The sequence below is a fragment of the Hemiscyllium ocellatum genome, chromosome 20 (genome assembly GCF_020745735.1).
Source record: "Hemiscyllium ocellatum isolate sHemOce1 chromosome 20, sHemOce1.pat.X.cur, whole genome shotgun sequence".
Lineage (NCBI taxonomy): Eukaryota > Metazoa > Chordata > Chondrichthyes > Orectolobiformes > Hemiscylliidae > Hemiscyllium > Hemiscyllium ocellatum.
Genome location: NC_083420.1, coordinates 49,107,887 through 49,252,065, shown reverse-complemented (window position 1 = coordinate 49,252,065; position 144,179 = coordinate 49,107,887). Strand labels below are relative to the sequence as shown.

General features: G+C 42.2%; 3 protein-coding genes across 4 annotated transcripts; all 3 read right to left on the bottom strand.

Annotated features, from left to right (window-relative positions):
* Positions 1-35,887: 35,887 nt before the first annotated feature.
* Positions 35,888-72,273, bottom strand: LOC132825247 (mesothelin-like protein). Of its 2 annotated transcripts, none has more exons than XM_060840341.1 (11): positions 72,106-72,273; positions 65,544-65,643; positions 64,165-64,196; positions 62,650-62,743; positions 57,253-57,434; positions 49,248-49,394; positions 48,674-48,807; positions 45,901-46,034; positions 45,264-45,358; positions 38,189-38,387; positions 35,888-36,559 (listed from the first exon to the last, which is right to left on the bottom strand). In XM_060840341.1, exons 2-11 carry the CDS (start codon positions 65,596-65,598, stop codon positions 36,465-36,467), a joined length of 1,167 nt encoding a protein of 388 aa, XP_060696324.1. In that variant the 5' UTR covers positions 65,599-65,643; positions 72,106-72,273; the 3' UTR covers positions 35,888-36,464. The 2 variants fall into 2 exon arrangements, with proteins under 2 accessions (XP_060696324.1, XP_060696325.1); XM_060840342.1 differs by lacking the exon at positions 72,106-72,273 and adding an exon at positions 65,925-65,996.
* Positions 72,274-78,622: 6,349 nt separating this feature from the next.
* LOC132825246 (mesothelin-like protein) lies at positions 78,623-105,720 on the bottom strand. Its single transcript, XM_060840340.1, has 11 exons — positions 105,640-105,720; positions 103,250-103,354; positions 102,076-102,107; positions 97,249-97,318; positions 94,444-94,625; positions 88,465-88,611; positions 84,498-84,631; positions 83,864-83,997; positions 83,557-83,651; positions 82,552-82,738; positions 78,623-79,090 (listed from the first exon to the last, which is right to left on the bottom strand). The coding sequence occupies exons 2-11, from the start codon at positions 103,308-103,310 to the stop codon at positions 79,002-79,004; spliced, it is 1,131 nt and encodes a 376-aa protein (XP_060696323.1). The 5' UTR covers positions 103,311-103,354; positions 105,640-105,720; the 3' UTR covers positions 78,623-79,001.
* A 17,131-nt stretch (positions 105,721-122,851) lies between these two features.
* LOC132825245 (mesothelin-like protein) lies at positions 122,852-134,122 on the bottom strand. Its single transcript, XM_060840339.1, has 11 exons — positions 134,037-134,122; positions 131,231-131,346; positions 130,353-130,384; positions 129,639-129,708; positions 128,744-128,925; positions 127,862-128,008; positions 126,512-126,645; positions 126,183-126,316; positions 125,785-125,879; positions 124,557-124,743; positions 122,852-124,174 (listed from the first exon to the last, which is right to left on the bottom strand). The coding sequence occupies exons 2-11, from the start codon at positions 131,295-131,297 to the stop codon at positions 124,086-124,088; spliced, it is 1,137 nt and encodes a 378-aa protein (XP_060696322.1). The 5' UTR covers positions 131,298-131,346; positions 134,037-134,122; the 3' UTR covers positions 122,852-124,085.
* Between the last annotated feature and the right edge of the window lie 10,057 nt (positions 134,123-144,179).

Genomic DNA, 144,179 nt, shown 5'->3' with positions numbered 1-144,179 from the left:
GCAGAATGTGAGGGCAGTGGGGTTGATTGGTGGGGGTGTCCCAGAGATGTTCTCTGATATGCTCTGCAAGTAGGCGTCCTTTCTCCCCAGTGTATCGGATGCAACAGATACGGTAAATGATATTGCGGAAGTGCAAGTGAAACTTTGATGGAAGGCTCCTATGGGGCCTTGGATGGAGGTGAGGGAGGAGGTGTGGGCGCAGGTTTTGCAATTCCTGTGGTGGCAGAGGAAGGTGCCGGGAGGGGAGGATGGATTGGTGGGGGGGGGGGGCATAAATCTGACGAGGGAGTCGCAGAGGGAATGGATAGGGGTGGGGAGGGAAATATATCTCTGGTGGTAGGGTCCGTTTGTAGGTGGCGGAAATGGGCAGAGGATGATGCGATGTATACTGAGGTTGCTGGGATGGAAGGTGAGGACCGGGGAGATTCTGTCCTTGTTGCGGTTGGAGGGGTGGGGTTTGAGGGTGGAGGTGTAGGACATGGATGAGATGTGCTGGAGGGCATCATTAACCATGTGGGAGGGGAAATAGTGTTCTTTGAAGAAGGAGGCCATCTGGCATGTTCTGTAGTGAAACTGGTCCTCCTGGGAGCAGATGCAGTGGAGGCAGAGGAATTGGGTATAAGGCATAGCATTTTTGCAAGAGGCAGGTTGGGAGGAGATGTAGTCTGGGTAGCTGTGGGAGTCAGTGGTTTGTAGAAGATGTCAGTGTTGAGTCAGTCACCATTGATGGAGATGGAGAGGTCCAGGAAGGGGAGGGAGGTGTCTGAAATGTATTACAGGCCTCCCAACAGTGAACATGGGATAGAGGTACAAATATGTAGAGAGATCATGGAAAGATATAGGAGCAACAGGATGGTGGTGATGCGAGATTTTAATTTTCCCAACAATGACTGGCATTCACTTAGTGTTAGATGTCTGGATGGAGCAAAGTTTGTAAGGAGCATCCAGGAGAGTTTTCTAGTGCAGTATGTAAATAGTCCTACTCGGGAAGGGACCATATTGGACCTGGTGTTGGGAAATGAGCCCAGCCAAGTGATTGAAGTTTCAATTGGGGATTACTTTGGGAATAGTGATCATATTCCGTAAGTTTTAGAATACTCATGGACAAAGACAAGAGTGGTTCTAAAGGAAAAGAGATTAACTGTCAGAAGACCAACTATACCAAAATTCAGCAGGAGCTGGGGAATATAGATTGGGAGCAGCTGTTTGAAGGTAAATCCATATTCGATATGAGACTTTTAAAGAGAAGTTGATTAGAGTTCAGAAGAGATATGTTCCTGTGAAAATGAGGGATAGAATTGGCAAGATCAGGGAACTATGGATGACAGGTGAAATTGTGAGACTAGCTAAGAGGAAAATGGATGCACACATAAGGTCTAAGCAACTGAAGACAGTCAAAGCTTTGGAAGAATATTGGGAATGTTGGATCGATCTGAAAAGAGGAATTAAGAGGGCTAAGAAGGGTCATGCAATATCCTTAGTGAGCAGAGTTAAGGAAAATCCTGAAGCCTTTTATTCATATATAAGGAGCATGAGGGTAACGAGGTAAAGAGTTGGCCCACTCAAGGACAAAGGAGGAAAGATATATGTGGAGTCAGAGAAAACAGGTGAGATTTGTAATGAGTACTTTCCATCAGTATTCACTGAGGAGAGAGACATGGTGGATGTTGAGGTTAGGGATAGATCTTTGATTACTCTAGGTCAAGTCAGCACAAGGAGGGAGGAATTGTTGGGTATTCTAAAAGGCATTAAGACGGACAAGTCCGGATGGGATCTATCCCAAATTACTGAGAGAAGCGAGGGAGGAAATAATAGGGGCTTTAACAGATATCTTTGCAGCATCCTTGAACATGTGTGAGGTCCCAGAGGACTGGAGAATTGCTAATGTTTAACCCTTGTTTAAGAAGGGTAGCAGGAATAATCCAGGTAATTACAGACCTATGAGTCTGATGTCAGTGCTAGGGAAGCTGCTGGAGAAGATACTGAGAGGAAGGATATATACCCATTTGGAGGAAAATGGGCTTATCAGTGATAGGCAACATGGTTTTGTGCACGGAAGGTCATGTCTTACAAACCTAATTGAATTCTTTGAAGAGGCGACAAAGTTGACTGATGAGGGAAGGGATATAAATGTCATATACATGGACTTTAGTAAGGCATTTGGGGGTTTCCCCTGATAGCCTGATGGAGATGGTGAAGTCACATGGGGTCCAGGGTGTTCTAGTTAGCTGGATAGAGAACTGGTTAGGCAACAGGACACAGAGAGTATTGGGAAGGGGAGCTTCTCAAACGGGAGACCTGTGACCAGTGGTGTTCACAGGAACCACTGTTGGTTGTGATATACATAAATGATTTGGAGGAAGGTGAAGGTTGCCTCATTAACAAGTTTGCTGATGACACTAAGATTGGTGGAGTAGCAGATAGTGAAGGGGACTGTCAGAGAATACAGCAGAATATAGATAGATTGGAGAGTTAGACAGAGAAATGGCAGATTGAATGAGAGTTCAATCCGGACAAATGCAAGGTGATGCATTTTGAAGATCCAATTCAAGAGCAAACTATATGGTAAATGGAAAAGTCCTGAGGAAAATTAATGTCAATAGAGATCTGCTTGTTCAGGTCCATTGTACCCTGGAGGTAGCAACACAGGTCAATAGAGTGGTCAAGAAGGCATACAGCATGCTTTCCTTCATCGGACGGGGCATTGAGTACAAGAGTTGGCAAATCATGTTACAGTTGTATACGACTTTGGTTTGGCCAAATTTGGAATACTGTGTGTGGTTCTGGTTGCCACATTACCAAAAGGATGTGGATGCTTTGGAGAGGGTGCAGAGGAGCATCACTAGGATGTTGCCTGGTATGGAGGGTGCTAGCTATGAGGAGAGGTTGAGTAGATTAGGATTACTCTAATTGGAAAGATGGAGGTTGAGTGGGGACCTGATTGAGGTCAACAAAATCATGAGAGGTGTAGACAAGATGGAGAGCAAGAAATTTTTTTCCAGAGTGGATGACTCAATTACGAGATCAAAGTGAGAGGGGAAACATTTAGGGGAGATATGCGTGGAAAGTTCTTCACACAGAGGATGATGGGTGCCTGGAATGCGGTGCCAGCTGAGTAGGGGTGGGAATGATAGCATCATCTAAGATGGATCTTGACAGATACATGAATGGAGCAGAGGGATACAGATCCTTAGAAAATTGGCGACAGATTTAGGTAGAGGATCTGGATCGGCGCAGACTTGGAGGACCGAAGGACCTGTTCCTGTGCTGTAATTCTCTTTTTCTTTGTAATAGTTATAGCCTCTAAAATGAAACAAAGAACTGCGGACGTTGGAAATCTAAAACAAAAACAGAAATCGCTGCAGAAACTCAGGAAGTCTGGCAGCATCTGTGAAGAGAAATCAGAGCTCATGATTTGAGTCCTTTCTTCTGCTCGTCGTTAAAGCCTCATCAGGTTTTAGTTGATCTTATTTCATTTCAAATTCAGTGGGCCATTCCTTTTCAATATGTCTAAAAACTACTACTACAATGAAGACAAGCCATTAGCAATGGGGACTTGATCTATTATCTCCAAGCCCCCCTCCCTTATCTAAAGTTGAAATTTATGTACTTAGGAATTTGTCTTGCTGCCTGAGCTCAGAGAACAAATGCTTTTTTGTTGAACTTCTTATTCAGTTAAAACATTATTTAAAATTAAGTACAAATCTGGGAAATTCACGTGGGTTGAATCATTATAAAGTTGTTGTGCCCACATATACTTAATAAAATCAATAAAACTTTGAATACCCTATTAAACCAAAGTCCACCTTTCTAATGCTCTTGTGATCACCCTCCCATCTTGCGCCCTCCATAACAGAGAGCTTGTTCCAAAGCTCTGCTCCCAAGACCTTCAATCAAGGACAGAACCTTTTAAATCAATGCACAGCCAGGCTGGATGCTGGAGTGCATTGAGAATTGTGTTATGCGTTTTATTATTCACTTGATTCTAATATACACAAATGTACCAGCAAAGAGAATCTTTTACAAAGGGATAATAAAGGATTTATGTTCAAGAGCTTTCACTGTTCCAATTTTAATCATATTTGGCTGAATATACAATCATTGCTGTCCTAAGAACACCAGAGGTACCAGTGTGGGTCAGCAATTATTGAGTTGGTGGGTGAATGAGACTCAGTGTGTATCAAGTTACAGTCTCCAGCATTCTGTCTGAATTCATATTTATGGAAAGTGAAACGTGAGAGGTCAGCCACAGAGAGTTTAGAGTCAAAAGGACATGGATGAGGGTTCATCTGCTGATGAGCAACAGCAACAGCAAATCTGGGAGATTTTAGAGAGGTGGAACCCTGTTGATAAATAAACAAAGGCAGAGAATACTGGAAATGCACTGTAGGGTTTGTTGACATAGGTAGAGATCAAGTGAGTTAATGTTGGTAGTTTTAAACTGCATTATCAAAACTAGTCAACACAGGAAACAATCCTGAATGCTGTTGTTCTTACTTACGTACTTATTCAAAGTCATGTGCATGGGAATATTATTCTGGCAGCACATTGATCCATGACTAATTGACAGGATGTAGGCTTTCCCACACAGGAGAAAAAGGAAACAGACCATACTGAAGGACTTGTTCATGAATTACAAAAATATCAGGATGGGAAAAGAGCTTTGGACAGGGTGGAGGGAGATCACTTGATTAAAACCTTCAAGAATGTGTCTAGCCAGAGTTGGGAATCCTGTGTAGGAAAGGGAAATGTTGGGACTTGAATAGGGGAGGATTTAATCTGAAAAGGTAGTGGTGAAATGGTTCTTTGCTCTTTTGGATAAAAACAATAGAAATATAGATAAAGCTCAGAAAATAGTGTATAAGTGGATGAATCACCATTCCACTGAGAAAGATAAATTATTGTTGGTCAATGTGTCTCACAACAATATCTGCAATATTAATTGTCTCAGATGTCATTCGATCTAATCCAGTGTGTGCTTCAAACATTTTCACTTTTATTTCAGATTGAGGGCATTCAAGGAAAAAATTATGTTCAAGTCTTGATTTATGTTGGTTAATGAATTAAAGCTGCTTTAACTTTTTTCAATATTAATGTCAATTTTACATCACTTTCATCCTACTAACAGCAATTAACTGGGGATTTGTGGTTACTTGGGATGATACTGAAGCCGGTATTAAAGAGATTGAGATAATCGCATTTTGCAAATGCTCTGTCCAACTGTTCACCTGTTAATAAAGTGTACATTTTATCCTTTGGGACCAATTCATTAATAAATATCACTGAATACATTTTTGCCACTAAAATAATGTTGGGTTGGGAAGCTTCAACAGGAGAACTCCAATAAAATATTAAAAGTATTTGCTTGACCCATGCCGTCAATCACAATGGTAAATGCCAAATAGCAATCGCAATTTTGTCAAATCAAACTGATGACACTCAGGGGAGTTTCAGAATTACCAATTCCAGAAATGAAGAAACTCAGTACCATTCAGAGTGAAGAAGCCTGATTGTACTCCTTAAATGGTCTCACTGTCTACCACTGACCCTCTGTGGCTACGTTATGTACCATCTAAAGATGCATTGCAACTGGGAGAAAGTGAGGACTGCAGATGCTGGAGATCAGAGCTGAAAAATTGTTGCTGGAAAAATGCAGCAGGTCAGGCAGCATCCAAGGAGCAGGAGAATCAACGTTTCGGGCATAAGTCCTTCTTCAGGAATTGATTCAGTTAACAGCTAACCCGAGAATGCAACTTTTTAAAAAAGGTTTTGTGCTTTACACATGAAAGAAGTGAAACAATCATGGTAACCAAACAGATGAAAAACTTAATAGAAAATAAATTTTTCAATGTATAATTTCAGTTACTGTAAATTTTTGCTATAAATTCTGTGTTAGGATTGAGCCCTCCACGGGCGGCACGGTGGCACAGTGGTTAGCACTGCTGCCTCACAGCGCCTGAAGACCCGGGTTCAATTCCCGACTCAGGCGACTGACTGTGTGGAGTTTGCACGTTCTCCCCGTGTCTGCGTGGGTTTCCTCCGGGTGCTCCGGTTTCCTCCCACAGTCCAAAGATGTGCGGGTCAGGTGAATTGGCCATGCTAAATTGCCCATAGTGTTAGGTAAGGAGTAATGTAGGGGTATGGGTGGGTTTCGCTTCGGCGGGTCGGTGTGGACTTGTTGGGCCGAAGGGCCTGTTTCCACACTGTAAGTCTAATCTGTAAAAATCTAATCTGAAAGCTAGTGTGCTTCCAATTAAACCAGTTGGACTATAACCTGGTGTTGTGTGATTTTTATCCTTAGAATCACAAAATTGTTGTATTGCACAGGGAGGCCATTGGCCCATTATTGTCTGCAGTAGTTATCTGAGCATTTTAATTTGAAGCCAATCTCCCGCTTCTTCCCCATAGCCCGACACATTGTTTTCATTTCAATAATCACCTGCACCCTCTTGAATACCAGAAATGAACTTTTCCAAGCACTGCATTCTAAACTCTAACAAACTCACTGTGTGATTAAGTTTCCTCTCGGTCAGTTTTGTATCTACATGGTCACTGGCCATGAACTACAACTTTCCTGATAAGTCCATCACCTAGCACTGTATCAAACATAGAGTCATAGAACTGTACAGCAAGGAAACAGACCCTTTGATTCAACTTGTCCATGCCGACCAGATATCCTAAATTAATCTAGTCTCATTTGATACCACTTGGCCCATATCCCTCTAAACCCTTCCTATTCATATACCCATTCAGACGCCTTTTAAATGTTATAATTGTACTAGCCTCCACCACTTCCTCTGGCAGCTCATTCCATACATGCACCACCCGCTGTGTGAAAAAGTTATCCCCTAGGTCCCTTTTAAATGTTTCCCCTCTCACCTTAAACCTATGCCCTCTAGTTCTGGACTCCCCCACCCCACGGAAAAGACCTTGTCTATTTATCCTATCCATGCCCCTCATAATCTTATAATCTCTATAAGGTCACCCCTCAGCCTCCGATGCTCCAGGGAAAACAGCCCCAGCCTATACCGCCTTTCCCTATAGCTCAAACCCTCCAAACCTAGCAACTTCCTTGTAAATCTTTTCTGAGCTCTTTCAAGTTTCACAACATCTTTCCTATAGGAGGGAGAGTGGAGTTGCAAACAATTTTCCAAAAGTGGCCTAACTAATGTCCTGTGCAGCCACAATGTGATTTCGAAGTCCATGTACATCATATCAACAGCCTTCCCCCTACCAACCTCCTCCATCACCTCTTCAAAAAATTCCAGCAAATCAGTTCGAAATTATTTTCCCATAACAAATCCATGTTGACTGTTTCAGATCAATCCACATTTTTCTAAGTGACTGTTAATTTTCCCTATTGCTGAAGTTACATTCATTCTCGAATTGCTAGACTCTCTTTATACCCTCTTGTGCATAATATTTGAATTCTCCAATCCTCTGGCACCACCCCGAATCCAGGGAACATTAAGAGATAATTGCTGGTCTCTCTGCAAATTTCCAGCCATATTTCCTTCAATATCTTTACATGCAGCTCAATCTGGTCCCAGTGTCTTATTAATTTTAATAACAACAGCTTATCCAAAGCCTCTTCTTTATTAAATGTAAACCTTTCTGGTGACCGAGTCTGTCCTCATGGCCTGGACAGTATTGCCCTCGTCGGTAACGAGAAATGGAAAATATCCACTTCGTACTTCATACATGTCTCTTGTCTCTAACTGTAATCCTAATTAGCCCTACCCCTCCTTTAACTAGCCTTTTATGATGTTGATCCATTTCTAAAAAAAATTGTGATTTCCTTTTCCATTAGTTGCCAATCTTTTTTTGTAATCACTCTTTGCTTCTGTTATTTTGTTCTTACTCTCTTTCTGTATCTTACATATTTATCTGTATTTATTGCTGGAGACCTCTTATAAGTACACTTTTGCTGCTCTAACTTGGTTGCCATTGAAGGAGCTCTGGATTTTTTTGCCCTATCTTTCATTTTGAGAGAATATTCTTTGACTGCTGCCAATCCATTTCCAATTTAAAAGTAGCCCATTGCTCAGTTACTTCTTTTCCTGCTCGCCTTTAGTTCCAGCTTCTAAGGGGCATTCGGGCTTATGCCGAAACATGGATTCTCCTGCTCATCGAATGCTGCCTGACTTGCTGTGCTTTTCCAGCCCCACAGTCCCGACTCTGATCTCCACCAACTGCAGTCCTCACTTTCTCCTAGCCTTTAGCTCTAGTCTATCCAGCCGAGCTCCGATCATGCCCCATTGAAGTTGGCAGTCTGCCAGTTAATTGTTCTCATTCAGGATCAACCAAAGTGTTTCTGGGTTTGTCTAGAAATGCCTTTCCAGAGGAGTCAATGGGTGTGGAAGCAATGACCAGTTCCATAGACCTTGCAATTAAGTTAGCTTCAGTGGAATCACACTCTGTGACTCTGCATTGACATCTGCCTATCTGGCTACTGTTGGTATGATCTCAAGTCTTGCTATTCTGAAGTTGGCTGTCACTGTTCTTCTAAAATCTAGAAAATGCTGTCAGGATCTTTGCAGTCATCAGAGAATTTAATTCTTCTTCATGCCTTGCTTCCAAAAACAATAAAAATTTTGATTACAATAGATAATAGGTGCAGGAGTAGGTCATTCTGCCCTTTGAGCCAGCACCACCATTCATTATGATCATGGCTGATCATCCTCAATCAGTATCCTGTTCCTGCCTTATCCCCATAACCCTTGATTCCACTATCTTTAAGAGCGCTATCCAACTCTTTCTTGAAAGTATCCAGAGCCTTGGCCTCCATAACCTTCTGGGGCAGAGCATTCCACACACCCACCACTCTCTGGGTGAAGAAGTTTCTCCTCAACTCTGTTCTAAATGGCCTACCCCTTATTTTTAAACTGTGTCCTCTGGTTCGAAACTCACCCATCAGCGGAAACATGCTTCCTGCCTCCAGAGTGTCTAATCCTTTAATACACTTACCTGTCATTCTTTGTCAGCTGTCTATTGATCTACAAAGTACAGATTCATTCTTTGTTTAAATAGCTGAAGCTCAGACAGAATGTCAATGGAGTATCAATCCACATCTAGATGTTTGACTTCCATCTTTACGTTGCAGCTCTATTCTCTTTAGAAATGTCACTATACAAGAGATCTGTATTGCACTGTAATGCTTTTTTCTTTTATCTTGTTGGCTAGTTTTTTTTTGTTTCTTTACATGTCGCTGCTTCAAATGCTTTTAATAAAAACATTGCACAGTGCCTATATGTGACATTCATGCCAAAAGAAGTGACAAAGTTCTGTCACTTCATAATTTTGTGCCATTTTTGAAGAAAGTGACAGGACGAGTGACAATTTCCTCTAGGGTTTTGAGCTGTACTTTGTAATAAGATATCTTGATCAAAACTGGAATTTGTCCTGGGCCTCTTAGAGACTACCTTTTTAAAGTACAGGCACATCATTTTCTCCGGTTCGTTTTGTAAAGAGTATTCACAATTATTCCCTCTCCCCTGAGATTCCCGTCCTTCAGCACAGATTATAGCCGTTAAATGTGATCTTCAGCCTGAACCCAGATGGATGATGAATGCTATTACAACTGTTTAGAGTCACCAGCTTCTAGTATTCACTTGCTGCCACCAGTGCTGGCATCACAATGTGGTTTCTTCAAAGGAAAATACTACAGCCACATATGTTAGTCCGTATAACACTTATTATGAAGACTGGGTACTTGTTGAGATAAGTGTATTGAAGTTTATGAACATTGACAATGTAGACTGATGTGATATCTCAGATTTACATATCATCTGAGTTTTATGCTTATTTATGTTGCTGTTACATTATCAACATAGTTAAGTGGCTGATTAACTGATTGACTGTTTAACTGGCTGACAAAGAGGGAAATGGGTGACCTCCTATTCGAGGGCATCGCAACCAGCTGTCTTAAAAAGTATCATGTCTTTCTGATATCTGTGAGATAATACAACAGTTGTGGAAAATGAGAATGTTACAGAGATAGCGGGGAGGGGGGTGGAGGTGAGGCCATGGGGGAATTTGAAACAAACAAAATGCTTGATAAGGTGCATTTACTGGAGCATGCATTTAGTTATTCCAAAATTCCAATCTTTCTAACATTTTCCTTGAATCCAAAAGAAGCAAAGTTTCAAACAGCTTATGATCTAACAGGTAAATCCTATTTTTATGCCACTCAAAATGGAGAGTAAAAGACAAAGTGATTACTGAAATTAAATAGGGGCCATAACTGAGGGAGGCCTACGCCTCCTGGATGTCAATCCAGAGACAGCCAGATCACTGGATGTTAATCTAGAGACCCAGAAAATATTCTGGGGACCCACCACGGCAGATTGTGGTATTTGAATTCAATAAAAATCAGGAGTTAAAAGTCTAAGAATCACCATCAAATCATTATAGATTGTCAGGAAAATCCCGTCTGGTTCACTAACTTCCTTTAAGGAAGAAAACTGCCATCCTTACCTGACCTGGACTACATGTGACTCCAGACCCACTGCAATGCGGTTGACACTTGAATTGAATTGAACCGAATTGAATTTATTGTCACGTGTACTGAGGCACAGTGAAAAGCTTTGTCTGCGAGCAATTTAGGCAAACAAAGCTTTTCACTATGCCTCGGTACATGTGACAATAAATTCAATTCAATTCAATTCAAGTGTCACTTAACCACCCTCTTGAAAATTAGGCTTGGGCAAGAAATGCTGGCTTAACCAGCGATGCCCTCATCCCATGAATAAATGAAAAAAAAATTGACTAAGAATAATCTTGCTTTAAAGAATTGGTTCAAGAATTGGGCAAAGTTTCAATAGGGAAGTGGTGACTCCAAGTAATGCTTATGTTTGCAAGTAAATTGACCTGTCACTGACAATTTGGATTTTGTTGTGAATTCTGCCAATATTTTGGAGAATGAACCTGATGAAGAAATAGTTGACCTGATAAAAATCAGAATAAAAGTTCAAAAAGTCATCTTCATCTTTCTCATCCATATATGGTTATTATTAGGGACAGTGGTAGGAGGAGCTTATTTCATTTCAGCAATAAGTTTGGTTTAAGCAATATTTTATTATTTATCATTTCATTTCCGTGGGTGTGTGTGGGCAAACTTATTTCCTCCCTCTGTGTAAATGGTTCCAGCTCATTGGGAGGTTTAACCACTGACGCGACAATCAGGGTCTTAGTATTTCCCATTGTATCCAGTTTTTTGTTTGGAGGCAAAGATAGTTACTTAAATCCAGTACAGTTGTTCTTTGAATAATGGGAACAATGCTCAAAGCTGTTATTAAGACACCAATCCCAATCTTAACACCAATCTGAGCGAGGAAGAGTTTGCAGATTGACAGACTGGTCCAATGAGAAGATTGGAAACAAAAGAAGCCAAACAAGGTTAGTTTACTCGCAGCTGTGTGGCCAAATTGCACCCCAATTTTAATGTACATTAATATGATATCTCAGATTTACACTGTAGGCCAGATCTCAAACATTGACAAGACAAAATGCAGGAAAAAGATAAAGTGCTTAGTGGCACGATGTAACAACATCAATCTCTCCGTCAATGTCAGCAAAATGAAGGAGCTGGTCATTGACTTCAGGAAGCAGAGTAGCGGGCACACCCCTGTCTGCATCAATGGTGTTGAGGTGGAGATTATTGAGATCATCAAGTTCCTAGGAGTGATGATCACCAACAATCTGTCCTGGTCCACCCATGTCGACATGACAGTCAAGAAAGCACAGCAACATCTCTACTTCCTCAAGAGGCTAAGGAAATTCAGCATGTTCGTAAAGACCCTTAGTAATTTTTATAGATACACCAAAGAAAGCGTCCTGTCCAGATGCAGCACGCATGGTATGGCAACTGCTGTAACCAAGAAACTACTGAGGGTCATGAACACAGCCCAGTCCATCACACAAACCAGCCTTCCATCCATTGACTCCATCAGTCCTGAAGAAGGTTTACACCTGAAACATCAACCTCTCCACCTCCTGATGCTGCCTGGCTTGTTGTGTTCTTCCAGCCTCCTGCCTGTCTACTCAGGAAAGCAACCGACATCATCAAAGACCCCTCTGAGCCCGGTGGTACTCTCTCTCCCCCTTTTCTTCACGCAGAACTTTCATATAAAAGCTTGAATACAATTATGAACAGATTCAAGAAAATCTTCCCCACTGTTATCTGACTTTTAAACGGACTTTTCAAATGTTAATGTTGATCTGTTTCTTTGCACCTTCTCTGCTGTAACACTGTCTTCTGCACTCTGTTCTGCGACCATGATGCACTCTGTATGGTACGATTTGCCTGGATAGCACAGCAAAACAACAATTAATTAAACTCAATCATATTTTTTACATGGAATTGCATACTATTTACAATATAGAAACAGACTGCTCAAGCTGATCTCTGGCATATATCCTCCACGAGCCTCCCCCATCTTCCTGGGCCAGTGTAATCCTCTATTCCTTTCTCCCTCAGGTGTTCATCTAGTTGCTCCACAAAGGCGTCCAGATATTTTCGAATCAAACTGTTCAGAAATATTGTTATACATTTCTGGAGTGGGGGGAGTTGAACACAAGCCTCCTGCACCACAGGGGCCCTTCTTAAAATGCACCTATGCTTCCCACTTCAACTATTTCATGTGAGAGTGGGTTTCATAACCTAACCACTCACAGGAAAAAGAAATTTGTCATAGATTCCCCATTTGATTTTTGAACAACCACCTCACATTTGTTATTCCTTGTTTTAATCAGTCCATTTAGACTTGGAATTAGAATTAGCTTTACTGTCGCATGCAGTCAAAATAATACCGTGAAATGTTTATTTTAGCTTTACAGCTCCAGCATCTCTCTTATCTGCTTCTATTCCTATTCAAGCCCTTTATTATTTTAAAGATTCCAAGTTCTCCTCTCAGCCCTTCCTTTTCAAGGGAAAATTGTCCAATTTGTTGAGGCATTCGTGTTATGTCTGTTGTGCTTATTTGGTCAACACTTTTGACTCTGAGTCAGGGGTTATGGGTTCAATTGTCATGTCATGAAGTCACACACAGTAGGCAGACACTGTAATGCAGTATGGGTTTTATTCAGTTTTGTGCTAACACTTGCTCATAGAGTTTGATTCATCTCCTTAGTATCTCTGGGCTCTGGGCTATTGGTATGCTCTGACTTTACAGGCAGGAGTCCCAGTTTATTATGATTTTGGATGGGATACCCCCAAATGTATGCTACTGGGTGATGCAAACTAGTCTGCAGTTAGGGATAACTGAGAGGGTCAGTCAGTCTCTTATTATCTCTTCTTTTTAAGTCTCTTTGTTTATAGCTTCCCTGACACTCTCCAGATGTGACATTTCCACATGTTCATTGAGGGCTTTACCAGCCAGCCACTAATCTTACATCCACAGTCATTTTTCATTATGCACCTGCTTTTATAGTTCAAAGATCGATATGTCCATAAGTAATCCAGGGTTTTGATCTATTGTTGGGCCATGTACATTCGTAGAAGCCACTTCTTGCCTATTTTAGAATAAGGCTCTTTCACTCTTTTAATCTTTCAATTGTTATGGCTGAGAAAGAGGCCATTTGGTTCTATACCTAGTGTCAATCTCCTATCTTTTTGTTATATCTCTGCACACCATTTCTAACCAAATGATCAGCCAATGCTCCATTGAATGCCTCCATTAAACCAACTTCCACCACGTTTTCATGGAGTGCATACCAGACAAACTAATTACTGTGTGAAAATGTTTTCTCTCACTTCACCCAATGCACAATAGGCTGTATAAGTACAGTAACCCTCTTTATTTATATCTCTTCATTCCAGTTATCCAGGGTAGTGTCCAAGAACTCTCGTTTTACACACTCCATTCTACTTTTATCTTGCCCCAATGTCTCTAATATCAAAGGAACATCATCAGTTACATTGTTATTGTTTGTATAATTCACAATACTGCAGTACTGAGGGAATGCTGCTATGCTGGAGGTGCTCTCTTTTGGATGAGACAATAAAATGAGGCCACATCCACCCTCTCAAGTACCTATAAAAATCCCAGGGCAATGTTTTGAAGAGCTGACCATCATCTTTGACAGCCTGGCTAATATTCAGCTGTCAATTAATTTACCAAAATGCAGAAACCAGAACAGAAATTGTTGGAAAAGCTCAGCATGTCTGGCAGCATCTGTGAAGAGAAATCAAAGTTAACATTTCTGGTCCAGTGACCCTTCCTCAGATCGGGTTCTCAGCTGCCAGACCTGCTGAGCTTTTCCAGCAATTTCTATTCGTGTTTCTGATTTACAACATCCGCAATTCTTTTGGTTTTTACTAGAATACTGGTTATGTTGTCATTGTTGCTGTTAATTAGAGCTTGATGTGAGCACATTGGCTGTGAAACAGTTTGGGATAACCTGAGTTTGTGAAAGGCACTCAATAAATGCAAGTCTTCTCTTTTACTTCTGACAATGACAACCTCTCAGCTGTGGTATCCAGTGCCTCTATATCCTTTGTGTAGTGTGAAGACCAGAACTGTGAAAAGGACTTTATATTTAACCAAGGTTTTACATTTTGTGGGGTCGAGAGGCATAAGTATGGGATGCAGGAGGAGAGTGAGAGGTGGGAAGTGGGTCAGGAGGACTCATAGAATCATAGAGATGTACAGCACAGAAATAGACTCTTCAGTCCAACTCGTCCATTTTGACCAGATATTCTAAATTAATCTAGCCCCATTTGCTAGCATTTGGCCTATACCCCTCTCAACCTTTCCGATACATGCACCCATCCATATGCCTTTTAAATGTAATTGTACCAGTCTCCACCACCTCCTCTGGCAGCTCATTCCATACAAGCACCACCCTCTGTGTGAAAAAATTGCCCCGTTTATATCTTACCCCACTCACCTTAAATCTATGCCCTCTAGATTTGGACACCCCCACCCCAGGGAAAAGACCTTGTCTATTCACCCTATCCATGCCCCTCATGATTTTATAAACCTCTATAAGGTCACTCCTCAGCCTCTGACGCTCCAGGAAAAATAGTCCAGTCTATTCAGCCATTCCTTATAGCTCAAACCCTACAATCTGACAACACCCTTGTTAATCATTTCTGAACTCTTTCACAATTCACAATATCTTTCCTATAGCAGGGAGACCAGAACTGAATGAGTATCTCAAAAGTGACCTAACCAATGTCCTGTAGAGTGGCAACATGGCGTCTTAAAGCCTACATTCAATGCACTGACCAATAAAGACAGGTGTACCGAACACCTTCTTCACTTCTATATCTTTCAGAGCTTTCATTAATGCTTAAGTGTCACCTTACATTCATTTAACATGAAGTCAGTGATTGGGCAAGTGGTTAGCACTGCTGCCTCACAGCACCAGAGGCCCCGGGTTCAATTCCAGCCTCGGGTGAATGTCTGTATGAAGTTTGCATGTTCTCCCTGTGTCTGCGTGGGTTTGCTCCAGTTTCCTCCCACAATCCAAAAATGTGGAGGTCAGGTGCATTGGCTATGCCAAATTGCCCATCGTGTTAGGTGCCTTAATCAGGGGTAAATATAGGCTTGGGGAATGGGTCTAGGTGGGTTACTTTTAAGTGGGCGGCACAGTGGTTAGCACTGCTGCCTCACAGCGCCTGAGACCCGGGTTCAATTCCCGACTCAGGCGACTGACTGTGTGGAGTTTGCACGTTCTCCCCGTGTCTGCGTGGGTTTCCTCCGGGTGCTCCAGTTTCCTCCCACAGTCCAAAGATGTGCGGGTCAGGTGAATTGGCCATGCTAAATTGCCCGTAGTGTTAGGTAAGGGGTAAATGTAGGGGTATGGGTGGGTTGTGCTTCGGCGGGTCAGTGTGGACTTGTTGGGCCGAAGGGCCTGTTTCCACACTGTAAGTAATCTAATATTTCCAGGGAAGTTCCATTGAATTAATGGAGAGAAGGGAGTTGAAAGGGTATGTTTAGAAATGTGACTTGCTATATTTGATGGTCCATCCTGTACCCCATCAGCATTGAATAGTGAGGCGTTACATAAAGATATAAGCGTTGAAACAATCAATCCAGTGTAACAAGTTTAACAAAGGTGTTTGAATCCCACAGGAATCTCCACCCATTTTACCTTAAACGCCCTATCACTGCAACATCAGCACACTTTTAGATTTATTTTCAGATGACAGAAGTTGTAAAAAATTTAAATGCTTTTAAAACACATTTTCACTTCAAAAAATTTCACAAGTTGCAGATCTTTTTGCCTGTTCAGATCCCAAACTGATGCAGCCATCATAATTCAATACTGATAGCAACAAAGTAATAATGTTATTGTTAAATGGCTAAACAGTGAGATTATTACAGCATTGTCGCTGGAATTGTTACAGTTCCTCACTCCATCTCTCTGCCTGAACTTGTCTTACATGTTTGTCCGGCAGGAACAGACATTGTTACCCTAGAATGTGAACTGCATAATACACCCTGCCAAGTAATTTAAATACATCCATGTTCAAAAATGGCATCTTGACATTCTTTGGACATTTGTATTCACGTATTGCACTGGATATGTGCTTAGTCTTGCTCCATGTTTTTACTATTCCAAGAGGAAACTTTGCAATCGTGGACAAAAAAAAACACTATATTTTTCAGGGATTAGAGACCTCATGAAGATCATCAGTCCAAAAGACTTAACTCTATTTCTATCTCCACAGATGCTGCCTGACCTGGTGGATATTTCCAATATTTTCTGATTTTATTTATCAAGCACACTAGATTATTTCATCCTGACCTCTTGTGACCTTCAGCCACCTAGCTCCTACATTCTAGAATTCTCTTTCCACAGGCCTCCAATTCAATAAATCCCTCACCACTTTCTTAAAATGTATCTCATTCACCAACTGTTTGATGCCCCATACTACTGAATCATTTTTTCGATCAGCAATCTTTTTTTTGAGCTTTATCACTATTAGGTGCGTTGAGATATTTCTCCATGCTCAAGTTGCGAAAAAAGTGACCACAACTTTTGTCTGTTGTTCTTATAGGCCCTTCTAAAGCTCTTTCTTGTAGGTTTCAGGACTTTTTTTGGCTCCTGCTGTGGTTTGTTCAAGGCTAGGGAATGTCATTCTTAATATCTCTGGTAGGCAGTCTGCTTCCAAGAGTTAATGTCAAAATCTGAACAACTAACTTAATGCCAAGAATCAAAATGTATACCTTTAGATTCGATTCCCTACAGTGTGGAAACAGACCCTTCGGCCCAACAAGCCCACACCAACTCTCCGATGAGTAACCCACCCAGACCCATTTCCCTCTAACTAATGCACCTAACACTATGGGGTAATTTAGCATGACAAATTCACCTACCTGCACATCTTTGGATTGTGGGAGGAAACCCACACAGACGCAGGCAGAATGTGCAGACGCCACACAGACAGTCACCCAAGGCTGGAATCGAACCCGGATCCCTGGCGCTGTGAGGCAGCAGTGCTAACCACTGAGCTACTGTACTGCCATAAAATAACATAAATTTGGATAATGTGTGTGCATGTAATTATGACAATTGTTTTGGAACTGCTAAACATTGTTTAAATAGATAGCAGCATGGTTGTTTAGTGGTTAGCATTGCTGCGTCACAGCGCCAGGGACCTGGGTCCAATTGGACAACTTTGTGGAATTTGCACATTCTCCCCATGTCTGTGTGAGTCTGCTCTGGTTTCCTCCCACAGTCCAAAGGTATACAGGTTAGGTGGATTGGCCTTGCTAAATTGGCCATTGCATCCAGAGATTTGCAGGCTAGGTGAATTAGTCATGGTTAATGCAGGATTACATGAATAGGATAGAGGATGGGTCTAAGTGGCTTGCTCTTCAGAGAGATGGTGTGGACTTGATGGGCTGAATGGCCTGCTTCCACACTTTAGGGATTCTAGGATCTGTCTCTGAGGGACTGGAAAAGGGAAAATTGGTAATTACATTTGACATGTCAAAAGAATATCGAACCCATGCGGTGGAAACAAATTCTCAGAATAATACAAAACCTGAGAGTACAACTACCAGTAAAGACTGAATGGAGAAATGTGAACGCTGGCTTAAATCAAGTCTTTCAACATATAAAAGAGACTGATAGGGTAAACAGAGAGAAGATGTTTCCAATTGTGGGAAGTCCAAAACTAGGCAACATAAATGTAAGTTAGTCATCAATAAATCCAGTAAGTAATTCAGGAGAAACGTCTTCTTATCATAGTGAGACTGTGGAAATGGTTGACTCATAAAGTGGTTGATGTGAATAGTGTGGATGTATTGAAGGGAAAGCAAGATAAGCCCCTGGAAGATGCTAAGGTTAGATGTAGTAGTCTGCCATGTGGTCCCTCACCTTTGCTGGTCTGCATTGCACTTAATGAACTTTGCATGTAAGTTACTCAATTGGAAACATGGGTGATTTACTAGTGTTAATTAATTGATGAAAGATACCACAGGTGATTGTGTTGGAGGAAGAAATGTTCAGTGTCGAAGAGTACTTGTGGATATAAATGAAAAATAGAAAGGGACAAGGAAGACTTATGTGGTGCAATGGTAGTGTCACTACCTTTGAGCCAGGAGTCTGGGTTCAAGATTCCCCTGCCCCACTTGTATTTCTGAACAGTTTGATTAAAAATATATATAGAATTGGACAAGACCAATTTAGAGTATGAACATTAACGTTGACCGTAAGGACCAAAATAACAGCGGATACTGTAAATCAGAAATAAAAGCAGGAATTGCTGGAGATCTGAGTGACCCTTCCACAGAACATAGACCAGTTGGATAAATGCCTTGTTACCATGGTGCAACTTTAATGAGGTTTCACATTATTCAAAAGGACAGAGACATCATGATTGCTATTGTACAAAGAATGCTGTTAGATTCTTTTTAACAGCTTGATGATATGAGATATTCTGAGGCAACAGATAATTACAACAGAACTTGAAAATGAAACCCTTGTGTCTGTTCCCAAACTGATGATTATAAACCTTTCTGACTGAAGATTTTAATCCTTTGTTTGAAATTGTGTTTGTAATATGACTCAGCAATTTTATCTTTCAATAAAAGCCATCAAAGTAAGTGAATTACTGTCAGCTCAAGTATTTTGGTTCCAGAATCTTATGACTCCCCTTGTTGTTAAATCTTCAAGTCATCTTGGACCTGACTTCTTTCAACTGCTCATCTTGTAATCCATCATACTGATTTTCCATTGTGTTTGCATATGACTGCTGATAGTCTGGATTCAGGCATCTCTGTCTCCCTCTCCCCATTTCCTATCATTCTCTCCTTCCTCTTCCATCATTTTCCATGCCCCCCCCCACCCTTTGACAAACAGGTTGGAGAAGGGGTGTGGTCAGAAGAAGCAATGGACAGAGAGGAAAAGGTGATGGAAGAGAAAGGGAGAGATTCAGATCGGGGTGTATGTGAGAGAGAGAGAGAGAGAGAGAGAGCAGAGGAGCAGGGGATAATAGTGTGACAGGGTGATGAAATTTTCTAATATATTCACAACTGAATTAATGATAAACTATTTATGATTGATTTCCTTGAAGATTCAACAAGTTAACTCATTTACAATAATCAGACCCAAGTAAGAAATCTTTTCATCTCATAATCAGACCCAAGTAAGAGATATTTTCATCTCTCCTGCCTTGAGGCTTCTTCTTTTTTCAAGAGACAGGGTATCACTTATAGGGAGCTTTAGCCCAACCCTGGAAATATTGGAGAAACAGCAAAACTCCAGAAGGCTGTTGCTCAGCAACCATCAGCACTTGGGCTCCATCTCTCTCCCAAATCAGTTTGTCAAGCAATAAAAGTCCTCACCCTTTATCTCTCTTAAACATTTGGTCACCTTCTCTCCACAAAGTGATCTGACTGTGTGCAAACTGAAAACCTTTCAACTTTTTGACTTCACTTCCAAGAGGTAACTTTTTTTTAAGAGATATTTTTATTGAAAAGTTAACATGTTTTTACAAATAAGAAAAGACAAGTACAAACGCTAATATACAATTAAATCTTAAATAAAAATAGCCAAAGACTGTCAAACAAAAAGAAGAAGTACAGAGAGAAAAAAAAGACAAAACTTAACTAACTACTAATCTAACCTATAACTAACCAGAGTGTATGATGAAATATCTTACATTAATCAAGAAAAAAAAGGATAACATAGTAATTAAATAGTGAAGTACATGCTTGGAATGAATTAACATCAAATCGTAATAAAACCCGTATTCATGTGGGATTCCTCCCCCAAGGGGCCCCAGACCAGCCAGAACTGTTACCTCAACTAGGTGAAAGCCCTTGACAAAATGGCCGAACTATCTGTATCAAGAAGGGCTACCATAATTTATACAATCACCACATTTGTAAGAAAGTCAAGGGGAATGCATTCCATGGTTAATCTGTGCCAATTCGGAAGTCCTGGAGGGCCCTCAGCCATCCAGTGCACTAAGATATTTTTCTTTGCATAAAAGGAGAGAATGGAAAATAATTTCCTCCCCTGCACATCCAAAGAAGGTAAGCTCGAGAAGCCCAGGAGAAGAGACACTGGATATACTCTAATTTCCATTCCCAAGATTTCTGTCAAGGCATTTGCTACTTTGGTCCAGTATTTGCAGATCTTATGGCCTGTCCATAAGCTGTGTATGAGTGTGCCCAACTCTGTTTTACATTTGAGTCACACTGGAGATGCACCTGCCCTAAATTTTGCTAATTGGTCCGGTGCTATATGAACCTGATGGAGTATCTTTAACTGAATGGCCTGGGTTCTGTTACAAATGGAGATTTTTCTGGCATTTTCCCAGATGTCATCCTACATTTCTATAGAAATTTCCAGCCCCAATTCCTGATCCCATGTTCTAAGCAGACAGTCCCTGTCTTCTGACTCTTCATTATGTAATAAATTATAAAGAGTGCTGACCGAGGGTACACCCATTGGCCACAACACTCTACGTTCTCTATTTGATTTATAAAGGCTATCTAATAACATAGTCTTCTGTATGTAATCTTGAATTTGGAAGTATCGAGACAGGTCTCCATTAAGTAGTCCAAATTTCTGATGCAGTTGTTCAAAACTCATCAGGACCCCCTCCTCAAACAGATCCCCTAAACAGGAGATACCCCTGGACCTCCAGGATTTGAATGTGGCATCTGTGAGCTCTGGTTGAAAACCCCATGCCCCCACTATAGGAGTATAGGGGGATGTTTTATGTGAATTACCCTCGTTTGTCGCATTATATTCCAGGCTTTAATTGTATTTAATACTGTAGGGTTTTTGCAGTGGTCCATAACGATTTTCATCTTATCTAAAAATAAGAGGTTAGGAAGAGGGCACTTTACTTGAGAAGCCTCGATGTCCAGCCAGATTGATTGCAGGTCAGATGAGACCCAATCATCTATGTAGCTTAACAGGGAATTCAGCTGATATTTCCTAAAGTCTAGAAAATCCAGCCCTCCCCTTGCCTGTGGAAGCTGTAGCTTTCTTAACTTAATGAGGGGCCGTCTATGATTCCATGAAAGAGCGCAACCAGCCATACGATGCCGGCCTCGATAGCATCACTGGGAACATTCTCATAGGGTATAAGAGTCAGGGCAAGACATTCATTTTAATTAGAGCTATTCTACCGAGCCAGGAAGTTGGAAGATTCCCCCCAACATTGAAGGTCCTGCCTTATCCTTTCCAGTAAATACACAAAATTCACCTTGTATAGCTGGCCAAATATTGGGGTGATAAGAATATCTAATTATAAGAAACCCTCTAGAGACCACCAAAAGGGAAAATAAGATCCGTCCAATAAGTGGGGTATCCTAGCAAGGCCACCCATCAGCATGGCCTCCAATTTTGAGAAATTAATTTTGTAACCTGAGAATGCACTAAATATATTAATAACTTGGATCAGGCGGGGCACAGACATCAGAGGATTACTAAGAAAAAGGAGAACATCATCTGCATAAAGGGTAATTTTATGTTTACCTGTGCCAACCCTCGGGGCCATTACGTTGGAGACAGCCCATATAGCTTCCGCTAGTGGCTCAATCATTAGGGTGAATAGCAACGGTGAGAGAGGACATCCCTGACGGCAGCCCCAACCCACACTGAAGCTATCTGAGCCTAATCCATTGGTGATCACAACTGCTTTGGGATCATTATACAATGTTGAGACCCATTTAGCAAATACCTTTCCAACGCCAAACCTTTCCAATGTATAGAACAGGTATGACCATTCAACCCTGTTGAATGTCTTCTCCGCGTCCACCGAGACTACTATTCCCGATATTTTTTCCTGATGACAGACTTGAATCACATTCAAAACCCTTCTGATATTATTAGATGATCTACAGCCCTTGATAAACCCCGTTTGATCCTCTTTTATGATAAATGGCAATACCCTCTTCAGCCTCAATTCTAATGTTTTAGAAAGAATTTAAAAATCTACAAATAGCAAGGATATTGGTCTGTATGATGCGCAATCCTCTGGGTCCTTTCCTTTTTTGAGAATAAGGGAGATATTCGCCTCTTTCAGTGAAGGCAGGAGGCAGCCCTGACTATATGAGTAGTATACATGTCCATAAGTGGACCGGCTAATACTTCTGTAAATTCTTTGTAGAATTCAACCTAAAATCCATCTGGGCCAGGTGCCTTACCACTCTGAAGTTGCCTGATTACGTCAAGTATTTCCTGGGTTGTTAGGGGAGCATTCAGGACTGATACCTGTTCAGGGGTTAAGTCCGGAAAGGCCAGACTTTTTAAAAAAAGGACTGCATCCTCCTGGCTCTATCTTCACAATCCTGTGATTTATACAAATCAGAATAAAACTTTCTGAAGATTGTGTTGATCCTTTTGTGATTGTGAGTCAGAGTACCAGCACTTTCCCTGATGGGCGTGTAGCTTGAGGGGCCTTTTTTTTGCCTTGCAAGAAATGATAAGTATCTACCAGGTTTATCAACAAATTCATATAATCTTTGCTTTGCAAATAATATTTCCCTCTTTGCCGTTTGAATAAGCGTGGTATTCAGGGCTGTCCTAAGGGCTGAAATCCTTTGTAATTTAGCAATAGAAGGTTTATCAATGTACACTGTTTCAGCTGCTTTTAAGTGAGCCTCAAGTACATGCTGTTGTTCTCCCTTTAGTTTTTTTCTGGGTCACCAAGTATGAAATGATCAGACCCCACGCATAAGCCTTACTGGTCTCCCACATCACCGGGTTACTAGCCGTACCTGAGTTTATTTCCAAAAAAGTGTTAAACTCTTGAGAAAAATATTTTACAAAATTACTATCCTTCGTTAAGAAGGAATCCGTACGCCAATGTCGGGGGGAGTGCCTCATTGTTCCTAGCCTTGATTTCCATATACACAGGAGCTTGATCAGAAATTATTATATTACCTATTTTGCAGAATGATATGGAATTCAAAAAGGTCAAGGGGCTAAAAACCGTATCAATTCTAGTGTGACATTTATGTGGATTAGAATAAAAAAAACCTCTGCCTTGCAGGGGGAGGCACCTCCACACATCTACTAATCCTAACTCTTTATTCAAACCCATCCAAAACACCCCCAGCATAGACCATACAAAATTCACAAAAATAGAGATTCTTTAATACACTCACACCAATATAATAAAAACTAGTTTTAAATAGAAAAAAAAAACACATATTTAAACGGAGATTTTCCCCATTGTTTCCAGGAGGTAACACTTCCTTTCCAAAAACCCATCATATCCTCTCCGAACCAGTGCCCCACCTTCGATCCAGGCACCCATAATAAAATAAGGATAATTCAAGTGTACTATAAAGCTAAAGTTAACGGTGAGTACCCTAGCCCCCCCCCATACACACCAAAACCTGGATATATTTGGTAATGTTCATACCATGTATGAACATATAAAACTACAGTCTCAGCAGGTAATAATTAAGTATAGGAACACAAAATAATAGGGGGGAAACAACTCCTCTCTAAAAGAAAGAGATAAGGTAGGACAAGGCAGACACCCCTCCTCCCCTGAATCAACTAGACCAACTGGCCTAGTGGAGAACAAATAAGCCCCCCTCCCTACCCCCCAGAAATAATATTAAGCAATAAAGGTAATAAGAGGAAAAAAAAACAGTAAACCGGGGAAAGTGGGGGTGGGAGCAGAACAGCATCATTCACCACGCGCATTAACTCTTACAATTTATTTAAGAGAGTCCAAAAACTCCTTGGCCTTCTCCGGCGATCCGAAGTTATAGATGGACCCTTCATGGCTAAAATGTAACGTTGCTGGGTAGCGCAGGGAGTATTGAATGTTTAAATCCCTTAAAAGTTTCTTCGTTTCATTAAATGCCCTCCTCTTGCAGGCCAAAGCTTGGGAAAAATCCTGAAACAGCATAATCTTGGATCTTTTGTAAGTCATGGTTTGGGGATCTTTCCCAAGATTTCTGGAGGCTTTCAGGAGCATTTGCTCCTCTCTGTAGCACTGCAGCCGGAACAGGACTGGGCAGGGGCACTGGTCCAACCCGGGTCTGCGTATTGTAAGGCTCATTCTACCCTTACCTGGCGTGATCCAGCCTCCAGCTTCAACATCTGAAGGAGCCATTGCTCCAGAAATACTGCAAGCTGGCCTTCCTCTTCCCATTCGGGAAGGCCCAACAAACGATTTGATTTTCTAAGGCCCGATCTCGCTGTTCGAGAGTCCAGACCCGACCCACAGCCGATTCTGCAGTAGCCTCAGAAGTTGCGGTCTTTAGCTCCGCCCCTCCGATTCGATGTTCGATTTTCTGTATGTCTGACTTGAGCCAACTGTATAATGGAGATTTGGCCCTCGGTTTTCTTTTCTTTGTTCCACTGGCTGTGTCCCTTTAGCAATTTATGATTTGTTACCTTGTTCAAACTGCTTTTACACGACCTAAGATTCCTGATAAAAAACAATTACAATTTCTTTTCTTGGCCTCCTTTCCACAGCTATTTTTAGTCTATGTAACTTTTCAGATTGTGGTTTTTATTGACCACATGTCGTTCTGTTCTATCTTTCCCTGTAAATCATGTCCTGCCTCTTTTGACAATGGCTTTTAAAATGGCTTCTGTAGATTTGCCCCTTATTTCCAGTTTTCTTTATTCTTTCTTCCACTTTCTGCTTTTTCTCTGAAATAACCGCATAGAGGCTGGTATCCTGTCCCCAAGTCACCCTTGACTAGCCAGCTCAAAGCCAGTCCCTAGAATGAGGAGCATCTCTGAATCTCCTGTTTCTATCCATCAGCCAGGGCTCCCTGATTGATCCAGATTAACAACCCCAATCAGGGATCTCATAGTCAATGAGATACACCGGCCCATGGTTCCAATCATTACACTTTCCTTCAACTGAGTACTATTTCTATTCAACCTTATAAGTACATAACCATTTTGCCAATTACCCCTATGCCCTTCTTTTCATTTCACTTCTGACCACAATTGGTTATGAGTGAGAAAACGTATTCTGGTCAGGTCTAATTCTGAATATTTCTCAAGCCAGTTTCTTGTTTATATATTTTTGAATTTTCTCTTCCATTTACTTATATATAACATTTTCTTCCATTGTATTCAGTCCATACAATTACTGTAATTTCCCAACTGTTATGATCCTAGCCTCATTAATATAGTTGGGTCCTTTAATATAAATGGTGAAAATTATTTGATTCTGTTCCCACTTCTTAGTAATCCAACTGAAGTGTAATTAAGCTGTGAATTGGTATCTCATAACATCAAGGCGTTAAGATGGTGCCAGCATTGTAAGGTTTGAATTTCAGTCATAGTACTTGGCCTAAACTCATCCTTATTATTTGCTCTGACCTCAAGACAATAGTTACAGAGGCTAGTATCAAAATTACAAAGCATTTCAAACAGTTGGCTCACAGGAAAAGCCATTCAAGGCAAGAATTATAACCAGGGAATGGGATTTTCAATATTGGGAAATTGTTCTGGGAGAGAGCCAGAGCATATATCGAAGTGATTTTTCTTTTTTTCTCTAATGAAAATCTCAACACTTGCTAGTTATCTACCCCACTGATATAGCTCTACATTTTTGTTCAAAGTACCTAGCTTCCTCTGCATGATGACAATCAGTGAGTCTGATTGATGTCATATAAGGAAAATTTCCCTGTCATTCTCTCTAGGTTCTTACGATGGTTTGGAGGTTCCAGTGTTGGACTGGGGTGTACAAAGTTAAAAATCACACAGGTTGAGGATAGTGTGAGGTTGGGTCTAGGAGATGGGGGACAGGAATTATGTCAATGATGAGACATTTGCCCCAGTGCAGTGCTATGGGGTTGGAGGGACATTGATTTACACTTTGCCACCATGGTACTGGTGAAACCACCAAGTTTTTATGCTGCTAGTATTTTCCATTTTCCTTTCAGATCACCTGCATTTCTGGGCATTTTTGGTTTTCAGCTCAGCATGGTGGGGTAAGGGGAATGGGAGGACTTTCAGCTGTTTGCCCTTTAATGCTTGCATTCACTGTCCAAACGTATTTGTCTCTTTCCCCCTCTGTCCTAGATGCTCTTTAGGACTATTCTCTTTGACCACTCCAAATATCTCCTCACATAGCTTTGGCTAACTCAGTTGGCTGGACAGCAGGGTAGCAATGTAGAATGACGCCACTGATATGGGTTCAATACCTGCACCAGCTGAGGTGATAATGAAGGGCTCTCCTTCTCAGCGTCTCCCCTTGCCTGAGGGTTGGTGACCCTTAAGTCAAACCACCACTTTCTAATGATACAGTAGGGCTGTACCTTTATATGGGGCACTGGGGACTGCATCTGGAGTACTGTGTACGGTGTTAATCACCTTACTTAATGAAAGATGTAAAAATGTTGAAAGTATTTCAAATAAGATTTGCCAGACTAATCCCTGGAGTTGTATTGTGAGGAAAGGTTGAACAGACTAGGCTCTTCCCCACTAGAGATTTCAAAAGTAAGAGGGGACTTGATTGAAACCTAAAACATCATCTGGATGTGGAAAGGAGGTTTCTTCTTAGAGGAGAATCTAGGATGAGTGGTCAGTGTTTAAAAATAAGGGGTCATACATTGAAGACAAATAAGCGAATTTGTTTTCTCTCAGAGGGTCATGGATCTTTGGGACTCTCTTTCCTAAAAGGTAGAGGAAGCAGAGTCTCAATATGTTTAAGGCAGAGGTAGGTAGATTCTTGATGAACAAGGGGTTGATTATTGGGGGTCAGTGTGAATGTGTGGTGAACAGATCAGCCATAACCTTATTGAACGGCAGAGCAAACTCGGACTGTATGGCTCCCTCCTGTTCTGCATTCATGTGCTGTTGTGTAATCATTTGGAGTCGATTTAGCTCAGTCAGCTGGGCAGCTGGCTTATGATATAGGGTATACACCAACAGCACATGTTCAATTCCTGCACTGGCTGGGATTATCATGAAGGACTCTCCTTCTAAACCTCTCTCCTCACCTGAGCCAAGGTGACCCTCAGGTTAAACCATTGCCAGTGTTCTCTCTATAATTAATGAGCATTATTGTTCAGTAAGCATATAACATTTTTACGTAAGTCCTCCCTGCTAATTTTCTTGTGAATCACCGAGTAATATTGCAATGCACACTATTGAAATGCAAACCTTATTGATGGTATTTTATATTACAGGGCAATGTCCTATTTGCGAGTCAAAAAGATCACCCTCTCCCTATTTTCTTCCAGTGTCCCAAATTGATAGAAATGCTTTCTTATCTTTCAGCCTGTCATTAATCTGAAGGCCAGGAACCCTTCACAGACACTGCTTCATCTGCTGTGGATATCCAGAGTATCCTGTTTTTATTTCAACATTCTGCTTTTTTCCTTCAGGCAGTGGTGTTTCTGAAATCAAACGAAATTGGCGTGTTGGAACAAGCGCAGTAACATTATATTTAAGTGTGAATTCACTCCAGCCCTTATAACAATCTGCATGGGAAATAAATGTTTAACAGATTCTAGCAGAGATCAAATAAAACACGCTGAATGCAACATCAAAACATTGCCAGAAGATTTCACAACCTTAAAAAGAAGATTGTATGACCCAAATGTTTTATGAGGAGTGTAAGAATCTTTCATTCAGATTAACTCCCCAAATACCAAACCAAACTAGTAGTTACACACAAAAGAACAAGTGATGATAATTTACTTGGTAGCTGAAGGGGTTAATAACCATCCAGTATTAGAAAGGAAAGTGTGCAGGTTAGGTAAGTTGGCCATGCTAAATTGCCCATAGTATTCAGGGATGTGTAGGTGAGGTGCAATAATCAGGGGTAATACGGGAGGAGAATGGGCCTGGGTGGGTTATCCTTTGGAGGGTCAGTGTGGACTTGCTGGGCTGAAGGACCTATATCTACACTGTAGTGATTCTATAACGAAATAAAGATCTGCATTGACATAGTACCTTACACAGCAGCAGTACACAACTGTAATGCGCTTTACAGTCAATGAAGTACTGTTGAATTGCAGTTATTGCTGGAATGTACGGCAAGAATAAATCCCAGCGTATGTACAAATAATTAATAGTATTCAGAGCTGTAATTAAACAGTAATTAAACTGCAAATTGTTTTTTGTATCTCAGTAATAGTCAACATTTGCTCCCTGCTTTTTACAATTGAATGGACCAAATCTATGGGCCTTCTGTTCCATAAGGTTCTTGCAGCAGATGGTGTTCCAGATTTATTTAAGACAATAGCCCTCAAACCCAGAGTTCCAAACTTCAGGAATTTGTGGAACGCTAACATTGAATCACACCAGAATGACCAGCTCCCAGTTCTCCAACTGGTGAGAATAAGTTGTTCAGTTATGTGGTTTATCCTGGTAGCAATGTCTCACGGCAATGCTATCAAACTCTGCCTTACATTTCACCTCGCGATAGAGAATGATCATTCAACAACATTTTCCCAACGCAATTTTACAATCAAAGTGCTATCAGTTCTATGATTCCCAAGTAAAATAGTGATGCAAATCATTTGCAATGGTAAAGCAAAACTTAACTAACCTCCTTATTCAAAGCAACAAGGTTAGTATGCAAAGTTGACCAAATCTAAGTGAGAAACAATGATCTCTGTTCATTCCTCATTAATCCAAACCAACAATGCAGACTTGACATTGCCATCATAGTCTTTCACCATTTGTTACTATTCAGTAATAACTTTCAAAAGGGAATTGAATATATAAACACAGGCAAAGAAATTGCAGGGTTATGTCAACACCATCTCCTCCAAGTCACTCACCATCCTGATTTGGAAATACACATCATTCTTGGGTCAGTGTCCTGGGATCCCCGTCCTACAACGCTGTGAGTGTCCTTCCACCCATGGACTACTGTAACTCAAGAAGGAAGCTCACCACCGTTTTCTCCAGAGCAATGAACGATGGGCACCAAATGCTGTCCCAGCCTATGGGGCTTACAGCTCATGAACAAAGTAGAACAATGAGTAAAGGCCTGGGAATAACTTGATGGCTCTTGCAGGGAGAATCGGAAAGTTTGGAAAAGCACAGCAGGGCAGGCAACATCTGAGGAGCAGGAAAGTCAACGTTTCAGGCATAAGCCGTCCATCAGGAGTGATGAAGGGTTTATGCTCAAACGTCGACTCTCTGCTCCTCGGATACTGCCTGACCTGCTGTGCTTTTCCAGCACCACACTTTTCGACTCTGATTCTCCAACATCTGCAGTCCTCACTTTCTCTCAGCTGTTGCAGGGAACCTGGCGAGACAGGATGAATACTATCCTTCTGTGTTGTATTGAAGGTACAATAGTTTTGCAAGATTTTTCACAAGGACCACCAGCACAATATAGCTTTTATTGGTTTCTGAGCAGATGGTAGCATTACCAATAAGGAGGATGAAACAGTGCTTACGAATGAAGTGCTTTCCTTTTGAGGAAAGTTTGACCAGAACACAGATCGAGTTCAGGAGAAAGCGAGGCAAATAGTACTGAGACATATACGATCCTTAGGGGACTTGACAGAGTGAATGCTAACAGGATGGTTACCCAGTAGGAGAGACAAGAACGAGCAGGCGCCATCTAAGAATCAAAGGTCTTGCTTTTCAGACAGAAACAAGGAGATTTTCTTTTCTTCAATAGTCTGCGGAATATTCTTCCCAAGAAAACAGTGGGGGCTTAAGTCATTGAATTTATTCAAAGATAGATTTTCGAAAGACAAGGGAGTTGGGGTAATGGAGGGAGGGAGAAAGGGATAATAGGCAGTTTGTTCGGGAGGTAGAATTGAGACCACAGCCAGATCAGCCATGATCTTATTAAATGGCAGTGTGGAGTCAAAGATCTAAATGACTTGCTCTTGCCCCTTTGATCCTATTTGAGCATGTTTCAAATTGTTGTGGTTCTGTTCGCCGAGCTGAGCGAACAGAACCACAACAAGAGCACCCGAGCTACAAATCTTCTCACAATGTTTCACATTCCATGGCAACAATTCTCTTGAAATGTTTGTGCATTACATTTCGAAATGCTGGTTTTATAAAAGCTTCTCTGTGTTGCCTTCTAGAGAAGGAAGAGATGTTAATACCAAAACACTAGAGAGAGAGAGAGAGAGAGCTGAAGGGTCAGTATGGGGAAGCTTTGGGCAAAAGGTAGCAGTTATGAGAATGAAGGGCTATTTTTGCATATGAGTAATGTGTGTTTATAAAGGCAAACACACCACAACTGTATGTAGTACACTGAATTAAGGGAAGACAGCAACATGCTTCCTTATCTCCACTCACCTGGGAAGGTTAAAAACATCTTGTACCATTGTTTTTTGTACAGCTTACTGTTGGATATTGATCATCACTCACTGATATTCCTCCTGGCCTGCTCCTCTCAGGTCTCTGTGACGCTGCTCATTAGAGAGAGGAATCCTTCTTTATCTGATGATCTTGGAGAATTCTGAGATCTCTACCCCCCCTTTCAGGAAAGGCATTCATTTTCTCACCTTCCTCCACTAAATACTGACACATTCTTGAAATTGCCATTCCCAATGCAGCCAAAGCCAGCTCACCCCTCCCCCCTCCCTCCCCCAGCTCACTAGGATCTCAATCACGGAGTGTTGTCTATGGCAGGAACTCTCTGGTGTTAGAACAGTGAAGCTGACCTGAACATTCTTGCAGAGTCAGTGCTCTGAATTTCAAGGACTTGATTGTTGATCTGAGGTCATACAATCTGAGCATCTCAGTTAATAAGTAAGACTGCAGAAATAAATTGTTCCAAAAATTGTAGTGAATTAATGTGTTTTACAATATAAATCACCAATAAACTTTGTTGGATGGATACTAGAGAACATCATCTGCACTAACATGATAGTCAGAATGACTTTCAGCAATTTGTTCCCACATCAGTAATCATACATGCTTTATGCTGCAGGGTTCCTTACAGCCCAGATAAAGAGGTTATTTTTTGTGTAATTGATACAGTTGAGTTGAATTTTAGAATTTCTTTCTGGAGTCTGTGAATGATGTTTGGTCTAAATTGTTGGAATGGACCCTTTGTCTTCACTGCTACCCATCTTCCAGGTTTTAAAATAACACTGGGACATTATCATGACCGACAGGGTGTAGCAATTTCGGGCAACACAGAAGCAGGGCGCAAGCAGTGGAACCTGGGAAAAGCAGCTAAAATGGACAGAGCAGCCACCTTTTTCTGAAAGCTTGACATGATTTCCCAGCAGGCTCAGCTGGCTGCTATCTCTGTGCCTGTACAAAAGAGAGCCCAGCCCCCAAGGTGTTCTGGCAGGAATCGGCCAGACACCTAAGTGTATTGGAGGGGGGAAGTGGCCACTATGCAGGCCTGATAAGCCAACAAAGCCTGGAGTCACGATGTCTGGGCTAGGCTCAGGAGATCAGAAGAGAGCCATTAGCACCTCCGTGTGAGCAAACGGAGAGATTATGAAACAATGGACACAGCCATGGAGGTCATTTTCACCTGCACGGTAGGGAATTGGAAAACACATCGGACCTTGCCAGTGCCCTGGGGGCATTTCCAGACTATAACTGCAGAGGTACCTGGGCTCTCTAAAAAAAGAAGGTGGCTCTCCTGACTGCTGGAACAGATCTCTCTCTCTCTCTCTTCGCTGGCTGCTGGGACAAGTCTGCTGTTCACCCTCGCACTCAATTTCAAGTCTGGCTGTAAGTTTCTTACCCAGAAGCATTTTCCGAGAACCATATCAGTGGTTGAGGCTTTGTGGGAAAGGGGGTTCTCCACTGTCATAGTTATAAGCATTGCTAACTTGTGTAAAGTAAGGCCTTACGTTGTGTGCGTTAGCATCTTGTTCCCATAGTCATAGTAGACTGTATAGTGTCTAATGTTTGTCTTTCTTACGGGTTCTGGTGGGTGTTGATAATAAAATGGTGTTGGACTGTCGCTCTGCGTCTTGTTTGCCCCATTGCACCCTCACCACGGACCTCTGGTAAAGTCACGGTGTTTCAAAAGGCCTTGCCATAATTCCGGAGTCGAGAATCTAGGGTTTTTCCTGGGACACCTCGAAGCCGTCCACTCAGGACTGGGTCTGGTCAGGCATAAACAGCCCAGTCCTTTTCTCTCTTCCGGGGAAACTGCCCGAGTGGGTAGACAACGGGGTGGCCATTGAACCACTGACGGAAGGGAGAATCGCCTGAGTATTGGTGGCAGTGGGTTACCTGGGTGATATGAGGGTCAGACTTGCTGTGCAGCCTGCAGCAGTTTTGACTCAGCGCTCGCCCCAGAGGGAATCCCATAGTGTGGGATTTCCCCGGTTCCTAGAACCAGCTGGTGCGAGACACGCGCAGGTGGCCACCCTGTCAGATACCGACTCAGCGCGGAGTAAAGCAGGAACAGGACCCGCTACAAGGGTCAGCATTAATTGCCCATCTCTACTTGCATCTGAAACAATAATACTGAGCTATTGTCTTGGACTGCTACATTCGGTGCACTGAACTGAACAGAACTGAATGCTTCCCTACAATGTGTCCAAGTCAGGATGGTGTATGTGTGAGACGGAACTGAGACATGATGGAGCTCCCCAATGCTTTGGTTTCCCTTGTCCCTCTTGGCAGAGACAGACACAGGTTTGAGAGATTCTGGAAGCAATATCAGAGCAGGAGTAATGTACTTCATTTAAAGTTGATTAAGAGGGAAGTCACATATAAATGGCCATTCATGGTTGAAATAGAAAAATCTGACCCTGTCCCTGTTCCTGGCACTGTAACTTTTCTCTGCATATGGTGATGTCAGAAATAAACATTTCAAGAAGGCAGCATTTTATTTAAAAATAGATCTTTAAGAGGGAGGCTTGTAATAATATAACTCCAAGCACTCTTGGATTATTCAAATCTTCAGTCAAAGATGAAGATTGACATTTGAGTTACATTGAATAGAGCCCAAAATCAGATGCAGGGATCCGAATGCCTAGTTGCCCTGAGCTCATTTAAAGTGATGCAATGGACCTGAGCTCATGTGATGAGCTAGTTAAAACCAGCCACAATGCCAGCTGTCATGACAACAAAAGGTGCTAGGAGGAAACACAACAGAAAATCTTTTGAGAAAATCTTAGAGTTTCTGATATCACCTGGTATCTTAGCTCACTCAATCTACCATTTTTGCTGCTGCATCTTCTACAGGAATGGGAGATGTACTCTTTCAGGTGCAGGTTGATGGCAAGTGTAGACCAGCTCACTATGCATCCCAGCCACAGAGAGACTGGAGAGACATATACAATGGTCATGAAAGAAGAGTTAGCTTCTTGTGTGAAGAAATTGGTCACCATTCAACATGCCCTTAGTGACACGTTTACCTTCTAAGGAGTAGGCAAAAATGCCTGCGGGTGAACAATGATTCAGGCTGAGGATGATAAGCTTTGATGCTATGACAGAATATGTTCCAGAAAGGCCGCAAAATACAGTGGATGCTTTGACTTGTATCCCAGTGGCAAGATCAGAACAAGAGGTCTGTTGAAGAGGTCAAAGCCTTTGCATTGACCATGCCTACAGGTCTGCCAGCAACAGTGCAAGGACTGAATGAAGTTCGAGTTGTATAGAGATCTGATTGAGAAAGTGCCCAGGTAAGAGAGTACTGCATCAAAGGAAGACTATACCACACAATCCTATTTTCAGAGTTGACACTACCTCAGCATGGTTGATGGTTTACTCATCAAGATGATGGGGTGGTCAATACAAAAGGTGACATTTAGCAGCAATTGCACCAATTGCATTTGGGCATCCCAAATGTTTTTAGATTTTTTTTTAGATTAGACTTACAGTGTGGAAACAGGCCCTTCGGCCCAACAAGTCCACACCGACCCGCCGAAGCGAAACCCACCCATACCCCTACATTACCCCTTACCTAACACTATGGGCAATTTAGCATGGCCAATTCACCTGACCCGCACATCTTTGGACTGTGGGAGGAAACCGGAGCACCCGGAGGAAACCCACGCAGACACGGGGAGAACGTGCAAACTCCACACAGTCAGTCGCCTGAGTCGGGAATTGAACCCGGGTCTTCAGGCGCTGTGAGGCAGCAGTGCTAACCACTGTGCCACCGTGCCGCCCAGAGGAGGGATATTCTGTTTGGTAGCCAGGTCTCTTGGAGTTACTGTATTCCCCATCAGGAGGTATAAGAACTGTTGATGTTATCTGGCTTTCCATTATGACCATGGGAATGTCCTTGGATGGACCAGTGCAAAAATAGAAGTAAGATGCTCTTGACTTTGGTGGAAAACTTCCAAAGAAGTGTCATACTGTACTCTAAGCATGAACTCTGCATCTCTCTCCATAGATGCTGCCAGACCTGCTGAGTTTCTCCAGCACTTCTGGTTTGCATTTCAGATCTCCAGCATTCCCAGTACTTATTATTATGTTATATTGGCTAATGGGCTAATTCTATAATCATTTAACATGCTCATCGCATGCGGTGTACATCATCACACAAACGGATGCAACATCATATGATTTGGTCTCTTATACAACCTTGTGGGAGATCACAGCATACAGAACAGCAAGGTGTGTTCCAATAAAGCTCTGTTTTCCAATAAAGCAGTTTCCTCTGCTTCTGTAGTCTCAATAATATTTTGCATTTGTTGAACGATGCCAAGAATATTGGAAGTGGCAGATATTGAGGGATCGTCTGAAATGACAAGCGGACCAGAGAATCAATATCTTGGTTGCCTTGCTGGAGGTCTTCCTGCAGAAGGTGGATAGGAGGAGAGAGAGAGATTCTCTTCCCTCATGGGGCAATGAAATCCTGCAGGGACACACTGTGAAGGAAGAAGGAACAAACGGATTCAGTGCTACAAGAAGATCAGTGGTTTCATCAGAGCAGACAAAAGTAGTGAATGCATGCTGTATGTATGCTTGAAAATACTCAAAAACTACCTTTTGATCAGCCAGTGGTATCCGAGGCTGAGGGCAGAGAATGACTGAGCATCATGCTATCTGGCACGCGCAGTTATCACCTCAGAAATGTTCACTTTGTAAATCTTGATGGGCAGCAGACAAGGTGGAACCTGCACACAGTGAGTCACTGGGAACAAGTGGGCTCAGGTCAGGCCCAGGGAGAAGGCATTATGTTGATTCTTGTTCCCCCTATAGACTGTTATAACAGGTTAGGTGGTAGCTTGAATAGGATGGAGTATAGGGAAAGAGTGATGGACATTTATGTAGAGATACATGGTGTGTAGTCAGGATGGCCAGTGGCCCTATTGTCACCTTCAAGGAAGTAATCTGGTTCTAACCTGGAACAGGGCTTTGCACAGAACATGGTGCTACGTGTATTCCGGTTAAGCAACAACATCCCTTCATAATCAAAGGTATTTATTATAATCTGTAAAGAGTCAAGGAAAATATTTTGCATATTATTATGCATCTATTCCATAAGGAGTCCATCAAACAGGAATGACAAACATGGTTTAGAGTTACTTTAATGACAAAGTGAAAAGCCAAGATATGACACAATTGGTTCTTCAGTCACTTTTATTCAATGTTTATAATGAGATTATGCTATTTTTACATACACGTTTGTGTTTTCACTACAAACACCATGCAAAGGAAAGAAGCCCAGATCTCACCCCTCGACTCTAAAGAGAGAAAAGATCTTACGTAAATACTGACCAAGTTTTAATGATAAGCAGGGGAAAAGGCAGTGACAAGGGTTAGGCCTGAGTAGGCCTCAGGCCCTGGCTGGACCTTGCTTGAAATTTTACTGACGGACCATATAAACAAATAGGGTGCAAGCTGAGAATTTCCCTGGAACTCATCTCAAAATGGGGTTCCCACACCACTTCAGTAAGATTATTGCTGCAGATCAGGAGCACATCCAAGGAAGTTCACTATATTTCCAGTGACAACCCAAAGCTGTTACCTGTATTTGTACCCAGCCATGGATTTGTCTAGAAAATGTCAAAGCTAGCCCAGAGTGGGTTGTTACAAACAGAATCCACCTTGTATGCATATCCCTCTCCAGATTCTTAATGCCAGAAGTTCTGGTATTTTCCAGTTAACATGCCAGACAGCATAGGCAGGCTGAATCCCAGTTATCACACATACTGCAATATGATTCCCAACACAGCAATGTAAGTGGAAGACAAAAGATTGTTGTTCTTGACTGAAGCTAAATTATTTAGTGCATAATCTGGAATAAAGAAGCACATTGTAAATAGTTATGCTGTGCAACTGTTTTCAAGATTTTCTTTTAGTGTAAAATATCATCTTTTCAAAATATCACTTGACACTGAAGAACAGGGGGTTCACTTTTCAAACTGAATTTCTTTTACATTCTGTATTCCAATTGTGTAAAATAATGGGTTGTTAATTTTTTTCTATGCACATTTTAAGGTAATTATTTATAAATGGAAGTTTTTGTGACTATGACACCTTAGTATCACCACCTTAGTAGTTCTGAGCATTGAAAGGAGTAAATATTTGTATCCTTAGGGACAGCACAGTTGTCAGATAAAATACATGCATCGTGCTCCCATGATGGTATCAATCAAACCTGATTGTACCTACTATTCTCCTCAGTGTGGAGAATGACTTATGTAAAAAAAACTTGCATTCTGTTATAAAGATGTGAAATGTTAATTTGCAGTTTTATCAGCTGCTCATAAACCTTTTTAAAGGAACACACCGCTATGATAAATAAATAATGGACACTTTTTGAAGCATCTGTTACTTCACATTCTACCCTAGGGAGACACAAAAACTGCAGATTTGCATTAATCTTTCAGAATTCACACATTTTTGAACTTCTGTCGGCCAAGACAGAGAGTGGTTCATGTTTGCCACTGCTTTGTGGTATGTGTGGGTTGGATTTCAGCTTACAGTTCAACTGTTGATTCTGCAGTAGGGCAGCCACTTTGGACCCTCTCTCACATCAACATTTCATCTACGTTCGGCACCCCCTTTTCCTGAGTAAAGTGTCTACAGCAGACAGAGACTTTCTGCTAATAGCTGTCAAATTTTCTAGAACAGTGAGTGAGAAACTCAACACCGTCCAGGACAAAACAGCCTATTTGACTGGCAAATAATCACCACCTTTTAAATTTGCTCCCTTTGCCTCTGATGCACAATGCCAAGATGCATCAACAGACACAGCTTCCAAACCTGTCACATTTATTACCAAGGAGACAAGGGCAGCAGAGACACTTGGGAGTACCACCAGTTGCAAGTTCCCCTCCAAGATACACACCTTCTGACTTTGAATGATATTGTCTTTTATTCTCACTGGCGCTGGGTCAAAATCCTGCAACTTGCCCCCCGATAGCACTGTTGGGTGCCTCTACATGCCATGGACTACAACAGTTCAAGGTAAAGGAAGTTAGTGATGGGCAATAAGTACTGATTGGGCAGTGATGCCCACATCTCATGAACGGATACAACAAAACCGAAACATCTGGACCCAACTAATGAACCTTTAATGATTCTATTTATGATTATTATTTCTCACTTGGCCAAATTTCACAGCTGATACTCTGCAAAATTGTGTTTCCATTTCGCATGGGGACTAAGTGTGTTTCTGCCTTGTTGGGAGGTGGCGTTAATAGTACATTTTTAATATGTTTATAATATATCTCTAGAATGGGTTTCAATAATAAAACTAACCCTTTACATGTTAACGCAAGAATTTCTACCCAATTTAATTACTACAAGCAGTCAAATACAGGCAGAATTGGCAATCCAGCACTCTTTCTAAAATATTCCAAAACTCATTGTGGTCAATCAGGGAGTGGGAGCAGAAGAAAACCTGTCCATCCCTCCTCACCTGGTATCAGCAAATCCTGAAAGGGAAAGGTTCCCAGTTCTGCTGAAGATTCTCCTTTTCGAAGTCCAATGCCCAGACTCATCACCTCAGCTGCTGTGTGTGAGTCAACCCAACGCCGCACTATTTCTTGGCTTTCATTTTCTTTCAGATAATTAAGGTTTCTACCAAGAAGCCCACGCAGTCTCTGAGCAGAGAGTTTCTGAAAGAGATCAGTAATCCTGTAAGTTGATCGGTATCCCATGCGCTTACTTTAATACCACCCCCTCTAAGCTGAGACTAACCACATCTGAAGTCACAGTGTATCATGTGTTCATAAGTTGATTTACCCAAACTACCTTCTTTGAAAAAAATATTATAAAATGCCTGCACTATCATTTGCAATTGCAAGTTATCCAAAATCCATGATCTATAAAGAAAATGATCTCTCATGAACAAAACTGTTTGCTCTGATGAAGAAACATCCAGACTTGAAACATTAGCTTGCTCTCTCTCACTACAGAGGCTACCTGACCTGCTGTGATTTCCAGCATTATTCGTTTTCAGAACAAAAGCTGTTTGTTGAACCCTATTTGTATATCTTTGGCTATCTCTGGTCATGCATTGCATGCGTCATCTTTGAAGCATCCAAGTTTTCTAATGGTATAAGTGCAAATTATCATCGATTGTGCATCTGTTTTAGTTTATTCCTGAGGTGGTGTTCCTTCGCCAGCAAATGTCATTGTTGTGGCAGGTGTTACAGCAGTGGTGTTGTTGCTGAGCCATTTACTGATGATAGACTCTGTTGCCTGTGCAGTTAGTACTGTCATTCCTTTCTCATCAGCCGTTAGACGTTGCAGCTTCTCAAGGTAAATAATGATGTTTGTGGTGATGTCGGTTTAGCTGCTTATTCTCATTTCACTGTTTACAATCAAAGTGACAGTATCTCTGCACCAGTCTCAAATTGCCCAGTCAATTGAATTTTGTTGAGAGTGTTGAATATTTTCACTCTAACCAGATCAATAATTCTGGCAATGATTTGGCAACTTTGTCAAAGCAAAATTTGTCTTTCACTTTATTTTTGTGACTCACTACTGTGACTATTCTTGTCTTTTTTTTGTACCACTGGGAGAGGTAGTTTGTCTACAGCATGACATTAGTCACTGGACTAGTCTACTTTCCATGGCTTTGGTAGGTACATTTGTCCACATCCAATGACGGGCACAATTGCCGTCTACTCTAGAAATATAATTGGCTGGTCCACATGAATATTCTTCTGGAGCTGGGAAAATACCAAATGACATATCTAATTATTTGTGCCACCCCAATGGTAACTAGAATTTGGTTAGACAAGTCCTGGTTTCATCAGTTTCATTTGCCAGTATCCATCCTCTATTCAGGGCAATAAAACCTACACTTTGGCTTACTGGGGGTAAAATATCTTCAATATTTTCAACTGAAATCATTTGGATTAACTCATGCTCTCAGTTTTCCTTGTTCTAATCTGTGTTACCATGCTGCTAATCCAGTCTGCAGGCATTACCACTTCCTTGATTTCTCTCTTCTTTTCCAGCTTCTCTATCTTGTTTTAAGGCTGGATTTAAACACCGTGGGAGTTCTTCTAAGCATAAGCTCAGTAGGTCTCACTTTCTCATCTACTTTGAGAAGATAATCACCAGGAAGACCTGTAAAAACAGCTTCCTGTGCAGCCTGCTGCACGGTGAAACACTGCAAATCTCTTCTAGTTCATATCAGGTTACCAGTCCAACTTCAGGCTTGTTTCAGCCAAAATACATCGCTTTTTTTTACTGTCTGTGATCTAGAACTCTTGCTCTCGTGATGGCATAGAAGGAAATTGAAATAGTATTTTTTTAAGTGTTGTGTATTCTTGTTATAATCATTTTAAGTTCACCAAGAATCCACTGGCGGCAACCAATCGGATGTAAGAACGGGAGTAGGCAATTCAGCCCCATGAGTCTGTTCCATTATTCAGTGAAATTGTGGTTACTATCTATGCTAACTCTATTCATTTCTCTTGACTCCACATCCCTTTGAATCCCAGTCTTAAAAATATCTTCTAATCTGATATTTAAAAGTATTAATTGAGTCAGCATGTACTATGTTTTGAGGGAGATAGTTCCAAACTTCAACAACTCCTTTCATGCAGTAATACTTCATAAATTCTGTCCTGAATTAGCTGGTTCTGATTTTAAGATGATGTTCTTCATCCTAAACTCCTCCACTTGTGGAAAACTTTCCCTGATTTATCAATTAAAACTTGCCATCATTCCAATCAATTACCCCTTTCATTTCTATAACAGAGTAAAAGCAAGTCTTTAAAAGCAAGTTAGTTCCTTATATTCTGATCCTTGAAGTTCTGGTAACATCACTGAGCTCCTTCAATGTTCCTGATGTTGTCCTCTTTACAATGGGAAAACCAAACATGGAATGCTTCCTGTCACCTGTCATCTCTGCCTTGTCCTAATTTTCTCACCTTGACCTACTACAGTCTTCCAAGGAAGCTTGAAGCAAGTTCAACACACACACACACACACACGCACACGCACACGCACACGCACACGCACACGCACACACACACACACACACACACTACACTGGACACTTTATAGCCTTCTAGATGGTAGACTTAGATTATAATCTCTGATCCCAATTGGATTTATGTTCTTTTCTATGGTTTGATTTTTTCTTGTTTTCTTCCTATTCCCTTTACCTTTCAGTTGGAGAGCAATAGTCCGGCCATCGATACCTCATCTAGGCATGTGTTTAGTTTTGTTACTTGTCCATTACTACCAATGAAATGTTTCTTAATTATTGGGGCCTGTCCTCCACAGGTCACAGATCTTCCCCTACTAACACTCCCTCCCTTCACTTGCTTAAAACCTACTCATTGAGTCATACAGGATGGAAACAGACTCTTCGGCCCAAGCAGCCCATGCTGACCATACTCCCAAACTAAACTAACCCCATCTGCCTGCCCTTGATGCATATCTCTCCAAAACATTTCTTCTTCTTCATATACTTATCCAAATGTCTTTTCAACATTGTAACTTTACCCACATTCACCATTTTCTTTGGAACTTCATTCTGCACACAAACCTCCCTTTGTGTAAAAAAAAATCACCTCGCATGTCTTTTATAAATCTCTCTCCTCTCGCCTTAAAAACAGGGCCCCTGGTCTTGAAATCCCTGACCCTAGAGAAAAGACACCCTATCCAGACCCCTCATGATTTTATAAACCTCTGTAAGGTCACCTCTCAACCTCCTATACTCTAGTGAAAAGAGTCCCAGCCTATCTGGCCTGTCCTTATAACTCAAACCTTCCATACCCGGCAACATCCTGGTAAATCTTTTCTGAACCCAATTCCTTTTCACAGATCTGAAGGAAGAATCACTACCTCTATTTCTCTCGGAATAGATCTGCCAGACCTGGTTCCAGCATTTCCTGATTTCCTTTGTGGTTGATTCCTAACTCTCTTCCAAAGTGATTTGTACTTAACAATGTTCAATCACTGGCAAAGAAGTACAAGGAAAGGTCCACCCCCTCCTTTCTTAGGACAGCTAGTAATTAGCAATGCCAATGCAAGATTAGCATTTAAAAAGGATGATCAGCACTTGTAACTCGCTCATGATAGGAAATGATGGTATTTCTTTGTGGAAGTATGGTCAATATGAAGGAACATCCCAAACTAAACTTAACTGAGTTGCTTTATGAAGAACTTTCCAAAGCATTGAAAATTAACGTGAACGGATAACAAGAAAGCTAATGATACAGTTCCATTGTGTAAAATTTGGCTTATGATCTTTCTGCCTTAAAATAGGGCGGTGATTTTCCCCTGGACCTTCAGATGCTGAAGAATCTCCGACGTGGCCTCATGCTGAGCTGTTGCACTGAACACAAGCTGCCAACCAGCTGAAGGGCTTGAAATGTGCAATTAGAACAACCACCCCAAGGATTGATGGGTCTTTGTCACTTTGACGATGAGAAGACCTGATCTAATTTCCTCTCCGAGCAACAAGCAGCTCGCTGGGAATAAGTAACTGCAATAATTTATACAAGGCCTTTAATGTGTTAAAATAAATCCAGATGCTTCACAAGAGTGTAATAATAAGGGACAGAAGGATCTTGGCATCCTTGTATGTCAAATGGTAGCATGATAGCACATCTACTATATGGAAGGCAACTGAAGGGATGGAGTGCAAAAGTAGGAACATTCCTGTACAGGGCACTGGTGAGCCCCAGGTACAGTTTTGGGCTCCTTACATTAGGAGAATTGGAAGTGGTTCAGAGGGTTCACTAGGCTGATTCCTAAGTCAAAGTGTTGTATGAGATAAGGTTGAGAAGGTTGGGCCTGTGTTCACCAGAGTTTAAAACAATACGAGATGATCTCACTGAAACATTCCAATTCAGAGGAGTTTCAACAAAGTAGTTGTTTCCCATGAGAATCGAGAACTAGGTGGAAAGGTTTCAAAAATAAGGGGTGTCTAATTAAGATTGAGATGAGGAGGAATTCTTTCTCTGAGAGGCAGTTAGCCTTTAGAATTCTCTTTCAAAAGCTAAAGTGAAGGCAGAGTGATTGCAAGTACTGAAGGTGTGATCTACAAGACAGTTAGGGGTTATGGGAACTGGGAGGCAACTGGAGTAAAGGCCAGCTGTGATTCTATCGAATAGCAGAGCAGATTTGACGAACTGAATGGCCAATTCCTGTTTCTTTTCTAATGATCTTATAATTATGATCTAATGCTCAACAGAGATGAGAAGGCCAGATTGCCAAAAACCTGGCTTAAGGAGTTACTTAATGGAGGAGGTGGACAGATTTAGAGAGAGAGCTACAGAGCGTATTCTTACTGAAGGGGATTTCAAGCACTATCTAAAGCTTTGAATCGCCTCTTACTTTCCAATCACTGCTAGAGTTTAAAGCAGGATTTTGAAACGTGTTGAGAAGACTTTCTGGACCAATTATTCAAGGTGTCAGCAACACTATCCACAGGTGTTTTGGGAATTCTCTGAGGCCATCATCTCGATAAAGAGGAGCACTGTAATACTCCATCTTGCAGCTTCATTATGGCAGGTACCAGAAGATATCGAGGGAGTGGTTGTTCATCAGCACCTTACTGCCTGTATTGTGTGTGAGGAATGGCAGTAGGTGAGGCTAGGGAGAGCAGCTTGTGATGCTGCAGGACACTAGGCATAACTGTGATCCCTTACCGGTAAAGAACAACCTCTCTCCATTAGGACCTCCTTGCCCAGGTCCTTCAGTACCACATCTGAAACCCTGGGCGCTGCCCTTGTTTGGTTCCTATAGCAACTGACATGTGCCAGTGTGGTAGCCAGCACGCTCTAGCCCTTCATTTGAACATGATGTTGTGATGCTGCTGCTCCTATAACAAGGTTATGTTGTCCTTGGATTTTTTTTCAAAAGGGGTTGTAAAAGGCAGAGGTTCCGATTTGTCTGGGATTAGGCCATTTTGATGATGGCCAACAGATGCTGCCTAAGGCAACAATCAAGGAAAAGAGCATTTAGGTTGTTTTAAAAATACTTGTACAATGAAAGGGGAGTGGCCAGCTCTCCGAGTTCAAGAATTTTTCTAATTTGGTTTAGACTTTAGCTGGGCACCCTGAGAAGCTGCTGGGGGGAAAAAAAAGTTCCATGTCTTAGCCAATGATCACTGGCTGATCCTCTCTACAGTCTTTCTCTCCTGTAAGAACCTGTGTTTGAATTTACATTTTTTTTAACCAAGGGGTGTGTCTATGGAGTGCTGTCAGAAATCAGAACAGCTCTTTGTTAAGCTGCGGGGGATATAATCTGGGTCGGATTTTCAAATAACTGCTATTCTGAATTCTACTATCTGTTTCTTGTGTTTCATTTGGTAGTCTGTAAATAAATTCTGTTTTGTTTAAAACCGAGTGGTTTGACTCACTCAGCTGCATCACTCCTGGAATATCCACCTTACATCTGCTTACAACAACTAGAAAAGGTGGGGTCAGGGCTACCTTCTTGAAATGCTTTGAGGGGGTCTGGCTTGATTCATACATACTTTACATTGCTGCATAGAATTTCATTTTGAGTGTGTGTACAAGTTCCTATTTTAGTATGTGAGGGAAAGATCCGATTATAGTAATCAGCAATTCAGGCCAACATTCTGAGTGAAAACAGGGCTGTCAAGCAGCAGGTGTGTTTTCCCAGCTCAACACCATTTCCTGTTTGTTTTCATTCTTGTACAAAAATATCTCTCTTTGTACATAAAGCACCCACTGCTCCCAGGAATCAATACTTCAAATAATTGTTTGATACGTTTATTTTGCAGCCACAATAAAACCCTTATGATGTGGCATTTAAACGTTTAATACTGGCCCTCGGAATGCAAAAGTGATTCACTCTGGAATGTTTAGGAGCAGATAGTGGTCTCATTTGTAGAGGTAGGTGCTGCTGAGATACTTCAGAGGCTATGTGGGCACTTCCACCTGCAAGTGCTCTCAGAAGCAGGTAGTTAAAGTTAAAGTTATTCCGGGCAATATGATTAGGACTCCTGAATCAGAGGGGCAATCCCTCTAATGGCATCAGCTGGGCTGTGGGTATGGTCTTTCCTGCCAGTAGTCTCTTCTCTTGAGTGTGGATCTTCCATCTCCAATGGTTTCTTCTGCCGTCAGCAGGGAGACTATTTCCACGGAGATGATGGACTCCACAAGTGAAATGGGCACTCTGTTCTTGACAAAGTGCTGGTGTGTCACCAAATCAGACCCGATTTCATCCATAATCGACTTAATTGGCAGCCCAGCTCCAGGATTTGGGCAGCCGATTGTGGGCTCTGCCCACCCAGGGGAAACAGCTCTGGCAGCTGGAAAGCCTCCGGGGAGCTGACCCACTTCCTCATCTCTCAGTCGCCTCTGACTCCACCATTATGGGAGCTGGAAAGATCAGCTCGAAACATTGAGAGAAGAATTTGGGTTTCAGCTCTCGGAAACTAGACTGGAGGTTTCATTATTTTGCCTCACTTAATAATCCATAACAAAAGCGCTTCAAATAAAAATGCAGACCCAAGAGCTCAGGACAAATTCAAACTTTCCATTGGCACCTACTTCTACTTCAGCTGGATTGAGTCTCTCGAATGTTTCATAGTCCATGTTGATCCTGCTGATAGCTAAAATCCGCAGGTCAGCTGCTGTAGCACCGTCTTCAGGAAAATAGAAAGACTGTTACTTCAGCATGTATATGTGTGTCTATGCATTTGTGTTAATATGTGTGAGTATGTGTCAGAATGTGTGTGTGTGAATGTGTGCGCGTGCATTTGCCTGAAATGTGTGTATGTGTGTTTGCTCATGTACACATGTGTGGAAGTGTGGTGCCTATGTGTGAATGTATGTGTGTGCGTGGGAATATATTTATGTGCATGTTTACATGTGAGTCTGTGTATGTGAATGGTGTGTGAATGTGTCTATAAATGTGTGTTTGCATACATATCTGTTAAAGTCTGTGTGTATGTGAATGTGTGTCAGTACATGCAGCATGTGTCTCTGAAGGTGAATGTGAGTGTCTGTAAATATGAGGTATGAACATGAATACATGTTAATTAAAACCACTATAAAAAATTCAGAAAGAAAAACAGAAATATTGCAATTATTAAATATTGTGAATGTTGTTAAATGTTTCAACTTTAACAATATCCTCAAAAAATTAACCTAGACACTAAATTTGTCAGATTGTAATATTACTTACCAAGATACGGTTTGATCGAGTTATAATAGGTTTGCCGGTTAGCAGTGTGATGCTGGAATGCATGTTTAGCAATCCCAAACATTATTCCTTTCTTTGCCTGAGAACATGCAGAAATATCAAGTGGCTTCACTTTCCTGTGACAGAATGGTTAGGACATTACGTTAAAACCTTTTTTTAGAATGATGGTACTGTGTATGTTGACTAAAACCGGTCATATTCCCTTAGTTCAAAATGAGGAGCTATGTCCTTCTCATTTTACAGAGAACTTCATTAGTCCATGTCTTGCCTTGGGTCAGTAGTAATAATCTAACCTTTAAACTGGTTACTTGAAGACACCATGTCGACTTCACTAGGGGGCACAGTGCTTTTGAAGAAACCAGAGAAACAGGGCTTCGACAGCAGATTTGATTCGCTAACCATTTAACACAATGGTTAGCGAATGGGCACAGTGGGGAGCCAGGGCTCACCATTCGAGAGGCAAGTTAATCAGAGTTTATGACTGTGTTTTCCAAACATTTTCAAACCATGGCCCCATTCTTGAGCCTTGAAAACTGTTCTGACCACTCATTGAGATTTGAGAGAATGGTGAATGTGGGGAGCTGGTACAGATCTGTGAGAATGGAGATGGAAGGACCCCAATGGGTGCAGGATAGAGATCTGTGAGAGCTGGGCACTGGGTTGTCCTGAGAATGGCTGCCTTTTAGAGCTGAACTCGGTCAGACACCCGCAGCAGCCATTGTTACCATGGAGCTCATGACCCCAGACGGTTTCGGCACCCTCATTTTGGTTTAAAATGTTGATATGTATCTTATTAATGAGGTGATGGAGAGGGATGTTCGTTTCCAAGACAGGTACAAAGACTACTAATCTCCATCAGCAAAATGAAGGGGCTGGTCACTGACTTCAGGAAGCGGAGTGGAGGGCACACCTCTGTCTGTAACATTGGTGCTGAGGTGGTGATGGTCAAGAGCGTCACGTTCCTGGGAGCGGTGATCACCAACAATCTGTCCTGGTCAATGTTGACACAACATGTCAAGAAAGTCTTTACTTCCTCAGGAGGGTTAGGAAATTCAGCATGTCTGAAAGGACTCTTGCCAATTTTTATAGATACACCATAAAAAGCATTCTCTCTGGATACTTCACAGTGCGGTTTGGCAACTAGTCTTCCTAAGACCGCAAGAAAATACAGAGAGTTGTGAATACAGTCCAGTCCATCGCACAAACCAGCCTTCCATCCATTGACACCATCTACACTTCCCACTGCCTTGGGTAAGCAATGAACATAATCAAAGACCACTCCCACCCTGGTTATACTCTCTCCCACCCTTTTCCATTAGGCAGAAGATATACAAGTTTGGATATATGTAGCAACAGATTCAAATACAATTATTTGCTTACATATGAGTCGGAGACAACAATGTGCAGACCTATAAAAAGAGATTAGAAACAAAACCATCACACAGCAATGGCAAAGGGCCTCTGCATCACAAGGTTATAGGTGTCAGTCTTACACTGGGGGAACTGAATACAAAATGCTGGTGACACTTCAGTGCAGCACTGAGGGAGGACTGTATTGTCAGAGGTGCCAACTTTAAGAGATGTTAAATGAAGATCCTGTCTGATAGATTTTTCACACAGAGGGTAGTGCATGCATGGAATGAACTAGCAGAGGAATTGGTAGAGGTGGGTATAATTACAACATTTAGAAGACATTTAGACAGGTATGCGAACAGGAAAATTTTAGAGGGATAGGGACCAAATGCAGGTAAATTACACTAGTTAAGTTTGGGATATCTCGTCAGCATGGATGCGTTGGACTGACGGGCCTGTTTCCGTGCTGTATGACTCTATGTAAACAATTCCATAGCACTATTCCAGGAACAATAGAGACATTCTCCCCGGCCAATATTGGCTCCTTGACCAACATCACTAAAGCTTATTACCTTGTGATTTTCTCTGCTTTGAGTGGAAATTTGCTGTGCAGAAATTGCCTATTGTATTTGTCAATAGCATCAACACTTTAGGATATGCTGAGGTTGTGCTCTGTAAAGGTAAGTGATTTTCTTAGAAACATTTATCATAATCCAACCCGTTACAGAAGTGTTTAATTTGACCCCCCCGAACAAGGAGCCACCTGCTCACATGAAATGCTCCTTTGTTGTTAATTGCTATCATAATTGCTACTGTAATGTTTTAACTGACACTTTCTGGAATCCTCAGGTTTAACGCTGCCCAGGCTCGAAGGCAAGTTGTGGTAAAAGTCAGCATTTGTTGTTGTGCATGCTTCCAGCTCTTTATCAGATGCTTTTGTGTATTTTTACTGGACAGGCTGAACTGGCAAAGAAGTGATAGGTGAAGAGCCATCAAGGACCATAGATACCTCTCTCCACTAAAGAGAGTCAATCAGTTAGGTCTGGCTGGAGGGAAACCAGTCTACAAGTGTGGATAAGGGGAGGAGGCAGAACCCCTTGAACTACCAGAACCAGTAAGGGGTTTGAACCCATGCAATTGGCTTTATTCTGCACCAAACTCCACTCATCGAGCCAGCTGAGCTACAAAGAAAAGTGCTAACGTTTAACCTGAAGAATACAGGCTTCAGTGCCACTACTCTAGGATGGTATGTCAGTGTACTGTTAAAAGATACTCAATATACCATCACTGTTTCACAGCGTGTACCTGAGGGTGTAAAGATACCAAACTCCAGCTTAATTGGAGGCAAAGCCTACATCAGAGATGTGCTAAAATGATACATTTCAGAGAATGCAACACTCACCTGAGCTCAGTGCGAGAAATGGTTTCTAGTTTCTCTTCACTGGCTGTACACAGCATTGGGCCACCAATTACATATAATGCAGTTGCATCTAATACCCCAAGTCCTTTCAGATAGTGTGACCGCAATGCAATAGTCTGAAACCGGAAAGATATTTCAAATTAGAGATTGGTTCAGACTCAAAGCGATTTGCAAATGAAACAGGCAATTGGGAGGCAATGTTTCTCATACAACGAGTAGTCGAGATTTGGAGTATGCTGCCTCATTGCAGCAATGATTACAGATTGAGTAGCAATCTTCATCAGGGATTCAGACCAATATTCACAGGAGAAAGAATTTAAGGATAGGAGTATGCAGGAGGTGGGAGGAGAGCAACTTCAAAATAAAACAATCTCAGTCTCAATGGGTTGGATTGTCCAGTTCTTGGATAGTAGAATTTTATTACTGTTGAACAAAAGTTATATAGACCTGCTGTGATCTAACGGAATGACTGAATTGGCTGAAGGCTCTATTCCTATGACACAGGAATTATTATACCATTTAAGTGAGAGTTTGTAAACCCAGTGCAGCTTCTTACCATTGCAGCACTTCCAGTGTTCTGTACTGCTTCTGCAAGTACATCAGGATCTGTTATGTTCCACTGGCTGATATCATCAATGGTGTACACAGTAAGGATTATTCCCAACTTCTTAATCTCTTCTTGAGGAAGTCCTCTGGGGTATATCTGTGTTGGAATATTTAAGCATAAATTGATAGCAAGGCACATTTCAAGACAAAGGGAAACCCAACAGGTCAGGTGGAGAGTGAAGCAGAGTTAGCATTTTGAGTCCAATATGACTCTTCTTCTGCTCTGTGATGGAAAACTGAATAATTGCTGGCACAATGTATGAGATTTCTTAAAAATATACTTCATGGCATGTATATGTTGTAGACTAGGCCAGTATTTTTGTCCATTTCTAATTGCCCAATGGGCAGTAAAGAGTCACCAACATTGCATTGTGTTTGAAATCACATATAGATCTGCTAAGGATGGCACATTTCATTCCTGAAAAGACATTAGTGAAGAGACATTCATATTATTACAACAAGTGACTGCGGTCATATAGGTGCCATGAGGCCAGCTTTTTAATCCAAGCTGCTGTGATAAGATTGGAATCGATGTCCTCAGAACATTAGTCCATTACCCACTGGTATTACCAGTATGCCACCACCTCCCCATAACAACAACTTCAATCTTATATTTATGTAGCCCCTTGGATGTAATAAAACATTCTAAAGTACGTCACAGAAACAAAGCCATAAAGCAAAATTAGACATGCAATGCAATATTTGTGAAGATGGACAGAAGATTGGTGAGAGAGGTTTTTCTTAAAGGCAGAGAGGGAAATGGAGAGGCAGAGAGATATGGAAGTGAATTTCAAAGCCTCAAATTTATGGAGGGTAGCATGTGGGGACTAGCTAGACATCCATGCACTGGAATAGTCAGGTCATGAAACTAAGGAGGGAGGTTTTTTTATTCACTCATTGGATGTGGGTGTTGCTGGATGGGCCCATCCTTAGTTGGTCGTGAAAAGGTGCTTGGTGAGCTGTCTTCTTGAACCTCCATGATCCAGGTGCTGTTGGTAGACCCACAATGCCCTTAGGGAGAGAATTTCAGGACTTTTGATCCAGCAAAACTGAAAGAACGGCGATCTATTTCCAAGTCAGGATGGTGAGAGGCTTGGAGGGGAACTTGCAGGGGGTGGTGTTCGGATGTATCTGCTGCCCTTGTCCTTCTAGATGGAAGTGTTGAGTTTGGAAGGTGCTGTCTAAGGAACTTTGGTGAATTTCTGCAGTCCATCTTGCAGACAGTACACACTGCTGCTACTGAGCATCAGTGATTGTACAAGAAGCGGATGCTTGTGGATGTGGTGCTAATCAAGCCGGCTGTTTTGTCCTGGATAATGTCAAGCTTTTTTTGGGTTGTTGGAGCTGCATCCATCCAGACAAGTGAGGAGTATTCCATCACATACCTGACTGTTGCCTTGTGGATGGTGGACAGACTTTCGGGAGTCAGAAGGTGAGCTACACGCCGCAGTATCCCTAACCTCTGACCTGCTCTTGTAGCCATTGTGTTTATGTGGCAAGTTGAGTTGAGGTTCTGGTAAATGGTAACCCCAAGTATGTAGTTAGCAGCAGATTCAGAGATGGTAATGTTACTGCATGTCAAGAGCTGTTGATTAGATTGTCTCTTGTTGGAGAGGTTCATTACCTGGCATTTGTGTGGCACAAATGCAAAGTCTGGATATTGTCCAGATCTTGTCGCATTTAGAAGTGGACTGCTTCTGTATCTGGGGAGTCACAAATGGTGCTGCACATTGTACAATCATCAGCAAACATCCCCACTTCTGATTTTACGATGGAGGGATGGTCATTGATGAGGCAGCTGAAAAAAGTTGGACCTAGGACACTACCCTGAGGAACTCCTGCAGAGATGTCTTGGAGCTGAGATGACTGACCTCCAACAATCACAACCATCTTCCTATATGCCAGGTATGACTCCAACCACTGGAGAGTTTACCCCGATACCAGTTGATTCCATGAAGGGCTCCTTCATGACACACTTGGTTAAAAAAGGCTTTGATGTCAAGGGCTGTCACTCTCACCTCACCTCTGGAATTCAGCTGTTATATATGTTTAAACTATGGCTGTAATGAGGTCAGGAGCTGGTGGAAGTCGACCTGGTGGAACCCAAATAGGGCCCCACCATGCAGGTTATTGCTGAGCAGATGCTGCCTGATAGCCCTGTTGATGACACCTTCCATCACTTTACTGATGACTGAGAGTAGACTGATGGGGTGGTAATTGGCTGAATTGGATTTATCCTGCTTTTTTATGTGCAAGGCAATTGTCCACATTGTCGGTTGGAAGCTAGTTGTCTATCTGTACTGCAACTTCTTGGCTATGGGAGTGGCAAGTTCTGGAGTCCAAGTCTTCAATACTATTGCTGGAATGTTATCAGGGCCTTCATTTTTGCACTATCCAGTGCCTCCAAACATTCCTCGACCTTTTTCTTTCTACACTTGCTTTGTTTGTTGATGAGCTTGACTTGACTATGTTAGAGGACAACTTTACATTGATGCCTTATGCCCAATACAATATTAATGAAGAGAATGACTGGAGATTTAACACCTAAAAAGCTGTCATTATAGAGATGTCAGCATAGCTACGTATTGCTTCAGTGTAACTAAATCATATTTAAGAACAGGCACAAGCCATTTAGTGCTTCAAACCTGTTCTGCCATTCAGTCAGAATATGACTGATATGTTACTAAATCTATCCATCCACTTCAGTCCCATTTCCCCTTAATATCTGAGACTAGTAAAAATTCTATCAATCTCAATTGTATTAGCATACATTGCTTTTTGTCAGAGAGATTGAATCTACACTGCAATCCAATCAAGGTCAATACATCCCTTTCCAAGGTTTTTGCTAATAATCAAATATATTACATCAAACATGGCTTGATAGGGGCTTGTTTATCTGTAGCAAAACTTGCTCCCTTTTGTGTACTAGCCTTCTACTTAAGACTAACATTTTAAAATTTTCCCTTGTTAATAGAGTCATTGAGTCACAGAGATATACAGCATGGAAACAGACCCTTCAGTACAACCCGTCCCTGCCGACCAGATATCCAACCCAATCTAGTCCCACCTGCCAGCACCCGGCCCATATCCCTCCAAACCCTTCCTATGCATATGCCCATCCAAATGCCTCTTAAATGTTGCAATTGTACCAGCCTCCTCCACATCCTCTGGCAGCTCATTCCAGACACGTACTACCCTCTGCGTGAAAAAGTTGCCCCTTAGGTCTCTTGTATATCTTTCCCCTCTCACCCTAAACCTATGCCCTCTAGTTCTGGACTCCCTAACCCCAGGGAAAGGACTTTGTCTATTTATCCTATCCATGCCCCTCATAATTTTGTAAACCTCTATAAGGTCACCCCACAGCCTCCGATGCTCCAGAGAAAACAGCCCCAGCCACTTCAGCCTCTCCCTGTAGCTCAGATCCTCCAACCCTGGCAACATCCTTGTAAATCCTTTCTGAACCCTTTCAAGTTTCGCAACATCTTTCTGATAGGAAGGAGACCAGAATTCCACATGATATTCTAACAGTGGTCTAATCAATGTCCTGTACAGCTGCAACATGACCTCTCAACTCCTGTACTCAATACTCTGACCAATAAAGGAAAGCATACCAAACGCCTTCTTCACTATCCTATATATAATTTTAGTTATCTGTAAATATGGACACTAGACAATCTGTGCCAGCACCCTGCCCTCTAAGTCACAAGGTTTTGGGCTCAACTCCCATTCCAGGACATGAGGGCAAAATTAAGTCTGAGGCACTGGAGGGAGGGCTGCATTGTTCAAAGTTCAAAGTGCTGTCTTTCAGGAGAGAAGCTAAGATGAAGCCCATAGCTTTTGCAGTATCCAATGTCTCCAATCGCTTCTTAATTGCATGTGGCGTGAATCAAATTGGCTGAAGACTGGTACCTGTGATGCTGGAGACCACTGCAGGAAGCCAAGATAGATCACCCACTCAGCACTTCTGGCTGAAGGTTGCTGTGAAAGCTTCAGCCTTATCTTTTGCACTGATGTGCTGGGCTCTTCCATCGTTGAGGATGGGAATAATTGTGGAGCCTCTTCCTCCAGTGAGTTGTTTAATTGTCCACCACCATTCACGACTGGATGTGGCAGGACTCCAGAGCTTAGATCTGATCTGTTGCTTGTGGGATCACTTAGCTCTATCACTTGCTGCTTATGTTGTTTAGCATGTTTGATGACTTCACAGATTGACACCCCATCTTCAGGTACTCGTGCTGCTCCAGGCATGCTCTCCTGCACTCTTCATTGAACTAGGATTGATCCCCTAGCTTGATGGGAATGGTTGAGTGGGAGATATGCTGGGCCATGAGGTTACACATTGTGGAGAAAAATTCTGCTGTTAATGGCCCATAGTGCATCATGGCTGCCCAGTCTTGAGTTGCTAGATCTGATCAAAGTCTGTCTCATTTAGCCACGGTGATAGTGCCACACAACTTTGGACGTTATTCTCAATGTGAAGGCAGAACGTCATCTGCACAGTGTGGGCACTCTTACCAATGTGTCATGGACAGTTGCATCTGCATCTGGCAGATTGGCCAGGATGAGGTCAATTATGTTTTTCCTTGTTGATTCTCTCACCACCTGCTCCAAACCCAGTCTAGAAGCTATGTGCTTTAGGACCCGATCAGCTTGCTCAGTGGTACTGCTACTGAGCCACTCTTGGTGATGGACATTGAAATCCCCCACGAAGGGTACATTTTGAACCTTTGCCATGCTCAGTGTTGCCTTCAAGTGTTGATCAAAATTAATCAACTGAGGGAAAATGGTAATCAGCAGGAGGTTTCCTTGCTAATGTTTAGCTTGAAGCCATGAGACTTCCTGAGAACAAAGAACAAAGAACATTTCAGCACAGGAACAGGCCCTTCGGCCATCCAAGCCTGCACTGATCCAGATCCTTTATCTAAACCTGCCAATTATCTAAGAATCTGTATCATTCATGTATCTGTCTAGATACTTCTTATGTGACGCTATCATGCGCACCTCTACCACCTCCACTGGCAACACATTCCAGGCACCCACCACCCTCTGCCCAAAGAACTTTCCACACATATCTCCCTTAAATGTTTCCCCTCTCAACTTGAACTCATGACTCCTATCAATTGAATCCCTCGCTCTGGGAAAAAGCTGCTTGCTGTCCACCCTGTCTATACCTCTCATGATTTTGTAGATCTCAGTCAGGTCCCCCCACAAGCTCTGTCTTTCTAATGAAAATAATCTTAATCTACTCAACTTCTCTTCATAGCTAGCACCCTCCATACTCAGTGAACCTCCTCTGCACACTCTCCAAAGCATCCACTTCTGTTTGGTAATGTGGTGACCAGAACTGTACGCAGTAATCCAAATGTGGTCGAACCCAAAGTCTTATACAACTATAATATTATCTGTCAACTGTTGTACTCAATACCCTGTCCAATGAAGGAAAGCATGCTGTATGCCTTCTTGACCACTCTATTGACTGCTGTTGTGACCTTCAGGGTACAATGGACCTGAACACCCAAATCTCTCTGCACATCAATTTTCCCCAGGGCTTTTCCATTTACTGTATAGTTTACTCTTGAATTGGATTTTCCAAAAGACATCACCTCGCATTTGCTCAGATTGAACTCCTTCTGCTTTTCCTCTGCCCAACTCTCCAATCTATCTAGATTCTGCTGCATTCTTTGACAGTTGTCTTCACTATCTGCTACTCCATCCATCTTAGTGTCATCAGCGAACTTGTCAATGTTGATGGCTCCCAGACCAACCCCCTCCCAACTATACACAACTGTGTTGCCACCTGTGCTGGGTCTGTGCTGTCTGTGGGACAGGACATATTCAGGGATGGTGATGGGTGGGTATCTGGGACATTGTCTCTAAGAGATGATTCTGCTATTGCTTGACTAGTCTGTGAGTCAGCTCTCCTAATTTTGGCACTGGCCCCCAGATGTTGGTAAGGAGGCTTTTCAAGGTCAACATGGCTGTTTCTGCTGTTGACATTTTGAGATTAGATTAGATTCCCCTACAGTATGGAAACTTTGGCTTAACAACTCCACACTAACCCTCTGAAGAGTAACCCACCTAGACCCATTTCCCTCTAACTAATGAACCTAACACTATGGGCCATTTAGCATGGCCAATTCACCTGACCTGCACATCTTTGGACTGTGGGAGGAAACCAACGAAGACACGGGGAGAATGTGCAAACTCCACACAGGCAGTTGCCCAAGGCTGGAATTGAACCTGGGTCCCTGGCACTGAGAGGCAGCAGTGCTAACAATTGAGCCACAGTGCCACCCAATGGTGCCTAGGTCAATGCCAGGCGATCCATCCAGTTTTATTTCTTTGAGACTTCATAGTGATTGATTCAACTAAATGGCTTGCTGAGCCATTTTGGAGGGCAGACGAGAGTCAACCACATTGCTATGGGCCTGGAGTCACCTGTAGGCCAGACCAAGTTAGAATGGCAGATTTCGTTCCCTGAGGGACATTAGTGAGCCAGATGAGTTTCTCCAACAATCGACAATGGTTTCATCGTCATCAATAGATTCTTAATTCCAAATTTCTTTTAATTGAATTCAAATTCCACCTTCTGCAATGGCAAGATTAGAACCTGGGTCCCAGAACATTAGTTGAGTTTGTAGATAAATAGTCCAATGATATTACCACTCCCACTGAAGTGTAGAGGTACGAGTGGCATTTGGAGAGCTCCCTTTAGATGAAGGGTCAATGTTGAGCAGTGTTAACTTGGTCATGACTCAGATGTGTGGTTGGAAGATTAACTCTGGATCTTTTATGACACCAAATCTGTGACCAAACCAGTTTATCACAACTCTCTGTTGCAAGGAAGAGGGATGGAGTCGATAGTGAGAGAATGAAGCATGAGAGTGGAGATTCCCCTTTGTACTATTGGAAATGTCATAAATGGGAGGTAACACAATCTTTGGTTTTCTAATGGATACCCAACCCCACCCCAATTGGAACATGTTCATGGCTAGCATGTTGTGCTTGCATAGTGCAGGCCTGGGCCTGGGCGACACAACGTTAGCACTGCTGCCTCACAGTGTCAGGGACACGGGTTCATCCCAGGCTCGGGTCACTGTCGGCGTGAAGTTTGTGCACTCTCCCTATGTCTGTGTGGGTTTCCTCCGGGTCTTCCATTTTCTCCCACAGTCCAAAGATGTGGCCATGCTAAATTGCCTAGTGTTCAGGGATGTGTAGGCTAGATGCATGAGTTAGGGGATTGGGTCTGGGTGGAATATTCGTCGATGTGGACTTATTGGGCCAAATGGCCTGTTTCCAAACTGTAGGGATTCTATGAAAAGAAATTTGGCAAATTCTATAATGAATGTTGATTCAGAGTAGGAAAGAAAATTGAGGCAGTGCTAAACATTTCAAAATAAAAAGCGTTTTGTTTTGTAGTCCCAAGTGACCTTCTCAACCAAGTATGGATCATTTGGAAGGATCAATTATCTTTTCCTTTAGCAATTTCTTTGGAAATTTCTTTGGAAATCCCTTATCAGAACACATGCTCACAATGAATTTGGCAGTGGTTTTTATGTGGCCTATCTGGACATTACTGTGAATTATCTACTTTGTCATGATGATGGGTGGAAGATCTGTCCTCTCCCCTCCCCTCTCATGACCTTCAATCTTTATGTTCAGCCACACCTTCCCATACTCCCTTCAACATAGATACTAGAGAAATGCCTTGGACGTGACGCTTTTAGGATTTAATTGAAAGTCATTAACTTAATAGGAACTTCACATTGTGAAAGGAACAACAAAAAAAAATTGTTCAACATACGATGATCATTTAGAATCAAGATTAATGTGGTGTGAGTGCGTTATAGTGGCATGGACACACCTAGAAAAACACAGGAGAAGGTAGATATTCTTCTCCAGAGTTCTGATGTTTTTCTTCCGTAAAAAGAAGTGTCTCCACCTTAAAGTCTTACCTCTCCCAGTTTTCTTTTAATAACAAATAGTTGATCTGTGTTAAAGGCTAAATTTCCCAGTTCAGTCAGGTTTGCAGCCAGGACACTATTGTTCAAACAGGCATCCAGACTGGCCACAGTATAGGTCGATGGCAGCAAAAAATGGTCAGTTCTGTCTGGTGTTATGAAGACCAGGTCACAGCCTGTGGATGTAAAGAGATTGAAACTGGTGAGGAAGGTAACTGCAGCTTAGTTTCCCAATGAACACAATTACTTCCCACTCTTTTAATTCTTGAATTTAATCACCTACTTACGGGCATCAATTGGCCCACTACTGAGTAGGATGTCTAATATCATCCCCACCATTCACATAATGACAGGGGTTAGGGTTAGTCAGGAAAATAGCAGAAATGACTGTCACTGGATTTAATCAGTCCCTGGTTTCTTTAAACCCATGTTTTAAATGTATTCCGTTTGCTCCGATTATCTTTCCATAGATTGTTAAATATTTCCAAGCCTTATCTGTTTTTGATTTAAGTACTTAGTAATGTAATGCAGGGGGAAAAAAGCAGCTAAAAGTACATGTTAGCAATTTAAGCCAGGACATTGCAGAGTGTTGGTGAATCTGAAACGCTGTGGACAGTGAAACTCCTGTTTCTGAATTAAGACACTCTGATAGATAGAGGGAGGGAGATTAGAACCTGAGCATCAGATGTCATTCACATCTTGTAGAGGGCAAAAGGGTCAGAGTGAGGATGGCGTACTGAGTAAAGGTTAGATTAGGTTACTTACAGTGTGGAAACAGGCCCTTCGGCCCAACAAGTCCACACCGACCCGCCGTAGCACAACCCACCCATACCCCTACATTTACCCTTTACCTAACACTACGGACAATTTAGCATGGTCAATTCACCTGACCTGCACATCTTTGGACTGTGGGAGGAAACCAGAGCACCCGAAGGAAATCCACGCAGACACAGGAGAATGTGCAAACTCCACACAGTCAGTCACCTGAGTCGGGAATTGAACCCAGGTCTCTGGCGCTGTGAGGCAGCAGTGCTAACCACTGTGCCACCGTGCTGCCCACTGCCACTGTGCCGCCCACCAGATAGAGACAGGGACCACAGAAACCAGTTCTACCCAACAGTCAGAGGATATTCAGAGTATAGATATCAGAATAGAAGGCTGTTCCAAGTATAGAAGTGGATAACACTATCGTTATAGAGATTCAGTAATCAATAGACAGATAACACCTTTCATGTCTGGTGTCAGGTGAGGGACATCTGAAATTAAAAGCAAGACAGTAGAGGAACAATCAGGAGAGATGGAGAGTCTGAAGAAGAGTCAAAGCAGACTCAAAACATTTTGAGTTCTGTTTCTCTCTCCACAATGCTACCAAACCTGGTGAGTTTCTCCAGCATTGTCTGGTTTTGTTTCCAATTTCCAGCATCCACAGTGTTTTGCTTTTAATCAGAAATGAGGTTTTAGCTTTTGTTATTAAACTAAAAAAAAGAGCAGTAATTAAATTGGGAGAGAGAAATGGAAATATGTGGGTCAAATATTGGAGCAGAAAGACAACTTTGGATAAGCAATTTTTCTACAAAAACACAGAGTGTGAGGAACAAACTGAATGAATTGCTAATGTCCATTGTACTTGGAAATCATGAGATGGTAGCAAATTATTGAAGTAACCCACACAGTCCCATTCCCCTATATTTACCCCTGACTAATGCAGCCAACACTATGGGCAATTTAGCATGGCCAATTCACCTGATCTGTATATCTTTGGGCTGTGGGAGGAAACCGGAGCACCCGGTCAGGATTGTAAATTAATACACCAGTTTCCAAATTTACAGCCCAAAAAACAAATGGCCTTAGTGGTTGAAAATGAAATCATGTCATTATTGACAAGTGCTAGGACCCAGGCTCCCAGGTCTCTGTGGGCTTTACCTGCAGCATCACAGATCCAAGTCTTCATGAACATCTATGCAACATGCACTGACTTCTTTAGACATAAATTGTTCCTCCAGCAAGAATGCCTGTGCCACCCTGCCTGCCCTCCCTAAATGGTCAGCAACTCAAAGGCAGACTCTTAATTGGTTTGTTCTGGGGAAGCTGGAACGCACACAGCTCCTGCAATCAGACTCCGGAACCAAAAATAAACCAGGAACATTCAACCTCATCCTGGGACCTAATAACAAGCAGTGAGTCAGATTGAATTAACAACCTAATAGTGTATGAATATTTATTTAAAAGTACACAATCTGAGTTAAGTTCAACTTAATGCTCAAAAAGGAAGAAACATGATACAGCTCCCAAAGATTTTAAATTTAGGTGAGGAACGATTTCAATGGGACACGATAGGGACTGTCCGCAGCAAACTTAGCAAATCGGTTCGTGGGAAAAACAACTGAGGAGCAGCTGAAGGATTAAAAGTCAGACAAAACCAAGTTCAGGCCCTAATGGCAACAGTTGTAGTTGCCAAAAACCATTAACAACACAGACCAGAGTCAGAGTTATACAGCACGGAAACAGACTCTTTGGTCCAACTCGTCTACATCGACTAGATACCCTAAACAGACCCAGTCCCATTTGCCAGCATTTGGCCCATATCTGTCTAAACATTTGCCATTCATGTACCCATCCAAATGCCTTGTAAATGTTGTAATTGTCCCAGCCTCCACCATGGGGGAGCACGGTGGCTCAGTGGTTGGCACTGCTACCTCACAGTGCCAGGGACCCAAGCTTGACTCCCGCCACAGGTAACTGTCTGTCTGGAGTTTGTACATTCTCCCCACATCTGTGTGAGTTTCCTCTGGGTGCTCCAGTTTCCTCTCACAGCCCAAAGATATACAGATCAGGTGAATTGGCCATGCTAAATTGCCCATAGTGTTGGCTGCAATAGTCAGGGGTAAATATAGGGGAATGGGACTGTGTGGGTTACTCTTCAGAGGGTCGGTGTGGACTTGTTGGGCCAAATGGCCTGTTTCCTCACTGTAGGTAATCTAATCTAAACACTGCCTCTGGCAACCCAACTTGTCCAAACATGCACCGTCTCTGTGTGAAAAATCACCCGTTAAGTCCCTTTTAAATCTTTCCCCTCTCAGCTTAAACCCATGCCTTCTAATTTTGGACTCCTCTACCATGGGAAAAAGACCTTGACTATTTACCCTATCCATGCCCCTTGTGATTTTATAATCCTCTGTAGCATTGTTCCTCAGTAACAGACTAAAGAGAAACAATAGAAAAATGGAAACAAAATCCTGATCATGGCAAATGCGAGAGTTCATCAAAGCAACAAAGATTGACAAAGCAGATAATAAGAGTTACAACAGACAGAATATGAAAAGAAACCTGCAGTGAATATCAAAATCAACACAAAAAGTGTTTAACATTACATTATGGGTTAGGTACAGATCAGAAGCAATTGGGGGTCCCTTGACAACTGACACAGTAACGTTGGTGAAAATACAGAAATGGTAGTTTGCTAAGTAAGTACTTACTGTAAAAACAAAGATCAGTATGCCAAACAGCTGGGAAGCATAAAGAATCAGGGACAAGAACTCAGCAAAAAGTAAGCTTCGTTAATGGAGAAATTAAAGAAATATACAGACCAGATGGTTTCCATTATCAATGTTTTAAAGGGAGAAGGTGAGAACATTGAAGATACCCTAACTACTGTGGGCGGCACGGTGGCACAGTGGTTAGCACTGCTGCCTCACAGCACCAGAGACCCAGGTTCCATTCCCGCCTCAGGCGACTGACTGTGTGGAGTTTCCTCCGAGTGCTTTGGTTTCCTCCCACAGTCCAAAAATGGCCAGGTGAATTGGCCATGCTAAATTGCCCCTAGTGTTAGGTGTAGGGGAATGGGTCTGGGTGGGTTACTCTTCAGAGGGTCGGTGTGCACTTGTTGGGCTGAAGGGCCTGTTTCCACACTGTAAGTACTCTAGTCTAAAAAATACTATAATCTTCCAAAATTCACTCAGTTGGAGAACGGTTCCCTTCAAGGGAATATTATAGCTCCGCTATTTAAGAAAGGTGATCGGGGAGAAGCTAAGGAAACAATGCTCCCAATTATGTTGTTGTGAAATTGTTGTTTCTTAGGAGAGGCAGGGCCATGGAGCATTTAGAAAATTTTCAATTGTCAGAAAATATTACTTTATCATTAATTTAAAGAAGGTTCAGAAAAGATTTACCAGGATGTTAACAGGAATGGAGAGTTTGAGTTATAAGGAGAGACTGGGACTTTATTCATTGGAGTGTAGGAGGTTGCGGGGTGATCTTGTAGAGGGTTATAAAATCATGAGGGGCATTGATAAGATTAAAGACAGATATCTTTTTCCTAGGGTGGGGCATTTAAGATTAGGGAATGTACTTTTAAGGTAAGACGAGAAAGATTTATAACAGACATGAGGGGCAATTTTTTTTTCCACAAAAGTGTGGTTCATGTTTAGAATGAACTTCCAGAGGAATTGGTGGGTACAGGTACAGTTAAAATGTTTAAAAGACATTTATCTAAGTACGTGAATATGAAACGTTATTAAAAGTGAGAGAGAGATTTAAAAAGGGCAATTTTTTAATGTAGAGAATGGTTCATGTGTGGAATGAACTTTAAATGGGTAGGTGTGGATACAAACAAAAGTGAAAACTGCAGATGCTGGAGATGAAAATCAAGATTAGAGTGGTGATGAGGAAAAGCACAGCAGGTCAGGCAGTATCCGAGGAGCAGGAAAATCGACATTTCAGGCTGAAGCCCTTCATCAGGAATGAGGCTGGAAATGTGAATTTTTCTACAGGTGGAGGACTGCATTAACATTATCATCCAGCTCAACATCAAGATGTGGATACAGGTACAACGTTTAAAATACATCTAAGTAAGTATGTGAATAAGAAATGCTTGGAGGAATATGGGCCAAGTGCAGGCAGGTGGGACGAGTTTAGTTTGGGAACATGGTCAGCATGGACTAGTTGGACCAAAGGGTCTGTTTTCATGTTTTCTGACTCCATGACTCTATGATGCTAGAACATATTATTTCAGGTCCCATTTTCTGCCTTCCTCTGTAGTGGCCTTCCTTTCTTCTGTGAGTTGAAATCAAAGCTCTCCACACACTTTCTTTCTCAAACTCACATTTTGTTCCAGGTCCTTAAATTATGGAACTCCCAAACATTGTAAAATCTGCAGCTTTTCAAAATGAGGTTTGCAGCAGAAGGCTCATTGCTTCTCATTTAGTTTGTTCCACTTTATTCCTTATGAAGCTTGTCAGTGCTAAGCATGTGAATTTTGATAGTTTAATCGAGTTTCAATTTAAAAAGAAAGCTCAGGGGAAAGTTTGCATTCTTCTTCAGATGGAGGACTGCATTTACATTACCATCCAATTCAACATCAAGAAATATCTAACTTAATTGCAGGTTAAATACCTGTAGCACGTTGTACTCTTCCTTTTACTAGCATTGGGGGGCATTTTTCCAACTGTTTATTCAAAGATCCATCATGGACTTTTTCAGTAAAAGTCTGGAGAGTGGAGAATATGGTTATAGTTATTTAATTTGTACAGTATGAATATATATCAAATTTATTATCTGTTTAGAATTCCTATAGTGTGGGAACAGGCCATTCGGCCTATTGAATCCACACTGATCCTCTGAAGAGCAGCCTAACCAGATCCACCTCATCTCTGCACGCCAGCATTTCCCTTGGCTAGTCCACCTAGCCTGCACATCCCTGGACAAACCCACACAGACAATGTGCACAGTCCACAGAAATTGTCACCTCAGGATGGAATCGAACCCGGATCCTGTGAGACAGCAGCACTAACCACTTAGCCACCATGCCAACGTCAGTATAATTATTTTATTTTCCTGTTTTTCATTGGTTTTAGGTTTCGGATGTTGCTATTAAGTGCAGTGTGTATGACCCATTACTAGTTTCCCTTGAGAAAGTGGTTCTGAACCTCTTTCTGGAACTACAGCAGTCCCTGCACTGAAGACACTTTCACAGTGCTGTCAGGTAGAAACTTCTAGGATTTTGTCTAAGGGATAGAGGTAATATATGCCCAGGTTGGACTTGCAGTAGAAGTTGCGGTTTTCCCATATGCCTACTCTCCTTGTCCTTCTAGGTAATGGACTTTGCTAGTTTTGAAGATTTTATCAAAGGACCTTTGATCACAGTACATTCTGCACACAGTACAGCTGGCAGCCACAGTTGAGATAGTGGGTGTTTATGATGTTAAAATGAGCAGCTTTGCATTTTCCGCAGTAGAGTTGAGCTTGGTAAATGTTGTTACGATCGAAACCTGTGTTGCTGGAAAAGCTCAGCAGGTCAGGCAGCATCCAAGGAGCAGGAGAATCAACGTTTTAGGCATAATCCTTTCATCAGGAAGTGTCCATTCTCCTGCTCCTTGGATGCTGCCTGACCTTCTGTGATTTTGCAGCGCCACATTTTTCGACTCTGATCTCCAGCTTCTGCAGTCCTCACTTTCTCCAAATGTTGTTATAGTAGCAATTATATGAAGTAGGAACTATTGTAACAACATTTGTGAAATGATTGAACTTGACAGCCCATGCAGGTACCGTGAGTGCTGTGCAACAGATTTTGGTTTCTGCTGCTGAGGTTTAAAGAAACAGTCGGCTGCAGAGACAGATCCGCAAGTAATGTGGATCACAAACTAATCATAGAGCTTTCATGATTGGACTTCTTTACTAATTCTCCACACCCTGATTGTCTGCTCTGTGCTGGGCTCTGGTGTTACTTTACACTTGACCAATATAAACAATGTTGATTTGCCAGCCCAACTTGGTAACAATTCTAATGTCCATTGCTCCACCATTTTAGAGAAACTAATGCTGAGACATGAGATTGTTGTAATCTCTCCAATTCAATCGTGACTTGGACCTGCAATACTTGAAGTGTGTCGTGCATTAAATCTTTCTTACCTGGTGAGTACTAGAAATGACCACAAAGAAGCCTAGAGTAAAACACGAAGAGCATGTGTTAACTATAATCTATCTGGTTTACAATTCATTTATGAAAAAAAACATATTCGTATTCCTGTGTTTGAGAACTCTGAGACACTCAGGTCCCACCCAGATTTCGGAATTATGTCGGGGTCTCGTGAGATTACATGATATCAAATGGCAATGGATTACCTCTTCAACAATGAACTGCTTCTGCATGGTTCACTCTGGCAATGGGGGCTGGACTATACCATACCCTGCTGAAGGGGAAGATTTTTACGACCTTTTAGTCACACAGAATGGCTAATGGTACAATTTTGTGTTACATCTTTCAATAATTTGTCCAACATTACACTTGCTAGTTCAGATTGCATGCAAAAAACCCCAACATCGCAGCTTAATTGTCTGCAACATTATTCTGGCTAAGACACATCCAAGTTTAACTAACGTTACTGATCGGTTTATAATTTCCTCTCGTAAATTTAGCATAGAAAATTGCTGTTAAAAGATTTTTTTTCTTCAGAAGTGTTCCTATGTATCTAAGGCATGTAAACAGAGGACCATTGGTAGCCCCAAAAAAATTGCTATCCTTGCTGTTACTAATTTGCATGCCTCAGGTTAATGGGACAGATTAATTTTGATTTGACAGTTTATTCACCCTTCAGGAGACGGTGTCAAAAAAGCAGCCCTTTACAAACTTCCTAGCTCAGGACATTGAAGCAGAATAAACCCATAAATAAAATAGATACAGGGTCAAATGGAACTGAGGTTCAAAAGCTGGATTGCCACAGACTGCATGCATGACACCCCAATCTTAATGGTTTAGATTAGATTAGATTACTTACAGTGTGGAAACAGGCCCTTCGGCCCAACAAGTCCACACCGACCCGCCACCCACCCATACCCCTACATTTACCCCTTACCTAACACTACGGGCAATTTAGCATGGCCAATTCACCTGACCCGCACATCTTTGGACTGTGGGAGGAAACCGGAGCACACCCACGCAGACACGGGGAGAACGTGCAAACTCCACACAGTCAGTCGCCTGAGTCGGGAATTGAACCCGGGTCTCAGGCGCTGTAAGGCAGCAGTGCTAACCACTGTGCCACCGTGCTGCCCACAAATGGTATTGAACACAAAACCAGAAGTTACTAGAGAAACTCAGCAGTTCTAGCAGCATCTGTGGGCAGAAAGTAGATTTAAACCTGGGTCCAGTGGCCCTTCTTCAGAACTGTTGAGTTTCCCCAGTAATTTCTGTTTTTGTTTCAGATTTTCAGCATCCACAGTTCTTTGTTTTATTTTAATGATACTGCAATTAGATTTCAGGAACACACGATCTGGCAGGATTGACTCACCAAAGGCAATTTTCATCAACATGGTCTTCAGGGAAATAGTCAAATTGGGCAACATTCTCTTCTACATCATGGTCAGATGGTTAGAAGTCCAAATAGTTCTCTGCAAAAGGAAGCAATAATCTTTGTCTTTGTTAAATTGGTCAGACTTTATCAATGTCTTATGATGTTACACTACTAGAAATCTCTAATAGGTCATTCAGTTCCTCGTGTTCCCCTTCAAATAGATCAGTGTGATCAAATAGATCATAGAACTTTGCTATTTATTAACCACACCTAGTAGTTAATAATCTTGTTTAACAAAAGTCTGCCAAATTCTTGTTAAAAATATTTTGATTTACAAAAATACTGTCCTCATAGTAAGAAGGAATTAAATTTTATTACTTTTACCAAGCTTATACCATCATTTTTGTTCCCGTAAAGTGCACAGTCTTTTGAACACTACTCTGAAAGGGTATGGTATGTTAAATGTTAGAGCAACAGGTTAAGCTAGCTGTTTCACTCTCCTGCTGTGCATGTCACAACAAGCAGTGTTCAGCGCTAATAGGATTCTTCTGTCAAGCCAAAGAAACATTCTGACTATAACACAAATTAATAATATGGCATATTTCTTTCTGTGCAGAAAAGATGCCACATTTTGATGATTTCAATTGGCTTTATCATAGCTTTTATGGGATGGTTTACAGAAAGGTTTAGCTTAGCACACTAATTCCAGATGGGGCAGGTTGTCTTACAGGGATTGCCTCGACAGCTTTTGGCGGTATAGTGAATAACAAAGAAGGTTATCTAAGATTATGAAGAGATCTTGATCAACTGGGTCAATGGGCTGAAGAGTAGCAAACGGAGTTTAATTTGGATAAATATGAGATATTGCATTTCAGTAGAACAAAGAAAGGCAAGACATCTATAATTAAAAGTAGAACCATGGGCAGTGTTGTAGAACAGAGAGGCCTGGGGACTCAAGTATATAATTCTTTGATGTTTGCATTACATATAGATAGGGTAGTTAAGAAGGCATTCAGTATGCTGGTCTTCAATGCTCAGACCTTTGAGTATAGGGGTCGGGACGGCCTTTTGAGGACATTGGTGATGCCTTTTCTGGAGTATTATGTCCACTTCTGGTCTACCTGTTATACGAAGGATATCATTAAGCTGGAGAGGGTTCAGCAGAGATTTAACCAGGATGTTACTGGGAATTAAGAGTTTGAGTTATAAGGAGAGGCTTGATAGACTGGGTGTTTTCTCATTATAGTGTAAGAGGTTGAGGGGTGACTTGAAAGAGGTTTATAATATCATGAGGAGTATAGATAAAGTGAATGGCAAGTGTCTTTTCCCTAGGGTGAGAGATTTCAAGACTAGGGAGCATAATTTTGACATGAGAGGAGACAGATTTAAAAAAGACATGAGGGGTGACTTTTTTACATAGAGAGTGGTCCATGTGTGGAATGAACTTTAAGTAGTCGATGTGGATACAGTTACAACATTTAAAAGATATTTCGATAGGTACATGACTAAAAGGTGTTTGGAGAGATAAGGGCCAAGTGTAGGCAGGTGGGGCTAGTTTAGTTTGGGATTATGGTCAGCAGGGACTGGCTGGACTGAAGGGTCTGTTTCCATACTGTATGACTCTATGACTGGTTTATAAAATGAATTTTGATTACAATGAGAGTTGCACTTTAAAATTAAACATTTCTCACCCTCACGTGCTCAGTGATCTCCAAGTTGTCAAAGATAATATAGAACATAGAACATAGAAAAATACAGCGCAGTACAGGCTCTTCGGCCCTCGATGTTGCGCCGACCGAAGCCTACCTAACCTACACTAGCCCAATAATCTCCATATGCTTATCCAATGCCCGCTCAAATGACCATAAAGAGGGAGAGTCCACCACTGCTACTGGCAGGGCATTCCATGAACTCACAACCCGCTGAGTAAAGAATCTACCCTTAACATCTGTCCTATACCTACCACCCCTTAATTTAAAGCTGTGTCCCCTAGTAACAGCTGACTCCATTAGCGGAAAAAGGTTCTCACTGTCAACCTTATCTAAACCCCTAATAATCTTGTACACCTCTATCAAATCTCCCCTAAACCTTCTTTTCTCCAATGAGAACAGCCCCAAGTGCCTCAGCCTTTCCTCATACGATCTTCCTACCATGCCAGGCAACATCCTGGTAAACCTCCTCTGCACTCGTTCCAGTGCCTCCACATCCTTCCTATAGTATGGCGACCAAAACTGCACACAATACTCCAGATGAGGCCGCACCAGAGACTCATACAACTGCAACATGACCTCAGGACTCCGGAACTCAATTCCTCTACCAATAAATCCCAGTACACCATATGCCTTCTTCACAGCCCTATTTACCTGGGTGGCAACTTTCAGAGATCTGTGTACATGGACACCAAGATTCCTCTGCTCATCCACACTACCAAGTAGCCTACCATTAGCCCAGTAATCCATCCTCTTGTTACTCCTAACAAACACAGTCGATGTACTATTCACATCTTAATTCCTCAGGCCCTGATGCTCCTTAATTGAATAGCATGACTGGACAAGTTTCATACAATATTGTTGCGAAACAAGAGAATTCCACCTTACTATTGGAAATTAACATTTCACAAGCTATGCTTGTCCTCTGAAGTGAATGAAACGGGTAACATAAACAGAGTAATCTTAAAACAGAGACAAGGAGTTGCACTTGAGTCAGATGAGTTAACAAAGGAGAGCGAGAAACAAAATCACACCCACTTTGTGTCAGCAGTATAGATCAAGGTATCTTCTTTGTTTGATTTTTATATGAGCGAAAATCTACCCAGCTACAATGCCATGATTTATCTTAAAAGATCAAGGCCAGAGTTTGCTTTGCATTTATATCAATAAAACTGTGGGAAACATCACTGGAGGAAATACACGGTTAACAGTACAATGCAGAGAATGCAAAGCATATTTGAGATCAAAGCATATCCATGTGACATATCCTGCAAACCAGATTCTAAAAATGTAAGAACAGAAAAATATTGGGGTGCAGACTTTTAAAAGTATATAGTAAAATTCAATGGGATTCTAAGTTTAGTCTATTATTAAATATCACAAATCAGCTGTCCAGTCAACTGAGCTAACTGAGCCCCAGTACAGTGTGCGGTGTGGGTGCTGCATGATTAGATTCGACTTACAGTGTGGAAACAGGCCCTTCGGCCCAACAAGTCCACACCGACCCGCCGAAGCGCAACCCACCCATACCCTTACATTTACCCCTTACCTAACACTACGGGCAATTTAGCATGGCCAATTCACCTGACCCGCACATCTTTGTGACTGTGGGAGGAAACCGGAGCACCCGGAGGAAACCCACGCAGACACGGGGAGAACGTGCAAACTCCACACAGTCAGTCGCCTGAGTCAGGAATTGAACCCAGGTCTCTGGTGCTGTGAGGCAGCAGTGCTAACCACTGTGCCACCGTGATAGGGAAGATGTGAATGCATTGGAGAATGCAGGAGCAGTTTGAAGAAAGATTCCAGTTATGACAGCAGACTGAAGAAGATGGGATTGTTCTCATTGGAGAGAAGAAGGCTGAGAGGAGGTTTGACAGGGGTTTTCAGAATCGTGAGCAGGCTGGATACAGTAGAATAGGGAGAAGCTGTTCCCATTTGTCAAACTAAAGAATGAGAGGCTTAGATTTAAAGCGACATGCAAACAAAGCAAGGGTGATGTAAGAAAAACATTTTTCAGACGGCGAGGGATGAGAGTACAGGTTAATTAGTGTACGGAATGCACTACCTGGCCATGTGGTGGAGACAGGTTCAATTGAGACATTCACAAGGATATTAGGTAATTATTTGGATAGAAATAGAAGGCAGGGATATGGGGGAAATGACATTAACTAGCACCAGGTGACTGAAGCATTGAAGGAACAGTGGGCCGAATGGCCTCTTTCTATCTTTCTATAGTTCAGTTGAGCCCCCAACATGAGGTTCAATCTGGGCATGAGCTCACTCTCATTATATCACTAAACCTAAGTCAATCATATAGCATCAGCATGTCAACATTCAAGCTAAAACATAACTCCAACCAATGTTTAGGTGGGACAGTCGATCAGAAAATTTACCCCTAGGTGATAAATTTCATGATAAACACACGTAAAGGAAGTCTATCAAATGATACAGTAGCTGGCCAAGAGAATGGGATGAAAGTAGCACTTATATAATGGGCCAATGGTCACCTTTGCTGTAATTGGTCTGACATCCATTAGTCACAATACAGACACTCTGACATATCACTGATAGATTCACAAAAACGTTTCAATGTCACTACTAAACGCTTATAATGCTTCTGATGTTGAGAGATGTGGAAAATGGCTGCAGAGCTATAGAAGTCAGGCTTTGAAGAAGTGGCAAGAGAGTAACCAAAGGCATAGATTTAAGAGGAAGGGGAGATGATGGAGTGCAGGCAGCTGAAGCTAAAGTGCGAGAAGCAAGGAGACAGGGTCAGAGGACTGCAGTGGGGAGGCAAGGTGTCACAGAATGACACTCTTATTGAGTTGGACAATAAACAAGAGACAGGAGGAAGAGGCCCATGTTAAAGACTGCAGGAGAAGATCACAAGGAGGGCAAGGGCACAGAGTCACAGAATATATCATTCAGATGTATAGCTAGAGCTGATACATTAATAAGTGAGGGAGCGAAACCTGGTGGAAGAGATTCAAGCATAACGTGGCAAAAAAAGGCTGGACATGGATTTGCAGCACAACGTACGTTTGGAGAGGAAAGAGAGGTTGTAATGAGATGATAGTTTTCAAGGACTTAAAGGATTGAGCATGAGAAAGGGTAATGTCACTAGCAGTGTTGAAAAGGTGATTGGGCTGGGTTGATCAGAATTGATGACAGAATAATTTACAATTTAAGGATCTGAAAGGAAAGTTGGGTGGTTGGCAATTTGTTGAGAATGGGATCATTCAAGAGGGCAGACAGTAAGCCTCATGGTCAAAATGAGGCCCAAAGACATGTTGAGAGAGAAACTATAGAAAAAAAATGTAAATTGAAGGTTGGGGGAGCTGGTATGGGTAGGATGGATGGTAATAAGGGTAGTTGTGGCTCTTGAGGAAGAAGGGGCAAGCTGAAACAGACAAATATATAGTGTCAATTTTAGTGACATATTCATGGCTCCTCACACTTATTGTTGGAACAGAGGGTAAAAAAGAGGAGTTCAAGAGTGTTGACAATGGAGGAAAAAAGCCAAAAATTATTTTTGTTCTCCAGGATGGTCCTAGTGGGTAGTTTTGACAGGAAGGGAGGAACCACTTTATAGGATCCAGTCAGGCCTACTGATCTACTGCTAAACCAATATGAACCCAGTGCACTGAAGTAACTCAATCATAATTTTACTTCTTGCCAAAACCACGCCTCTGAAGGAGTGCCTGGTTAGCAGAATTGGGCAATTGAGATGAGCTCCCGACAGGGATAGCCAAACTGAAAGAAATAGTTTAGACAAAAGCTTAACAAGTAAAGGTGAGGATAGGTTGAGGCAAATGAATGGCCAAAGTGACTTGGAGAAGAAATGTCCTGTCGGTGCAGGGGGGAGGGGTAGTGGATAGCGGGAGGAAGGTGGTGGTGGAGGATACAGTGTTTTGTCATGTGTACAGTGTCTAACTTTAATCTGTCAAGCTTTGCTTCTTGGGTCCAAGTTATTTTCTGTGAGCATTCTTTATTCACAGCTTCGTGGAGACACACACTCTCTCCCTTTCAGTTCTCTCTACACCAACATGGTAATACTAACACCATTATTTCATTACCGTCATTACACATTCTGGTGGTATCTCATCATAGAAGGAGTGGTTAGACATAGATGTAACAAGACAAGGTGTGTCTTAAGTCAACATAATGGGCGTAGAGAAAGTGATTAGAGCAAACGTGTTGGCATGTTTGTACGGCATATTCAGAGCATGGTGTAGGGAGGACAGCTGCATGTTGAATTCAGAGAAAAGAGCTGAGTGTTAGTTTCTCTCAGTTTCCACCAACAAAAATAGAAAGATGAAAGAGTTGCATTTATGTAGCACCTTCTGTGATCTGAGTGTGTTCTACATGCTTCACATCCACTTATAAACTTTTGAAGGGTGGTTACTGTTGTCGTGCAGGAAGCATTGCTCTGCAACTTGTGCAGATAAGCAATGCCATTAGACAATGAGGCACTGCTCTCAGACAACGAGAATTTCCATCCCAAGGTCCTAAATTCTTGGAAACACCCAATTGACAATTTAAATGCCTAATGGTCTCTTAATTTCTGTAGGTGTTCCATAACAGAGGCAACATAGAGCTTCCAGTAGCTTCCTAGGAGACAGGCAAGATCCCTGTCATCAACATGAAATTCTATCTATAGATAAATAAAGAGGAAGCGTTTGTTTCTGTCAAGTGTTTAACTTGCGCATCCCATTTTGACAAAGAGCAAATTAACATAATTTTGCCTCAATCGCAAAGCAATTTTTAACTCAAACTCACTCTTTCTTGCAACATATAAACGTTATAATTTGAATATCCATTTAAAATCTGAAGTAAATTTTACTCACCGTTGCACTGCACAGTACTAGATTAACAACAATTTAATGTACATGTACTGGGAATGCACATCTCCCAGTAGCTTACTTTTTAAATTACTTTAGTGCCTGTGAAGTAAATTTCTGATCATGTTTCTGGGAGTCAGGGTTGCACTAAGGCACTTCATCTATAACATCACTTCATAGGAAAGTCCAGGTGTGGTGCATGAATGGTTGTGCAATGGTCTTATTTGAACAGACATGCAACATTGGATTTGTTTTGCTTTTTGGTTTCATAGCTTTTAATTCATGCCAAAACCATTTTGAATTCTTAGTCAGGGAGTGCCTGGTTGGAGGACACTGATTAAGAGAATTCTGGAGAAATGTAACCATTCATCTGTGGGTCGATGGGAGCGATCTCTGCTCAGAATCTGGGCTGACACTCAGAATGCAGAAATGCTGTTCTCCCTCGCATGTCTTTCATTTGAACGAGACGCTAAACTGATGTCCTAATGGCTGAGTTTTCCCAGTGCCTTGTCCAATATTTATGGTGTCCCAAACAAGTATTTGCATGATAAAAAAATAATTGCCACACGCATGATTATTTCTAGGGTACCACCCACTTAAAGGAAGCTGCAAACTTGATGCCATTTGGTGGGTCTAGGAATTAACAAATATCTCTTAAATTCATTCTTGGGATAGGTTAATTACTGGTGTTCATTACCAGGGCCCTAACTGCCCTTGGGCAAGTGGTGATGAGCTGTATTATTCTTTCTTTCTTTCTTCTTCTTTTTTCCCCCAGCACCCATGGTGTGTGTGTGTGTGTGCAGGTGTAAGGCACAGTGAGAGACACAAGGTGCAAGAATCTTTATTCATTTCCCACCATCAGGAAGAAAGGAAACACCCGAGTGGTCAGTGACAAGCAGTGCCCTTCTCAAAGGGCAATGCTGTGTGATCAAACAGTGAAGGGGAAGGCAGGGATTAAATCAAAATAGAGTTGGAGGGGGAAATGATGCTCTCCACTCCCTGCGGCGCCCACCTCTTCCTGAACAACTCCAGGGTGTTGGTGGACACCGCATGCTCCTTTTCCAGAGACATCCAGGCTATGAGCTGTATTTTTTTAATTTACTGGCTGGATGTCTGATATTCCTCTTTTTTTTAATGCTTCTTTTTCTTTTTTTCTGCTAACCCCCACACTACTGCCTAACCGTGATAGTGCTTATTTTTCCCCAGCACCCATGTTGTGTCTGTGCAGGTGTGAGACACAGTGAGAGACACAAGGTGCACAAATCTTTATTCATTTCCCACCACCAGGAAGAAAGGAAACGCCCAAGTGGCCAGTGACAAGCAGTGCCCTTCACATCAAAGGGCAATGCTGTGTGAACAAACAGTGAGGGAAGGGCAGGGATTAAATCAAAATTGAGTTGGAGGGGGAAATGATGCACTCCACTCCCTGCGGCACCCACCTCTCCCTGAACAACTCCAAGGTGTTGGTGGACACCGCGTGCTCCTTCTCCAAGGACACCCGGACCCTAACGTAACCGCGGAAGAGGGGCAGGCAGTCGGCCCTAACAAGCCCCTCAACGGCCCACTGCCTGGACCTGTTTGTGGCCAGTTTGGCTAGGCCCAGGAGCAGATCCACGAGAAAGTCTTCAGACCTGCCCTCCCTGCTCTGTACTGGGTGCCTGAAGATTAGGAGCATGGGAGACTCCTGCTAATTGTATTTATTTATTTATTGACGCCCACACTACCGCCTAACTGCGGTAGTGCTTATTTTTCCCCAGCACCCATGTCGTACAGGTGTGAGGCACAGTGAAAGATACAAGGTGCTCGATTCTTTATTCAGTTTCCACCGCCAGGAAGAGAGGTAAACACCCGGGTGGCCTGTGACAAGCAGTGCCCTTCACCTCAAAGGGCAATGCTGTGTGATCAAACAGTGAAGGGGAGGGCAGGAATTAAATCAAAATAGAGTTGGAGGGGGAAATAATGCACTCCACTCCCTGCGGCGCCCACCTCTCCCTGAACAACTCCAGGGTGTCGGTGGACACGGTGTGCTCCTTTTCCAGAGACACCCAGGCTATGAGCTGTATTATTAAGTGCAATAGGCTAATTATGAGTGTAATTAAGATTCAACCAAACTGTGGTGGACCTGGAGTTACATGTAGGTCACACTAGGTAAGTTGTCAGCTTTCCTTCTCCAAAGGATTCAGTGAACCAGATTTTATTTAATAACAATCCAATAACTCCCTGTCACTGAGTCTTTTGGGGTTTTTTTTGGCTATATCTGAGCTACATTAAGTTTTATGGAAGGTTGCTCACTCCTAGTGAAACTTCTTTCCATCCTGCCATATTAATTACTACCCTACCTTTATGGCACCTTCACATTAGATTCTGGCAATATGTTAATTAACCATCTTAAAGTCCCTTAATTAACCTTAAGTAACTTAACTGATTGCCCATTTCTGGTCAGTGGGTGGCACTGTCCAGTTATTCAGAAAGGATTGGAGTGGGTGCTGAAAGATCACAGCAGGTCAGGCAGCATCCGGAGAGCAGGAAAATCCACTATTCAGGCAAAAGCCCTTCATCAGGAATTGCTGATGAATGGCTTTTGCCCAAAATGTCAATTTTCCTGCTCCTCGGAAGCAGCCTGACTTGCTGCGCTTTTCCAGCACTCACTCTGATCTTGACAATTATTCAGAATATTAGGCTCATGTCCACATGCCTTCCTCTGCCAGTTTACAACCCTACCCATCTCCCATTCCACCTTGAAAGGGCTCGTAACATCTGGTTTGGGCCTCTGAATTACAAGTTCAGTAATGTGACCACCATATGCCCATAGCTCTTACAAAGAAGGAGCAGAGTTCCCTTCACCTCCTTTGTAAAGGCTGAGGAAACGAGCCAGAGGTCTATGGAAAGATGTCTGCTCATCAGGACCTAGGCCACACGACAACCAGTTGGCCCCAGCAGCGGCTCAGTTTTCTTGGTTTCATCTGAAACATCAGCTGACAATGATTTCAGTTATTGAGAGATTGGGAATTTCAGAACTGACAACATTCAGAATATCCACTTCTATTCTACACTGTTGGAAATGCCTTGAGGGCAGTTAGGAATATGTTTAAAAGGCAGCGGTCATTTGGATGCCAAAAGATACGTTGGCAATGCCAGTCTTCAAAATTCATTGAGTCTGTACGACTAATCCTTTCCAGTCCCTTTTGCTACTTCAAAAACAGCTTTCTCGCAAGCCTCTGTGTCCATGCAGGGTGTGTTTATTTATCCCACAGTATTAATACATCTGTCAGCCTTCAACTTAACAAGTTACAATACAATAAAGGGAGAGGTCCCAGCCTCTGCACTTGCCAGCCTGTGAAACCGTGCCATACAGGTGTGGTTAATACACTGCATTAAAGCACAAAGCTGCAGTGTTGTTGTTAAACGAGTCCCTAATTAGACTTCAGCCTTTGGCTATGTTGAGACTTATGAACTTATAGACTATGTGACAAACAAGGTGTATCTGCCCTCTTCAATGGGAGGCCAGTACAGATGGTGACAGAACAGCTATTTATTCTTAACATGGGGAAGAGCAAATTCTAACGAGGAAAAGATGGAATTCTTTGAGCGAAGGTTTTCAAAGGAAAACCATCCACCTTCTTTTCCTGGTCAAAATAACAGAATACTATTACTTACCGCTCCATAGATGTTTTTAATTAATCTATTCAGACATGTTACAACACACACCAGGAGCAGTGAACCCAGGTTTCTTGGCTCAGAGGCAAGGACACTATCATTGCACCACAAAAACTCCTTGTATCCCTCTTTATTCTTCATATTTCTCCTGACCGGTAACCTCAGTTGGCATTAACAAAATAATATATTGCCAAAACCACTATGCTAATAGCTTTAACCGAGACAATTTCCTCTTCAACTGTGGCAAGCCCTAATTACATAAAGCCTCTAAACTTTGGCAAGGCTCAGCAGTTGACACATGTGCTGTATAATTCAGTATATGTTTCTGGTGATCACTCTCTAACATCCCAGCCTCCATTACTCCCCTTCCCCAGTCTCCATAATCTACTCGGTAATGTGGAAAATTGGACATGTCTACAAAATGGCCTCTGTCCAAACGTGGATAAAATAGTTGAATGCCAGAGGTACATTGAGAGTGACTGCACTTGACATCAAGAAAGTGCAGTGTCAAGGAACCATCGCAAAACCACAGTCAGTGGCAGTCAGGGAGAAATCTTGGAATTATATTCCTGTTCCTGTACTGTGACTTGGATAAAAACCTGTAAAACACTTCCTCGTATCACTGTTTGTATCCCTACACCACAAGGACTGCAGCAATTCGGGAAGGCAGCTGACCACCACCTTCTCAAGGGCGGTTAGAGCTTGGCAATAAATGGTGACCTTGCCAATGGTGCTTATGTCTACAAATGAATGATCAAAAAAAGTTACACTCAGAGCCCTAGTAAAATTGAAGTCAATAGGAATCAAGGGAATGTCTCCCCAACTTCAACCACCTGGAAGGACAAGGGCAGCAGATGCATAGGAGCATCATCACCTGTAAGCATCATCACTGATACAGGTCAAAGGCTTAGAATTTCCCCTCATTGATAGGTGTGGATGTGCACACAGAGTAGCAATTGAAGGTGGTAGCTCAGCACCACCTTCTGAAGGTCAGTTAGGGACAGACAATAAATGCCCTGGCCAGAGTAGCCCACATCCTAAATGACTTTTCTTTTTGGAAGCCATTGTTTTCTGTTTCCAAGGGAGGAAATTCTGAGATCCGAGAGGGCAAGTGTGCATTGCAATGTGGATTGGCCCGAATTCACCTTAGTGAGATGTATGCTTTCAGTTAAGAAAATATTCTAGCTTTGTAGTTATAGAATATCATTATTTTTAAAAAAGGAGGAGCTGTGGCATTGTACTAATGTTGAGTTAGTATGAGATATATGCTTTAATGAGTGTCCTCTTCATTTGTTATTTATGTCTGAAGGATACTTAACTAGCTCTTGCAATAGTCCGAGTTCCTTTTCGTTTCCCCTATTGTTTTTCATATCTTTCCTAACATCTTTATATTAAGTTTTTTTAACATCTACCCTAAATGCTTCATCTTATAGTGCTTCTTTTCCTTTTATCTATCGACTATGTACCTTTTACTTTTGTCCTTTTCTTGCTCATCCACATTTCGTCATTGTTCAGTGTGTAGCTTTAGTTTAGTAGAATACATTTCCTTGAAACTATTCTGATTGCATTTCTCCAGTCCACTGGCACGTGTCTGTATCTGTACAGGGTTGGAAGACTATGGCTGAAGCTCTGCAATTTCCACCCTTACTCCTTTCAGGATACTTGCTGCATCTCTTGTGATCCTGATGAAACATTAATTGCCCAACAAGACCTTTATAACAATGTTGAGCTCATCCAATGTCCCAACTACCTCTTCCTGCATGACATTAACAGTACATTCTTCCTTTGTTGAACAAGTCCCATAACACCTAAATTATTGGTGCCTCGACAGCATTACCTGAGAGCATTTAGAAACAAAATTAAGGATTCCTATTTTCATGGTCAAAGTTGGAAGAAAGGAAGTCCTCTCCTCAACAATGTCCAAGTATTTCCAGATCATATCTGGCTGGGTGACCTGACTGTTGCTTGTATTTAGTATTCAGAGATGTTATGGCACACCTCTACAGCAGGTGAGACTTGAATCTGAATCTCTGGCTCAGAGGTGTGGGCACTACCAGTGCCACAAGCGCTCCATGATGTTTGCACTTATATTGTCATTGCAAATATCCTTTTCTTACACAACAGAGCAAAGTAAATTGATCAATTGGTTCATCATGCATTAATTTTAATAAATATACTATGCAAGAACATTGCATGATAAGTCATTGAGCGGTGTAAACATAATAATTGCACAAAATACTTTTTAATATAGAAAAATGGTTGCTTAATTTAATATCATTTTATCAGCAAAGGTCCCCTTTTTCACTGTTAGACCTGACAACTGTTGAACATTTGCCTGTAGCCTTTTCTGTTGGCTGTTCTTTATCATGAAAGTTATCAGTTCTATGAGTGAGGGGACTACAGACAAAGACTTTGTTGAATTGTAAAGGATCACAGCTCAACCACAGATTGAAGACAGGAAGATGTACTTCCAAAATGGGTAATGAGGTAAAGATCAGTGGCAGGAACTTTAAATGTGGTTTATATCCCTCATCACTAAAATAAACTTTTACACCTGAAATGTTGTCCCACAGAGATAAGCTAACTCAGGCATTCAGGTTCGAAATGAAAACTCCTTTAAGAGCCACAGTCTGCACTGATGGAGACTCTTGGCACTATCACTTGACAGGAGAAAGTGAGGTCTGCAGATGCTGGAGATCAGAGCAGAAAATGTGTTGCTGGAAAAGCGCAGCAGGTCAGGCAGCATCCAAGGTCAGGTCAGGATGCTGCCTGACCTGCTGCGCTTTTCCAGCAACACATTTTCAGCACTATCACTTGACAGGGCAACTATACAGACAACTGTCAAGAATTCAAGATTTATTCCTCTCTTAATAACCAGCACATGTTGAAAATGACCTCAGATTACTAGTTTCAAGTAAATACAATCAAATTAGAATTTTATTCATTCCATAAGGATCCTATAAATACAAAAATTAAGAAAGATTAGAATGCAAGATTTGATAATCACTAACACTTCACCCATTGCTGGTGGATTGTCATTCTGGCTGTGATCCAAATCAGTCCTTAAAATATTATATTTCATACATAATCAGAACGTTGTCTAGCTTAGTTTGGCTTAAGGTTACTTAAAAATGGATCATTACAAGCAGATTTCACTTCAGTTACTCAGTTTGTTAAACTTTCTTTGACATCAGTCAAAGAGCTCTGATCCTTTCCGTTGATAGCACAATAGGCTGATTTGCAGTTTATGAAAGGTGTTGCAATGTGATTCCCATCACAGTGACGCAGATGGAGAGCAGGAGACTGTAGCTGTTGACTGAAGCAGAACCAGGCACTGCAAAATGAAACAAAAATGAAGATCAACAATTTTCTCCATGGTAACCGTTAACCATTTGAGCCAGTGTTAGTTAATTTTTATTTACAGCTTTCACAGAATCACTTCACTGCAAATAGCATGTTTCAATTTTTTTTAGCTGTACAACATGGAAACAGATCCTTTATTAATCTAATCCCATTTGCCAGCATTTAGCCCTTATCCCTCTAAACCTTTCCTATTCATATACCCATCCAGATACCTTTTAAATGATCTGATTTGATTTGATTTATTGTAGTCACATGTACCTAAGTATTTTGCGAGCAGTACAGGCAGATCATAGCAAACAGGGACATACAGATCATAGGGTGCTTGGACCGGGCAAGGTATACAGGGTTACAACTGCACAAGAGGTGCTCAAAGCAAGGTCATCAGTAGTAAGATCAAACAGACTTAGAATTTAGGTTTAATATTTAGGGCGGCATGGTAGCTCAGTAGTTAGCACTGCTGCCTCACTGCGCCAGGGACCTGAGTTCAATCCTTGCCTTGGGCAGCTGTCTGTGCGCAGCCTGCACATTCTCCACGTGTCTGCGTGGGTTTCGTCTAGGTGCTCCGGTTTCCTCCCACAGTCCAAAGATGTACAAGTTAGGTGAATTGGCCATGCTAAATTGCCTGTAGCGTTAGGTGCGTTAGTCAGGGTAGGTTGCTCTTCGGAGGGTCGGTGTGGACTTGTTGGGCCGAAGGGCCTGTTTCCACACCATAGGGAATCTAATCTAATTTAAAAAAGAATCTAATCCAATGCTGAACAATTATAAGAAATATGAGAATAAGTGTAGAGAACTCTCAAAGAGTCATCTGGTATCATCATGTGTTGTAATCATACCCTCCTCCACCATTTCCTCTATTCTTCCAGTTGCACACAAGAAACTCAGTTTGTCACTGGTTCTGTACAGTATTATAAGGGTGATTGGAAGTAATTGTGAATCTGTTGTAATACCTCACTGGGGCAGCTGGATATACAGCCAAGCTATTACCAGAATCATCACAAACGTTAAGCTTTTAGAAAGTACATAGGATTCCCCAATTTACTTTTACACCAAGGTTGACAGAAAACATGTGTTCGGTTTCTGCACTTCATAAGAATTACTATTTATTACAAATATATAGATTCCAACTTCAGATAAACAATTTGTGAACCATCAACATATAATTGTACTGGTTAAAACTCTAACCATGTATGAAACTCCCCCTCTATGCACATATACGGGGCGGCATGGTGGCACAGTGGTTAGCACTGCTGCCTCACAGCGCCAGAGACCCGGGTTCAATTCCCGCCTCAGGCAACTAACTGTGTACAGCTTGCACATTCTCCCCGTGTCTGCGTGGGTTTCCTCTGGGTGCTCCGGTTTCCTCCCACAGTCCAAAAATGTGCAGGTTAGGTGAATTGGCCATGCTAAATTGCCCATAGTGTTAGGTGAAGGGGTAAATATAGGGGAATGGGTCTGGGCAGGTTGCGCTTCGGTGGTCGGTGTGGACATGTTGGGCCAAAGGGCCTGTTTCCACACTGTAAGTAATCTAATCTAATCTATATAAGCAGATACAAAAAGTACCTTGGATGTTCTGAATGGAAGGAAAGATGAGAAACAGTTCAGTGATCCCTGTTGATAAGGTTTGGCTGAGATGACCCTTTAGCTAATCATAGAAAATGGAAGTAGGAAAAGGCTGATTGTTAACTCAGTCCCTCATTTCTACTTCCATCCTGTATCCTTTAATCCTTTTAGCCAGAAGAACTGTATCTAACTCTTTGAAAATATTCAATGTTTACACTCCACCACTTTCAGTTGTAGAGAATTCCACTGGCTTATCACACCCTGGTGAAGAAATATTCTCCTCTTCTCAGTATGAAATGGCCAACACAGTATCCTTAGACTGCAACCCCTTCCTGCATTTATTCTGACCAGCCCTGTTAGAATTTTATGGGTTGCTGTGAGTCCCTTTCTTCTAAATTCCAATGAATATAGTCTGAACAGATCCAGTCTCTCTCCATACATCAGTCCTGCCAACCTGCTCACTCAACTTGTCCAAATCACACTGAAGCATCACTCTGTCTTCCTCACAATTCACTCTCCCACCCAGCTTTGTGTTGTCTGCAAATTTGGGGGAGTTTGCAAAGAGTTCCCTCATCTCAATCATTTATTTAATGAATAGCTGGGGTGATCCCTGCAGTACCCTACTAATTGCTGCCTGCTGTTGAGAAAAAAGACCCATTTATTCCTGTTCTTTGCTTACTCCTGCTTCCAATTCTGTATCTGTGTCAGTGCATTATGACCAATCCCATGCACTTTAATTTCACACATGCTAATCTTTTATGTCGGATTTTATCTCAAGTTTTTTTGCAAGTCCAAATAAACCGCACCCACTGGCTCCCCCTTATCAAATCCCTTCATTACGTCCTTTACTTTGCATTAATCCAGGCAGACCTCTGCCTGATCCTGTCACTGCTTTCCAAGTGCTCTGCTATTAAAGCTTTGATAATGGATTCTAGCATTTCTCTAATGCTGATGGCAGGCTAACCGATTTATTATCCCTTGTTTTTTCTCTACCTCCTTTTTTTAAACAGTGAAGTTCATATTAGCTACCCTCCAATCCATTGAACTGTTCCAGAGCCTGTAGAATCTTGATAGATAACCACCAATGCATCGGTTATTTCTAAGGCCAGTTCCTTAAGCCCTCTAGGATGAAGATGATGAGACCTTGAAGATATAGACTGCAGCTTCTTGATCTTCCTTCTCCAAATATTTTCACTTCCTTACAGGAAGCCCAGGGTGATTTACAAACTTACTGATTAAATGTTACAGCTTGCAACGATTGGAAAGGGGACAAAAAAATTGGCTATTTTCAAATTTGAGATGCTTTTTACTGCAGGACAAAACCAGTTGCTTCCCATCTATTAATCTGATGCCTCCTGACCTAAAAATTCACAGCTCTCAGCTTTTCAGCTGCCTGGGAGCCAATCACAAATGTGTTGGCAGGCAGAAGAACTTTGTCATTGTTAACTGGTCAAAGTTTCACAGACCAGTTAATTGCTTGTTGCCAGCTGAATGTCCATTTATATACAACCACCTAACACCAGCCCATCTGCAACTAGACTTTTCCCACTCCTTGATCAAGCAATATGTTAGCAGCACTTACAATGGTGTCAGGTAGCTTGCTTTTAAAAAGTGCATCAATTCTTCAACAATCCTTGGCTTTTAAACCTCTTCTTTTCCCATTTCAGTCCATAATCAAAAGTGCATAAATAAAAAGGTACAGTCTTTGTACTCTCTAGATTAAATGCTTGCTTCATTTTAAATCTGCATGTTTGAATACATGTAGAAACCTCAAGGTGATGCAGTTTTTTTTAAAATGTTGTCCCATGATGGAACCAACCAATCCTTGCTACACTGTTCATGTCAGAACAACTGATAGAAAATGCCACTTACGTTCCTGAAATGAAAAGTTACCGAGTCCAGCTGGTGATATTCCACCACTGAGACCAATTCCCAGACTCGTGACCTCATCCACCGTGTGTGAGTTAACCCAACGCCGCACGATTTCATGGTCTTCATTCTTTTTAAGGGAATTCAGGTTATTTCCAAGCAGATCTCGAATGTTCTGGACGGTGAGTTTCTGAAAGACATGGATTGGTCACAATTCAGTGACACCATTATCCTCACTCTTGGTTCCACATTGTTATTGAATTATTTCAGAAAGAATCATTTACATAAGCAATGCAGAAACAGAATATTGCGCCTATCTATTTCCTGTTACCAATGTGTAAACCTTCATCCCAAATGTTTCCAGAGCCCTTCAGCCACCTATCCAATCTAATAATAAGTGGTTAACATAGTTTCTGCTTCAACTTTAAGTCTTTCATTTCTGCTAATAATATTGTTCTGATATTTTTAATTCCACTCTTGATATAACTGTCCCCAATCAACCTAAACTGTGTAGCTCTAACCGAGTGGTGCTATGAAATGTCTCTTTAATTTGAGATGTCTGGGATGGAATTGCTCTTTGAAACTAACACAACTGGGCAGTTGTGAACCAGCCATCTGTGGTTGACCCTGCATCACTTCACTTCCATTACAGGCATAGAAATGAATAACAACTGAAATGTTTATTATGGCATTCTTCGCTTAACAACGGTCAAATAATCTGAGTACACCCCCAGTCTGAGGACACCCCAGTCTGAGTACACCCAGTCTGAGGACACCCCAGTCTGAGTACACCCAGTCTGAGGACACCCCAGTCTGAGTACACAGTTGTGGTTGCTAGTTCAGGCAGGATCTCATAACTATAGCAGTTGTGCAGCAAGGAGGTGGCCTGTGGTGATGAACATGGGATGGAGTGAATGAATTCCTGTTGATGGGCACCGTGTCTAAGCTCTGGTTCCTGTCTGATGTGTTAAAGTGCTCGATGTTGTTGCAGGCCTCAATGATACCTACTTCCACTTCCACTGGATTGAGGCTGCTGAATGTCTGGAAGTCCATGTTGATGTTGCCAGGAGCTAATCTTTGTAAATCAGAAGCTTGTGCACCACCTTTTAGAGAACAGAAAGAACTGTCAGCTCGTTATTTATCAACATAAGCTCTTCATAAAAATGAAGTAAAATGGAAGATTTAATCCATTTGGAATTAATAAGAAACATTCTTGGATAATTCCTTGGTGTACTCAAGCTTGCAATGAACTGCAAATTAATTAATTTGTACAATTCTTCAAATTATCATCAAAGCAGATTGTAATGTAGCTTACCAATATATGGCTTGAGTTGGTTAAAATAGGCTTTGGGATCACCAGCAAGATCCTGGAATGCAACTTTAGCGATCCCAAAGAGTATGTCTTTCTTCGCCTGGGTACACGTGGAAATATTCAGTGGCCTGGCTTTCCTGTAACAGAATGGTTATGTTTTTTTGTTAACATGAATACTTTGAGGACTTTGTTGGTCTGAGTTCTCTGATGGGATTGTCATTCCACTTTGCTTTATTTAAACAGAAATTGTCGATTTACAAAGTGATCCCGGACTCTTTGACGTTTTCTGGGTCACTGTGAAGGCAGTTTGCCTGCGAGTTTGAACACTTTCTAGGCTCTACTAAAGATGGAGGCATCAAGTTGTTTATTTTTCCTTTCAGTATTGCCTTTCCAATATATTTGTGCAGTAGGAGCTCAAGTTTGCATCAGTGCATGCTGCATAAAACACTTCCATTTGCTGTTTGACAGCAAGTGAAAATCTCAAACTGTTCCCTTGTTTTCCTCTTCAATTGCCTGCATTTGGATTGTATGCTAAAATATACGTCACTTTACTGTAGGCAGCATTGATTTTTGACATGAGTGGATGAAGCATCAAATATTTATCTGTTAATGTAGCTTTAGAGAGCCTGCCACTCACTTCAATTCACTGGGAAGTATGGTCCTGAGGTTCTCTTCACTGAGAGTACACAGTAATGGACCGCCAATCGCATCCAAAGCAACAGCATCTAGTGGCCCAGATCTCTGCAGATAATTTGAAATGATTGCTTTGCTCTAAAAAGAAAGGGAACAGTGAAAGTTTGCTTTATTAACTTTTGCTCCATACACAATATAAATTCATAATAGTTCAGAATTACTTATTCGTTTCTGCACCGCTATGTATAACATGAGAGTACCTAACTTTTGAAATAGGAAAACTTATAATATGACAATGTGGGCTTGCTGGAAATCTGGAATTGAAATAAAGATGATAAAGGGTCAAAACGGAAGGCATATTCCTTCAGATATTGATTTAGTGGCTGTATATTTAGAGAAATCTCTGTTATGGTTGTTACCAAAATGACTTTTGTAGAAATCAAATCCATCAAAACCTAATAAAAAATATCCTTCATTGCAGTCTTAATGCTCCCTATTTAGCAAATCAATGTGATACCTCATGTTTCATTCATTCACAGGATATGTTCATCACTGGCCATGCCAGCACTTATTGGCCATCTCAAAGTGCCCAGAGACAGTTAAAAGCATTGTGGGTCTGCAGTCATTTGTATGCCAACCCAGATAAGGAGTTAAATAAACCAGATGGAGCTTTCCTGACAATCAACAACAGCTTCATAGTCATCGTTAGACTCTGAATTCCAGATTGTGTTCCTGAACACAAATCCCATCATCTGCAATGGTGGGATTTGAACCCAGGTCCCCAGACCATTACCTTGGTCTTGGGATGTAGAGTCTAGTGATAGTACCACCGGCCCATCAACTCCCTTTAACTAATCATGATAGCCTAGATAACTTGAATGGCCTTTCCAACAATGTAAGCTGCAGGTGAGTGTTGGAACCACATGGAATTCCGAATACAGCTGACTCTGAGGGAATTTCGCCTGCTGTGGGAAGAGAAAGCATCAGAGGCATTACCCAAAATTTTCTTATTTGTAGTTGAAGTATTTTGTTGGGACTGGGTCCACCATGACGTAGGGCATGCTTTTACACTCTTCACCATGTTAATGATGTAAATGGCCTCTTGGACTCCTTTCTAAGGGAAACACACAACTGGGGAGGTGCTGCTGCTCGGGCCCTCTGGCATTCACACCATTGTGTTGTATATAAAGCTCCTCTCACCTGGAGATTCTGCAAGCCAGGAGCAGTCCGTCACACAGTGAAGGAAGGCTCCCTCCCCTGCTCATCACAGACAGGGACATGGATTATGTGGTGGAGAAAAAAGGCAGTCCCTTTTCCAAACAGTCCTCGCAGGAGTCAAAAAGGGTGGCACTGGAAAAATACCTGATGAAGGGCTTACCCCCAAAATATTGATTCTACTGCTCCTCGGATGCTGCCTGATCTGCTGTGCTTTCCCAGCACCACATGTTTTGACTGATCTGCAGTCCTCCTAATCCTCACAGAGGCCTAGCCACCAGGTCTGACCAGTCTGAACACAGACTGCAGCGTGGGTCAATGCTGTATCGATTTGGAAGGGAAAGCAAAGAATCATAGTAGTATTTGAAAGGAGAAAAGCTGCAAAAAACGACAACACTAAGGAACTTTGAGGCACTGATGCATGAAACATAGAAAGCTAGCACCCAGATGCAGCAGGTCATCAGGAAAGCTGATAGAATGTTGGTCCTTATTTCAAGGGGGTTGGAGTATAAGAGCAGGGAAGTCTGACTGCAACTCTACAAGGTACTGGTGAGATCACCTCTGGAGGTACTAAGAGCAATTTTGGTCCCCTTATCCAAGGAAATTTATCATTTGACTGGAGGCATTTCAGAGAAGATTCATTAGGATGATCCCTGGTATGGAGGGATTGTCTTATGAGCAAAGGTTAAACAAGTTGGGAATCTCCTCACTTGTGTTTAGAAGAATGGGTGGGGTGATCTCATTGAAACACATTGGATCCTTAGGGGGCTTGACACGCTAAATGCTGAGAGGATGCGTCCCCTCATGGGACAATCTAGGTCTCAGAACAAAGGGCCACCAGGTTAAGATGGAGATAAGGAGATATTTCTTCTCTGAGGATTGAGAACTCCTGCCACAAGGGGGCTGGAGGGCAGAGAGACTGAGATAGATTTTTGGGCAGTCAGGGAATGAAGGGTTAAAGTGAAAGTGGATGTGAAGAACGTTGGAGCAGCCATGATCCTATTGGATGGCAGAGCAGGTTTGAGGGGCCAAATAGCTTCTCCTGAGTCACAGCAATGCCTCGTGACATAACATACAAATATACAATCAGAGCAACAGTAGGCCATTCAACCCCTCAATCCTGCATTACCATTTAATAAGATCACTGATCTGATTGTAACCTCAAATCCTCATTCCCACCTAACAATGATCACCTCCTTGCTTACCAAGATCCATGCCATGTCCTCCTTTTCTCTATCTTCAGTGGATGATCACTTCGTGACTTCTACTTTTAGATTCTCCCACAAGAGGAAATCTCCTTTCCATTCCCAGCCTGTTAAGTTGTTTCTAATGTTTGTACCAAATTGTGTCTTACTGTCCTAAACTCCAGCAGATGCAAGCTTAGCTCATCCAATGTATCTCAAAAGACAGCCTGTCCATTCCAAATATTAATCCAGTAAATCTCAGAACTGCTTAGAACACATATACAGCCTTTCTTATAGAGGAGATCAATGTTGTGGACAGTGTCCCAATGTGGTCTAACCAGTGTCCTATAGAACTGAAGCCATAACCTACTTACATTTGTATTGAACTCCACTTGCAATAAACAATAACATTCTATTAGCTAAAAATGTGTTACTGGTTAAAGCACAGCAGGTCAGGCAGCATCCAAAGAACAGGAAATTCGACGCAACACATTTTCAGCTCTGATCTCCAGCATCTGCAGACCTCACTTTTGACTCATTCTATTAGCTATCCCAGTTACTTACTGTACCTGCATAAAGCATTTTGTGATTCATGCATTATCACAGCCAGATCCAACTGCAATCCCTCATCATTTAGGTATGCAATCCCTCATCTTTCTTTTCTTCCTGCCAAAGAGGACATTTTCACACCACCTTCTCTCTGCTACCTCACACTAACTCCGATGCTGCGCGTGCTCAGTGATGACAACACTCAATGTTAAATGCATCCTCTCCACTTCACATCCTCCCAAATCCTTTCTGTTCACTCACTTAACTGGGGTCTCCTGCTCCCACATCAACACAAACTCCCCTTGCATCCACTTCCATTGTACTCAATCCCTCTCTTTGTCTCACAGCAGAATAAACTTGCCCACCACTCTAGCTGATGTCTCTACACCACCCTGAATGACCCACTTGTAATTCCTTGACCTGGTTACACTTAACTTGTGGGACCGACTGTGGTCTGATTCTGGGACTGCCAGGATACAGATCCCTGAACTCAATGGGTGAGGAAGATAGTATCCATCGAGCCAACCTATTACATGGTGACTACAATAAGCACCTTGTGAGGTATAGCCATCAGGTACCCACTCTATTACCACATTAGGAATTTGCATGTCTATTTTCTTGTTGGAAGGGAAGGTGCTTTAAAAGTCAAGTATAAATAAGGCGAGTTGGGATTAAATGAGATGCAAATACATTGAAATAAAAGTCATTGCCACTCAATGGCAAGTCATTGAGTATCATGGAATATCATGAAAAAAAAAATTCTCAACATTAAGAATATTTTTCATCCCAATAGTATTTGCACACTTTTCTTGCCATTGCTCATTCTATACCAGGGAGGGGATAATTCTGCTTAATTGAATATTGAATGGAGAATGTTTTTATCGTGTCTTCAGAGGTAAAGGTTTCCATTTTATCCCCAGCTCTTGTCATGATCTGTCATAGCCCAAACAACATTTGAATACCGGGTAGAATGCGTGATCTTCAAGAGTGTAACACAATCAGAAGCTTGCTGCTCATCCATACCGTGTTCAGATTTGGGCTGTTGTTTAGAACAAGTGCAAGAGTATCCGCATTCGTTATGTTCCACACACTGATCTCTTCAGGGACGTACACAGTAATAATGAATCCCAGCTGTCGTATCCGTTCCTCTGGCAGCCCGCCTGTGTGGATCTGTTACAAAATATCACAAAATGTATGTTCAGCCAGATTCAAACACACAAAATGTCAAAACTGCAGGATGAATTTTACCAGACATTGACTCAGTGTCAATTGTGGCGAGTTTCATGGAGGGAATTTTGTCCATGAGCCCTGGTGAGGTTTCTCACACGAATCTCCAAAACGTGCTTAGTATCTGCAAAACCGGGTCTTTGTCCTTGCTTCCCTCTTGCCAGAGGCAGAAGTGCTCCCCATTGCCAGGTATCTTGCAAGGTACCTGATCCATCAGGCCATTCTCCCAACCAAGTGCTGCCAGACAGGAGTTGCCCTGACTTGGTGTGGCTGAGGACGACTCCCCTGAGTCTTTGAGACATGGCCATTCGATTGCCAAATGTGCAGTGTGTTTGTGTTGCATGAGCTGCTGGCAGATGGTGCATTATGACATTGCTATGGAATAGTCCCATGCAGCAACATGTCCACCCCCTAGACAGACCACAGCTGGCAACCACTGCCTGGCTTTGTGTCTGCTCTGAAAAGGAAGGCAAGGTAAGACCTTGTAGTCAGCGTCCAAATAGAATGCTCTGTAAACAGCTTTGAGATGCAGCCTGATCAAATCCTTGAAGTAGGGACCTGTTCTTGGGCACAATGTTCTGGCAGCAGCATTACAGTAAAAATACATTCAGAGTATAGCACTGACATGGTGGTCTGTGTTATATGTGAATCAGAGATGTGTCATGGGAATGCAGTGAGGCTGGTACATACCCGACTTCATTGTTCATGGATCTGGGTTTGGGGAACTAATGGTCAGTGCCCCACAGAGTATGCAGTGAGATGTTAGCTAGGTCCCTGAGATGGAGGGCTGGAGGAGCAAGCAGCGAGTTACTTTTCATGTCGGGAATCATTAGCATCCAGTTTCTTTCCGGTAGGTTGGAGAATGGGAAACCCAGTATTAGTGAGGTAAAATGAGGTTCCCATGGCAATACTGAGGCACTAATATTAATACAATAGGCCTCTCACCATTCATTCTCACCTTACTGTTCAGAACTTGCTTGGAGACTTTGAGAATCTAGTGTTTGCCGATTTCATCATATTTTACCAACTGACTCATCAGTGCTCACATCAGTCAAGGGTTGGGAAGGTGCCAACCCACAGTTTCAACATTAGCCTATGATGTGTAATGGCTGTGTCATAGGTCAAAACTATGAAATACGTTGGATATTTTTAGCTTGTAATTTCAAAGCTTGTAAGAGACCTGCCAGACAAAGAACGATTGGGGATATAATTTAAATGGGTAACTGGATAGAGTGAGCAAGAGAGAGAGAGAGAGACAGACAGAGAAGGGGAGAGACAGAGGGAGAGAGACAGACAGACAGACAGACAGAAAGAGAGAGAGACAGAGGGCAAGAGAGAGAGAGACAAACAGACAGACAGAGACAGGCAGAGAGAAACACCCATGGAATTTCGCAAGGGAGGGATTCATTCTTAAGTTAATTCCTGGCCAACGTCTCTGATTCGGGCCTATAGTAGTGCTCCAGTGAGGCTCAGTGCAAGCTGAAAGAACAGCAGGGACCCTGAGCCTTTAGGACTCAATATCGAGTCTGAACACCTTCTTCCAAGTTCTTTACCCAACCCCACACCACTGGCTTTATCATGCCATTGGCTTGCAATGCAACCAATCCATTTTAACCTACTCATGTTTCCCATTAACAGCTTTTCATTCTGCCTGGTTTACCAACACCATCCTTTCTGTCTGCCTAACTATGTTTCTCTCTCTCTCGTTAGATTCCGTCTCTGTTTATCTGCTCACCCATTGACCTGCCACCCCATATCTTTAGCATGAATACCACCTTTTCTAAAGAGGGGTCACTGAACTCAAGATGACTTTCTCTCACCACAAATGCTGCCAGAACTGCTGAGTTTCTCCAGAAATTTTGGATTTTGTTTCAGATTTCCAGGATAATTTCCCTTAAATTATCCCAGTTGCAACCAACCAAATGGTTGGGTGAATAATCCCGAGCCAGGAGATTAATGCATCCTGCCTGGAATTATCCTGCTAGACGAACACAGCAAGCCAGGCAGCATCAAGAGGTGGAGAAGACAATATTGCAGGTTTAAACCTTCTTCAAGACCCTCAAGAAGGGTTGCCCCCAAATGTTGACTTCTTCACCACCTGATGCTGCCTGGCTTGCTGTGTTCTTCCAGCCTCCTGCTTGTCTACCTTGGATTCCAGGATCTGCAATATTTTTGTCTGGAACTATCCTGCGGCAAACTGGGCATCTCAGCCAGGATCTGGGAATAGCAGCTGTGAGATTTCTTTCTTTTGACATCATTACAATAGAACCCAATGGTAGATTTTTCCAAATTGCACACTGGCAAATGCGGGCTAGCAGTGAGTCATTCTTTCAGTGATAATTTTAATGTTGATGATCCCATGTCTCTTCCATTCACTCCTTTCAAAACCTTTGTTGGTTCTTTCTGGAGTATCTCAAGGTCATCAAATCTGACAGGTTAAAGACACTCCAATCCCAAACACTTACTATACAACGAAGACGCGTAGAGGTGTCAGTGTGGGCTGCACCCTGGAGTGTACATTAATGGAGTCCATTTAATTGGGGGAAAGAGGGGCAAGAGAATCGACATTTCAGGCATAAGCCCTTCATCAGGAAGTGATAGTGCTGGAAAACCACAGCAGGTCAGGCAGCACCCAAGGAGCAGGAGAATCACCGCTTCAGGCAAAAGCCCTTCATCAGGAATGAGGCTTGTGGGTCGGGACTGAGAGATAAACAGGAGGGGGTTGGGGTTGGGGGAAGGTAGCTGAGAAAGCAATAGGTCGATGAAGGTGAGGGAGAATGTGATAGGTTAGAGGGGAGAGTGATGGACAGGTCTGGAGGGCGGTGCCGAGTTGGAGGCTTAAGACTGGGATAATGTAGGGGGAGGGAAAATCAGGAAGCTGTTGAAATCCACCTTTATCCTGTGTGGTTGCAGGGTCCCAAGGCGGAATATGAGATGTTCTTCCTCCAGGTTTGGTGGTGGAGGAGGCCTAGGACTTACATGTCCTTGACGGAGTGGGAGGGGGAGTTGAAATGTTCAGCCACAGGGCAGTGGGAGTTGGTGGGTGCAGGTGTCCCAGAGAAGTTCACAGGTGGCATCCTTATTCCATACAATTCCACCTCAGGAAGAGCCAGATGGCGTCCTTCTTCCATCATCACAACTTCCCATCCCACATGGTTGGCGATGCCCTCCAACACATCTCCTCCACTTCACGCACCACCGCTCTTGAACCCCACCCATTCCTACGCAACACGGACAGAACTCCCCGGTCCTCACTTTCCACCCCACCAACATCTGCATATATCACATCATCCTCCGCCACTTCTGCCACCTCCAAACGGACACCAATATCAGAAATATATTTTCCTTCTAAGCCCTATCAGTATTCCAAAAAGACCATTCCTTCTGCGACTCTCTTGTCAGGTCCACACCCCCCTCCAGCCCACACCCCCTCGCCTGGCTCCTTTCCATGCCACCGTAGGAAGTGCAAAACCTGCACCTAAACTATTCCCCTCACCTCCGTCCAAAGCCCTAAGGGATCCTTCTGCATCAATCAAAAATTCACCTGCACCTCTACCAATATCATCTACTGCATCCATTGCACCCGATGTGGTCTCCCCTACATTGGGGAGACAGGATGCCTTCTTGCGGATCGTTTCAGAGAACATCTCTGGGACACCAACACCCACCAATCCCATCACCCCATGGCTAAAAATTTCAACTCCCCTCCCACTCCGTCAAGGACATGAAGGTCCTGGGCCTCCTCCGCCGCCAAACCGTTACCACACGACTCCTGGAGGAGGAACGCCTCATATTCTGCCTTGGGACCCTGCAACCACATGGGATAAATGTGGATTTCAACAGCTTCTTCATTTCCCCTCCACCCACATTATCCCAGTCCCAAGCCTCCAACTCAACACTGCTTTCTGGACCTCTCCATCACTTTCCCCTCTGACCAATCACCTTCTCCCTCACCTTCACCCACCTATCACTTTCTCAGTGACCTTCCCCCAAACCCCATCCCCTCTCATTTATCGCTCAGCTCCGACCCACAAGCCTCATTCCTGATGAAGAGCTTATGCCTGAAACGTTGATTCTCCTGCTCCTCTGATGCTGTCTGACCTGCTGCGCTTTTCCAGCACCACACTCTCGACTCTGATCTCCAGCATCTGCAGTCCTCACTTTCTCCTAATTGGGGGAAAGACCAAGAATCAGGCTAATTACAGGGTGGAAGCTTGCAATTCAGTTCCTGGAGGCTGAAAGTTGGGACAAACATCTTGACAGCAGGTGACTGGAACGCCATCTGCATTTGCATAGCGTGCATTCTCATTGGAAGGCCAGCTCACTGGAATGAAGTGCATCTTCCCAAATACGTTCTCCATGGGTAAGCAAAATGTATGTCCCAATTCCCAGCTGCACTGAGCAGAGAGGAGATCTTCAACTTCCTGCACTCTGAGGAGAGTAGCCACTCTGTCCCCTTGGTTGGGAAATAATTCTGAGGTCGCATAGAGGCAAGCCTGTCCTCATAATGCTAAATGGGAACGTTTGTTAACTATTTACACTATATATGCAAGTGGATCAGAGAGAGCATTCCTGGAACCTTGCAGACTTGGTTCTAGATTCCAGTGTGTCCCCTCCATCAGGAGGCACAGTGATGATCTATTTATTGTTCATAGGAGAGTAGGATTTACTCATTTTCCTCCACTCTTTGGGAAGAGTGTGACTAGGTCACGGTTGGGATTGGGTGACCAAATTCCAAGTTGCTCAACTGGGATGAATGGCTTTTGAGGATGACTGAGGGTGGAAGGCTGGAGTGTAATTGATATTGGTCAAGGAAGCTCATTAGGGATGAGGAGAAAAGGTAATATATTTAGCTGATGTCTACTCCAACAGCTCAAGTGATTCCAAGGAGTGAATGCTTGTCAGGGTGCCTGGACTTTCAAGCCACTAAGTTATAGGAAAGGTGTCAACGTCCTAGCTGCCTCAACACTGGCCCCTCGTATTAAGTGAGCTGAGACCCAAATAAACACATAGGAAAAGTTAAACTTCTATCCAGATGCATCACAGCTTGGTATGGCAACTGCTCTGCCCAGGACTTTAAACAACTACAGAGAGGTGTGAACACAGCCCAGACCATCAAAAAAGCCAACCTCCCATCCAGGGACTCTTTGTTGCTGCCTCAGGCAGGCAGCCATCATCATCAAAGACCCGTCCCATCCCATTTATAATCTCTTCCAATCTCTTCCCTCAGGCAGAAGATACCACAGCTTAAACACATATACCAACAGATTCAAGAACAGCTTCTTCCCTGCTTTATTACACTGCAGAATGGACCTCTCAAATTTTCAACTTAATGTTGATGTCACTCCTTGTACACTGTCTCTGCAGCTATGCCATTGTATTTTTCATACTGTTCCATTATCCTAACTTATATGGCATAATCTGCCTGTACTGTTTACAAAACTTTTCACTGTACCTAGGTAAATGCGACAATAATAAATCAAATTGAGTTGTCTCTGAGTAGAGGTGACACACCCTTCTACATTTGTCACTCAACCCAGATGTCATAATAGAAGCTTCCACCTTAAATGAACAGAGTAACTAAGTTAACTGAGTGTCCAAACTCTGCAATATGAGGTGTCCCAGGATTTTCAGACAGCTTGGAGTCCATTAGTCATTAGGCTTTACAAAATGAATTGTCAAAATGAACAGCCGATCGTCCCTGATGATGGGTTGTTAAAGGTACTGTAAACATTTAGCAGGACAAAACCGTATTTTTAAATGATACAGCCTTACCTCATCCAGTTTCTCTTTGAGAACAAGAAGCTGATCTCTGCTAAAAGCTATTTGTCCCAATTGAGTGAGGTTTGCCAACAACACATTATTGTTCAAACAGGCATCTAACTGGCTGGCTGAATAAGATGCAAGACGCAATGAATTACTGGTCATTTCTCCACTGATGAAGCCCATTGTGCAATCTGTGAAAATAAACATGTTTATTGTGTTAGGGCCATACAGATGTCAATTTAAGATAAAACGTAGAATGGAACTGATCAAACATTCAGGGTGAAATCTTATGAATGTTAGTGTACTAACTGTGAGTTCTATTGGGTTATTTGGGGGGGTTCACCATGAGGCATATTGTGTTTTCTCGCTATATCTTACTAAACTCACCTCATTCACGATTGTCTCCAGTCCTACGGTGTCCCTCAGATCTGACTCTATTCCATTTTACCATGCATTGTTCCTGGAATAGCTCACCACTGCTGGGATAGGCCAGAATTCACCACTACCCTCACTGTTATTAAAAGCCCTCTGTCAGTCGGGAACTGCCCTGCATGGTTTCTGGCATTTGGCCCAGACACGGCAGACAGGGCAATGAGTCGGACCTGCTTTTTTTGGGAGGTTCCTGGGGACAGGTTGCTGCAGGCACAGGATGCCCTCCACTCCCAGGGTCAGCAGGAGAGTCAATGACAGCAATCATGCCAGCCTGCTCCGAGGTTGTCAGTGGGTTCAGTGCAGTCTCAGCCATTGCCCAGCATCGTAAAGGGAAAGTCAGAGACCTTCTGCACCCTGCCAGTGTGAATTGGGAAATGCAACATTTGGATTGTGTTTTATTTTGCATTGATTACCAGATAATCAGCACTTTGTTCAGAACATGAAGACGGAGGAAAAACCAGAATGGGAAAAGATCATTCAGACCCACACCCTCACCCCATCTGAAGCCTAGTTAACATTATCCTGTGATAAGCATGTTCGTGAGAATAGGAGACAGTGAGGTCTGCAGATGCTGGAGATCAGAATCGAGAGTGTTGCTGGGAAAGCACAGCAGGTCAGGCAGCATCCAAGGAGAATTTACATTTCAGGCATAAGCCCTTCATCAGGATCAGATAAGCTAGATGAAGGGCTTATGCCCGAAACATCGATTCTCCTGCTCCTCAGATGCTGCCTGATCATGTTAATGAGAATGTCTGGAACGCAGTAGCTTTTTGCTCAGTTTTACTCCAGCCCTTTCAGGGAGTCTTCCCAAAAAAGACATTTTGATTTGGATTTCCTATGTTTTCTTTAAAATTCAGTTTTTGTTATAATTCTCCTTTCAGAGCTGGTTCTTCAGTTAATTCTCACTAATTGCTTTTCAGAATTCTGTACAGCTTTCTTAAGGCACCTGGAGCAGCTGTTCCTTAACTCTGAGCGATAACCCCATCTGTGGAGCAGCAACGGTAGCTGTGGAGCTGAGAATCTGATGTTTGATTTAAAACATTGTTGTCGCATGTACCGAGATACGGGGAAAAGTACTGTTTTGCGTGCGATCCAGACAAATCATACTTTACAGAAGGACATCAGGGTAATAGAACAAAATGCAGAATATAGTGTTGCAGCAACAGAGAAGGTACAAAGACAGATCAACTCTGGAGGTCTGTTCATAAGTCTGATAACAGCAGGAAAGAAGCTGTTCCTAAATCTTTTAGTACATGGTTCCAAACTTTTGTACCTTCTGCCCGATGAAAGAGAGTATAGCCAGGGTGAGAGAGGCCTTAGATAATGTTAGCTGCTTTCCCGAGGTAGTGAAAAGAGTCAATACTAAATTAGGCTGTTAATCTGCACAGTTCTTTCAGACTTTGGGCATGCCCTAATCCAATGAGCACTGAGGCCAGACGACCAACTACAGACACCAACACATCCCATGAAATGATAGCTGTCCTGGCTAGAATGTCCCCATGTCCCTACTGTTTAAATCCCCAACCCACGCTAAACAATATTCTTCCTCCCCCAACACTCCCCTAGCAATTATCATTTATACATTGTGCCACGGTTCAAGCATGGAAATACAGTCACAGCTGAAATAAGTTTGGGAAGCATTGATCTAGAGAAAGGAAAGGGCTCTTGTGGTGCAGTGGTAGTGTCCCTACCTCTGAGACGGGAGGCCTGGACTCAAGTCTTACCTAGAGGTGTGTCATAACATCTCTGAACAGGCTGCTTGGGAAAATACTCTCTAGAGAAAGGAATGCTGGGTGCTTCATAATGTCTCCACTTCTACACTGTGTGATTGGCATGTCATCCTGAGTTTATTCTGTACTTCAGCTGTAATCAATCGATATGAAATATAGGCTGTTGTTAATGACATACATGGAATAGACAGGACAATGCAGCCAGTGATCCATGGAGCTCAATTAATGCTAGTCTCAAATGGGAATTTAATTTATATTTATGTGTGACTCTACTGTGTTTTTATATTAATAATAACGTCACACACAGTAGAGACAATGAGACTGCTACACATCACTGGATCAACTCCACCATCAATTTTTTTTAACCTTATTAAGGAAGAAAACATTGGCATACCCTTCCTAAAGTTGTCCCTCAATTATCCAATGTCTCCAATAGCACAGGGAGCAGGGATGAAGGCTCTCACTATAGTAGGATCATAGATTCAGTGCAGCACCACAGAAATGTGGAGCAGAAATCACGCAATAAAGAGGTAAAGCTCAAGAGCAGGTAGTGGGATTGCCTCAGTCAGGTGTATACATGCCTGTGCCTCAGTCAGGTGTATACATGCCTGTGCCTCAGTCAGGTGTATAATTGCTATTATCTGGTACTCACCAGTGGCACGTCTCATTCTCCTTTTAAATAACATCTGGCTGGAGCTTTGTGACGTGTTCTCTCCAAGACTCTGCAGAGTGGGAAGTAATAATCTCATTCCCAATTTGTTTATGTGATACAGCTTTAATGAACAATGAACTAGCAAATGGTAAACATTTATCACATGTGTTACACACCACGAGTCAGCATGTGGTATAGACTGCCTTCATTGCTATTCAATGAAGGCTGCTGCTTTGATAAGCACACAGGAAAATAATTGTATTAAGTCTAATATCATTTACAGGGATAATAACATGCAATTAACCCACCCCCGGTCCCATCGAAGCACGCCTATTTATTGACAGTAGATGATGCTATCCATGTGCATTCCCAGCTGAAATAGCTTGCTAAATCCTTCACTGAACATTAATGCTATCTCTATTGGATAACACCAACCAGGCTCTGTGATGTATGGGCTTCAGTGGCGTCTGTACATCACCCACAGCATTTCTGAAACCCTACCCTTTCACTCTGTCTCTGGCTCATGTTTAAAGTGAATACAAGCCATGAGTAGCACAGACCTTCCCATGACTCTCTGTTTCTCACTCCCCCACCCTCCTTTCTCCCTTTGCCTCCTTTCCAACCTTGTCTTGCTCTTTTCCTCAATGTCAACACTTTCGCTTTCCTCTCCCATTCTGTCTCCCTTCCTCCACACGGTGGCACTGAGTGGGGCTTGATCTGAGATGAGCAGGTAAGCGAGTAGTGTCCTGGTGTATTAGGTGTTTGGTCTGCAACACAGAAATGTGCTGGATGTAGGTTTGCTCGCCTGTGTTGGAAGATTCGTTTTCAGATGTTTTGTCACTATACTAGATAACATCATCAGTGAGCCTCCAGTGAAGAAATGTGCTATTTGGACAAACCTATTTTTAGTTTGGTTTAAACCAGGTGCCAGAACTGATTGGACAGGAGATGAGAATTCTCTGTTGTTTTAGGTCAGACTGACTGTACCCCTGTAAAAGAGGGAATTTCAGAGCATACTGATGCTGTACATAGCAGAGATAGTGACAGGGATAATGGCAACCTTAAAAGGAAAAGTTTTCTTGCCTTTGTCTATGCCATCAGAAAATCAAATGAGATAATGCAGAGGTTTACCTTGCTGCTCCTTGCCAACCCTTCTCAGTAAAGTATCTCAAAGCTCCCCAGGATTGCTAAATGTATCAGTAGAGACAGGAATAGTTGGTGGATTATGTGGACTTGTAGCTACGGGGGAGAGGCCACAAGTTGAAGGAGTAGTGAGTGGGATAGGCTATGGGTCAAGGTGGGAAACAAGATTCAAAAGAATCATATGAAGTGCCACAAGATTACAGGCTCCAGAAACGTAACCAATGTTAAAGCAAAGCAATGTGACACGTGGCAATGTTAAATGAGGGGGACTTTGAGGATCTGTCAGCAGAGGGGCTTGGTTTATATGTGTGGACTCACAGCTCGCCTGGCCAGCTCATCCCTCTTCAAAAGGAGCTGCCCTCAGTCAACTGAAGCTGTTAAAACCCTCTCTGGAAGGCTGGGCCCAGAGCCATAATATGGCAAATTGAGCCACAGCCCATTCACAGAGAGGGCTCCCACTTTTGCAGATGTGATGCTGAAGGTGTGGGCAATATTTGTTCACATTTGGTGACCTGGAGAAGGGAATGGGGATCAGGTGCTCCACGAGGTTAGTTCACAGAATCTGACCCCAAAGACTGGGCTGCAGTGCAAGAGCACGTTCAGGCGAGTGGTCAAAACCAGTGACAGATCGCCAAAGGACACCTCCTGCCCTGTGCATCAATGACTTCTCTCACACTTCACAATGTACCATCCTCCCAGCACTTTGCAGCAGAAAAGGTCTCCAGTTCAGCTTTCAGACATTTCAGCTCGAGGTCCCTCACCTTACAATGTTGTCAGCCTCACGGCTACCCCTCACTGCCATTCACAGACCTCCAGCTATTCAACCATGGGAGACACATGACATGACAACACACCCACTGACCTTCTGTCCTCTTATTGTTTATCAAGATGGCCACACTGAAATGATCAACATAAAACCACTTGGGGAGAGGAACAACTGCATTTCCTGAGCTGTCTCAAGGTCACATTGCTCCACAGCATGAAGTCGGCTATGTGATAGATTTTGAAGGCATCAAGGAATACAGGAATATAGCATTGAGTTAAGAGAATGAGCCCCATGCTCATATTGAATGGTGGTACAGGCTCAAAAGGCCAAATGACCTGCGTCTGCCCCCAATTTCCATTGAACTCAACCTCACTACAGATATTGATGATGGCACAATATTTCTGCCTCATGTACTTTTCCAAATCCCTCATCATACTCACCCTGTATTCTGCCATGATGTGCAAGCTACAGCTGATCTGACCATGAATGTCTTTCCCATCATCCCAGCTCACACATCCATCAATCCCAACCTTTCCCCAACTCCATGAAGCCTTTCAACTTTTAGACTTCCCCTCCCCACCCCCCCACCCCCCAGCAACTGCTGTTAGTTGGCCAGTGCAGCATCAGGTGAAGTGTGGGAACAACACTGTGGGTGGGATTGGCTTCACCTGGCAAAGGTTCTAATGGCCAGAAGGGCTGGAAAAAATCAGAAGGGATTACCAGGGAGCAGAAGCATATGGCGCTCCCACCGGGAGACAGGGGGCTGCACATGCACAATCAACAGTTGCCAACCAATTAGATACAAGAACTCAAGGGCCTTGGCCAATCATGTGACAGACACAAAGTTGTGGTGCCCACTATTACCTCAAATGTCAAAGGTCTGGGTAACATTATTGAAATGACACCCGCACAGGCCAATAGCAACCTTCTTGCTGCTTGTGAGGATTTTGTACTTTTGCGGGACTGCACGAAATAAACCCCTACCCGTCATAATCCCCCTCACCCCATCCCCACCCCACATACTGACCCTCACTTCATCAACTTTGACATCGTATCGGGTTCACTGGAGTTTCCCTCGTCACTGCAGCTGATCATCCTTCACTCACTCTGTCACTAAAGATGTTTTGAACTGCACTTTACCCCTCGCCTTCGCACTGACCTTAAGACATAGGAACAGACTTTAGTCATCAAGCCTATTCTGCCAGTCAATGAGATCGTTGTTGACCTGATAATCCTCAACTCCACTTTACTGCTTTTCCCCAAAAAACCCTGGACTCCCTACTGATCAAAAATCAGTCGATCACATCCTTAAAATTATTTTGTGACCTGGCCTCCACAGCTCTCCAGGGTAAAGAATTCCACAGCTTCACTGCCTTTTGAGAGAAGAAATTTCTCCTCAGCTCTGTCTTAAATGAGTGACCCCTTACTCTGAGATGATGCCCTCTGGTCCTAGACTCTCCCATAAGGGGAAACAACCTCTCTACCATCTACCCTGTCAAGTCCTCTAAAAATCTTGAATATTTCAAAAAGGTCATCTCTCAGTTTTCTAAACTCCAATGAGTACAGGCCCAATCTACTCCACCTTTCCTGACAGGATTGTTTCTCTCAACCTAATGAACCTTCTCTGGACTGTCTCCAGTGCCAGAATATCTTTCCTTAGATAGAGAGACCAAAATGGTTCACAGGATTCCAACTGTGGTCTGGCTAATGTTATTGTATAATTTTGGCAAGATCACTTTATTTTTATATCTCATTCCCTTTGAAGTAAAGACCAACATTCCATTTGCCTTCCAAATTATCAAATGAATTTGAAAGTTGGTATTTTGTGAATTATGGATACAGATTTGGGCGGCACGGTGGCACAGTGGTTAGCACTGCTGCCTCACAGCACCAGGGACCTGGGTTCAATTCCCGCCTCAGGCGACTGACTGTGTGGAGTTTGCACGTTCTCCCCGTGCCTGCGTGGGTTTCCTCTGGGTGCTCCGGTTTCCTCCCACAGTCCAAAGATGTGCGGGTCAGGTGAATTGGCCATGCTAAATTGCCCGTAGTGTTAGGTAAGGGGCATGGGTGGGTTGCGCTTCGGCGGGTCGGTGTGGACTTGTTGGGCCGAAGGGCCTGTTTCCACACTGTAAGTAATCTAATCTAATCTAAAAAGATTCTTAAATCCCTCTCCTATGGAGCTTTCCGAAGTCTTTCTCCATTTAAATGATCTCCAGCTCCCGTATTCTTCCTGCCAAAGTGCGTAACGTCACATATTCTCTACATCATATTCCACCTACCAAGATTTTGCCACTCACCTAAGCTGGCTATGTCCCACTGTGGACTCTCTGTGTCCTCTTCACCACTTGCCTTGCCATCTATTTTTACGTCATCCTTGTTTATAGTACCTTCACTTTCCTCATCCAATTCATTAATATATATTCTAAATAGTTGTGGCCTTGGGACTGATGTCTGTGGCACACCACCATGACAGTACTGCCACAGATGGCCCTACCAGGAGTAAGCTCCCAAATGCATTGCTCAAGGGATCATCTAAACACGTAACTCTCTCCATCTCAGTGGGAAGATGGCAGTGTCCTGCAGACCAGCTGTCCTCTGCCAGGATGACAGTACTTGTGCTCCCACCATTGCCTCTCTGTCAGTGCCTTTGCTGATTGACTGTCAGTCAGCCAACCCCAGCCCTGTCAAAGTGGAGTAGACTGAAGATGCATCCTCCGAACCAAGAACCGCACCAGCTCAACCTGAAAGGCCAACTGCAGCCTCCCCCAGTAAAGCCTTCCCCAAGTATCCTGCAGTCACTGGCCAACACTCTGTGGAGCACTGTCTACATGGAAGACAGGGATTGCATGAGGGCTGAGTTTTGCCTGTATATTCGGAAATATTTTGCGTAAACGTGGTCCATAATTTTTTTCACTTACCGGCTGAGCACTCAAAATGGTCCAAAATGAAGCTAAAAGGGAACATCAAAACCATATGTTAAAGGAAATCCCCATAAATCATTTGTTCATCAAAACATAAACCTTTCATACCTGAGGGCTGCATCTAATAGATCATCAGATAAAAAGGAAAAAATTAAAATTAAAATACTGTGGATACTGGAAAGTTGAAACAGAACAGATAATGCTGGAGAAACTCTGCAGATCTGGCAGCTTCTGTGGAGAGAGAAACAGAGTTAATGTTTTGTTTCTGATATGACTTCAGAAGTAGATTTGTACCAGATTTGAAACATTAACTCCATTTCTGTCTCTCCACAGACACTGCCAGAATTTCTCTAGCATTCACTCCGTTTCAAGTAGGAATACAGAAGGATTCTAATCCCTTGACTGAATACTGAGCATCAGCAATTTGACGGAGAAGGTCTTGCTGTAAAATATCCTCTTACTAAAGGCACTGAGTACCATAAAATGCTTCAACTGTTTCAAGCGTAATCAAATCAAAAGTCGCCGTTGATTATTTTAAATAAAAACCAAAAGAACTGTGGATGCTGTAAATTGGAAACAAAAAGAGACATTGCTGGAAAAGCTCAGCAGGTTTGGCAGCATCCGCGGAGAGAAATCAGAGTTAACGTGTCAGGTCCTGTGATCTTAGACCTGCTGAGCTTTTCCAGCGATTTGTGTTTTTGTGCCATTGATTATTTTAGTTTGATTTCTGCCAAACTTACTAAGTTTAGTTTGATTTCTGCCAAATTTATTGTAACCAAAATGGAAGAATCTTTGACCAGGGAACTCTCAAGAACTCTGAGGTGTAGAATTCCACAACTTCAATTGCTTTGATGATCGATTTGAATTCTGATGTTGTTTTAATTTCTGTTTGTGGTATTGAGTTCTAAGTGTAGGATTTGTTTAGCCAGTTGCAACATAAGAGTTTAAAAACTACTGGGACTCATCGGGTCTGGCCACTGAGAAGTCTCTTTTCTATTAGATTTTCCGCTTGGTTTTTGGTCTGCCAGACAGTTTTATATTTGGCCTGTAGGAGACTGCATGTGAAAGCAAGGGAACTTATACAATTTAAAATGCCTTTTTTCTCACACTTTCAACTTCCTGTGGGTTACAGACAATTTCTGATATTTAAACATCCAAAGAATTGGCTTACCAATGATAACAGCTATCAGCTTCACTGAAAAAATCCAATTAGACATCGATGTATTCCCCATTATTGTTGGTCACTTTTCAAAAACAGAAACAACTTCAGACGTTTCTGCAAAAAGGAACAAGGGTCTCAATTATCATACAGAGGAGTGAAATGCAAAAGCATTGATTTTCATTGTTAGAAAATGGTGGCCAAGGCGCAAATGGACTCCAATTGCATGTGTTTGTGTTTCTGTTTCCTCTGACTGTGATTACCTGAAGCAATGTGTACCATCTATAGGTGTCCTGCAGCGACTCACCCAGGCTCCTTCAAAAGCACCATCTTCAAACATGCCCCCTACCACCTGGAAGGACCAGGAGAATGGATGCATATGGGAGCACCACCACTTGCACATTCCCCTCCAAGCTATTTGCCATTCTAGCCTGGAAATATATCACTGTCATTGGGGTCCAAATCCTGAAAGTACACGTAACAGCACTGAAGGTGTTCCTAAACCCCAAAGACTGTAGCTGGTGAACAGCTCATCACCACCTCCTCAAAAACAGTTAGGGATGGGTAATAAATGCTGGTCAAGCAAAATGTGAAACAGAAGAATTCCAGTGTTACACAATGTTGGGAAAAAGCATTGTCAAGCCATTGTTCTGCCCACCACTTCCAGTTTTTTAAAAGAAATTCTGGCTTTCTTCATCAAAAAATCTTAGATTAGATTACTCACAGTGTGGAAACAGGCTCTTCGGCCCAACAAGTTCACACCAACCCATTCCCCTACATTTACCCATTTTACCTAACATTACGGGCAATTTAGCACGGCCAATTCACCTAACCTGCACATCTTTGGACTGTGGGAGGAAACCAGAGCACCAGGAGGAAATCCACACAGACACAGGGAGAATGTGCAAACTCCACACAGTCAGTCACCTAAGTCAGGAATTGAACCCGTGTCTCTAGCGCTGTGAGGCAGCAATGCTAACCACTGTGCCACCGTACCGCCCACAAATCTTAAATGAAGATCCTTTCCTTATTTAACAGGAGTATTGCAATCAATTGGCTATAACTTCCTGTCCCACCGCTGGGTTTTTTGGACTCACAAGGTCAGGTTAATTTGATACTGAGCCAGTTCTGTCACTGTACACTGGTTACCCTTTCAATATGCAAGGTTCATGACAGTGACTGGCTCAAAACAGTGACTGGAACTGAAGAAAGAATGTGACCCAGATAGATCAGCCTATTGTCCACACAAAGAGAATGAAACTCTTGTGAATCTGAAAGAAAGTCATCATGTACTTACACAACTGCACTGTCACTCACAATGAGAAAGGGCAAACAAGCATTTTACACTATATTCCAAAACCTGGTAAATGGGCGAGGTTTTAATAAATAACAGTAAATCATCTTCCATCTGATCTCAAAGCCTTTACTTCCAAATTGGAATTGTTTTCTTTGTCTGAAATTATCATTTATTTAAATACTTCAAACAGTTATTAAAAGTGAACATTGATAATCATTACACACCCTTTTTAAAAGAAAAATATTTTTAACAGTGAGGGGCTATAAATATGTTAAAGCTACAATAACCTCCTTAAGTAGAAATTTATTTAACACTTATACATTAAGCATCCTACCATGCAGAGTTCCTTCAGTAATAATAAATGAGGATTACATTCAGACAGTTTTATAAAATGCATACAAACCTCCCCCATCACGCTTCTGATTCTGTGCTCAGTTAATGCCCAAAAATCACTCCCCAATGTAGGTAAAGTTATCATAGTCTTAACAAACCATAGGGCTGCTCTCTCATTAGAGAGAGAGGAAAACAACTGGTGGTGGTTTAACCTGAGGGTCACCACACCTCAAGCAAAGGAAGAGAGGTTGGGAAGGAGAGTCCTTCATGGTAACCTCACTTGGTGTGGGAATTGAACCCATGCTGTCAGCATCACTCTGCATCGTAGAGTGCATATCAAATAATAGACCTGTGCTACAGATCACTGCATAGGACAATTGTAGCTCTGACTTAAACAGTTAACCCACGCTGTAATATTTTCCACTAGCCGTGCTGAGCATATTTCACTGAGTGCATGAAAAATAGTAAAGGTTCTTCTGCAGTTACTTTCTGAGGATTAGTTTTCTACGACTAACTACCAGGTGAGATTGTGTCCACAATGTTGGAGAAAGTAGATTGCGTTAATTACACTGAGATGTTTCTCCACTCTCTGAAAGTCCAGTTCCACAGAATATATCAAAAGCATGCTTAAAAGTGTAGTAATACTGCAGCTGACATCAGTACTATGTGAAAATAATCCCATTAATCCTAAAGAAAATTCCAGACTTGCCATTTTAATATAAAATGGTTCATTTTAAATAAGTAGAAGGAAAACCCAATCTTGACAACTTACCTCTTGCCTTGTGGGCAGCCTGCTGAGCACAGCGCAGAGTGTCACTGTAGCTAACCTCTTACAAGTTCTCTTTGTACTGCAACTCAGGTGTGGCTCATGCGTCTTCATGAACGTAATCCACACTTCAGAGCACTCAGAGATACCAATGCAACTCACCTTCACATCTAAAGGGCTGGTCCATCCTCCCAGGATATTTGTCATTTTTAAGCAATCAGAAAATTGCAGGTCTAATAGTTTTCCTTTAAAGTAAATAAATGTCACATTTTATTGTCTGTTGTCAGTCTTTCTTTGTTACTTTCCCTCGATTCCAGTTCCCATGACAACAAACATGAACAGCTCCAAGGATACATCTAATGGCTGTTCTTACAACACCTCTGAAAACACTCCCTTCAGTTTTTCACGTATCCTTTACCTCATTGCATTGATTACATCAAACGCTGAGGCACAGAAACTGGTCATTCAGCCCTAATGGCCTACGTCAATGATTATAGAACATAGAACATAGAACATTACAGCACAGAACAGGCCCTTCAGCTCACGATGTTGTGCCAAACATTTGTCCTAGCTTAAGCACCTATCCATTTACCTATCCAATTGCTGCTTAAAGGCCACCAATGATTCTGACTCTGCCACTCCCACAGGCAGCGCATTCCATGCCCCCACCATTCTCTGAGTAAAGAACCTACCCCTGACATCCTTCCATACCTTCCACCCTTCACCTTAAATTTATGTCCCTTTGTAATGCTCTGTTGTACCCGGGGAAAAAGTCTCTGACTGTCTACTCTAGCTATTCTCCTGATCATCTTATAAACCTCTATCAAGTCACCCCTCATCCTTCGCCATTCCAATGAGAAAAAGCCTAGTACTCTCAACCTATCCTCGTACGACCTATTCTCCATTCCAGGCAACATCCTGGTGAATCTCCTCTGCACCATCTCCAAAGCTTCCACATCTTTCCTAAAGTGAGGTGACCAGAACTGCACACAGTACTCCAAATGTAGCCTTACCAAGGTCCTGTACAGCTGCAACATCACCTCACGACTCTTGAATTCAATCCCTCTGCTAATGAACGCTAATACACCATAGGCCTTCTTACAAGCTCTATCCACCTGAGTGGCAACTTTCAAAGAGCTATGAACATAGACCCCAAGATCCCTCTGCTCCTCCACCTGACTAAGAACTCTACCATTAACCCTGTATTCTGCATTCTTATTTGTCCTTCCAAAATGGACAAACTCACACTTGACAGGTTTGAACTCCATCTGCCACTCCTCAGCCCAGCTCTGCATCATATCTAAGTCCCTTTGCAGCCGACAACAGCCCTCCTCACTATCCACGCCTCCATCAATCTTTGTATCGTCTGCAAATTTACTGACCCACCCTTCAACTCCCTCTTCCAAGTCATTAATAAAAATTACAAACACAGAGGACCCAGAACTGATCTCTGCGGAACTCCACTTGTAACTGGGCTCCAGGCTGAATATTTACCATCTACCACCACTCTCTGACTTCGACCGGTTAGCCAGTTCTCTATCTAACTGGCCAAATTTCCCTCTATCCCATGCCTCCTAACTTTCCGCATAAGCCTACCATGGGGAACCTTATCAATTGCCTTACTAAAATCCATGTAAACTACATCCACTGCTCTACCCTCATCCACATGCGTGGTCACCTCCTCAAAGAATTCAATAAGACTTGTAAGGCAAGACCTATCCCTCACAAATCCGTGCTGGCTGTCCCTAATCAAACAGTGTCTTTCCAGATACTCGTAAATCCTATCCCTCAGTAACCTTTCCATTACTTTGCCTACCACCAAAGTAAGACTAACTGGCCTGTAATTCCTGGGGTTATCCCTATTCCCTTTTTTGAACGGGGCACAACATTCGCCACTCTCCAGTCCCCTGGTACCACCTCCGTTGACAGTGAAGACGAAAAGATCATTGCTAACGGCTCTGCAATTTCCTCTCTTGCTTCCCACGTAATCCTAGGATATATCCCGTCAGGCCCGGGGAACTTGCCTATCCTCAAGTTTTTCAAAATGCCCAACGCATCTTCCTTCCTGACAAGTATCTCCACTAGCTTACCAATCCGTTTCATACTCTCCTCTTCAACAAAACGGTCCCTCTCATTTGTAAATACAAATGCTCCACATTCCACAGACAGAATCTTAGAAAGGCCTGAAAGATGTGGAGAGAATCATCCAGCGAGACACATCTTGACTTCAGGAACTATTCACTGCTTCTGTTAACTCAATTCCAAGCATGGAAGACAGAATCTCACTAGGCAGTGCAAAGATGCTTCTTAACAGGGATTATTTCTTGTAACAACCTTTTTAACTGCACCTCTTGCCCCATTAATATGCAGCTTTCTATCCTGCCACCGTCTATGTGCAAATCAGACATGCGAGTTCACAACATGGCCTCTAGGTTGGGTTCCTCGCCACTTCAGCTTGTCACTTGCCTCAAAGGATCTCCATGTTGCACAGTACCAAACAGCATCTCAGGGCACAGTCCACTGGCACTAGCTGCACACCCACCTCATCCACAGACGTTTGCATCTGATAATTGCCAGTGACCTCATGATCCTCATGGCACTTACAGGATAATTAGAAAGTCGAGGGTGCACCAGCAACTCACATTGATTCGTTGCTGCAAGGACTGGCCCCAAGTCTATGGATTTTCATAGAATCCCTGCAATGTGGAAGCAGGCCATTCAGCCCATTGAGACCAGGCCACCCCTCTGAAGAGCAGCCTACCCAGACCAAACCCCGCCCCCCCCAACCCAATCCTATCCCTTGCATTTCTCATGGCTAACCCAACTAGCCATCTTTGGACTGTGGGAAAAAAAACTGGAGGAAGCCCACGCAGACATGGGACAAATGTGCAAACTCCATAGTGTCACCTGAGGTTGGAATTGAACCCAGGTCTCTGGCGCTGTGAGGCAGAGATGCTAACCACTAAGTCACCGTGCCACCCTTATTTTGCTAGGGTGCAACTCAGACTTGTTCACTTGCTACTTACTGCACCTACCACCATCCCCACCACCCACCCCCACCCCTCCATGTTCACAGCGTCCCTGCCTTACCATGCCTTGCAGTCATGCAGCCAAGAAGTTGGCCTTGCTGGTCAGCAAGTCCTCCCCAAATGGCAGTGCACCCGCAGCTTCCCCAGCAAGCAACACTGCACGTGCTGTAAAAAGCAGGAAGACATGTCCTAAAGCTGTAGGAGAGTAGTGTTCATAGAGACAGCCATTCACGAGGGGTTCTGGCCCAGTGGGTCAAGGGCAGCCTCCCTTCCTAGCCCATGGGATTGGCCATGTTTAGACATTTGGACAGCGGGGCGTCAGTTAGGTGGTCAGGGTGATTGCAGTCCAGGGAGTGGAGCATGCTCAGTCCTATAGCACCATAGTGGTCTGTCTGGGGTTGAGGGTTTAGGAACTATTGCAGTTAGGGAGTTAGAAAGACATCAATAAGGGGTCTGGTCAATCTCACCTAGGGTTTTCTGTAGTTTTAATCAATCTACAGAACAACATCTCTGAGTTGTTATGACGCACACCATCACTTCCCGGAGCAGGTAGAACTTGAACCCAGGCTGCCCAGTGCAGAGGTACAGACACTACCACTCCACCACAAGAGCCCACATCTGGGACTGTTCTGTTCTGAAGAAGAGCCATAGAGATGTACAGCATGAAAACAGACCCTTCGGTCTAAGCCATCCATGCCGACCAGATATCCCAACACAATCTAGTCCCACCTGCCAGCACCCGGCCCATATCTCTCCAAATCCTTCCTATTCATATAACCATCCAAATGCCTTTTAAATGTTGTAATTGTACCAGCTTCCACCACTTCCACCATTCCATGCATGTACCACCCTCTGTATGAAACAGTTGACCCGAAGATCTCTTTTATATCTTTCCCCTCTCACCCTAAACCTATGCCCTCTAGTTCTGGACTCCACCACCCCAGGAAAAAGACTCTGCCTATTTATTCTATCCATGCCCCTCATAATTTTGTAAACCTCTACAAGGTCACCCCTCAGCCTCCAACATCCAGGGAAAACAGCCCCAGCCTGTTCAACCTCTCCCTATAGCTAAAATTCTCCAATCCTGGCAACATCCTTGTAAATCTTTTCTGAACCCTTTCAAGTTTCACAACATCTTTCCGATAGGAAGGAGACCAGAATTGCACGCAATATTCCAACAGTGGCCTAACCAATGTCCTGTACAGCCGCAACATGACCTCCCAACTCCTGTACTCAATACTCTGACCAATAAAGGAAAGCATACTAAATTCCTTCTTCACTATCTTATCTACCTGAGACTCCATTTACTAGGAGCTATGAACCTGTACTCCAAGGTCTCTGTTCAGTAACACTCCCTAGGACCTTACCATTAAGTGTATAAGTCCTGCTAAGATTTGCTTTCCCAAAATGCAGCACCTCACATTTATCTGAATTAAACTCCATCTGCCACTTCTCAGCCCATTGGCCCATCTGGTCCAGATCCTGTTGTAATCTGAGGTAACCCCTTCGTTGTCCACTACTCACCTTTGGTGTCATCTGCAAGCTTACTAACTTTACCTCTTATGCTCATATCCAAATCATTTATGTAAATGACAAAAAGTAGAGGACCCAGCACCATCCTTGTGGCACTCCACTGGTCACAGGCCTCCAGTCTGAAAAACAACACTCCACCACCACCATCTGTCTTCTACCTTTGAGCCAGTTCTATATCCAAATGGCTAGTTCTCCCTGTGTTCCATGAGATCTAACCTTGCTAATCAGTCTCCCATGGGGAACCTTGTCGAACGCCTTACTGAAGTCCATATAGATCATGTCTACCACTGTGCCCTCATCAATCCTCTTTGTTACTTCTTCAAAAGATTCAATCAAGTTTGTGAGACATGATTTCCCACTCACAAAGCCATGTTGACTATCCCGAATCAGTCCTTGCCTTTCCAAATACATGTACATGCTGTCCCTCAGGATTCCCTCCAACAACTTACCCACCATCGAGGTCAGACTCACTGGTCTATAGTTCCCTGGCTTGTCTTTACCACCCTTCTTAAACAGTGGCACCACATTTGCCAACCTCCAGTCTTCCAGCACATTACCTGTGACTATCAATATACAAATAACTCAGCAAGAGGCCCAGCAATCACTTCTCTAGCTTCCCACACAGTTCTAGGGTACACCTGCTCAGGTCCTGGGGATTTATCCACCTTTAACCATTTCAAGACATCCAGCACTTCCTCCTCTGTAATCTGGACATTTTGCAAGATGTCACCATCTATTTCCCCACAGCCTATATCTTCCATATCCTTTTACACAGTAAATACTGATGCAAAATACTCATTTAGTATCTCGCCCATTTTCTGTGGCTCTACATAAAGGCCACCTTGCTGATCTTTGAGGGGCCCTATTCTCTCCCTAGTTACCCTTTTTGTCCTTAATATATTTGTAAAAACCCTTTGGATTCTCCTTAATTCTATTTGCCAAAGCTATCTCATGTCCCCATTTTGCCCTCCTGATTTCCCTCTTAAGTATACTCCTACTTTCTTTATACTCTTCTAAGGATTCACTCGATCTATCCTGTCTATACCTGGCATATGCTTTCTTCTTTTTCGTAACCAAACCCTCAATTTCTTTAGTCATCCAGCATTCCCTATACCTACCAGCCTTCCATTTCACCCTTCCATTTCACACAGCTCTTTGGGCTCCCTAATCCGTGACAAACTTAATACTCCTTGTGTGTGCTGTACATGTTAATGTCATTGCTGACTGAAGTAACACCACAGAGACTGGTATCTCATCACCAGATACCCTTTATTTACACAGGGGAGAGTCCTTGGCACTGATCCAGCTCCCACAGAGCCAGCTCTCAGAGTGAGCAAAACCCCTGACACTCCTGTTTATATCTGTCAGCCAGAGCTCCATGATTGGACCAGATTAACAGCCGCATTCAGGGAACTCCTATTCTATGAGGTCCCCTTGCTGATCCCATTACAGTCACAACATCCTTCCCCCCTCTGAATCTGAGGGCATAAGCCGGACCTTTTTTTTGTAGCTTCTCCTGGGTTCAGGTTACAATGTGTAACCCACAGTAACTCACCTCCTGAGGCCGGAGCTCCTTGGAAGAAATTCACTGTCCCCTTCAGGCAGCAAAGGTTGTTAAGGAGGCATTCGGTGTGTTAGCTTTTATTGGTAGAGGGATTGAGTTTCAGGGACAGAAGGTTGTGCAAAACTCTGGTGCCGCCGAACTTGGAGTATTGCATACAGTTCTGGTCACCGCATTATAGGAAGGATGTGGAAGCTTTGGAAAGGGTTCAGAGGAGATTTACCAGGATGTTGCCTGGTATGGAGAGAAGATCTACTGAGGAAAGACTGAGAGACTTGAGGTTATTTTCATTAGAGAGAAGAAGGTTGAGAGTTGACTTAGAGACATATAAGATAATCAGAAGGTTAGATAGGGTGGACAGTGAGACTCTTTTTCCTCAGATGCTGATGGCTAGCACGACGGGACATAGCTTTAAATTGAGGGGTAATAGATATAGGGCAGATGTCAGAGGTAGTTTCTTTACTCAGAGTTGTAGGATGTGGACTGGCCTGCTTGCAACAGTAGTAGACTCGCCAAGTTTAAGGGCATTTAAATGGTCATTGGATAAACATATGGATGAAAATGGAATAGTGTAGGATAGATGGGCAACATCGAGGGTCGAAGGGCCTGTACTGCGCTATAATATCCCAAGTTCTATGTTCTAAAGGCATCAAGGTGAGGCGAAGGACTGTGTCCTTCTCAGATGCCAAAATCTCTTCAACGCTGGATGGACAGAAAGAATCCACGGGCTCCACCAGCCTTTATGACTGTTCTGAGCAGCAGGGCATGGTTTGTTCCTGCACCGTTTGCAAGTTTGAAGCTTCCAGATGGCCCATGTGCTTTTTCAGGACCGTCTCACCTGCTCAAACTTTATACCTCACATCAACCATGCAGGGCCATTCCTGTGGTTCCTACACCAAGCATCTTCTCCTGCCTCTCTTGTCTGGGGGAGTCCTATATCTGACACTGGCGTTCTCATTGCCATTTCACACCCCTCCTTCCCCCAGATCCAGAAAGATCAGATTTAACCTGGTACAAACTCTTATCCCCATTAGCAACTCTGCTGGAGCTATCCCTGTAGTTGCATAATCAATTGGGGTTGATCCCATAATCAAACAGGAACTGGGGCAGTTTGGTATCAAGTGAAGCTGAAGGCTGTTTCTTTAAGTCGGCCTTCAAAGTTTGGACTCCTCTTTCTGCCAGACCATTGGATGATGGGTTTAGATGATGGACACCACTCAACTTTAGGAAATACTCAACGATGGCCCATTATGTGTGGCCAACACTTCCAGGAGCAAAAATGTGTGCAGCTTTCCTATGAGATCCACCTGGCTGTTTGATAAAAGAACTCTATGCAACTTCCAACCATTTTGAGTAGGTGTCCACAATCACTAAGAACATTGAGCCCATGAAGTGACCTACATGGTTGATGTGTAACCAAGTTCAGGGTTTATCCAGTCACTCCCACAAATGTATGGGCACTGCTGATGATAATTGTTGGCCTTGTTGGCACTCTGGGCACTGCCCCATTAATGCTGCTATGTCTGCATCCAGTCCTGGCCATCAGACATAACCTCTCATCAACATCTTCATTTTGGAAACCCTTGAATGGCCCTGGTGGAGTCCAGCCAATATCCAGCGGTGACTTTTGCTCAAGACAATCCCTGTAATAATATGCCCTCCTCTACAGTGACCCGGTCTCTCTGGGTCCAGAAAGGTTTCAGTTTGGGATGTAAGGGCCCTTTGGTTTCCCCCCATTATCACCAGCTGTTTCAATTTTATCAGGATCCAAAGTCTGATATTGTCAGATTTGTCAGGACACGTGTCCAGACGATTTAAAACCATTATGCACTTTTCCAGTGGTGGGTGTATCCCCCTGTAGGAGGTGACTCAATGCATCCGTATTTGCCACTTGGCCGCCCAGACAGTGTTCCAACTTGTAATTATATGCACTGAGTATTAGAGCCCACCGCTGTGATAACAGAAACAGCCTCTGAGGCCTTGGCATTTTTTTTTAAAGTTGGAACAATAGAAGCAGCCTGGATGGGTGTGGCCAGGTCTCATAGACCAGGATTTTTAGGATTTTTTTAGCATTTAGGTTTAGCAGAAGCTACTGGAGCTTTGGAGAAGTAGAAGCTATTCTTCCCTTCTCTCAGTTACAGCCAGAAGCTGGGGATTCTCTTCTTATTCCAGGGCATTGCATATAGGGCAGCACGGTGGCACAGTGGAGGGTGGCACGGTGGCACAGTGGTTAGCACTGCTGCCTCACAGCGCCAGGGACCTGGGTTCAATTCCCGCCTCAGGCGACTGACTGTGTGGAGTTTGCATGTTCTCCCCGTGTCTGCGTGGGTTTCCTCCGGGTGCTCCGGTTTCCTCCCACAGTCCAAAGATGTGTGGGTCAGGTGAATTGGCCATGCTAAATTGCCCGTAGTGTTAGGTAAGGGGTAAATGTAGGGGTATGGGTGTGTTGCGCTTCGGCGGGTCGGTGTGGACTTGTTGGGCCGAAGGGCCTGTTTCCACACTGTAAGTAATCTAATCTAATCTAAAAAATGTAATCTAATGAGAAAATCTGATTTCTGAATTTGATTTTTTACCCTGATGGTGCGGTTATGGGATGTTACCATATTGGAGCAGTTAACTAGTAATAATTATTCTGTTAAGTGTTCCAATAGTGTTAAGTTATTCTAAAATTCCTCATTCTTTGGTTGTATTTTAGCTACAGTGTTTAAGTAAATTGTATTTTGTTTTATGTAGAATAGTTAGACTAATTGATTTGCATCTGAAACACAGTACATTATGTTTGCCTTGAAAATAAGTAAAAGTTAGGGTATAGGCTACCCTCTTAAAATACCTTGAGGGGATCTGGTCTAGTCCATAACAATGACAAGACAGGAGACGGGTTTGGGATATTGCAAGAATCCATTTTCTAATCAATGAGGGGACTGAGTGTATATATCCAACAAAGCTGCTGACACAGAACCGAGTGAGAAGGTGATGAGGACGCTAAGAGACTGCAAAGAAATGGATTCCAAAGTAGAGTCATACCAGACTCAAAACATTAATTCTGTCCTTCTCTCCACAGACGTTGCTGAGTTTCTCTGGCACTCTGAGTTTGTTTCATACTTCTGACATCTGCAGTGTTTTACATTTGTCTGATGTTGACCAGTTAATTGGTGCAGATGTTTTCAAAAATGATGGTAATCCAACGGTTTTGGGGGTCCTTTAATATGAATTTGCAAAGTGCAAAGGTACACAATGAACTAAGAGGGCGAAACGATGTTTGTCTTAAAAGGAATTTGGAAAATAAAGTGGGGGTTCTCTTCCTACTGTGGGGCATTTCATGTGGGAAAACCTGATTTCTGAATTTGCCTTTTTGCCCAGGGGTGTGTTTATGGAAAAAAAATTCCTTACGTTTCCAATGTAAGGGAATATTGATAGAAATAAATAGATCTGGCGCACTTACCCAAGCTTCCTATAGATGAGACGCAACAAAGTTCACTAGATGATTCCTTAGATAAGAGACAGATATCCTATGATATCTATGAATGATTAGAATGGGCCTAGATTCTCAAAGTCTTAAAGGAAGGAAAGGTGATATAATTGAAATGTATAAAATTCTTAGAGAACTTGACCAAGTTTCAAAGCTTGTTTCCCATGCTTGGAGAGTCTAGAATTCAAGACATTGGATGATGGATACTTGCCTCTTCTCAGTTGGCATCTCTGAGTTTGCTGAATGACCTTTATGCACATCCAAACACTTTGAGTGGGCGTCCATAATGAGCAGGAATATTGAGCTCTGGAATGACATGCATAGTCAACATGCAGCTGAATGCAGAGTTTACCCATCCATTCCCATGAATGTGGGGGCACTGTGGGCAACAATTCATGTCGTTGTTGGCATTCAAGGCATCAATGAAGGGCTTATGCTCGAAACGTCGAATTCTCTATTCCTGATTCCTGATGAAGGGCTTATGCTCGAAACGTCGAATTCTCTATTCCTGAGATGCTGCCTAACCTGCTGTGCTTTGACCAGCAACACATTTGCATCAATGCAGCTATGTCAACATCCAATCCTGGCCACCAGGCATAACTTCTCACCAATCTTTTCTTCACAAATCTTCACTTTGGAAACCTTTGGGTGACCCTGGTGGAGTTCAGTAAGTAACTGGCTATGACTTTTTACTTGGGACAATCACTCTTGCTCCCCATAGTGATATGCTGTCTTCTACAGTGATCTGGTCTGGCCTGGTCCAAAAAGGTTTCAGTCCTGGTTGTGATGGCCCATCTGTCTCCCCCATTACCACCAGCTGTTTTAGTTTTGCCAAGACGGGATTTTTTCCGTGTCCACAGTCAGATATTTTCAGCAGTGACTGGAAGGATGTCCAGAAAGTTTAAAACCAGAATGGACTCTTCTAGGGGAAGCACCACCGGTGAAGTATCGGCCAGTGGGAGGCAGCTCAAGCCACCTCTATTAGCCATTTGGCCTTCAGGACGGTGTGCCAACCCACATGTCATTTCCAGGGTGCACATTCTCCTGGATACTGGCCTACAAGTTTTCTTAGTCAGGTCAGACCTTGTAGGACTCCTTTGCTGGCCCAGATCCTGATGAACGTTTTTGCCATTTGGCCAAAGCTCAGCTTTGTTGTGGGGTTTCACTATATATTGATCTATGGTCCCTCTGCTCAGGATATATCCTACTTTAAGCTCTGCAATTAGATCATAAGACATAGGAGCAGAAGTTAGGCCATTCAACCCATCAGGTCTGCTCCGCCATTCAATCATGACTGATACGTTTCTCAACCCCATTCTCCCACTTTCTCCCTGTAACCCTTGTTCCCCTTGACAAACAAGAACTATCCAACCCAGTCTTAAATGCACACAATATCCTGGCATCTAAGCCCCCTGTAGCAATGAATTCCATAGATTCACAACTCTCTGGCTGAAGAAGTTTCTCCTTATCTCTGTTCTAAAAGGTCTTCCCTTTACTCTAAGGCTGTGCCCTTGGGTCCTAGTCTCCCCTACCAATAGAAACACCTTCCCAACATCTACTTTGTCCAGGCTATTCAGTATTTTGTATGTTTCAATTAGATCCCCCCACATCCTTCTAAGCTCCATCAAATACAAACGCAGAGTCCTCAAACATTCCTCATATATTAAGCTTTGCATTCCTGGGACCATTCTCATGAACCTCCTCTGAACTTGCTCCAGGACCAGTACACTCTTCCTAAGATATGGGCTCCAAAACTATATGCATAATACTGCAAATGTGGTCTGACCAGAGCCTTATAGAGTGTCAGAAGTACATCCCTGCTTTTATATTCAAGTCCTGTCAAAAATAATGCATTCGTTGCATTTGCCTTCCTAACTATTGACTCAATCTGCAAGTTTACCTTGAGAGAATCCTGGACTAGAACTCCCAAGTCTCTTTACACTTTAGATTTCTGAATTTTCTCCCCATTTAGAAAATAGTCCATGCCTCTACTCTTCCGACCAAAGTGTATGACCTCACACTTTCCCACATTGTACTCCATCTGCCATTTCTTTGCCCATTTTCCTAACCTGTCTAAATCCTTCCACACCCTCCCTGCCTCCTCAAAGCTACCTGTCCCTCTACCTATCTTTGTACTGTCTGCAAACATAGCCAGAATGTCCTCAGTTCCTTCATCCAGATCATTAATGTACAAAATAAAAAATTGTGGTCCCAACACTGAGCCTTGTGGAACACCATTTGTCACTGGCTGCCAACCTGAGGAAGGCCCTTCAATCCCCATCATATCGCTTTCTGCCAGATAACCAAGCTTCTATCCATGCTAGCACCTTGCCTGTAACACCATGGGCCCTTACCTTACTCAGTAGCCTCCAGTGCGGTATTTTGTCAAAAGGCCTTCTTGAAGTCCAGATAGATAACATCCATTGATTCTGTTTGGTGTAATCTGCTTGTTACTTCCTCAAAGAATTCTAGCAGATTTGTCAGGCATGACCTCCCCATGATGAAACCATGTTAACTTTGCCCTCTTTTACCATACACTTCCAAATATTCAGAAATCTCATCCTTCACAATGGATTCCAGGACCTTACCCATGACCGAATTTAGGCGAATCGATCTGTAATTTACCATCTTTTGCCTTGTTCTCATTTTAAACAAGGGTGTTACATTAGTGACTTTCCAGTCCCTTGGGACCCTCCCTAATTGTAGCCATTCCTAGAAGATCACCACTAACACCTCTGCTATTTTTTCAGCTATCTCCCTTAGAACTCTGGTGTGTAGTCCTTCTGGTCCAGGTGGCTTATCCACCTTCAGGCCATTCAGTTTTTCTTGCACCTTCTCCTTGGTGATGGCCGCCGTACTCAGATCTGCACCCTCACTGTCTTGAATTCTTGGGAAATTACTTGTGTCTTCTACCGCAAGGACTGACACAAAGTAATTATTCAATTCCTCAGCCATTTCCCTGTTCCCCAATACTATCTCCCCAGCGTCATTTTCAAACAGTCTACTGTCCACTTTTGACTCTCTTTTGCCTATTATGTATCTAAAGAAACTCTTACAGTCATTCTTTATATTACTGGCTAGCTTACCCTCATATTAAATCTTCTGCCTCCTTACTTTTTTTTTGTTGCCCTCTGTTGGTTTTTGTAAGCTTCCCAATCCTCTGGTTTTCCATTGTCCTTTGCCACATTATGTGTTTTCTCTTTAGTTTTTATGCTGTCCCTGACTTCCCTGGTCAGCCACTATTGCCTCATCCTCCCTACACCATGCCTATACCTAAATGATGTTCCCAAAGCTCAGTCAGACAAGTGAGGGGTTCCATTACCATTGGGATGCCCGGTAGTTCCTATGCTCCACTTTTCAGAATTTCTAATGACTATGCCAGTTGAAGTGCCTGTTTGATGGTGAATTGGGTTTCAGCTAGTAGGTGCTTCTGCATTGTTTTATCATTAAGCCCACACACTAAACGGCCTCTCAGCATCTCACTTAGGGTTAAACCAAAATCCTATGCCTCTCGCAGTTATCTTAGTCTTGCCAAAAATCCCAATATAGATTCCCCTGGTCCTCGAACGGCCGGCTGAAGCTGATAACCTCTCAGAATTAGAGGAGGTTTGGGGTTGTAATATCCTGAACTAAATCCGTGAACTCTTAGAAGGCTTTAGTGTCTGTTACCTCTTGAAAGTCAAGCCCCTTACAACCGGAAATGCTGTGGATCCAAAAGCAGTCAAAAGGGTTACTCATTGCTTTTCATCTCCCACAATGTGACTTATCTGGATAAATATTGCATTTTCTCCACATACTGGGCCCAGTCTTAGATGGCAGGATCAAATGAGTCAAGCTTCCCAAATAATGGCACGATGCCAGAAATGCCAAGGGGACTAATATTCTGGCAGGGAGATTTGCTAGAGCAGCTCTGGAGGATTTAAACTAGTAAGGTGGGTGGGTGGGGCCCAGGGAAATAGTGAGGAAAGAGATCAATCTGAGACCGGTACAATTGGGAAAAGGAGCGAGTCAAACAGGCAGGGCAGGCAGGAACAAAGCAAAAAACAAAGTAGGACAGATAAATTAAACTGCATTCATTTCAATGCAAGAGGCCTAACAGGGAAGGCAGATGAACTCAGGGCACCGTGAAGAACATGGGACTGGGATATCATAGCAATCCCAGAGACATGGCTCAAGGATGGACAGGACTGGCAGCTTAATTTTCAAGGATACAAATGCTGCAGGAAGGATAGAAAGGGGTGTAAAAGAGGAGGGAGGGTGGCGTTTTCTGATAAGGGACAGTATTACTGTTGGACTTGGAGAGGATATTCCTGGGAATACATCCAGGAAAGTTACTTGGGTGGAACTGTGAAATACGAAAAGAATGATCATCTTATTGGGATTGTATTATAGACCCCCTAATAGTCAGAGGGAAATTGAGAAACAATTTTGTAAGGAGATATCAGTTATCTGTAAGAATAATAGGGCAGTTATGGTAGGGCATTTTACACTGCCATAGTGTTAAGAGTTTAGACAGAGAGGAATTTATTAAGAGTGCAAAGAAAAGTTTCTAATTCAGTATGTGGATATTCCTACAAGAGAAAGTGCAAACCTTGATCTACTCTTGGGAAATAAGGTAGGGCAGGTGACTGAGGTGTCAGTGGGAGAGCACTTTGGGGCCAGCAGCCATAATTCTATTAGGATTAAAGTAGTGATGGAAAAGGTTCTAAAAGTTGAAGTTCTAAATTTAAGGAAGGCCAATTATGACGGTATGAGGCAAGAACTTTCAAAAGTTGGTTGGGAGCAGATATTTGTAGGTAAAGGGATGGCTGGAAAATGGGAAGCCTTCAAAAATGAGATAACGTGAGTCCAGAAACAGTATGTTCCTATTAGGGTGAACAGCAAGGCTGGAGGCGTAGGGAATGCTGGGTGAGTAGAGAAATTGAGGTTTTGGTCAAGAAAAAGAAGGATGCATATATCAGGTATAGACAGCAGAGATTGAGTGAATCCTGAAAGAGTATAAAGTCAGTAGGAGGATACTTCAGAGCATAATCAGGAGGGGGAAAAGGGGACATGAGATACCTTTGGCAAATAGGGTTAAGGAGAATCCAAAGGTATTTGATGAATACATTAAGGACAAAAGGATAACTAGGGAGAGAATAGGACCACTCAAAGATCAGCAAGGCGGCTTATATGTGGAGCCGCAGGAGATGGAGGAAATACTAAATGAGTATTTTGCATCAGTATTTATTGTGGAAAAGGACATGGAAGATATAGAATGTGGGGAAATAGATAGTGACAATTTGAAAAATGTCCAGATTACAGAGGAGGAGATGCTGGATGTCTTGAAATGCAAAAAGTGGATAAATCCTGAGGACCTAATCAGGTGTAACTTAGAACTCTGTGGGAAGCTAGGGTAGTGATTGCTGGGCCCCTTGCTGACGTTTTTGTTTCATTGGTAGCCATAGGTGAAGTGCCAGAAGACTGGAGGTTGACTAACGTGGTGTCACTGTTTAAGAAAGCTGGTAAGGACAAGCCAGGGAACTCCAGACCAGTGAGCCTGACATTGGTAGTGGGCAAGGTGTTGGAGGGAATCCTGAGGGACAGGGTGTACATGTATTTGGAAAGGCAAGGACTGATTAGGGATAGTCAACAAGGCTTTATGCAAGGGGAACCATGTCTCACAAAGTTGATTGAGTTTTTTGAAGAAGCAACAAAAAGAGTTGATGAGGCCAGAGTGGAAGCCATGATCTATATGGACTTCAGTAAGGCATCCAACAAGGTTCCTCATGGTAGACTGGTTAGCAAGGTTAGATCTCATAGAGTACAGGGAAAACTAGCCATTTGGATACAGAACTGGCTCAAAGGTAGAAGACAGAAGGTAGTAGTGGAGGGTTGCCTTTCAGACTGAAGGCCTGTGACCACTGGTGTGCCACAGGATCAGTGCTGGCTCCACTGCTTTTTATCATTTATATAAATGATTTGGATGCGAACATAGGAGGTATAGTTAATAAGTTTGCAAATGACACCAAAATTGGAAGAGTAGTGGACAGCGAAGAAGGTTACCACTGAGTACAACAGGATCTTGATCAGATGGGCCAATGGGCTGATGGAGTTGAATGTGAGGTGCTGCATTTTGGAAAGGCAAGCTGGAGCAGGACTTATACATTTATTGATAAGGTCATGGGGTGTGTTGCGGAGCAAAGAGAAATTGGAGTGTAGGTTCATAGTTCCTTGAACGTGGAGTCTCAGGTAGGTAAGATAGTGAAGAAAGCATTCAGTATGCTTTCCTTTATTGGTCAGAGCATTGAGTATAGAAGTTGGAACATCATGCTATGTCTGTACAGGGCAATGATTAGGCCATTTTTGAAATATTGTGGGCAATTCTGATCTCTCACCTATCGGAATGATGTTGTGAAACTTGAAAAGATTTCAGAAAAGATTTATAAGGGTGTTGCCAGGGTTGGAGGATTTGAGCTACAGAAAGAGGCTGAATAGGCTGGGGCTGTTTTCCCTGGAGTGTCGGAAGCTGAGGGGTGACCTTATAAAGATTTTCAAATCATGAGGGGTGTGAATAGGGTAAATAGACAAGGTCTTTACCTGTGGTAGGGGAGTCCAGAACTAGAGGGTGAGAGGGTAAAAATTTAAGAAGGTCCTATAAGGGGCAACTTTTTCACACAGCGGGTGGTGCATGTATGGAATGAGCTGCCAGAGGAAGCGGTGGAAACTGGTACAATGACAGCATTTTAAAAAGCCTCTAGGTGGGTATATGAAAAGGAAGGGTTTATATGGATATGGGCCAACTGTTGGCAAATGGGACTAGATTAGGTTAGGATATCTGGTCGGCATGGATGAGTTGGACCAAATGGTCTGTTTCTGTGCTGTACCTCTCTATGACTCAATGACTCATTGTTTTCTTTCATTAAACAATACAAGTTACAAACAAAGTTAACATGATCAGCCGTTCACAAGAAACATCAATTTTCCGGGGGAAAGGGCAACAAAGTTAATCTATGACTTTTTAAAAATGTTTATTAAATAATACAGTTTATAAAACAATTGACATTAATAGCTGTATACAAAGAAACAGCAATTTACAAGGGAGAGGAGCAGCAAAGCCAGATTTATGACTCTATATCAGTCAGCCAGGGCTCCCTGATTGGCCCAGGGCAACAAGTCCAATAAAGCATCTCACCAGATTCCAACCACTACAGCCACATCCATTCAAACCTTTGCTTAGCAAACATTTACCTTCTCAACTTTAAAATTATCAGCTGATCCAGCATCCTCTGTTGGAGAAGCTTAAGGTCCCTTTACACTCTGCACTGCAGTGTCTCTGAGTTAACTCAACCTGGATATCTACTAATGACCTGGAGTGGTAAACTGTGCAAAATATTGCTATGTCAAAGCTCACCAACCTCGAGATAATAAAGAACACAATGTCAGCACAAGTTATCTCCCAAGAAAAAGTGTGTTGCTGTTTTCTATAATTACAAAAGAAAATTCATGGCCTTTGTTCTCAGTGCTGATCATTTCCAGCTAATCCACTTATATAACAGAATTGACAAAACCCCAAATACAATTCAATTGTTTTTTTTATTGAAAATACATATAAAAGTTAATTTTCCAAATATATTAAGACTAAAAGAACAAATGTGTATTACATACATACTGGGTAAAACAGCAATTTATATAAATATATAATGGTAAAGGCAGTAACTATCATTTTACATATGAAAGCAGTAACTATTGTTTAACATTGAAGACAAACAAGTCATATGGCATTTTTCAACCTGCTCTTTCGCAAATTTATTACCGTAGTTCTTGCTGACTTAGAGTTAAATGTAACAGAGGCAAGAACGTCTGTCGTCACTTTTCTCTGCTTGCCATTCTGTTATCAGTTCCATAGCCCGTGGCTGGGGAAGGGGGTTGCGGTGTTGCTGAAAGATGAGCTGTGGCCCATTTATAAATAACCGGATACTGGGCGGACAGTGCGTACTCCACCCACTGATTCCTCAAAAACAAGCTGGCAATCTAGAACGGAGGCAGAATCTCAAAAAGGTGAAGCATTTAGCTGAAACAAGGCATTGTCAGCTCTGCACATGTCCCAGTTCCAAAGAAGATGTCAACTTGTGGATTCGAACTGAGAGACGATGGCGACTTGAGCCTGAGAGTCTTCATGTTCGGTTCTCACCCAAAAACGGACAGAAACCGTACCCCTCACCTCTGCCCATTCCCAAGCCCTAGTTGGCTTTTACCCATATAATGTGACTTTTGCTCAGCTACTGGCTACATTATAATCAAGCCAAACAACACAGGGGCTTCGTTATGAAAACATGGATTAAATTTTAAGCAGCAACTTCATCAGGAATATAGGAGTAAACACTTGGGAGTCTGGTCAGTCGTTGAATGAGGTTCTAATCAATCTGCAACATAACTCCATATTCCTGCCTTTGTCCTTTAGCTCTTAATATCTTTAGTGAACAAGAATGTACCAACCTCTGCCATAAAATGAACTATTGATATGGCATTCAATGCTGTTTGCCAAAGAGAATTCCAAGCTTATACCACCTTTCACTCTACAAGGAGTCCATGATAAGAAAATTCATAAATATTTCTGTGTGAGATTTGGTAGGCAGAAATAAGATAAACCTTTATTGAATGCTTTTGGATTGTCATCATTCTAGTGACAGCCCAGAGTTGCCCTAAATTATTTGTTTTACAATTGATCTGCACAATGCCTAGAAAGCTAGTTTACAGTCATTTCAACGTTATAAACAGAATTCAATCTACTTGTGCTGAGCTTTTTAAACCTTCTTCAGTATCCTTCATGATTCTTTCCATTTAACACAGTAGGTAGCACAATGGGATGAAACACTATTTATGAAAGGCATTGCAAAGTGATTCCCAACACAGCAACGCAGATGGAGAGCAGGAGACTGTAGCTGTTGACTGTAGCAGAACCAGGCACTGGAAAATAAAATGAAACAATGAGAAATATACTGTTAATAATTATCCTATAAAATCTTCCTTAGCCTTTTACAAGTGGACATCTTTCACAAACATTATTTCATGCAAAGAGGCTGCAGTTACTCTTTTCAAATTGGCATATTCTTTAACACTACAGTTACAAATTCTTCCAGTTAAACTCAATAACACATGCAGTTAACTGGTTTGGGGATGCCATTATGGAATTAATAGTGACTCTGTGTAGATTAAATGCCTAAGCACATACAGTGCTTTCAAGGGCAGCGCAGCTGTCAAACAAAAGATTTCCAATTTGCTCCCATGATGATGTTTCTTATCATAGCCAATGCTCTTGTCAGTGCTTAATAAATAAATGGCCACTTACATGGCAGAATGGAAAGATTCCCAAGTCCAGCCGGTGATATTCCACCTCTAAGGCCAATTCTCAGACTCATCACCTCAGCCACTGTGTGTGAGTTAACCCAACGCCGCACTATTTCATGGTTTTCATTCTCTTTAAGGGAATTCAGGTTAATTCCGAGCAGATCTCGAATGTTCTGGGCAGTGAGTTCCTGAAAGATAAATTGGTCATAATGTTACAACAGAATATTCTCATTCCTGACTTCATGTTGTTCTTTAGTGACATCAGAAGGTAGAAGGCGCCATTAAAATAACAATGTACATTGAAGGAAACAATATGCAAACAGGGTGTTTAACCCAACATGATCACGGTATCATTTACAATCTAGATAAGTAAAAAATCTTAATCATATATTTACCAATCCTGTTCCCCTTCAATCTCGTCTACCTATTTAATCTGATCCTCAGCCCTAGCATGGTGCCTTTCTCAATGTCTTCATTCTTTCATGTCTGCCAATTGTACTGTTCTGATGGATTTAATTCCACTTCTGAAATGATTCCCTCCAAACATTCTGAACTGTGTAGCTTTAACTGAATGGTTCCATGAATTGTCTATTCAATTTGAGATATTGGGGGTGAAATTGCTCTTCAGAACTAACACAAATGGGCGGTAATGATGGACTTGTTGGTGATTGATCCTATACCACTCCACTTCCATCACAGACATGGAAATGATTGACAACTGTCATATTTATTGTTACATAGTTTGCTTAATAATGTCAAGCAATTAGAGTTTACTCGGTGTGAGTACAGCCCAGTCTGAGTACAGCCTGGTCTGAGTACACACTGGCCTGAGTACACACCGGTCTGAGTACACCCTATTCTGAGTAATCCCCAGTCTGAGTACACACTGGTCTGAGTACACACCGGTCTGAGTACACCCCATTCTGAGTAATCCCCAGTCTGAGTACACCCCAGCCTGAGTACAACCAAGTCCCACTTTAAATCTGGTTGAAATGTAATGAACTTCCTGGTTCCCTTTTCTTCACAGCTGAGATCATGATATTCAGTTGTGGTTTCTAGTTTAGGCAAGATCTCATAACTATAGCAGTTGTGCAGCAAGGAGGTGGCCTGTGGTGATGAACATGGGATGGAGTGAATGAATTCCTGTTGATGGGCACTGTGTCTAAGCTCTGGTTCCTGTCTGATGTGTTAAAGAGCTGGATGTTGTTGCAGGCCTCAATGATACCTACTTCCACTTCCACTGGATTGAGGCTGCTGAATGTCTGGAAGTCCATGTTGATGTTGCCAGGAGCTAATCTTTGTAAATCAGAAGCTTGTGCACCACCTTTTAGAGAACAGAAAGAACTGTCAGCTCGATATTTATAAACATAAGCTCTTCATAAAAATAAAGTAAAATGGAAGATTTAATTCATTTGGAATTAATAAGGAACGTTCTTGGATAATTCCTTGGTGTACTCAAGCTTGCAATGAACTGCAAATTGTACAACTGGGTGTAGGTTTGCTCGCTGAGCTGGAAGGTCCAGCAAGCAAATCTCCATCCAGAACCTCAACCTGAGCTACAAATCTTCTCAAAAAAATTTGTATAACTCTTCAAATTGTCATCAAAGCAGATTGTCATGTAGCTTACCAATATATGGCTTGAGTTGGTTAAAATAGGCTTTGGGATCACCAGCAAGATCCTGGAATGCAACTTTAGCGATCCCAAAGAGTATGTCTTTCTTCGCCTGGGTACACGTGGAAATATTCAGTGGCTTGGCTTTCCTGCAACAAAATGGTAATGCATTTTGTTATCATTGACACTTAAACAACTTAGGTAGTCTGCGTTCATTGATGTTTGCTCTCAGTTATTCACAAAATGCTCCTTTGGACTTCTGCAGGTTTGTTTTGTCACAGCTTGGTCCAGTAGAGAGCCAGAGAGCAGATTTGCAGAGTAGCTTTAGAGAATCTGACACTTACTTCAGTTCACTGGGAAGGATGGTCCTAAGGTTCTCTTCGCTCAGAGTACACAGTAGTGGACCACCAATCGCATCCAAAGCAACAGCGTTTAGCGGCCCAGATCTCTGCAGGTAATTTTCAATAATGACTTTGCTCTGAAATGAAAGAAAAAAGTTCAGTTTATTATCTTTATGCCCCATATATTCTATATACCCAGAATATTGTCGGATTACGCATTCGTCCTTTTCACTTCTTTGCACTACTTTGTGAAATATGTGAGAGCTTATCCATTTGCAAAGGAGAAAATACTCGGAATTCATATCAATATGGGGAAAATAGTAGGTATCCACATCAGTATTAACAACATGGTTAGAGAGGCAGAGGAAAGATTTATGAGGAGGTCACAGCAATGAGGAATTTTAGTTCCAAGGGCAGGTTGCTGAAGCCAGGACAAATCTCCTTAGAAAAGATCAAAGGCCAATTAGGCTGAGATGTTCGATGTCTGAATAGAGCAGCTAGGGAGAAACTGCTTCCTTTGGTGGAATGGTCAAGAACCAAGTGACATCAAGTTAAAGTGATTGACCAATTTAAAAAACCGAAAGGCAGCACAGGGAAAAATATTCTACAAAATAAGCGAATCAAGAATTCAAAGGCAGAAATTGCTGGCAAAACAGTTCTGATGAAGAGTCACTAGCCAGGAAACATTAACTTTGCTTTCTCCTCACAGATGCTGCCAGACCTGCTGAGTTTCGCCAGCAACTTCAGTTTTTGTTTCAGATTTCCAGCATCCGCAGTTCATCATTTTATTTAGAGATCAAGAATTCACTGTCTGAGAATGCAGTGGAAACAGAATCAACTAAAGCTTTCAAAACAGAATGGATGTGTCATCAGAAGAGAAAGAATTTGCAACTACAGCCTAATGGTGATGAGTGAGACTAGCTGGTTTGCTCCTGCAGAGGCCCAACACTGACACAATGGGTCAAATGGCCTCCTTCTGCACTGTGATAATTCTCTTATTCTATGTTTCTCACTGAAATGTAACAGAAAGTAACAAGCAGAATGTCTTTATGTATTGATTGAATCACTCTTTAATTGCAGCATTCAGTAATGTCGCTACCAAAGTTTTTTTTGTCAGAATCAGGTCTGTATAGATTGAATTCTCTTCATACACCATAGGTTTGTTTTAGCTCAAAGAACATTTCTAAACTAGCTGTTGACTAATGTACTCGCACATCACAGGTAGCAATAAGGTTCCATTTTTGCCTTAGTTTTTCTCATCATTCATTGCATCCCAAACAACATTTGAATTCTGGGCATAACGCGTGTTTTTTAACAGGGGCATACGATCAGAAGCTCGGTGCTAATCCATACCGTGTTCAGATTTGGGCTGTTGTTTAGAACAAGTGCAAGGGTTTCTGCACTTGTTATGTTCCACATGCTGATCTCTTCAGGGCTGTACACAGTAATAATGAATCCCAGCTGTTGTATCCGTTCCTCTGGCAGTCCGCCTGTGAATATCTGTTCCAAAATATCAAAAAGTGTACATTCAGCCAGATTAAAGTGCGCAAGATGTTAAAACTACACTTGTAAACCTTAGTTCTTTTATAGATTGTGTAGTGGTCATAGCTATCTCTTTCTTTCTCATGGCTATACAGCAATGGAAAGCAAATAATGGGACTGTGCAACACCAATGGGGCCCTTGCAGTGGGTCACACTCTTCGAGTTAGTTCTACATTGGTGTCCTGATGTCTTGTCCAATTGCTCAGTTCATACCCTTCAACTCCTATTACACATTCTTCCATGAGTATCTCAAGGTTGGAAATCTCACAGGTTAAATTCACTTGAAATCCAGCCACCTATCTCTGCAGCCTGGGTGTGTAGTTGAATCATGCAATTCACACTTCACTAAAACTACAATCTGATCTTTCTTGAGGGTCACCAAGACGCATTTATTGGGCATTCTAAGACTTTACAAAATGAGCTACATGTTGAAGCAAGTAATATGACAGGAAGTTGGACAAACGTATGTGGTAGAACACATTAGAGGGTGGCAATGATGGAGTTAGATGAGGGAAAATGCGAGAAAGGCTTGAATGTAGCATAAACAACTGGGTGGACTGATGGGGCTAAATGGCCTGTTTGTATACAGTTTCTATGCCACCCTATGCATGGATGGTTCTTAGGGATTAACTATGTTGGATACTAGAAGTATACCTCAAGGGAAGAATATATCTCCAAATGATGCAACCTTACCTCTCCCAGTTTCCTTTTTAGAACAAGAAGTTGATCTCTACTAAAAGCGATGTGTCCCAGTTCAGTGAGATTTGCAAGGAGCACACTGTTGTTCAAGCAAGCGTCTAACTGTTCAGTAGGATACAGTGCAGGCAATAATGTATTGCTGGTCATATCTTTTGCAATTAGGCCATTGGTACAATCTGCAAGCACACAAACATATTTGCATTTGACACATGCAGATGTCAGTATATAGACACGTAACATGCGACCAGACTTGGCTGGGAATGGAGCCTGAGGTGTAGGACCTAATCATGCTACAGGTTCACAAGATACTCTGACACTTAGCCACATGAGGTGACATTAAAAATGATGACCAAAGATTTGGTCATAGAAGTGGGTTGTAAAGACTACCTTAAAAGGACAGAAAAGTACACAGGCAGAAATGTTTAAGAAGGCGAGGCCAGAGTTTGGAGCCTTGATAACATGGTTGCCTATGGTCAAGTGATTAAAATTGGGAAAGCTGAAGAGATCGGCATTGGAAACACATAGATGGGCTTGTGGTCTAGAAGTGGCTATAACGATAAGGAGGTGTAAGACAATTGGGAGGTGTTTAAATAAAGAAGCAGAGGCTGCTCCCATCTCAAAATATGTGTTTGGGCAATGAATATGAGGTCAATGCATAAACAGGACTTGCTGCCAATTTGGATGCAGATAGCAGAGGTTTGGATGGGCAGAAGTTCACGGTGAGTGGAAAATGGGAAGCTGACCAGCAGTGCATTGCAGTAATGAAGACAGGAGAAAGTAAAGGCATGAATGAGGATTTCAGTGGCCAATGAGCTGGGGCGGGTCGGAGCTCGATGATGTCACACAGGCCTACATCAATACACAGTTTGCCTCATTGCTCATTACTTACCAGTGGCACGTTTCACACGTCTTCTAAACAAGATCGGTCTGAGTTGTTGTGATCCTTTCTCACCAACAGCCTGCAGAGGGTCAAACAAGCTACTCACTCTTGTATTCATTTATAGCATACATTTTAAACACATAATTAACTCAATAGCCATATAGCTTGTTTAAAAGGCTGATTGACTAATGGGTGGCCTAGTGGTTAGCATTGCTGCCTCACAGCACCAGGGACCCAAGTTTGGTTCCATTCTAAGTGACGGTCTATGTGGAGTTTGCACATTCTCCTCGTGTCTGCGCATGTTTCCTCTAGATGCTCCAGTTTTCTCCCACAGTCCAAAGATACCCAGGTTAGGAGGATTGGCCGTGGGAAATACAGGATTACAGGGATGGGGTTGGGTCTGGAGGGTTGGTATGGACACAATGGACCAAATGGCCTGCTTCCACACTGTAGAGATTTCATGACAATGTTCCACAACGAGGAATGTGTCAATTGAAGTACCTTTGCTCTTATTGATTGGTTACTGCTATTTTTTTGAATATTAATATAACAGAGCACAGGTCAACTTCTCACATTGACTCACTGCCCTTATCAAATCTGCACTTCTCAATCTTTACCCTAATTATTATACAATATTTTACATCAGACTGATCTTGGAATGATTGTGCGCTCTCTAATTGTATTTTCAATGATATGCAAGAGAAGATATCAAATTCCTCTTACCGACTGAGCATTCAAAATGGTCAGAAAGAAACCTGAAAGGAAATATCAGAATAATCTGTTAAAGGAGAGTTCCACAAATCATTTGTTCATCAAAACGTACACACTTCATACCTCAGTGCAATATCTAATAGCTCATGAATGAACAAGTCAAAGAACAAGAGAAACTGTTTCAGATCCTCTAACTCAAGACATGAGCAATTGAATAAGGATTATCACTGATTTGATGGAGAAGGTAACTGTGTGGATCAACTGCTTACTCAAGGACAGTATTTTTATAAGGTATGATTTCTCTGGTTAATATGCAAAACAAATCATCACAGTATGTGTGAAAATAATAAATGAAACTAAATTAAATTAAAATATACCTGCTACTGTATGGAGCAGTCCCATTGCAATATCCAAAATGAATCATTACAAAGTGAGGATATTACAAAGGAACAGAATGCTTCAATAACCTCTGAAACAACTAGATGCATAGTGCTACTTTTTATTTAACAAATTTTCCACTGTATGGCATTAAGAGATTAGTGAAAGAATCCTGCACTCCAATATATTCAGGAACTCTGTGGTATAGAGTTCCACAAATTAAATTGTTCTGAAGATAGACTTGAATTCTGATGATAGGCTTTTGTTCCTGATACCAAATCCAAAGTGCAAGACTTCGTCAGTCAGCTGAACACAAAATGTAATTCAAGCATTTCAACTAACAGGGCATTTCATCTGCAGCTGACTGTACAGTTCAGGATCCCTGCTCTGTAAAGCCAATGCAGGTCAAAGATGCATTGCTTTCATTTCCCTGGCATGTCACAATTGTGGCCTGTATTAGGCCACAGATAGATCCCAAAATTGAAAAATAGCAATTAAAGGCATTAACCTACCAATGACAATGAGAGTTATGAGCTTCATTGGAAAGAGGCAATTGGACACTGGTGTATTTGCCATCATATCTGGTCAAATGTAACACTTTCTAGAACCAGAAACCAGTTGGATTTTCCTGTAAAAAGGGAATAAAGTCAAGATTAGCATACACAGGGCAAGTAGCAGTGGCCACATTTTTCGCAGATAGAGATAAGCATGATTGAAACGAAGCAAGTGCACCCCAAGCTTGAATGTTTACTATACTTCCTGTTTCCTCTAAGTGGGGCCGTTGAGTTATCAAAGGTGCAGTCAGTGCCGAGATCCCACACTACATTGAGACAAGGTGCAGTCAGTGCTGAACTCCCACACTACATCGAGACAAGGTGCAATCAGTACTGACCTCCCACACTACATCGAGACAAGGTGCAATCAGTGCTGACCTCCCACACTATATTGAGACAAGGTGCAATCAGTACTGACCTCCCACACTACATCGAGACAAGGTGCAATCAGTACTGACCTCCCACACTATATTGAGACAAGGTGCGGTCAGTACTTAGCTCCCACACTACATTGAGACAAGGTGCAGTCAGTACTGAGCTCCCACACTATGTTAAGAAAAGGTGCACTCTGGAATTCAGAGTTTACTGATGACCATGAATATCTATCAGGAAAATCCCACCAGTTCAGCGCAAGGACATAACCTACTTTATCTGGCTCAGTGGTTAGCACTGCTGCCTCACAGCGCCAGGAACTTGGGTTCGATTCCAGCCTTGGGTGACTGTCTGTGTCGAGTTTACACATTCTCCCCATGTCTGCGTGGGTTTCCTCCGGCTGCACCGGTTTCCTCGCACAGCCCAAAGATGTACAGGTTAGGTGAACTGGCCATGCTAAATGCCCATAGTGTTCAGGGATGTGTCGGTTAGGTGCATTAGTCAAAGTTAATTATAGAGTAATAGGGTACGGGATGGGTCTAGGTGTGATACTCTTTGGAGGGTCAGTGTGGACTTGTTGGGCCAAAGAGCCTGTTTCCACACTGTAGGGATTCTGTGATATTCTATGGCCTGACCTACGTGTGACTAGGAGAAAGTGAGGACTTGAGATCAGAGTTAAAACATGTTGTGATGGAAAAGCATAGCAGGTCTGGCAACATCCAAGGAGCAATTAGGAGTCACCTACGTATGACTCCACACCCACATCAATGTAGTAAACGCCTAAAACCCTCTGGGCAATTAGGGATGGGCAATAAACACTGGCCTGGCCAGTGATGCCCACATCCAATGAATAAGCAAAAAGATTCTTCTAGTTCAACCTCACTCACAGGGTGAGGCTAATTTTTAACACCTGAACAAATCAGTTGACCTTTAATTTGACATTGTTGCTTAACAAGAAGAAACCTGCAAACGCGAGATCAAAATTTACAATACTACATGAACCACAGAATAGGGCAGTCAACATCTGAGAGGAGTTGATTTGAATGAACCTTTGATGTTGAAAAAAGGATAAATATCCTGGGAGTAAACTCACCAAGTCTCCTGCGAGAGCAACCTCCAAACCCACAAACTGTACTGCCTGATAGGACAAGGACAGCAGCTGTGTGCATACTACAAACTCCCCTCCCAGCCACACACCCTCCCACCTTGGAGTTCAATCACTCTGTCGCCACTGGAAAGGGATCAAAATCCTGGAATTCCTTCCTTGACAGTGCATTTATACTACAAAGTTTGTGGCAGTTCAAAGAAAGCAGTGAGCCATCACCTCCTCCAGGGAAATTCGGGATGGACAATTCCATAAAAGAACAAAGACGTCCTTTGCCATGGAGACAGTTTCAATGTCACAGAGAAGCCAATCTTCTGGAGACAATGGGTTCAAATCCCACCACAGCAGCTGGTGGAATTCATATTCAATCAATAAATCTGGAATGTAAATTTGGTTTCCGTGATGGTGACCAAGACAACTATCATTAAAAGCCGGTAAAAGCACGATGACCTTTGGAGAAGGAAACCTGCCATCTTTGTCCGGTCTAATCTGAATGCGTCTCCAGACCCACATCAATGTGGCTGACCCTTAGCTGCTCTGGGAAATAACCCAGTAATCCACTCAGACCCCGGGCAATCACTGATGGGCAACAAATACAGTCTTTGCTGATGACCCCAACATCCCATCTCAAGACAATAAGCAAGTTTTAAAGATGTCTTTCTTGCTTTATACATTGAGCTCTGGCTGAACTACGTTCCAAAAAGAAAGGCTAATGTCCAGCTCCCTAGCAGATTATTCTCTCTGCATTCTGCCAAAAAAAAATGCCTGATGTCCATCATGTACAATAGTCACACTGCAGTCAGACAAGGTTGAATTAGTGTGCATATAGACCAGCTAAAAAGTTTCAGAGTATGAATAAAGTCAATGCCAACATATCAAAACAGGCTTGAAATGAATCAAAAATTCACTGAAATTCAGAAAACAATCATTAAAACTCTTTTTAGAGACTCATTTCCTTATCTTCTCATTGGTTTAACATAGATTAAAATCAAAAGTCCTTGGCATTCTTTTCCAAATCAATGGAAAACAAAAACAAACCGTTGCAGTAATATCTTACTTGTTGATTCTTTACAAATCTATTATATCCTGTTGGCACGGACCAATTTCACTCACCCATAGTACAGAACTCGAGTCATAGTAACGCTTGCATTAAACTAAAATAATACTGCACTGCAAAACATCAATATACTGTAAAAATCTTTCAATTTATCTTAAAATACTTTCTCAAAGTAAATTTCCATCCTTCACATTCAAAATTATCAATTTTAAATAAAGGCTATATCAAACCTTGAAAATGTGTCCCCTGTCTTCTGTGAAAACTGCTGAGCAGTGTACTGAATGATTGAACAAGCCTCTGGGATTCTATATCCAAAACCATCCTCTTATAGCTATTCTTCTTATGAAAATCTGGGTGGGGTCCTGACGTCTTTTAAAAACATTACCTGCTTTCTAAAGTGTTCATGTACATAACTGATGCAAACAATGGCATTTGAAGGGGTGGTTCATGCTTTGAAGCTATTTTGATGATTTGAGTGTCCATGAACAACCGAATAACTTAATTTGGTTAACGTAAACAGGCATTCTCTACATTCTATTCTCTGCCGTCATTATTTTGTTTGTGTTCTCCTCTCTATTCCCCATGACGATAAACTCACACCTCACGCCTAGGTATCAGTGGCCTTCTACCATAACACACCAGAAAGTACTCATCACTTACTCAAACTTCTCCATGTACCGTAGGTTATATTGAGTTGACAATACAGAAACAGTCCATTTGGATCAGGAGGCCTTTTCTGGCATTTCTGCTGAAGTATGCCTTCACCCAGACCATTGACCCCATTTTGGAGACTTCTATCAAGTTTCTAAGGAGAAGACCCCATATTCTTTAAGTCTTTCTTAGCAGTAATGTGCAAACTCCACCACTGTGGATCATAGTCATGGGTGATTTACTATTTAACCACAAGACCATAAAACCATGACGTACATTCAGCCTATTCATTTAAAACATGGTTAATCTGATAATCCTCATGTCCACATTTCTGGTCTTCCTCCATATTCCCTGATTTCCATACTGATTTAAAATCTGTCTGTTTCAAACTTGAGTGTACTTCACGATCTCTGCAGCCCTCTGTGGTAAAGAATATCACTAATTCTCAGAGAAAAAAAAATCCTCCTCATTTCTGTCCTAAATGTGACCATCTTTTCTGAGGGTATGCCCTCTGGTCCTACCCTCTCCTACAAGGGGAAACAATCTTTCCTCATCTACCTTGTCCAAAGGCCCCTGTCAAAAGGCAGTTCTCCATACCTGGGATCAACCAAGAGACCCTTATCTGAACTGCCTCCAATGACAGTGTAACCTTCCTTTTAATATTTTTTTTCCTGCTTTGACCCCGCGTACTGCTCTTATTTTATGCTTGTAACCTCTGACCCTTCATGTCCCACTCTGGGTATCACTAGTCAAATAGCTGCCTGTAGTACTACCTACTTACTCATTTGGGACACCTTTCCACTTGCACCTACAGTAATGACTGTGTCACCTACATTCACTTGTGGCTGGTGCCCATGGAGCATGCCCCATGGAGCATGTTTGTAGCCCAGTGTCCAGGATGGAGGTCATTCAGAGCAAGGTGTGAGCTGAATTCACCAGAGACCCACCCCATGTTTGGTTTCCATGACATCTCGCTTGTTTACTGAGGTGGGAAGTGGAATATTAATGAGGTGAGTTGGGCTGTTTAACACGATGTTTAACAGGTGATATAATCCTCCTCAAGTGGTGACTTGCTGCCGCCTAGAGAGAAACCTGTCTTGCCACTTGTGAAAAGCAAACTACTCAATGCTTCTGATGTCAATTGGGCTTCACAGACTTCTCATCTGATTCTGTGACACAGCTCACCATATCCATGGCGCTCAAATAGCTCGAGGATTCCGACCTATACCTTTTACAACACAAGAGGGCAAACAGAACAAAATATGGTAGGTGTCATTTTCCTAGGATGGAGGATTTCAAGACTAGGGCATATTTTTTAAGGTGAGAGGAGAGAGATTTTAAAAATACATGAGGGACAGATATTTTACACAGAGGGTGGGTTCGCATGCGGAATGAACCTCCTGAGGACGTGGGTACAATTACAATGTTTACAAAACACTTAAATAAGTACATAATTAGGATAGGTTTGGAGAGATATGGGCCAGGAGCAGGCAGGTGGGATTAGTTTAGTTTGAGATTGTGTTTGGCAAAGGGTCTATTTCTGTGCTGCATGACTCTATAACTGTATGAATCCATTGTAAATTAAATACATTATAAAGCTGTAAATGCCATATACAGCAACATTGAGTGTCATTTGACTCAAAATACACGAATCATGCTAGGATTTGTTTTCAATAAATTATTCTTCATTTCATGTTTGAAGTTGCTGATAATGAGCAAAATAAAACCTCGCGAGTAACTGTTATCAGGGCCTTGCTGCACTTGCCATTACTAATCACAACAGTTAAGGGTTCCCTGACTGAGGAGCAGATTTTTCTTTTGATCACTACCCAGTTGTGAAATCAAAGTCTAGATGTGAACCTTTTTCCTTCCTTCCCTGGTTACTAGGGGTTCAACCTCCTGACTGTTCTTCCCCCTGCTGTTCTGTGAGAGTACAGGCATCAGACAGATCTCAGCAGTTCTACGAGATGGCTCACCACCACCTTTCCAAATACACTTAGGGATGGGCAGCAGCAGTGGCCTCACCAACAACACCCACATTCCACAGAAGAATAAAAGATCATTCATGTAATTGGCATGTGAACAAATTCACGAAAAATATGGGTGTGTAAGTTTGAAGGAGCTTTTTATCCTTTAAATGATGAGTTAGAAATTGAAAGAGAATCATTTTATAAAAGGTTAGCAAAGTATTTTTATTCCCTACCTCCGTTACTGAATGGTGCTGGGCCTCTGTGTGGAATGCCTTACCACATTTTAAATCCATAAGGGTATCTCCTATGCCACAACCTCTGGAAATGGTAATAAATTCATAACCTTGGCCAAATTTTTCCTGATTTCAGTTCAAGTGTTTTGTAACGTGATCTTCAAGGCGCTTAGCTCACCAGGATTCAGAGTGACCTTTCACACGCAGTCCTCTGTTCTTCACCTCATAGCGACCTTTGACACCTTTCTCATGGCTGAAGAGGCAGAAGTGCTTCCCACTGCCAGGACTTTCGGGCTTTCAGTCCTCTGGGCCCCCATTTGAAGCCCAATTAGACTTGCACCTCAGAGTCTGCAAGTCAGGTGCTGCCCCTCACACAGTGAAGGATAGCTCCCTTCCCTGCTAATCACAGGCAGGGACGTGGAGTTACTGATGGATGAAATGGTAGAAAAGAGGGAAGTTCCTTTTCCAAACAGTCTGCACAGAAGGCATAGTCACCAGATCCAACCATTCCAAACACAGACAGCAGCCTGGTTCAGTGCTGTGCCACAGGTGAAGCAAGATATCCCACCATGCAGGAAGAAGGTCTTCCATGTTTCGCAACGATAAGCACTATCATCTTCTCTCCGCTACCTCACAGACCACTGCTCACTTTAATTCTGACATTGCACACACCCTTCCTCAAGGTTCATGAAATTTACTGCTTTGTTTAGCCTGTCCTTGCTACAACATTCAGTATTGCATTCATCATATCCATTTCCTACCAACCTCACCTTCCCACATTACTAACCCTGGCAGCTTTCTGAGGTTTTGACACACTGAGGACACCTTACTACCTCGCCTGCTCATACATCCTCTTCCATCAATTTCAATCTCTCTCTTTTTCACCTTATAGGAAAGATTAGCCCATAACTAAGCCAAGAGATTCATGACCAATGACAGACAGCAGGTTCTTTACAACATTCGAGGATGAGATTCTGCATTCAGCCAGAGAACAGTGTGATTGTTCACGTAGGAATGAACAGACCTCACTGGCCAACCATAGCAGTAAGATTCATTGTGCTGTGCTGTGCTGTGCTGTACTGCTCTCCCATTATCACCAATGCAATGTGCTGTAAGATGTGTGATTTATACGTATTGTAAAAACATGTTTGGATTTTTGAATTTGGACTCATGGTATATAGGTTTTCTGTGCATCTGAGGGGACTTATTGATTAACTTGTAACCATGGAGATTTCTTCAAGAGGAAAATTTCCTGGAGATAATAGTTTTTGTGAGAGAATTTTGTGAAAGAACAAAGGAAACAGCTGTGGACCAGGCTCCAGTTTATGTCAGGGTTTTTTTTATTTAGGAAAAACTCATATCACTTGATAAACAAACTTTTTTTGTTTTAATTTGGGCAGTGCTTTAGAGTACTTGACAGAAAGATAATGTGTAAAACAGTTTCTTCTAAGAAAAGAAGAAGATAGTTTAGCACTTTTGATAAATATATTACCTTAGTGTAAGTAGTTCAGTAGAAATTCCGGGCCAGAAGTGTTTTGTTAAAACCCGATGGGCTTAATTGAAGCTCATAAAGTATAAGCTTCAGTTGAAAGAAGACCCCAAGAAGAGGTTATCAGTTTCTCAAGGCTCGAGTTGAAGCCGTAATTAAATTAAGCCTATAGAAGTGATAGTTACGTGAAGAGTTAAATTCATTTATTTCGGAAATAACAAGTGAATAAACTTGCTTATAGTTAAGATATCACATGAAATTTACTGCTTTGGTTAGCTTGTCCATGCTACAATATTACTTTCATGGTATTGGGGTGAGGTGATGGTAATTCTCCCCTAATCTGAGACAGGGGCATCTCACTAAATCTGTTGTCTTCCACTTCAAGATATATGATAAATATTACTTTAATAATTTATGGAAATCCAACATTAATATTTTACCATAACAATATTGGGATTTAAGAATTGGTTTCTCTATTAGAAAAAGATTGTATTTTCTATACTTTACAAAACTATTAATGTTGCAATTGATTACAGCACCATCTGTGAATAGTATATTTCGTCCTTTCATGAGCTTCCTTATTTATTAGAACTTGTGTTATGATTAGATTCGCAAAGGTATGGAAACAGGCCCTTCGGCCCAACAGACGCTCCGAAGAGCAACACATCCAGACCCATTCCCCTACATTTACCTCTGACCAATGCACCTAACACTACGGGTAATTTAGCATGGCCAATTCACCTAATCGGTGCATCTTTGGACTGTGGGAGGAAACCGGAGCACCCAGAGGAAACCCACGGAGACACAGGGAGAATGTGCAAACTCCACACAGACAGTTGTCCAAGATGGGAATTGAACCCAAGTCCTTGGTGCTGTGAGGCAGCAGTGCTAACCACTGAGCCACCGTGCTGCCCCTTATCTCAAAAACATTTGCATCACCAGCTCATGAACAGACGTCTGAATGCTCAATTGAGCAGAATGTCTCAGACTCTGGTAATATGAAGGTTTTTATAACCTGTCTGAAGTTTGTGGAAAAGACTACCTGGTGTAAAGTTAGATCAGTCCTTTTGATTCATTCAGTTTCTTCAGGATTTGTCTTTCCTAATGTTAAATTGAGGGTGATCACCTGATTAGAATGATTCCAAGAAGGGCTGACACTGTAATCCATCACATGTGTATGAAAGCACTCAGACACACCAGTGATGCGTACATTGTCATCTAAAGGGCTGGTTCATGTTTTGAGGCTGTTTGTTATTTTTCATGTCTAACATTGGGATACATCAAATCAATTCAAAGAATGCAAGCATACATTCTCCACATTCTGTACTCCATTGTCACCTTTTCTTTGATAGCTGCTCTCCTCTTTTGGAATCAAGTTCAGCAGCTAATTTTTCAAAAGGTAAACAAGAACACTTCTGAAAACACTTGTCAGGTCCTCAACTGATTTACTTTACTTCTATCATATTCAGACACATTGAATTAACAGCACAGAAACATGCCATTCTAACAAGCTATCATGTCAACATTTATGCTCTACGTGTTCTTTGGCACACAATAACACCAATGGAATCTCTTCTATTGTCTTAAAAACCCCGACAAAGTTCCACCCAATTATTTATTTTCTAAAGGCAAGGATCGCAGAATTTTCAGTCATTGAGGGGGAATTTAATTAATTTAGGATAAAACGTAATATAATTGTGTTAACCTATGCTAATTTGATTTCGGGATCCTTGTCTGGGGCATTAAAGCTAAAACCCACAGACTGGATTTTACTATATTGGGATTTTATTCAGTAAATCCAACACTGGGCTAACTTCCTTGGAATTTTTCATTCAGAACCTTCAACACCAGAGATTACAGTACATGTGGTGCTCTACAAGCCATTCTAATACAGAGATAACTATTGTGAGGATTAATGTATCAGGTCATGAACTAACTAACATTCCCCCCATCACAGTAATTGTGAATGTCAATATTAAGTTCCATTTTTATGTGTTTTTTGCCCCGTCAGATCATATAGATGAATCTTGGACACTGGGTTGCTGTAGTACACTCAACATATTGTTTGTACAAAATAAAATGAGGTGTCTTAATAAAGAAGGTCTCCATCTTGTTTATGGCAATTAAGCATTGAAATCGCTCCAACTTGTATTATCTCACCTATGAAGAAGATCTTAATTAGATCTTTGTTACAAAAGTTTAGTATCTCATTTGCTGTGGTATTTCCTTCCAGTACAGTCTCACTGGTATTTATGCTCCATACATGGATGTAAATACTTTCTGTATGCAAAGAGCATTCTTTTGTATTTGGGAATTTGGAAAAAAAAATCATGCAATGCGGGAAATATCATTAAGTCTATCTCATGCCATTCCTACAGCCTAATGCCAGGGAATCTCAGTAACCAATTAGTGATAAGTACCACAAAGTAAAGTTATTTTTATGGAACTTTATGTAGAATACACAGCATAAAAATAGATCATCCAGTTTAATCAGTTCTTGCCATTATGCATGCTCCATCTCCTTTCAGCTCTTTCCCATCTAACTCTATCAAAATAACATCCAATTCCCACTGCATCCCAAAATGTATTTCTGAGAAGTATGAATTATTCTTATTTATCATTGACACATAACAGAGAATAGAATTTAGCATTCTCATCTCAAAGCTGACTTGTTCCAGATCGTATACTTCCTAATATCAGGATTTGCTGTACATCTCTATGACTCTATGACTCTAATAAACTCAGGAACAATTCATTTGCTTTTTTTTATTAAAAATATAAATCTAATATTTGGCTACATAACTTTCCCTTGAACCTATTTACACTATTCACCTCACCCTCTCCACAATGGCGAATTTCACATCCCACCCACCCCCAACTTTTGTTTCCAAAGTGCTGCTTGCTTTATGGTGACTATTGGATCTTGATGGTCCCTAGTTTTGCTCTTTTCCTTGGGTCTGATTTCAACGTAGTGCAACTGGATTTTAGCCAAAAAAAAACCTTGGCTATGTCTGAACTAATAAAAGCTTTCACAATTTTAAAAACCTCAACTGGTTCACCTGACAGCCTTCTATTTTCAGGAGGGAAAACCCAAGCAATTCTTCCTTTCTAGATAGACACAACCTTATATTGCTGGTATCACTCTTTACATCAACTTTACATCCTCTCCAATGCCTCTTTTTTTTAAATATAAAATAGTGACTGTACATATTACTCCAAGTTTGGTCTAATAAAGAATGTTTGTTAATGATTCTATGCCTTTAGAAATAAATCCTAGTTCTAGGTATGTTTTCTGTAATGACCTCATTCACTTATGCACTTCAGTGACTCATGTATTTGCACTTCCAACATCCACTGTTCCATCGCTTCATTTTAGAATCTTATTTACCAAGTGTGATGTGCCAGTTTTATTTTTCTTAACACTTGTCTAATTAATTTGTCAATAATATGCATATTTTTCAATTTGATTGGAAATTAACTTTATTGTTGCAACAAAGTGGAATAAACATCTTTCTCAATTGTTCAAGTTCTTTCAAAGTCATATATTGAAGGATATAGTCATATCAAGTTTATGGTTCTGAAATCATAGCACAGAATTCAATGGTAAAAAGCAAGTTGAATAAATGAATTTAATGAATCAATGAATTTGCTAAGTTGTGATCAGAAAAAAAACTATGGCCATGTAAAGCCTTCTAGTTTGTCAAAATCCTTTAAAAATGGAAACTAATCAACCTTACACAGTGACTGTGAGACTATCAAAATGTATGGTTGCCTCTGAAGTGGTCAGATATATGAATAGTTTCTACTTAAAAGTTCACAACCTTCTTGAATAAGAAATGTAGTCTAGACAATACCATTTACTGTACATCCTGAAAGAAACACACTTCTGAGAAATATGAATTATTCTTGTTTATCATAGTCACAAAATAGAGAATAGAATTTAGCATTTACATCTCAAAGCTGACTTGTTCCAGATTGTGTACTTCCTAATGTCAGGATTAATAAACTCAAAGTTTGGGAGAAGATTTGTAGCTCGGGTACTCGTTGTTGTGGTTCTGTTCGCTGAGCTGGGAATTTGTGTTGCAAACGTTTCGTCCCCTGTCTCATCTGTGAGGACCTGTGCCTCACAACACACTTCACATTCAACAACCAGATATACGAACAAATCAACGGAACACCCATGGGCTCACCCATCTCTGGACTCATAGCAGAAGCAGTAATGCAAAGGTTAGAACAAACAGTCTTAACGCAAATTCAACCCAAACTCTGAGTCAGATATGTGGATGACACCTTTGTAATCATTAAAAACACGGAAATAGAGAACACACACTGGATCATCAATGCCACACTCACAGGAATCCGATTCTCGAGAGAGAGGAAGAAAAGGACAACCAATTCCCATTCCTAGATGTAATGGTACAGAGAACACCGAACGGAGAATTCAGCACAAAGATATACAGGAAAGCCACACACACAGACCAAGTCCTGAACTATGAAAGCAACCACCCCAACACATACAAAAGAAGTTGCATCAAGACACTATTCAAAAGGACCACAACACACTGCAGCACACCAGAACTGCAAAAAGAGGAAGAAGAACATCTATACAATGTATTCGCCAAAAACGGATACCCGCGCAATTTCATCAACAGATGCCTAAGGGAAAGACAACGGAATGAGGACACGCCACAACCCAAAGGACTAGCCACACTACCATACATCAGGAGCATTTCTGAACTGACAGCCAGACCACTGCGACCAATAGGACTCATAACAGCACACAAACCAACAGCCACTCTCAGACAACTCACCAGAACAAAGGACCCGATACCCAGCATGAGCAAACCCAATGTAGTGTACAAAATCCCATGCAAGGACTGCACAAAACACTACATAGGACAAACAGGAAGACAGCTAACGGTCCGCATCCATGAACACCAACTAGCCACGAAACAACATGACTAGCTATCCTTAGTAGCCACACACGCAGATGACAAGCAACATGAATTTGATTGGGACAACACTATTATTATAGGGCAAACAAACAGAGAACAGCCAGGGAATTCCTAGAGGCATGGCACTCGTCCACAGATTCTATCAACAACCACATCGACCTGGACCCAATATACCGGCCACTGCAGTGGACAGCTGGAACTGACAACCGGAAGCGGCAGAGACACACCACTATAAATGCCGGAGGAAACATCACAGAAGCGCTTCACAGGAGGCTCCCAAGCACTGAGGATGTCACCTAGACAGGGGACGAAACGTTTGCAACACAAATTCCCAGCTCAGCGAACAGAACCACAACAATTAATAAACTCAGGAATAATTCATTTGTTTTTTTATTGAAAATATAAATATAATATTTGAAAACACAGTAAGGCAAAGAGAAGATCAACCAATAGATATATCATAAAATAAATACATTCATAAACTTTAAGATAATATAATAAATTATGCAACCATCTAATATAATAGCAGCACTGAGTAATGTTAAACATAGTGAATATATAAGTAATGTGAATATTTAAATCTGAAATACACTGTTGCACCATCACTTCGGTTCCACTGAGTTGAGCAAAGTTAACATTGACATTCAAGTCAGTACTGTTAACTGCTTTGATGTCTAAGGCCCTTATAATGACCCCAAGGGAAGCACAAAATTTACCAATAGTCTGCAATTTTTTAAGATTCATACGTATGTATAAAACCCACAACCTTTCAAAAAGCAAATTATTAAAGAACATCTTATATTTATTAGGAGTTAAATCTTCTATTTAGACTGTGCGGAATGATCTATATTTCCTTTGTATTCCACAAAATGGTCAGTTTTTCATTTGATAATATTTGCAAAAGCAATCCACACTCCAAACATTGGCAAAACAAAATTAGATTGGGTTTCTGAAACTGGAGGAAGATCCTCATATGCTTATTGCAAAAAGGATTCTCACTTGAAAGAGATAAGCATCATCTCTGCAAAAAGGTGTCAACTGATGGACCAGAAGTGAGGAAAAAAATTGATAAGTC

What these genes read in the sequence shown, in the direction of transcription:
- LOC132825246 (XM_060840340.1), bottom strand. Translation starts at nt 103,310, where the DNA reads ATGGGGAATACATCGATGTCTAATTGGATTTTTTCAGTGAAGCTGATA. An exon ending in CCATTTTGAGTGCTCAGCCG is followed by an intron (nt 97,319 to 102,075) that starts GTAAGTGAAAAA and finishes CCCACTCTGCAG; the next exon opens with AGTCTTGGAGAGAACACGTC. An exon ending in CCAACTCAAGCCATATATTG is followed by an intron (nt 83,652 to 83,863) that starts GTAAGCTACATT and finishes GTTCTCTAAAAG; the next exon opens with GTGGTGCACAAGCTTCTGAT.
- LOC132825247 (XM_060840341.1), bottom strand. Translation starts at nt 65,598, where the DNA reads ATGTTGCCCAATTTGACTATTTCCCTGAAGACCATGTTGATGAAAATT. An exon ending in ATTTCTCGCACTGAGCTCAG is followed by an intron (nt 46,035 to 48,673) that starts GTGAGTGTTGCA and finishes ATTCTGTCACAG; the next exon opens with GAAAGTGAAGCCACTTGATA. An exon ending in CTCGATCAAACCGTATCTTG is followed by an intron (nt 45,359 to 45,900) that starts GTAAGTAATATT and finishes ATTTTCCTGAAG; the next exon opens with ACGGTGCTACAGCAGCTGAC.
- LOC132825245 (XM_060840339.1), bottom strand. Translation starts at nt 131,297, where the DNA reads ATGATGGCAAATACACCAGTGTCCAATTGCCTCTTTCCAATGAAGCTC. An exon ending in CATAACTCTCATTGTCATTG is followed by an intron (nt 130,385 to 131,230) that starts GTAGGTTAATGC and finishes ATTTCCTTTCAG; the next exon opens with GTTTCTTTCTGACCATTTTG. An exon ending in GAATCTTTCCATTCTGCCAT is followed by an intron (nt 124,175 to 124,556) that starts GTAAGTGGCCAT and finishes TTTATTTTCCAG; the next exon opens with TGCCTGGTTCTGCTACAGTC.